The sequence below is a fragment of the Chrysemys picta genome, chromosome 10 (assembly GCF_011386835.1).
Source record: "Chrysemys picta bellii isolate R12L10 chromosome 10, ASM1138683v2, whole genome shotgun sequence".
Classification (NCBI taxonomy): domain Eukaryota; kingdom Metazoa; phylum Chordata; order Testudines; family Emydidae; genus Chrysemys; species Chrysemys picta.
In genome coordinates, this window is record NC_088800.1 from 38,344,647 (window position 1) to 38,486,393 (window position 141,747).

At 47.6% G+C, this 141,747-nt stretch overlaps 3 protein-coding genes and 2 long non-coding RNA genes across 12 annotated transcripts in view; 1 reads left to right on the forward strand and 4 right to left on the reverse strand.

Annotated features, from left to right (window-relative positions):
• Positions 1-2,018: 2,018 nt before the first annotated feature.
• Positions 2,019-35,429, reverse strand: LOC122172383 (uncharacterized). Its single transcript, XR_006172657.2, has 4 exons — positions 35,203-35,429; positions 10,004-10,984; positions 9,078-9,177; positions 2,019-7,335 (listed from the first exon to the last, which is right to left on the reverse strand). It is a non-coding gene; the product is annotated as an uncharacterized LOC122172383 (long non-coding RNA).
• A 120-nt stretch (positions 35,430-35,549) lies between these two features.
• SIN3A (SIN3 transcription regulator family member A) lies at positions 35,550-103,153 on the forward strand. Of its 8 annotated transcripts, none has more exons than XM_065559581.1 (21): positions 35,550-35,672; positions 60,078-60,302; positions 63,066-63,242; positions 65,365-65,471; positions 66,059-66,341; positions 69,321-69,572; positions 70,222-70,374; positions 70,701-70,859; positions 72,570-72,659; positions 74,312-74,430; positions 78,157-78,367; positions 80,025-80,141; positions 82,568-82,806; positions 85,611-85,794; positions 86,353-86,926; positions 88,655-88,824; positions 94,604-94,777; positions 95,984-96,076; positions 96,670-96,764; positions 97,344-97,569; positions 100,341-103,153. In XM_065559581.1, the coding sequence occupies exons 2-21, from the start codon at positions 60,114-60,116 to the stop codon at positions 100,569-100,571; spliced, it is 3,843 nt and encodes a 1,280-aa protein (XP_065415653.1). In that variant the 5' UTR covers positions 35,550-35,672; positions 60,078-60,113; the 3' UTR covers positions 100,572-103,153. The 8 variants fall into 8 exon arrangements, with proteins under 8 accessions (XP_065415653.1, XP_065415654.1, XP_065415656.1 ...); XM_065559582.1 differs by having other exon boundaries at positions 35,565-35,672; positions 60,081-60,302; XM_065559579.1 differs by lacking the exon at positions 35,550-35,672 and adding an exon at positions 40,027-42,112.
• Positions 103,154-125,130: 21,977 nt separating this feature from the next.
• LOC135973962 (uncharacterized) lies at positions 125,131-127,109 on the reverse strand. The gene is made up of 2 exons (XR_010591093.1): positions 126,465-127,109; positions 125,131-126,330 (listed from the first exon to the last, which is right to left on the reverse strand). It is a non-coding gene; the product is annotated as an uncharacterized LOC135973962 (long non-coding RNA).
• A 3,128-nt stretch (positions 127,110-130,237) lies between these two features.
• Positions 130,238-134,216, reverse strand: LOC135972181 (maestro heat-like repeat-containing protein family member 1). The gene is made up of 8 exons (XM_065559027.1): positions 133,959-134,216; positions 133,703-133,869; positions 132,890-133,021; positions 132,631-132,745; positions 132,130-132,285; positions 131,764-131,946; positions 131,254-131,406; positions 130,238-130,426 (listed from the first exon to the last, which is right to left on the reverse strand). The coding sequence occupies exons 1-8, from the start codon at positions 134,073-134,075 to the stop codon at positions 130,238-130,240; spliced, it is 1,212 nt and encodes a 403-aa protein (XP_065415099.1). The 5' UTR covers positions 134,076-134,216.
• Positions 134,217-138,553: 4,337 nt separating this feature from the next.
• The window catches only part of LOC135973861 (maestro heat-like repeat-containing protein family member 1), a 6,591-nt gene continuing 3,397 nt past the window's right edge, over positions 138,554-141,747 (reverse strand). The window contains exons 6-11 of the mRNA XM_065559028.1: positions 141,126-141,221; positions 140,528-140,632; positions 140,284-140,410; positions 139,783-139,877; positions 139,398-139,547; positions 138,554-138,712 (exon numbers count right to left, since the gene is read on the reverse strand). Coding sequence (XP_065415100.1) covers positions 138,554-138,712; positions 139,398-139,547; positions 139,783-139,877; positions 140,284-140,410; positions 140,528-140,632; positions 141,126-141,221 — 732 coding nt within the window. The remainder of the gene's footprint in view (positions 138,713-139,397; positions 139,548-139,782; positions 139,878-140,283; positions 140,411-140,527; positions 140,633-141,125; positions 141,222-141,747) is intronic.

Below are 141,747 nucleotides of genomic sequence, written 5' to 3' on the forward strand. Positions count from 1 at the left end.
TTCTTCCGCTCCTGTTGGCCTTAGCAGGAGTTTGTGGCTCCATGGGAGAAGGACCTCCTAGGTAGACCTTGACTCAATGGTAGAACTTCACACACACTTTTGTGGTAGCAGAGAGAGAACCAGGCTGCTGGTTTTGGTTATGCATGCTTTAATTATGGATTAATTTACTGTGCTTCTCATGTATACAGTACTTGCCCAGATAATCCCTCAGGATGTCCATTACTTAGGGCCACAGCCAGCCAGAAAAATCACAGGTAAATGAGTCTCCTCTTACTTTTCCGTTGTTTGGCTTTGCCCTAAATAGCCTTGTTGAAAGAGGTTGGGCACAGGTGTTCATCTGGGTGTGGCTGGTGGGGTTTTCCTTTCAAGAAAGCTAGCTCTCTTTTCTGTAATCTGTGTGTGCCCCTTTAAGTGTTTCATTTGCTGATTTTTTCTGCACAATTTAATACAGAAGCCTCAATTATACAATTAATTACAGATCACTCAACAGGCTCAGTACAAACGTGGGGCAGGGTTTTGAGCTGCTCAGGTAAATCAGAGACACCCTGACACCCATTATTTATGTCCATTATATTAGCACCTAGAGAGTCCCACCCATGATCAGAGTCCTGTTGCACTAGGTGCTGAACACATACATAGTCCCTGCCTGGAGGGGTTTATAACTGAAACAGACGAGACACAGCAAGGGAGGGGAAACAAGCACAGCGAAGGGAAGTGATTTGCTCGTGGTCACCCAGCAGGGCAGTGGGAGAGCCTGGATTAGAACCCAGATCTCCTGGCCCTGTCTAGTGCCTTATGCATTGGAGCACATTGCCTATCTGATCCAGGCACGCACAGCCTCCCTCCTCAATGGCCACCCAAAAGATGATGTCAAAGAGCTGCACGTCTTACCAGTGTATTTATGCACCCAGTCCAATGAAAGCAACAGGATTAATGTTACCTGTTCTCCTTGGATGCAGAAGGTGGGATACAGATGCATAAAGGTATATGGTTACCTACTGGAGTATGCCGAGGTGTGCGTACATGTAGACCATCATGTACGCATAAACATCAGACACACACGTATTGGAAGAGTGTCAGCCATGGGCCTTCAACCACTGAATTGCTGCTATCCAGTATAACCATGCTACTTGAAGGTCCATATTGCTTTTATTCACCTTTTTAAAATACTTTAAGTGGGAGGGTGGTTAGAAATACATTTTTTAAAGTGACTATTTTTAATTCTGCCCCCCCCATCATGCCCCCCATTTCCCTCACTGCTATTGTTTCTTTAATTTAAGGCTTCTAACGTCTGTAGCTGCTTTTTGCAAACCCAGTGCTCGCTGTTGATGCCTGTTCGATCCCGTTTCTGTGGAAACAGTCACCACCAGGGCAACAGGTGCTAGGACCCTGCAGAGAGCTGTAGACTCATTCTGCAGCCTGACAGCCAGACCAGGTGGGTCTCATTAGCTCCAACTCAGGAGAATACAGGTATTGAGCCCTTCCTTACGGCTGAGGGAACTAGGGGCAGGGACAGAGGGGGCTGCGTAGCGAGGAGCCCAAAAACTAAGCAAGCTCAGGAAGAAGCTCACTTGGATGTATGTCCTGAAGAGCGTACAGTCTAAAGAAACAAGCCAGGCAGGCAGCGGGAGGGGAAGTGACCTGCCCATGGTCACTCTGTAGTTGAGCTGGGACCAGGACCCACATCTTCTGAGGCCCGATCTGGTGCCCTATGCACTAAACCGCACAAAGGATTCATTAATTAAAAAGGTTTCAGAGTAGCAGTCGTGTTAGTCTGTATCCGCAAAAAGAACAGGAGTACTTGTGGCACCTTAGAGACTAACAAATTTATTAGAGCATAAGCTTTCGTGGACTACAGCCCACTTCTTCAGATGCATACAGAGTGGAATAAATATTGAGGCGATATATATATACACACATACCTTGTGTGTATGTATGTATATATGTATGTGTGTATATATATCTCCTCAATATTTATTCCACTCTATATGCATCCGAAGAAGTGGGCTGTAGTCCACGAAAGCTTATGCTCTAATAAATTTGTTAGTCTCTAAGGTGCCACAAGTACTCCTGTTCTTTTTATTAATTAAAAAACCCAAAACAGCTTAGGGGACATTCTGGTCCCATTGTAGTCAATGGGTGTTTTACCACTGAAGTCTATGGAGCCAGGATGTTCGCCCCTTATCTTATTTTTGCCATTCCAATGCCCCTTTGCTATGGAAAGGGAGAGAGCACCGGTAGCTCCATCTGCAGCTGGTCAGCTCATGATTCTGTTGAAATGAAATGGACACTGGATCGGTCCAAAATAGGAGACTTTAAATCCCTTTGTTTGCTGGTCCCTCCTTCTTCCCTTCACAGGTGAGACTGGAAAGGCAGCTGAAGGATTGCAGCTGCTGGTTGCCCACTGAGTAAGATAAATCCTGGTTTGCAAAAACAGCTTTAGCCTTTGGGATCCTTGGAAATAAGCAGTAAGAAAACTTTTCTGCTCTGTGGGTGTACCACCCCCAGGAGATACATTCTCAGAGAAACCCAGAGCTGGACAGTTACAAGAGCAGCCAGAACCTCCTCCAGCCAGTTGGATGCCTCCTTTCCTGATGCTATGTGCATTTATACGGAGGCAGGACCAAATTCTGCTCTCCATTACACCTGTGTGAATCTGGGGTAACACGCTTGACTTCACTTGTTACCTGAGATTTACACCAGCGTGACAGAGAGCAGGATTTGGTCCAGGCACCATGTACAGTTAACGGTGAGTTGCAAAGCTTGATAAATATACATATCTACACACTCTGATATCATGGAACTTGGAAGCCAGTTCTACCATCCTTGGGCATCTGGATCTCTCCACTGATTTACAAATGGAGTAAACAAGGGCCTAGTAGCCATATGTTATCAGAACCCTGACTCCTTTGAGTTCACCTATTCTTGTGTTACATTCTAGTGAGGTTTTGCTCTTGATTTATCAGAGTGAAGGTTGCAGAAGAGTTTCCGTTCAAATGCCCCGTTTTCTGTTGCTCATAATTTTTTAGGGCTGAGATTTTCTAGGCGTGGTCTCTAAACTGAGCAATACCCATTTCGCTGGGTTTGAGTACAAGGAGGGGGATGCACATTTCCCATTCTAAAAAAAAAATCTTGCAACTTTTTGTTTGTTTAACACAGCCTTGCCGTCAGAATGACAGGTTTGAATGTTGAAATTTGGTCTGGAACTAGCCTTAAGTGAGGAGTAGTGTGCAGCTTTCTTCCAAAGGTGACGGGGTTTGATTTTAACTGTGTTATGAGCATTTGAAACTCACATTCTGAGCAAATGCTGTACGTTGTTTTCACTAAGTTCATTAGGGCCCCAGTCCTGCAAACACTTTTGCACATGCTTGACTTTAACCACACAAGTAGATTCCGTTGATGTCAAGGGGCTGATTGAGGCAGCAGGAATCTTGCACTTGACTACAGTGAGCGTTGGATTGTGCCTGAAGTGCAGACCTGAAGCAGGCTGCTCTGTGCACAACTGCGTCAGGTCTTGGCTAGTCTTCTGTCGCTGAAATTGGCGGGGAGAACTCGAGCTGAGAAAAGAGCTCTCGTAAAGTGCATGGGGGCCGAGGCAAATGCAAGCTCCTTGCCACAGCGTCTGTAGATCTTGCAAAGTAGAGCCCTGCAGCCTGTCTCAGGTGTGCAGGAGGGAGCCCTGCTTTGATGCATCTCATCAGCTGTGTCAATGATAAAAATTCAAAGTTCCTTCACCACCTGTGGACTCCCAAGGTGTCCAGGCGAGGACGGAGCTCTGATGAATTTTCAAGGTGTGTGGCAGGGATGCTTGCTCTGGCTCACCTTGGGAACTCAGTAGCTGGGTGCAGAGTTCCTGTGGTGCACAGGTGAAAACCCTGCCTCCTCCTAGGATGCCTGGGGCAGGGGCATTCAGGTGGGGTCTCTCCACATATTTCTCAGTGAGGGGATTGACATTTACTAATTGCAGTTTTGGAAAGTCTGCAGAACATCCAAGGGCTGGAGGCTCAAGTACTGCTTTTTTCTGTATAAACCCTAAGAAATTCTATTTAAAAAAAGCTTGTTTGGAGAACAGTGAGGAGGCAACAGATAGGCATTCCAAAGGCAGGGAACGTCAGCACACAGCTGGCACCCACAGCCTTAGCTCTGCCCCAGCCTTAATTACACAATCATATATAATGTTTTCTACAATACTGTTCATGTTAACATCTTGTTAATACCAAGCTCTTCTCTAGTGCTTTTCGTCTGTTGGTCTCAAAGCGCCTCACAAAGGAGGTTTAGCATCATTAACCTCATGTTACAGATGGGCAAACGGAGGCACAGAGCCAGGAAAGTGATTTGCCCAAGGTCACCCCACAGGCTAGCAGCAGAGCTGGGAATAGAATCCAGGTCTTCTGAGTTCCCGTCCAGTGCACTATCCACTAGGCCACACGGCCCACTGTACAAAAAATACACAGTAAAAAGTGCATACACACACTGTAATCTGTACACAGTAATTGTGACAATTAGCTAGCACATATAGGCCACCAAATGAGCTTTCCTAGTCAATTGTTTCATCCCCTGAATTGCACCCAAGGAAGTCGGTACTATTGGTTGAAAACAACATTGTGTAGCTGTTGATTAAATTCTTCCTATGTACGTTAGAAAGGTGAGAACTTGCATAGAATTGTACTGTATGAAAAGTCTGACAATAAAGCGATACTGAATTATTATGACAATAAAATTAGTGTTCGGATTAAACATTGGAGGAAAAAAGTACAAGCTAGGTTACACCAATGTAAGGATGTGAGGCAAAATGTATGATTACACTGCATTATTTGAAAAATTGGAGAATCATAGATTTTTAAAGCAAAAGGGGACCATTCCATCATTTAATCTGCCCTCCTGTACAACACAGGCTATGTAAGGCATAGACATAGAAGGAATGGTTTTATGGATTGGACATTGAGCTGGTATTTGGGAGACCTGGAATCCTTCCCTAGATCAGACAGACATCTTGTGTGACCACCGGCAGGTCCCTTAATCTCGCTATGCCTCAGTTTCCCATCTGTAAAATGGGGTTAATAGTAATTCAGTAGCATTGTAAGAATAAAATCCATTGATTAATGATGATTCTTAGTTATTCAGATAGTTTGGTGAAGAGGGGCTATACAAGGACCGAGTTAGATGAAAAATCAGGAAGTGCAACCCTAACTCTGCCCTTGTTGGAGTGGTTATCTGCGCAGACTTAGCATTCATTGAATGTTTGTTTCTTTTGTGGGGGGAATACTGGGAGAATGTGACAGCATTTTAACAGGAAGAATCCTATTCCCACACCCTCCCGCATCATGTTTTAGAGGACCAGGGAAATGGGATGCTTTTAAATCTCTTTGATCTCAATAGAGTTAGTAACCATGGGATTTTGACAGCTGGTGAGAACTGATCAAACCTGCGTCATTAAGTCCTTTGCCTGCAGCACTCTATGGGCTAAAATACTGTAAAACCTGTCCTGGGGCTCTCTTGCACTTTAAAGAAGTCATTTGACAGCTGTGACCCCCGGTCCTTGGGGGTTGTGTCACCATTTTGAAATGTGGTCTGTTTCTATCCTGCCTGGCAGGGGCTAGGGTGTAAATCAATGGAGATCTAAATCTTTAGAAAGCTCTGTTCAGGAAGGGCTGCTTGTCTCACCTAAAGCGACAGAAAAGTCAGGCGTGCTGATGAACCAACCTGTTGCTAGAATCTCCAAGCTTGCAGTGGGGGGGCGGCTAAGAGTTCAGCCTGAGTGCTGACATTCCCCCTGCCCCCTTTTTTTTTGTAAATGAAACATTACAGCGTTTCTTTAAATGCAGTGAGCATTAGTCCTTGCGAGAAGGATGTAAAACCTGCGTGAAACTGACCACAGCACATACTGCAAATAGAGGCATGGTGGCCGCACATGCACTCCAGCTAGTTCTTCTGACCAAAAGAAAGTGAAAATGTAGTTAAAAGCCAGAGGAGGCCAGGTCACTTTGAGCCAATGGTGGGGAACGGATGTATTTTTAAAGACTCCCAACTTTAGCTGGAAAGAAAACAAAAGGATTCTAATCCGTCAACTGAGGGGAAAAATGTGTCCGTGTGTAACGATGCTGGGCCCGATCTTACAGATTTTGCAGGACTTTTAGTCCTTGTATCTGTTAAATTGTGCTTGAAAATGCTTTCCTGAGCTGAGGTCTAAAATGCCCAGGTTAGTTCTGAAGAGATTTTGAATGGCTGAATCACAAACCCTTCTACAGCTGCATGTGTGCTGTGCTTTTTCCCAGCCTCACAACATGGGAACAAGGGAACAGTCAATGGAATTAAGCGGTGACAGATTCCAAAACAACTGAAGGAAGTACTTTTACACACAACGTCTGGTTAGATGGTGGAACTCATTGTCACAGGCTGTCACTGAGGCCAAGAACATGACATGTTAGTACTAATACCTAGCTCTTCTCTAGCGCTTTTTATCAGCATCTGAAAGCACTTTACAAAGAAGGGCAGTAGACTTTTCCTTAAGTGCTTGGATATTTTATATGGATCAGGAACTCCGGAAGCTCCCTGGAAGTGTGGGGGGGCCACCGGTGCCCGAACCATGGCCCTTCCCCGCTTCTTCCCCTGTGGCCCCACCCCTTCCACTGAGGCCTCGTCCCTGCTTGCTCCTCTCTGCCCCTCCCCCTGTTGCTTGCCCTTTAGGCTAGTAAAAAGTGATGGGGCCATGGCCCTCTGGACCTCCCCCCCACCCATTCTGGCGCTCCTGATATGGATATCAAGAATATCCAGCGTTGTCATTATTAATTATAAACAAAAAATTTTAAGGGAAACTAAGCCTCCTGCTTCATGGTTTAAGCCGATCTCTGCTAGAGATCAGGATGAGATAGCCGGGGGGCAGATTATCCCACAAATGCTACTGCTGGGTTCCTGCTTCTTCCTCCTAATCATCTGGTGCTGGCCACCATCAGACCCAGGGCATTGGACGAGATGGCCCTCGGGTCTGAGCCAGTCTGGCAATTCCTGTGTTTTCTTACCACCAGGGCTGGCTCTTCGGCGGCAAGTCCCTCGGTCCGTCTCGGAGGGAAGGACGTGCCGCTGATCGCGATTGTGGCTCCCCGCCCGCCGCTTGGGGCAGCAAAAACCCTGGAACAGGCCCTGCTTACCACCTCCTTTTGCTCTAGCTCTGGTGCAGCCCAACGCCTCACAGCAACAGCGGGAGCCGTAGCACAAAGCAGCTCCTGGTGTTTCACCACTACGTTGACTAGGCTCCTCGGAGAAAGGCTGGGGTGCGGGCAGCTGGCAGAGCTGGCCCCGGTGGGAGATCTGAAGACAATTCAGCATAGACACAGCCTGAAAAGGAAATAAAGGCTCATCTTCACTGCAGTGTTAGCCTGACCTAACTGAGTGTTGCCCCTAACCCAATCCCCATTCACTCACAAAAATCTCTAGCTCTAGTTAAGTGGCACTTTACAGGTGCTAACACTCAAGCTAGTAATGCAGTGGGGATGCAACTGCAGGCTACAAGTGCGAGTTAACAAAACTCGTCCGCTGCTAATGCAATCAGTTGTGTGCTGCTAATTCATCATGCTGGGTCACTTCAGTTCGTTTTGCAGTGTGGCTGCTCTCACTTGAGCTAGGCTAGCTTGGATGGAGTAACTGGAGCTAACTCTTGCAGCGAATCCTCTGTGATCCTTAAAGAACCAAAGTCTCCTAGCACATTTTGAACAATGAGCTGGTTAGTAACTAATGCTCCCCACCTGAATATTGCCAAAGAGGGGTTTCCTCCCTTGAAGATTTTCTTTTATTACCTAGCTCAAAAAAGTATTTTATTCATAGACTCCACAGCCAGAAGGGACCACTGTGTGTCTGTCCTCTTGTATTTACACAAGCCATAGGACTTCCCCAAAACAATCCTAGGGCAGCTCTTTTAGAAAAACATCTGCTTTTGATGGCTATTATTTATGTAGCATCCAGAATGAGATACACGAGGCATCTCACAAACATAGTAAGAAAACAGGGCTCTGCCCCAAGCTGTTTACAAATCCCCAAGTAGAGTTACACACACACACACTTTGAATGACCCTCTCTGTAACTAGTACATGTAACATCACAAATAGAGCATTCTGACTTCAGCTGGGGGATAAGCAGCAGGTGTAGTAAGTGAGCTGAGGGGTGAAAACTTTATTTACTAGATCAGGGGTCGGCAACGTTTGGCACGCGGCTCGCCAGGGTAAGCACCCTAGCGGGCCGGACCAGTTTATTTACCTGCTGATGCGGCAGGTTCGGCCGATCGCGGCCCCCACTCGCCGCGGTTTGCCGTCCTGGGCCAATGGGGGCGGCGGGAAGCGATGCGGGCAAGGGATGTGCTGGCCGCGGCTTCCCGCCGCCCCCATTAGCCCGGGACGGCGAACCGCGGCCAGTGGGGGCCGCGATCGGCCGAACCTGCCATGTCAGCAGGTAAATAAACTGGCCCGGCCCACTAGGGTGCTTACCCTGGCGAGCTGCGTGCCAAACGTTGCCGACCCCTGTACTAGATGAATGTGTTTCTGGAGGTGATGTGCCTCACGTATTTCTGGATGCTACGTAAATAATAACCATCACAAAGCAGACGAAAGCAGGTTGGTGTTGCTTTACAAGAGATAGATCTATTCTGAACAGTTAGTGCACAGATTTAAAAATAAACAGAACAAAACCGATCAAACGAGATGGCCTGTACCCTTGATATGACTCCCTGTGTTATTCAGGTCTCTTAACTTGTGTTTTATTGCAAAGTGTTTAAAAAAGGAAAATATAAATTTCAATTTTATACTAACTTGAGGAATTTTATTTAAAGGGAGATAAAACTTCTGTCTCCTTAGATATAAATATGGCAAAACTTTACCCCTCACCATTCTTCAGACTGTCCCTTAAAGGCAGTGGCCATCAAATAAAAATAATACATAGCTCTTACATAGCACTTTTCATTCATAAATCTCCAAGCACTTTACAAAGGAGGTTAGTGTGATATCCCAATTTTACATTTGAGGAAACTGAGGCACAGAGATGTGACATGACTGGACGTTTTGTGTCTGTAAGTGTAATCAACAACTCACCCTTCTTTTAAGATGCTCTTTGGATTTATAGCCACTCCTTCCTGTAGTTGCTGCGGCTGCTTTTGTAGTCTCTGCCAGTGGTGCACATCTCCAAACTGACCTTTAGAGGTGATTAAAGGGAAGCAGAGAGGTTGGGGACATAGGACGTGGAAGCAGAACGGTGACTGATTAAGACAGCTGACACACACATGGGGAAAAGCATGTCGTATGCAGGTAGCCTGTGGCAGGTGCACAGTAGTTATTTGGATTAAAGCTATCCTCCCCCCCCCCCCCCCCCCCCCCCCCAGGGATAGGAACTGGGCTACAGGCTGGGCTGGAGGCCCAGATTTTCAGAAGTGTACAGCCATTTTGCTTGGGTTCGACTTGTCCCTGTGCAACGCACATGGTGTGAGCACCCACATGGGTATGTGCAAATCCCTTGTGTGTGTGCACTAGGGATTGCACATGGAGAGAAGCATGCACGCTTTGAACATTTGGGCCAGTTTCTTCCCTCTTGTATACAAGCACCATTCCCCGTAAAGCCAGTGGTAGCTAAAGGCAGAATAAGGCCAGTAGAGAGGAAACTAGATGGGTAACTGCGAGCTAGGTGGCTAGCGAGAGAGATCTGTTCTGATCACATTGTGATCAGCACAAGAGTGAAGCATGAGTGATTGGAGGGGTCTGTAAGATACAGAGTCATGTTGGGCCTTAATGCTTTCCATGCAGTGTTCAGACCACAAGACGTTAGCCAGAAATCCAGAGGTGTCATGGCAGTGACTGACTGCCAATATCTTAACCCAGGGTCCCAACAATGGGCTTTCCTAGCCAGTAATAAGCCCTGCGTCCCAGGTGCACATGCTGCAGAGAAGATGGACAGGGACAGAGCAAAATGTCAGAGGCAGGGAAATCACCCTAAGCTTCCTTTCAATTCATTTCAAGAATTTTACCAAGTTCCTCCTGAGAGCCTCCTGCCACACATCATGGTTTGATGGGCATCCCATCAAAGCCGATCTATTTCCCCTTGTTCTCTTTGCTCCCACTTGGCTGACCATAGCTCCCTCTAGCCCCTGCTTCTGAAGGGTTGTCGTGAGCTAGATGGTTCTTTCTCTCCATACAATGCATGGGAGCAAGGAAACATCTTCACGAGAGCGCCTGTAGTGATTGATCCCTTCTGCCTGCTGATTTTCATAAGTGTCTGTGCAGAATGGGAGAGAAACGCTGGGGTTTTCTCCTTGCCGGCTGTCCTTGTTGGTGAGGGCAGGAGGCCACAGGGCAAGGCAGGCTATGCAGTGGTTACAGGACCCGTTGTGCCAGGGCAGGTCACGCACTCCTGCGCTTTGTCGTCTTTTTAAAAAGAGCAGTGTACACTTCCGGCTAGCATGTGACACCAGTTTGTGTGCTTAGCAGATGGGCTCTTGGCCAAGCCCCCTTTCCAGCAGTTCGTGTCAGTAACTTGCCTATCAGCTTGTAGGAATTCTGCCTTGCTGGTGATGGGGAGAAAATGCTCCTGTTGTGCTTTGCCCCCAGTAACTGGCCCTGGCAGTCAAGGCAGGATCTAGCCCTCTGATTGCGAGACAGCGCTGAACAGCTGATTGTTGTGACGCCAGAGGTAACGCAGCAGTTGCCATGCAGCTGTTTGCACATTGCAGACCTGCTGACTACAACTGCTGTAGGATTGGGCTTTCCTTGCGCTAAGAAAGACCTCTCATGGCTATAATCCTTCCGCCGTGAAATGCAGCCTTTTGCCTCCCTTGTGGCAGACACACATTTCTCTCCCTGTCAGCAGCGGGACTGGCACTGTTGAATGTATAGACACAAGCGATGGCGTGGCAACACAGTGCCCTTTCTCCCGGAGTCAGACGGTGACCCCACTCTAAGGCTGCTGGAAATATGCATCACACGGCTCCGCTGATTCCACTCCGCTCCACCTGGAAAAGAATGAACCCTTGTGAGTCAGGGGGTGGCTTGGAGCAGGAAGGGGGTAGTCAATTCTGAAGTCGAACTGAGGAAAAGGTAGCAGGGTCGATCCCCATGAAGTGGGATGGAGCCCAAGTGGGGGCATTGCTGGGCTGGGCTGCAGCCTCTTGGAGGCTTGTGTATGGGAGTGTTGGGACAGCTGGAAGAGCTGGTGCAGCTTCGTCCCTGGTTTGCAGCAGCTGTGCCAACCCGAGGACCAATCGTTGCATGATTTACTTACTCAAATAAAATCTCCACCTGCTTTGGGGGATAAATTCCCTGTAGAAGCCTTCCCCAATCCCCAGAACTCATGAGCAGCAGAATTCCACCATGCATTTAATATAGTCTGGTGAAATAATACAATTCACTGATCTGCACCTGTATGGGTGGGAAACTCCTTTATCTGTAGGTACGATGCATTTGCTGAGCTACTGAACACTTCTTTTGAGAGCTGGAGCTTCCTAGGATGCCAGGACATGCATTATCCAGCCTTCAAAATGGAGCTGCCCAAATAGATATAGCCAGCCGTGCCCTAAAGAATGTGTAAGTCAGGAGTTGATGGACCAATGAAGCAGCAGTCGCTGAGAGGGGCACATAGTGAAAGCTGCACGCTCAGAGCAGCTGTGATGTTGCAAAGGGACCTGACTAACTTCTTTACAAATGTGCTCTTTCCTCTTGGTCCATATAATATCTTGTATCCGTTATATGCCCACACGGCCGTACAGTCATATGAAGTAACAGTCTGTGGTCCTAAAAATATATGCGCGCCTTGTGAGAGGAGTACAGCGGCGCACTCTGGAGTAAGTTATTATTCCACTTAGAAAATTGTACTTTTTATTTTTAATAAAACACATTAAATGGTTAATCCCCTCCACCCAGGGCTACGAGTTGTATTTTAAGTGTGTGCATGGAGAAGAGGGGATCGCGTCCATGGCCATGTCCAGGTTTTATTGTCAGATGTTTGGTGGGGTGGACGCAAGTTGTGGTATTGGCAGGAGAATGAATGAGACATTCTTGTGTCTGCCACCAAATGCCCCAGTTCTGGAGGGTTCCAAAATCCACCATTATCAGGGTGATCGACCAGTCGGGGCACATCCTCATGGCAACGTTCAGTTGAACTCCGATCAAGTCTGTTGCACTTGGGTGCAGCAGTTTACTGGGAGCAGGAAAAGAGTAGAAGAGAATCTCCTTCAGAGCTTGGAGGGATTCCATCCAGGCTTATCCCTGGAGGCTGTGATAGGTGCATCTCACGCATTGATAAGATTCATGTATCTAATCAGTTAAACCTTCCCCTGTGATAGGCAGCATTCCCAGGACATAAAAATGGCCACACTGGGTCAGATCAAAGGTCCATCTAGCCCAGTATCCTGTCTTCCGACAGGTGCCCCGGAGGGAATGAACAGAACAGGTAATCAAGTGATCAATCCCCTGTCACCCTTTCCCAGCTTCTGGCAGAGGCTAGGGACACCATCCCTGTCCATCCTGGCTATAGCCATTGATGGACGTATCCTCCATGAACTTATCTAGTTCTTTTTGGAACCCTGTTATAGTCTTGGCCTTCACAACATCCCCTGCCAAGGAGTTCCACAGGTTGACTGTGCATTGTGTGAAGAAATACTTCCTTTTGTGTTAAACCTGCTGCCTATTAATTTCATTGGCTTACTCCTGGTTCTTATGTTCTGAGAAGGAGTAAATAACACATCCTTATTTACTTTCTCTACACCAGCCATGATTTTATAGACCTCTATCATATCCCCCCTTAGTTGTCTCTTTTCCAAGCTGAAAAGTCCCAGTCTTATTAATCTCTCCTCATATGGAAGCCGTTCCATACCCCTAATAATTTTTGTTGCCCTTTTCTGAACCTTTTCCAATTCCAATGTATCTTTTTTGAGATGGGTCGACCAGATCTGCACGCAGTATTCAAGATGTGGGCATACATGGATTTATATAGAGGCAATAGGATATTTTCTGTCTTCTTATCTATCCCTTTCTTAATGATTCCCAACATTCTGTTCACTTTTTTGACTCCCGCTGCACATGAAGGTGCATCCTCCTTCTCTACTCTGATTGGCAAAGTTTGCAGACTGGTTGCATCATATAATTTGCCTTGGGGGCTGTAAATTGGGAGCAGCACCCTGTTATGCAAGGACAGGCTGCACATCAAGAATTCCTGCCCCAAAGAGCTTACTGCAGGGAGGACATGGCAGGAGGGTATAGTAGGTGGATACAAGTACCTGGGGAAAGCCCGAGTGGATGGTGAGCCAATTGCAACCAGAGTGATTAGCAGTGGTCATTGCACACTGGCTGCCTAGAGTGTTTTGTAAGCGTCCCAGCAGACAGGAGTCTTAATAAGGACAGTGTGGTGGCTGTGGACTTTTGAGGAGCTCCTTCCCATGCCAAATGGGCAGCACAGGAGAAAGGGCAAAAACACTTGTGGGCAGACTGATGCGTGAGAGCGGCTATCATCATTGGCAGGGTGGAGGCAGGAAGTGACTTCGTGATGGCATGTATGAGACGATAGGCAGGTGCAAGCTAAGCTCTGAAGGGCCTTAGCAGTGAAATCACAAGAATACCTGGCTCTTACCTAGCACTTCTCAGCAGCAGATCTCAAAGTGCTCCTCAAAGACGGGTAGGATCACTGCTGCCCTTTCACCACTGGGGAAACTGAAGTGTGGCGATGGGAAGCGACCGGCCTAAGGTCACCCAGGAGTAGAGCTGGGAATAGAATCCAGCTCTCCCAAGGCCGTCCACTGCTCCGCGCCCTAGGGCATACTGTTGCTCCCTCCAGGGAGGTTGTGTTGGATGCAGTGGAGAAGGGGGAGCCAGTGGAGGGATACCAAGAAGCGAGTGACATGGTTAGAGCCCCATACCAGGAAGCAATCTGACTGGGTAAGAGGGGCCGGAGGGCATTAGTCTGTGACAGAGAGAAGATGCAGCCATCAATCTGTGTGCTGATACGGACCTAGACAAATTGCATTTCTTTCCGTCTCCCCGCAGGGGCTGAATGCAATGGATTTTCCCCACGAGGGGGGGTGGGAGGGAGGTGTGGAGGAAAGGGAGTCTCCTTCCATCCCACGAGTGGTGGGTTTGCAAACGGGGCTGCAGACTGGCAGAGGTCTATCGAGCACATCTAGCTGGTCTGCAGAGCTGTTCCTATCATGGCAATTACACCTCTGTGGTTCTCCTTGCTAGCTGAGCTTCACTCCAGAACTGATAGGGTGGCCAGAGGCTTATTATCGCCCGTCCAGGTTCAGTAAAACCAAGCGCCCCTCTAGCCCCTGGCTTCATGTGTTGCTTGGGGATTAATTCCAGCCTGGTCCAATTTGCAAGGGTCACCAAAACTGAAGGAGCAGCCGCAAACAGCCAGGACAGAGCCAAACCGCAACGCTGGCCAGAGAGTGGGGGAGGCTGCATGTAATGGAGGGCGTCTTGGTCCCAGTGTGTACAAAGTGCTACAGCCGGTAAGAGGAAATAAAAAGCCCAGCTGCAGCTGAGGGGTCTAGCGCAGCAGCCATGCCCACCACCTCGGAACAGGTGGACTGTCAGCGGCGTTCTAGAATGCCATTCTAATTCGCTTCCAGGGGCCGGGCATGGGAGCCCTGGTGTTGAGCACTGTCGTAACAGAGCATGAGACCCACTTGTCTCCTTTCCCCTGTCTGGTTGAGAAGTGGGAGCGGACCTGCCATCCACAGCATAGTCCTCAGGTGAGCAGGCAGTGTGTCTATCTAGTCCTGGCTGGCTGCTGGCAGAGCTGGTGGGCACAGCATTCAGGCAGCTCAACACCCCTCTTTACTATCTGAGCATGTGGCTGCATGGGCCAGTGGACAGGGCACTGAACTGGGCTTTGGGAGACCTAGGTTCTAGTCTTGCCATTGCTCTGCTGCATGACCATGAGCAAATCACTTCCTGGGCTTTGTGCCTCAGTCTCCCCTCCCACCCTCTGTCTTGTTTGTACCACACCTAGCACAGTGGGGCCCTCCTCTCTGTTGGAGGTTGTTGAAATGCAAATAATTAATAATCAGCAGCATCATTATGAAGTAACTGATTCTGGGGAGAAGGAGGATCTCCTCTAACCAGAGGCTCACGTGTGAATGCTGTCCCTTTGAAACAAACAACAGGGCAGTGCCAGCCACTGAAGTGTTTGCTCAGCTGCAGTCTAGACGGTGCAAAAGCCGTGAGAATGGCGGCATTTTAGGCACACACTGAGAAGCATCATCTGTGCTTGAGAGGGGGAGAGATTTGGCTGCATGAGACAGTCCTGCAAAAGGACTGGAGCCAATGGAGCTGAAAGCACCCAGTAGGAGTGAATCCCAGAGTGGGAGGGGTGAAAGGTGTCAGGGCAGTTCTAAAATGCCACTGGCAAGAAAATCCAATCCTCTGACTGATTGATGAGTAAGACTCTGAGGATCACAGGTGTCCTAAAGTAAATAGATTCTGACTGGTGCTGCTCCTCCTGCTAAAGTCAACACAGCCAGTAACGGACGTGTTTTCTTCCTTTGGAGAACACAGAACCAGAAGGTGCTCCAGGTACTAGCCACTTGGCTCCGGGCCTTACAACACACCTGAAACACATATTCTAGGACACCATCCCACCACATCCTAGACCTGCATCTAAAGCCCAACAAAGTCAAAGGGAATCTTTCCACCAGCTCCACTGGGCTTTGGACCAGGCCCTTCTTGCACCCACCATCCCCTTCAGAGCCTTTCTTACATCCTCTCCCTGTGCCTGGACATGCTATTTCCCCCGCCCCCAGAAGTGTGTGTAGGTTTTGTGTTGTGGTTAACGAATGGCTCCTGCACTGTAAGCAGTGACGTGGCTCACGAGTGCTGCTTTGTGCAGGACCCTGGGCTTGCCTTTTGCTGGCTGCACTGTTCAGTGAACTACCTCCGGACTGCTTGTTTAATCTCGTCTCACCTTCTCCTGCCTTATCCTGTGTGTGAGGACAAACTACAACTCCTGAAGTTCTTCCCACCCGGGAATCAATCCATCTATTGCCAACCTGCAGAGGAGGAGAGTGGAGTTGAGATGGAGCTGCTATAAGATGGGTGCATAACTGACTGGAAAACTGTTCCCAGAGAGTAGTTATCAGTGGTTCACAGTCATGCTGGAAGGGCATATTGAGTGGGGTCTTCAGGGATTAGTTCTGGGTCTGGTTCTGTTCAATATCTTCATCAATGATTTAGATAATGGCATAGAGAGTATACTTATAAAGTTTGCAGATGATACCAAGCTGGGAGGGGTTGCAAGTGGTTTGGAGGATAGGATTAAAATTCAAAATGATCTGGACAAACTGGAGAAATGGTCTGAAGTAAATAGGATGAAATTCAATAAGGACAAATGCAAAGTACTGTGCTTAGGAAGGAACAATCAGTTGCACACATACAAGATGGGAAATGACTGCCTAGGAAGGAGTACTGTGGAAAGGGATCTGGGGGTCCTGCTGGATCACAAGCTAAATATGAGTCAACAGTGTAACACTGTTGCAAAAAAACCCGAACATTGTTCGGGATGTATAGCAGAGTGTTGTAAGCAAGACATGAGAAGTAATTCTTCTGCTCTACTCTGCGCTGCTTAGGCCTCAGCTGGGTATTGTGTTCAGTTCTGGACACCACATTTCAGAAAAGATGTGGACAAATTGGAGAAACTCCAGGGAAGAGCAACAAAAATGATTAAAGGTCTAGAAAATATGACCTATGAGGGAAGATTGAAAAAAAATTGGGTTTGTTTAGTCCAAAGAGAAGAGAAGACAGAGGGGAGATAATGGTTTTCAAGAACATAAATGTGTTACAAGGAGGAGGGAGAAAAATTGTTCTCGTTAACCTCCGAGGATAGGACATGAAGCAATGGGCTTAAATAGCAGTAACGGCAGTTGAGGTTGGACATTAAGAAAAACTTCCTGTCAGGGTGGTTAAGCATTGGAACAAATTGCCTAGGGAAGTTGTGGAATCTCCATCATTTGGAGGTTTTTAAGAGCAGGTTAGACAAACACCTGTCATGGATGGTCTAGATAATATTTGTCCTGCCATGAGTGCAGGGGACTGGACTAGATGACCTCTCGAGGTCCCTTTCAGTCCTACAATTCTATAATGATGATTCTAATAGTGAAATATATCACCATCTCCCTGGACTATGGGATAAATTCCCTCTCTAGTGAGGTGCTGCCATGATGCTCTCAACACTCTATCAGTCTGGGAAGAGTCTGTTACTTTTGGAATCAAACCCAAATTTCAGCTCAGGCATTAACCATTAGGCCACCATGCCACCCCATTTCTATCTTCAATTCTGTCTTCAGCCTCAAGGGACCATTATGGTCATATAGTGTGGCCTCTTGCATAACAAAGGCCAGAGAACCTCACCTAATAATTCCTGCATCAAGCCCATAACTTTTGGATGAGCTAGAGCATCTTTCTTAGAAAGACATCCAGGCTTGACTTAAATGATAGAGAATCTACTGCCTCCCTAAGTGGGCAAGGAATGACTCTTGGCCCTCTTCCAGAGAGACACAAGTCCACTTCCATATGCTTGTCAGGTTAAAAACAAAAAAACAATCAACAAACAGAACCGTGTCTGGCTAGAACTGGTCAAAACTGTTAAAATTAAAATTTGTCGTCAAAAAATGGCACTTCTTTTAATCAAAATGTTTTGCAAAAAAAAGTCAACGTTGTCCAAATTTTAAATGAAAAAAAATGTGCCTTTTAAAATGTATATTTTATCCAAAAAATTAACAATTTTCATTTACCAGAAAACCCAATTTGTCAGTAAATAAAATCTGTCGATTGATATTTTGATTTAAAAAACAAGTCACAAACATTAAAATAAAATCCAAACCACAGTGCTGCACTGGACAGCTTTTGAAACAATCAGGTTCAAACTTTTTGTGAAACTACTTTTGTTTTTTTGGGACCTGCTCTGATGCCATTCAAGGGTTTAATTACATAAACATGTTGGCAGCTTGGACTCCAGAGTCTTGGCCATGATCCCCATTTGACAGCTACATTCTGCCCTCCTAACATTCCCTTCCAGCCCCAGTTGGATCCAATATTCATCACTTCCTCTCCTAAAGCAGCATGCCATACTGCTGAGAGCTGTTTAACCGTTGCCACGTTTCACCCCAGAAGTGGCTGCATTTCAGTGGCATGTGAAGTGATTTATTCAGACGGTTTATTGCAAGATCTAGGCCCTGTTACAACTATTAAAATATACTGTGTGACTATATGAGTTTGTAACCTTAAAATTCTCCCTCTCCTGCAGGGAGAGTCTTCTTTTACAGGAATCCATTGTTATGCGGGAGAGGGGGAATTTTATGTCTCTGGTCCAGTACATAGTTTGTAGAATACAGGGATCCTGTTGGATGGAGGTGGTAGATGAGTACATGCCTGACATTGCCTTCAGCGTGGAAAAGCCTCAGGATTTCCTTGTCAGCACGTTCCACGAGAGAAGGGGAACCTTCTCCTAATGCTATGGATCTCCTGGGAGAGATCCAGCTGGTGCAAATGATTCCAGTGGAGCCAGGATTTGGGCCAGTATCTTTAAGAACCAAAACCCAAGGTGAACAGAATGGGTATCAGGCTCTATCTCGTATTACCAGTCTCCTTCCTCCATCAGGTCACGGGTTCATATTGTTATGTAAAGCCTCCGCTCAAATGCAATTGTAAGATCTGTAACTGGTATCATTAAGTTCTGCAACCTTTTTGCAGACTTTGTAACTTCAGTTATTGTTAGCAGCCTTTTCAGTTTTGTAACCTTTGCAAGCTCTGTATCCTTTTCAAGTTACCACTTGTATGAACTTCCAAGCTTTGTAATATCCCATCCCTCAGAGAGAGTGTGAACGAGGGAGTGTGAACAAGGGAGTGTATGTGGGACTGGGCGGAGAGGAGCTGCAAGGAGAAAGGAGCCCAGAGCCAGGAGCCAGGTGTGTCTGATATAATCTGCCCTGAGAAGGCCATCACAAAGTGCTGTAAAGAGAAGAAGAACCTGGTATGCATGAAAGGAACTGGCCTGGGAATGCTTCTCGGTGATGGACACAGAAGGAAAACTCAGTGTACATGACAGGAGCTGCCCAGTTCCAGAAAAAGGAAGCAGCTGCTGCTCCTTGACCTGCTCAGCAGCCTGGATTCGTGACCGCAGGTGGACACACCAGATCTCCCGCGCTTCGGCTTCTCGGCCTCCGTGCTGTCTCTGGTAATTCTCCGCCTGTGTAAGCGTGTGGGTGCATGAGGGAATGTGTGCGTGTATGAATAAGCTCCATCTCTTTTCTATCTGACCCCACAGCGGCATCGTAATAGAACTAATACAAGTGTGACCCTGGGTTGGTTTTGAGGGGAACAGAGGTAACACACATCAACCTCAGGTCAAGCTAGGTGACCAAAATGGAAACTCTGTCAAGTGTGTTCTTGTCAACACCTCGGAATGGGATGGCATGTAACTCTTAGACTTTTATATAATATCCCTCCATGGGAGTCAAAAGCCAATTAGTCATCTTTGCTGCTGCTACATGCTGCATGGATTGTTAAAAAGTTGACTATCAATACACCAAATTATTTTCTTCTGCTGTACTAACGAATGCAATGCCATTTAAACTACACTCAGCTTTGGCATTATTTCTACTTGCATGTATCACTGCACACTTATGGTATGTCTACACTAGAAAAACAAGCGTGTGTTTAGAACCTGATAGCTGGCACTACAGAGGAGGGTTCACTTCAACCAGCTAACTGTTAAATTACCACTTGCTCTGTCTACACTGTCAGCTAAATGCTACTAAAATGTGCTAGTTCTCATGTTTTAACAACATGGCTTGTTTCTTAACGTGGACAGAGCCTTATCTACAAGTGGCCCGTTTCACCCGGCTGTAATTCTATTGACTCGAGGAAGGTTGCAGCAGGGACGAATTTGGAATCCTTACATTTCATATTCTATCTCTGAGCCCATTTCTCTAGTCTGTCAAGACTGTCTTGTGAACCAGAACTTTGGCTCCTACGTGTTTGGGATCCAATCCTTAGCTGGTGTAAATCAATGCAGCTCCACTGAAGCTCGTACCATTTAAACCAGCTGAAGATCTCACCTTTGCTTTTCTCTCATGCTAACAAGCTTCCTCAAGGACTAAAAGTTAACCCTTTGGAAAAGGTCCCTGCTGATTAGCCATTGGCTACAGCTCCTCCCACGATCAAATTTTCTCTGCTCTGGGAGAACCAAAGCTGTCTCCTCATAGACCCTGTTCAGTCCCAGCCCGTGCTCTTCAGTGATTTGCTGTGGCTAAGGGCTTATGGGAAAGAGCCTTAATATTTTTGCATTATAGTCCAACACTAATAGGTTGGAAGATGGACTGGAAAAGGCATAAATCAAATGCATGGATGCTATAAAGCTGGAGCCCCACAAACACTCTGGAGACAGGATTAAAAGGAAGCACCCTTGTGACAGGTCAGTGCAATTAGCTGAAAGCAGGAAGGTTAGATTTAACTAAAGAACAGCATGAAATGGTTCCCGCAGGAAGGACTACGTGTAGGCAGAGTCACTTGTGAGCACCAGCTGGCAGGGTCAGGACCACCAAATGGGAGGGAAGGGTGACGGGAGATCCTGACATGGCAGCAGCACCGCAGAGAAGGATCTGAAGAACCGCTGGCTGAAGCTGAAGCCATGCAAGACAGGTGGTGCTGATGGGCAGAGGAGAAAGCACTTTGAAGAGTGTCTCGTATCTCCTCGGCAATACGAGCTGCTATGGGCATGTTAAACCTGGCTTCTGCTCTCTATACCGGTGTCCCATAGATTATCAAATCAAGGTCACAGTCCTTATCATTAAGGCTCTTCATGGGCCCTGGGCATCTAAAAGACAGCCTAAAGCTCTGGGACCAAGACGGGGGGTGACAACTGTGCTTCTCCGGCACAATGGGACTCTCAACAAAGCTCCTCTGTGAGGAGAGAGAACTTTTGTCAGGGCCTGGCCAAGACTGTAGAACAAACTCCCCCAGGAACTAAGGACCATCCCAAACCTCATCACCTTCCACTCAGTGCTAAATAAGTTTCCTTGGCCTTGCCCTCTCTACCATAAATACACAGCAACACGTGTATTTAAATGAAAAGAAAAGCAAAAATGAACCTACTGAAACCAGACACTCCACTGCACGCACAGCAGAGGTACTCACATTACGTAATTCTCTACTGCAAGGTGCTCACATACTGCGGTAATGAGCATGGTCTAAGAACTTACACAGCATAGGATCTAGGGAGGAGGGAGAATGATAAACAGAATGACTCCACAATGCAATACGGCTGCATAAAAAGCAAATGCTACATTGGGCTGATTTAAGTCGTGTGTCAAATAAGCAAGATAATCAGCTCTATTGAGCGCTGATCAGGCCTCCACTGGAGTATCCTGTTCAGCCTTTGTTAGGCACCACATCTGGAAAAAGACAGACAAATTGGACAGAGAGTCAGAGGTGATCAGCAGGAATGGCTAGAGATTTGGAAACTGGCCCCTGTGGGAGCGGTGATGAGAACTGCGCAGGCTCAGTCTAGATGACAGAAGAGAAATTCGATAATTGTCTACAGCTACATAAAGGGATGTTCTAACGAGGAGAGGGGCCAATTATTCTCATTAGTCAACAGGGCAGAACAAGCAGCAATGAGCTCCAGGGGCAGCATGGGGGAATGAAGCTTAATATTAAAGAGAACAAAATGGTCTAACTGGGAGGATAGCTCAGTGATGTAACGAGCTGTCCAGGGAGGCTGTGGAATCGCTCACCCTGGAGATCAGACCAGATGCCTCGTTATTACAGCTGGTTTAGGGACAATAAAATTGACCCTGCCAGGAGGGTTTGGGCTAGATGACGTGCTAGACGCACCTGCCAGCTCAGGTGGCTCTAGAAGTTGTTCCTTTCCATCCTCAAACTTCACTTTGCAGCCCCCCCTCCTGATTAAGCTGGCCACTTGGGGCAGATGTACCAGAGCTATGTACAGCTCCTGATTGCAGGTGAGCCCTGATTACCATGTCTGTGCTTTGGAGGCCGCTGGCCTAAAGCTCCTAGAGACTGCTGAAGGCAACAGCAAGTTCCTGAGAAGCCCCCTTTCAGACTCCTCTCTCGGGAGTTGCATTTAAAGAGGCAGTGTAAGGCATAGGAGGTCGGCTGGGAACAAGGATGGGGAAGCTCCATGTTTGTCACATGCAGGCGCCATGAATACTGGTCCTTGCTGCGTGGCTGTGTAGAGCCCCAGATCTAGTATGAACAATGTGGCTCCACAGCACAGGGTGAGAAACAGTGGAGGAGGCCACACGCCCTGCAGCCCAGGTCCAAAGAAGCTCCCGGCCCACTCTTGCACAGCGGGGCTTGGAGGCAGATCAGAGGAAGAGCGTTGGCAGGGCTGATGGATCTGCGGTTATGTGGAGAGCTAGGAATCAGGACCGTGGTAGCACCAGCCTGCCACTCCAAGGCCTAGGGGAAGGACTCCTTCCCCTCTTCTCCTCCATGCCAGGCCCCTCTGTATCAAGCCCAGCTCAGCAAGCAGGATGTACTGGAATAGCATTGGGCTGAAGGAGAACCCCTGACAAGGGGACTCACTTATTCTTTTTGCTGCTATATTTAAAACTAAAGTGGAACTCTTTCTGAGCATCCTGGCTCACAGACTGAGCCTACGAAGACCCTGATACTGGCAGGTACTAACCAGCCCTGAGTCCTGTTGGATGAGGCGCAGATCCTTGTTTTGTCAAACATGGACTGGATTTTCCACTGGGATTCTCAAAGGAGCCAGATCCCCTGGAAATCTGATGGGTGCTGGCTCCTAACTCCCTCACATGGCTTTGGAAACCATCCTCAGCCTCTGTCTGAAAGCAATGTTCTCTGTTCTGTTCCAGGGCCTAGTAAACCTTTGGTTGCAAAATAATTAGCGGTAGTAATAATTCTTTCTCAAGGGCTCTGAACAGAGTGCATTTCCCTGGATATTGCTCATTAAACACAAGCCAAGAAAAGACAATTGTCATTAAGAACTAAATTTAAAAACCTAGGATTGGACATTTCCTCCGGCAATGTTTCGCATTTACTCTTAAGACAAAATCTTGTTTAGTTGTTGTTTGCACTGTGGTAATGCCAAGATCCGAGCTCCGTTGTGCTAGGAGGTGCTGTACAAGCGCATAGTGTGAGATTCCTTTATAGTCCAAACAGACAAGAGACGGAAGAGGGGTAAGAGACTTGTCCATGATCATACAGCAGTTCAGAACCAGGAACAGAAGCCAGGTTAGGGTGATCACACAACAAGTGTGAAAAATCGGGACAGAGGGTGTGGGGGGTAATAGACACCTCTATAAGACAAAGCCCCAAATATCAGGACTCTTCTTATAAAATTGGGATATCTGGTCACCCTAACCCAGCTGTCTTGAATCTCAGTCTAGTGCCCTATCCAATAGACCACGCTGGTTCTCATGTTAATAATCACCATTCTGCTCATGGTTATGGATTTTTATTGCTCAGAGGAGAGACCAATAAAAGGATTATGGAAGGGATGATTTGGCGTGTTATACAGCTTTTGCTCAGCTGATAAATGTGATCAACTGAATTTGCTTAGCAATGATCAATGTCTCTTCCTCTTTTCAGATATATGCACTTTGGGAACCTGTCTAGAGGACTTGATGGGAAAGGATGGACCCCAGCTATTGGCAGAAGATTTGCCACCTGTTATTAGCGAAGTAATTTCTCTTATGCAGATTACCGGGTGTGGGTCTTTAGAGGAGACCTCAGAAGCATAGGGCCAATTACTCTGTCCCCTCTCCCTGCTCTGACAGTCCTGCCCACTGCAGAGCCAGCATAGCTCTGTACCCCCATTCATCCCTCTCTCCATGTAGTGGTCATACCAGAGAGCCAGAGGAATCTCAGTGTGTTGGATATAGGGTAGAACACAGCTCTCTAGTGGTCCCTGGCTGGGGCAGCCACGCCTGTGGGACAGCCTGACTTTGGCTGTGCTAAATCACACCAAGGGCCAGTTTGGCCCCTGGCTGCCCTGGGACTGAGGGAGTAGAAAGGTGGCTCTCTTCAGGGTGAAGCTGAGAATCTGGTCCAGGGATGCTGTCTGTTCACAGCCAAGGGGGGCTGGGCTTGAGAGGCCTACATCAGGAATGGCTGAGTTCAAGAAAGCAGCAAGCTGACAATAAATGAATTTAGAAGCTTGTAAACTCTGAAAGCAGAACTATTCTAACTTTTTTTTTTAATTAAAAACAGTGGGGAAATTGATCCAAAGGATGTGCTAATGCCCAGTGAAGGTTGAACAACAGAGTATGCCAAATTTAGGAAATTCCAAAAGTTAGGGATAAGCTTGCAACATGACCTCAGCCACTCTGCTGAGAATAGAGACATTATTTTTCATCCCTCTATTCTTGCAACATGTAAATCTTCATCTTAGTTGTTATTAACAGATACTGTACAACATAGAGTTTGCACAAGACAGCAGAATTAAGTTCTGCGTGTTTTGAAATATCCTGATTTTGGAGTGCTTACTTTCTTCACCTTAATATTGAATTGCCACAAGGTATATTTTATTTTATTTAGCATTTCAGGACTGCCCTTTCTTTTACTGAAGTCAACGTGTGGGAGTGAGATCAAACCTGTTATATGAATATACTCTATATTTACCAGCCTTACTGGAGAACCTTCAAACTATCACTGTAATTTAAGCCTCTAGGTCTTGCAATGAAACCAATTTTCCTGGAGACAGTTCCTGATCCTTCTGTCCTAATTACTCATGTTTTGTTAGTTCCTCATGGGGCCTTCTGATGTGTTCATTGATCCTTAAATGTAGAGACTCCAGTTTTTTCGTCTGATAATTGCATGTCCGTCTGCAGACTTTACCAACACTGAGATGAAGGGGGAATCTCAGAGAGGGGAAGGTGACATAATTTCTCCTTAAAGGTGACGTGGGTGTGTCACTTTTTTTTTTTTGTTTCATTGTGTTGAATGAAGAGGCCTGAATTATTTTTCTGCTTTTTAAAAAACAAACAAACAAACCAACCCAGAAGAAATTCAGATTTTATTTTTCCTGGAATTTCTCTCTGGATGAGAACTAAATGAAACTGACCTGGAGGAGGAAGTCATGTTTACTCCTTGGGCCTGATTTCCAGAGGTGCTGAGCACCCACCACTCTAACTGAACTCAATGGAAATTATGGGTACTCAGCACCTTCAAACATCACGCCTCTTTCTTTGTCACCTGATGACTACCAAAAACTGGAAGGAAAGCTCTCATGGTGGAGACTTGACACCTCTACCCCTGCAGGTAAGAACAGAGAGGGATCCCAATCCACATTTCTGGGCCCTCAGAGGGAAATCCAGTGCTTAAAATGTGTGTGCGCGCGGGGGAGGGAGGCATACACAGGGGAAAAAAAAAAAAAAAAGTCAAGCCAGGTCACTGAAGTGTGTGCTTTTTAAGCACTGTTTCACCAAAGCTGCTGTTCCCAGATTATGATAGATCCCATCCCCCGGACAGACTTTTTTCAGCCCAGTTAAAGCACTGGAGACACCTTGAGCAAAACAGGGAAGACTAGACAAGACCTGACAGTCTTGGTGTTTCTGGTGGGGGAACCTTAAAAAATAATTCTCTTTTCAGATATTTTAATATACTATAAAGCAGCACAAAAGCCCCCCCATAAACCTTTATCTTTCTCTGATTTAGGGATATCGTCAGATGTCTCACTCACACACACTGTTTCTCAGCTGCTCTAAGTTTACCCCACTCTGGAAGCACAAAGCACTGTAAAGTGGGTGTAACCAGCCCCCTGAGAACACCAGTTGTGCATGGAGCGTCCCCAGCCCATGCAGAGCTGGCGCAAGGGCTGTACATTGGCCCTGCTCTCAGTTAGGGTTACCATACGTCCAGATTTTCCCGGACATGTCCGGCTTTTTGGGGCTCAAATCCCCGTCCGGGGGGAAATCCCAAAAAGCCGGACATGTCCGGGAAAATAGGGAGGGAAGGAGGGCTTGGCGGTGCTCGGCCGGGGCCTCTGGGACGGAGGCCGGCGGTGCTCGGCAGGAGCCGGGGGTGCGAGGCCGGGGCTGGAGGCACGGTGCCGGGGCTGGAGGCACGGTGCCAGGCCGGGAGCCGGGGGGCGCGGTGCCGGGCCGGGAGCCAGGCCGGGCCAGGAGCCGGGGGCGCAGGGCCGGGCCGGGAGTGCAGTGCCGGGCCGGGAGCCGGGGGCGCAGGGCCGGGCCGGGAGCCAGGCCGGGCCAGGAGCGCGGGGCAGGGGTCCGGGGGCGCGGGGTCCGGGCCAGGCCAGGAGTGCGGGGCCAGGCTAGGAGCTGGGGGCGGGCCGGGGTCCGGGGGCGCGGGGCCGGGCCGGGCCAGGCCAGGCCAGACCAGGGGCGCGGGGCCGGGCCGGGGGGCGCGGGGCCAGGAGCGCGGGGCCAGGAGCCAAGCCGGGCGGGAGACGCCGGGGCCAGAGCCTCTTGGCCTGGGCCGGCCGGCTGCCGAAGGGAGCCGCTCAGCCAGGGGGGCCGGACTGGGCCGCGCCGCACCCCGCCCCAGCCTACCTGCTGCCTCCCTGTTTCAGGCTTCCCGCGAACATTTGATTCGCGGGAAGCAGGGGAGGGGGAGGAGCAGGGGGCGGAGCGTTCAGGGGAGGGGGCAGAGTTGGGGCGGGGCTGAGGGCGGGGCAGGGGCGGGTCCGGGTCCCCATGGAGTGTCCTCCTTTTTAAAAACTAAAAGATGGTAACCCTATCTCAGTCCTCTGGTGCAGGGAACACATCATGGGTGCTTCAGGGGCATGACCAAAGTGCACTGCCCTACAGTCATTCTCTGCTTCCTTCGGCCCATAGGGGACATTGGCAAGTAGTGTGTAAGTTAGAGCAGCCTCAAGGCTGCTCTAACTTACTGCAGTGGAGGGGCTATGTGGGTGTGACATACCGGGGCACAATCCAGACTAATGAGTAGTTGTGTCACCCGTGCCCTGTAACCTGGGGTGCCCTTTTACACTGCCTTGCTGCTGTAGCCTCTAACCTGGACTGTTCACAAACAACCTCCAGAATGTAAGTCAATCCCAGCTATGTCTGTGTGTGCTGCAGCCACCCAGCCACACCTTGGCTCTCACCAGCCTTTGTTATGCTGCAGGATGACCCCAGCACCACCCCCATCCCAGATCTTCTCCCAGAATGTATGTTCTGCAGGGCCTAGCCCTCTCCTGGACAGTACAAATATATTATGTTTGTTATTCCTCTAATGGAATAAAGTTTTTATTTTAAATGATACCTTACAAGGCATACTTTGTACAAAGATATTACAATAGTGTGTAGGGTGTGAATACAGGGATATATTCTGTCATGGCAGGGTCTTGCACAACCCTAGATTATAAGGAGTGCCAAGGGGATTTAAAGTTAATGCTGGCCCTGTGACAGGGTGGGGGAGACCCTGTTCAGTGCAGGGTGAGTTCACCCCATCCTTCAAGCTGCCCTTGGTCTCCAGGCTGTGATACCTAAAGGCAGGAGTCCTTAGAAATGCCCTGATCTGCAGAAAGTTGCCCTCCAGTCCAGGGGCTGGAGCCAATAGGGTCACCTTCTGGGCACGGCTGTATGGCCTAGCAACCAGAATCAATAAAGTTGCCCTCCAAGCGGGGCTGTATGGTCAAGCGGCCACTTGGGGGGGGGGGGTCCTCCCTGCTCCACTGGGTCCCAGCCCCCTGGGCTATTTCCCACCTTGTCACTCCAGTCTGTGATCTGTGCATCTTCAGGGTCTCTGGTTCTTCAGCCGGTGCAACTCCCTGTAGCTCGGACCTCCTTGGGGTGTTCACAGATAGCTGAGTGTCCGTGTGGGTCTCGGTGCCTCTGGCTTCCAGCCGTGGTCCAGGGCTCCAGTGGTTTCTGAGCTCCAGTGGTTCCTGGGCAGGAGCCAGCAAGGAGCATCCTTCCTCTCCGGCAGTCAGCCCAGACCAGTGGTTCTCAAACTTTTGTACTGGTGACCCCTTTCACACAGCAAGCTTCTGAGTGCAACCCCCCCCTTATAAATTAAAAACACATTTTTACATATTTAACACCATTATAAATGTTGGAGGCAAAGCAGGGTTTGGGGTGGACGCTGACAGCTCGCAGACCCCCCTGTAATAGCCTTGTGACCCCTTGAGGGGTCCCGATCCCCAGTTTGAGAACCCCTGGCCCAGACTGAGTCGGGCTGCCCCTCTTATACTACTGCTACACCTGGAGCATGCCCGATAGGGATGTGGGGGCGTGGCTTCCTCTACCCACAGTGAAGAGTTATCTCTTCCCCGTCCAGTGCAGGGTGAGTTCACCCCATCACAGGCCTTCCCCAAGCGGAGAAATACGTTAACCGAGAATCAGGCCCTCAAAGTCCCACTGCTCCTTGACTTACTGTTGATCAGAGATGGATTTGCATTTAAGCATCTGGTTTTAAATTTGGTCAATTTGAATTACCCAGGAGGCTGGTGCAAAGAGTAGGAGTGGTCTCAGCTGATCCTGGCACAGTAGAATCTTTTTAATTGGCTAGCCTAGGTAGACCCTATTTTTAGGGAAGAAAACTGGAAGCTCTCTCACATCACTATGGAGCATAGCTGGTAGGAGGGGTGTAGAAAGCTGGTGGGATAATTTGGGCCTCTAACAATACCTTATTCTAGGAGGGCCAGGGAAAGGATTAGCAGCTGGGAGGAAGAGGGAGATGAATTTGGGGTGGGGGAGGGGCTTGTTCTAGGGAGTGTGGCATCTGAGTGTGGGGAAGGGCACATGGCACTGGGAGCACATGCAGGGTTTGGCAATCCACTAGCAGAGGAGGGCGTGTCTGAGGGAGCTGGGCAGTGTGGGAGGGTTTAACAGATGGAAGGGGGAAGGAAGAAATGGTTCATAACAAGCTGTCTAACAAAACGGGCGGCTCTGCTAATCCCTAATTAGCTTTTCTGCCAGCCAAGGTGCCCCCAGCTATTCCTCCCAACTGACCAGGCATCTCCCCTCCCTTGGAGGTAAGCTGGGAAGGAAAATTAATTGGGATTGTGCACATGATGTATCAAAGAGAGGCTGGAGGGCTTTTCCCAGCTTGGTCTTTATCTTAACAATTCCGGTGCTGCCTAACCTGGGAGGCCAGGATGAATGGAGAGCCAGCAAAGTGGTGACATCCCAAGTGTCAAGATAGTGAAAGGTGAGTAACTGAGAGGGGAAGGGAGAGCTAGTCCCAGCACTTCCTTTTGTATTTAATGCACCTATTTAACTTCAATGACTGATTAGCCAGTTTGGGTAAGCTAAGCCTCTGGTTCAAGATTCAACACTTTTGCCCTTTCCATTAAAGTATCAGCACTCGCAATAAGACCTCCAGCAAAACCAGGGGAGTCCAGATGGGGCAGTCCTGATTTTCTAAGACATAAACAATAGGAGCGGGGGAAAGCCGGCTTTCAGGTGCACACGCCTTTCAGGCCTTCTTTATCCGTCATAAAGAAGCAAAAAACAGGCCCAAATCCAATAAAAATAAATCCTTTGTAGGTCCCATTTACAGAAACTTGTGGCCCAGCTGCTGCCTCTATGGTGCGGCTGGGTGGCACACTGTCAGCCTCCAATGGAATTGTGTGTGCCTCGGAGTAGCATACAAGGCAGTAAGTCATTGGAAAGGCTGGCGCATCTCAGTCACACAACTACAGTGTCCCAGGATTTGCAGTATCCCACGTGGCACTACATGCTCTTTAAGGATCTATCTCTAAGGAGATACTGTTGCCCAGCACCATACTATCTGAGCACCTTCCGTGTAAAATCAATCAGCAATAGCGAAGTCCCTAGTGGATTTCTTTGAGTCTCTGACTCCTTTCCCCTTTTAGAATAAACACAGTGCTTACTTACTTGGTTGGTTTCAGGGTTTTTCTGGCTCAGTTCTTGTGTTGATGGGGTGTCGATGTTGTGAGTGTTGTTCTTACTGTGGTGGTAGGTTTATAGATTCATAGACTCCAAGGCCAGATGGGACCACTGTGATTTAGTCTGACCTCCTGTCTCACACAGGCCAGAGAATTTCTCCAAAATAATTCCTACAGCATGTCTTTTAGAAAAACATCCACGTGGCATAGCCTCCTTGTTAACCATTGCACTGTGTGTCTCCAAACTAGCTGCTTGCATTTTTGTTGTTGTTTGTTTTACCCTTGCAAATAAATAGCCAGTGCAAAACTCAGGCATTATGGCTAACTATGAGTCCAACCGGCTGACTTTTGCCTGCAATACCAGTCATCATTAACTACTGCAAATCATTGCAGGTGCAAAAAATTCACACACATTTTTAAGAGGGCAAGTTCAGCCCTATTACCTTAGAATTCCTCGGCACTGCTCCACTCAGACTTCCATCAGAGGGAGACAGGCACGTGGTGAACTACTCGCCCCAACACAGAGACAACTCATGGCCTAGAATGTGGAGGGGGAAGGAAGGAGGCAGGAGGTAGTTGGCTGGCTGATCACTTACCTATCTCATTACACTAAAACCAGGTCAAGCTCCTAGTTTAACTGTCTGGGTCCCTGGCACAGCCCCATAAAACTAGATCTGGTCACCCCGAGGTGATGAAAATATAAAAATTTCAAGTGAGCAACTGTCCTGACTATCCAAGATCATAACAGTAATTAGAGCTGAACAAGTAATTCTTAACTAACCAGTTAGAAGAGGATTTGCAAAGGCAAAAAAGGGAGTTTCTATTTGTGTTGTTGAAAAATTTCCCCCCTGGCTTGATTAATTTTGCCTTTTTCCTGTACGTGGAACACTTGAAAAAGTCACAGGTCTGGTCTACACTTAAAACTTATCCTGTCATAACTATATTAATCAGGGATGTAAAAAAATACTCCCCCACAGAGATAGTTATGCCAACAAAACCCTCAGTGGAGACGCATCTATGCTGCAGAAGGAGACTGCGAATGGTGTGCGGAGAGGTAGTGTTGCTACACTGGCAGAAAAATTCCTTTGATTGGTGTACACTGTGTCTACACTAGGAGGCTATGCCGGCAAAGGCTCTGTAGGGTAGACGTGGCCACAAATGTCTTAAATGTACTTGCTGTGCAAAATTATTCAATTCATTTTGTTTGCTGAGTTACTTGCTATTTAAATTTCTGATGCATTGCCTTGGAGCAATTGGTCACATTAGTCACATGGTCATGTTTCTGTTCTCTGATTGAATTCAACTCTTCTGATCTGCAAACGCTTGCAGAAAGTCATTCGTACTTTTTCTTTTAGTGACTGTTTGAACATACGATCTTGAGACAGAGTTTCCGTGAGTGCTTGTGCTGATAAATCTTGATTATATACCCTATTATTAATATCATATGTCGTTCTCAGGAGCCCTACTCAGGGACCAAGACCAACTGCACTAGATGCTGTACAAACACAGAATAAAGAGATGGTCTCTGCCCCAATTGCTTACAATCGAGGTAATGTTTGAACAAAGCAAACCCCAAAAGGTATGAAAATGTCTGCAGCTATTGGATACAAACTTTGGCCCTGATCTTGCAACAAACTCCATGTGGTCTACCTCTGCAAAATTTACTGCAGGATCCAGACCACTGAGTTTTGTCTGTATACACACAGCTCTAATAATAATTCATTAGCACAGATGTGCTTCTCATCTTCAAAGCACTTTAACTGGTAATTCATTAACACTCCCTACAGCAGGGGTTCTCAAACTGGGGGTCGTGACCCCTCAGGGGGTCACAAGGTTATTACTTGGGGGGGTTGCGAGCTGTCAGCCTCCATCCCAAACCCCGCTTCACCTCCAGCATTTATAATTGTGTTAAATATAAAAACTATGTTTTTAATTTATCAGAGGGGTCGCACTCCTAGGCTTTCTGTGTGAAAGGGGTCGCCAATACAAAAGTTTGAGAACCCCTGCCCTACACCCTTGTGAGATAGTAAGAATTATTGTCCGATGTTACAGATGGAGAAACTGAATTAGTTTCAGACATTAGTGCCACGTTCCTTGTGTCAGAACCTGGGCTTTAGAAGTCAGATGTCCTGGCTGTGTTTCAAAGCAGCACATTGTGCTGAGAGAGATTCCCTTTTATTATCTCACTTTACAAACAAGGAATGTTCCAAAACATAAAAAAAAACCAGAGCAGGAGAACAATATGAAATGAACAAACAACTGGCTAAGGATAGATTCACATTAGCAGTTGCTAACTCACACGTGTCAACTAGTTTACAGGTACCACCAGGTATGCCACTTAAGGGCTTCATCCTGTAAGGTGCTGAACTCCTGGAGGTGCCAAGCACCCTCAATTCCCATTGAAATAAATGGGATCTAAGAGTACTCAGCATCACACAGGATCAAGCCCTAAGTGAACTACAGACCCATTTACACTTAGATCGTTGCTACCCATTTTTCTACACCAGTGGAACCCATAGTGTAAGTGCAAACTTTGACTGGACACTGACCGGTCTGGAGATTTGCTTGTTTTTCACCACTAATGTGCCTGATCTAAACTTGCAGTTACTGGTGGTGGCATAGGTGCAGAAAACCAGGTTGCAGTTTTGTAATGGGTCAGGCAGGTCACTTACCCATTGCTTAGAGCCATTGAAATGTACTTGAATCTCTATTAGGAATCGTCCTACCTGAGTAGACCTGCTGTTTATCAGTGAATGGTGATGTGGCTTCAACCGCATAGGTGAGCTGTCACATTAGGATTATGGTAGATGATCTTTCTCATTCAATGTAAATACTTGTATGCAGTGTTGTTGTAGCCATGTCAGTCCCAGAATGTTAGAAAGACAAGGTGGGTGAGGTAATATCTTTTGGTGAACCAACTTCTGGGGGTGAGAGAGACACCCTTTCAAGCTTCCAAATCTTGGTCTTTCTCACCAACAGATGTTGGTCTAATAAAAGATATTACTATGGCTGTCGATTAATCGCAGTTAACTCACGTGATTAACTCAAATTCACTACAATTAAAAAATTAATTGCGGTTAATCGCACTGTTAAACAATAGAATACCAATTGAAATGTATTAAATATTTTGGATGTTTTTCTACATTTTCGAATATATTGATTTCTATTACAACACAGAATCCAAAGTGTACAATGCTCACTTTATATTATTTTTTATTACAAATATTTTCACTGTAAAAATGATAAACAAAAAAAATAGTATTTTTCAATTCACCTCATACAAGTACTGTAATGAAATCTCTATCGTGAAAGTGTAACTTATAAATGTAGATTTTTTTTTTGGTTACATAACTGCACTCTAAAACAAAACAGTGTAAAACTTTAGAGCCTACAAGTCCATTCAGTCCTACTTCTTGTTCAGCCAATCGCTAAGACAATCAAGTTTGTGTACATTTACAGGAGATACTGCTGCCTGCTTCTTATTTACAATGTCACCTGAAAGTGAGAACAGGAGTTTGCCTGGCACTTTTGTAGCCGGCGTTGCAAGGTATTTACATGCCAGATATGCTAAACATTCATATGCCCCTTCATGCTTCGGCCACCATTCCAGAGGACATGCTTCCATGCTGATGATGGTCGTTAAAAAAACAATGTGTTAATTAAATTTGTGACTGAACTCCTTGGGGGAGAATTGTATGTCCCCTGCTCTGTTTTATCTGCATCCTGTCATACATTTCATGTTATAGCAGTCTCGGATGATGACCCAGCACATGTTGTTTGATTTACGAACACTGTCACTGCAGATTTTGACAAAATGCGAAGAAGGTACCAATGTGAGATTTCTAAAAATAGCTACAGCACTCGACCCAAGGTTTAAGAATCCGAAGTGCCATCCAAAATCTGAGAGGGACGAGGTGTGGAGCATGCTTTCAGAAGTCTTAAAAGAACAACACTCCAATGCGGAAACTACAGAACCCGAACCACCAAAAAAGAAAATCAACCTTCTGCTGGTGGCATCTGACTCAGATGATGAAAATGAATATGCATCGGTCCACTCTGCTTTGGATTGTTATCAAGCAGAATCCATCATCAGCATGGATGCATATCCTTTGGAATGGTGGTTGAAGCATGAAGGGACATATGAATCTTTCGCACATCTAGCACGTAAATATCTTGCGACGCCAGTTACAAAAGTGCCCCGCGAATGCCTGTTCTCACTTTCAGGTGACATTGTAAGCAAGAAGCAGGGTGCATTATCTTCTGCAAATGAAATCAAACTTGTTTGTCTGAGTGATTGGCTGGACTAGGACTCTAAAGTTTTACATTGTTTTATTTTTTAATACAGTTATTTTTTTGTATGTAATTTGACATTTGTAATTTCAACTTTCATGATAAAGAGACTGCACTACAGTACTTGTATGAGATGAATTGAAAATACTATTTCTTTTGTTTTCTACAGTGCAAATATTTGTAATCAAAAATAAATATAAAGTGAGCACTGTACACTTTGTAGTCTGTGTTGTAATTGAAATCAATATATTTGAAAATGTAGAAAACATCCAAAATATTTAAATAAATGGTATTCTATTATTGTTTAACAGTGTGATTAATTGCGCTAATTCAATCCCACCCAGATTTTCCCTTAGATTATAAGAACAGAGCATCAGGTCCCAGGATCCAAGTGTCTACTGGTGTTCAGGGCCAGTCGTATGTCATTGTTTCCCTGTTCTCCCCCCATCTGCCTGTATCCATCTGTTGTCTCTTGTCTTATATACGGATTGTAAGGTCTTTGGGGCAGGGCCCATCTTTTTGTTCTGGGTTTGTACAGCACTTAGCACAATGGGGTCATGGTCTATGACTAGGGCTGCTAGGTGCTACAATAATACAAAAAATAAGAATTCCTACACATTTACATACAATAGTGGGGAGTGATCCTGCCTGGCACTCGCCCCTTCTCTAAATGACTCCTACTGCTCTTTCAAAAGAGGTTCCTGTGCTCTCGGTCCACCCGACAAGGGTCTTGCCCTTCTCGCCCATTAGATGTTCTCTGTTTGATAAAGTGTGTGTGGCTGGTATAACAGCTTAAAGTAGAGGACTGAGACTCAGGAGATCAGTTCTACTCCCCAGTCTACCACAGCCCTCAGGCAAATTACTTAATCTCTGTGCCTCAGTTTTCCTGCCTATACTATGGGGGTAATACCTACCTCCCAGACCTGTTGCAAGGGTTAATCTTGCATGTTTGTAAACTGTCCTGAGATCCTTAGAGAGAAGACGCTATACAAGCAGAATGATGGTGCTACAGGAGTTAATGGTTGGATGGAAGCTGCCAGGACAAGGTACAGTGTTTATTATTATTATTATTAGAAAAGAATCACTTACGGTGCTGCTGCTGTGTTCCCTGCCCTGGAGTTGGGCTGCCAAGGGGGGCATCTTAGCACAACCGCATCGCTCCCATGGCCCTAGGACTGGCTCTGTGGCGTTCAGCACAACTTTGCTTTTGTGCTCCTAACACTGTAACAGGTAGGTTCAGAAAGTGCTTCAAGTGCAGCTAGACAGATGGAAACCGAAGCTAACGCAAGCCCTAGCCTGTGAGAGCTCACTTCAGTCCCCGACGTGCAGGCGTGAGTTTGATGTACATAAATGGCTGATCAGCAGCCTAACTCCACTTTTGCACAAAGCCCTGCCCTGCGTGTTTTGGGGAAGAGGGGAGGGCGTGTCCTGGGTTGCAGGTTTGGATCCAGCCTTCCCTCCTCTGATGGGTGGGATTGAAGTGACGAGTTTCAGCTAGAGGCCAATCCCGTTTGGGGGGCGTTCCCATCCATTCAGGACTCCTCGCCTGGGCTTTGAGGGTATGTAACAGCTGCTTTCAATTTAGTCCCCAATATTTTGGGCGTTTGGGGGAGGGGGGGGGTTTAAGGTCACCCGTCTCAAATCGGGCCAGAACCAGGAGAGAAAGGGGGTGGTAGGCGGAGCTGCTGTTAATCAGGGACTGAGCAGTCGGATCCGTTGAGGAAGAGGGGAGAAATTAAAAGCAGTTTTTCCCTGGGTTTTGCTTTACCCTCGCTCTCCCTCCCCGTCCCTGCACGGAGATCTGAGGAAGACCAGGCATTTGGCCAGGTGATATGCGTGCTGGTGGTGTTTGTTTAACATCGCGCTGGGATCCATGCAGTTTGGGGGAGAGGAGGAGGAGCAGGGACACTTCACTTCCCCCGCCCCTTATTTTGCTTGGCAAAAACAAAGCTGCGCTGCGGGTCAAGGTCCCGAGAGGAGGTTTAGGAGTTTATTGAGTAGATTTTGGGGTGCGGGGGTGGCTTTTGCAGCTCGGCTCGGTGCAGGGCTTTGCAGGCGTTGCCGGAGCGTAGATCTAGTTTACAAATCCCAAGGCCGGATGTCTTACTAGCAGAGAGGGCGGAATCGGAACCCGTAGATTTGTGCTTCTTTACGTGAAACTTGTTGGGGGGAGGCGTGTGAATGGATCTGCCAAGAGGCAGCTGCCAGCAGGGGGGCGCGGACTGCAGCTCTAGTTTCCTCTCTCTCTCCCTAAACCGGCAGCTGTGTGATTGTTATTTTTAAATTCACACCAAAACAATCCTCGCCGGAGCCCCGTTGAATGGAGCGGGGCCTCTAGCAGCCGCCGTCGCGTTCCATTTCCGAACGCAAAGTAGCCAGGCACCGGTGAACATTCCAGCGCCGAACCCCTGTTGACGCGCGAACGTTCTGTTACCGAACGCTTGCTACCTGCCGTGCACTGAGCCCACTTTGCGACCCAAACCGGAGCAGCCGCCTTCCTCCTGCTCTCGATCCACCGAGCTCTCATCTCCCAACTGCTTGAACCTGATTCCCTTTGCAAACATGGAGTTGCATCTCTAGTCTCCACCCCGCCTCCTATGCCGGTGGGAGGGAAAGATGGACAGCCCCGGGGTTGGGCTACCCCCGCTGGTCCCTTTTCTCCCGCAAGCCGGTGGTCCTTGCAGCTTTCTTGCAGAGCGGCTCAAAATAGTTTAAAGACGCAAAGGAACTGTGAAGGTCGGGGACCGGGGGGTCGAGTTGGCATGGTACTGAGCCGGGGAAAGGAAACACTGCAGAGGGGGCGTCCATCATTTGCTGGAGCCAGAGACTAGGGTTTAGGGTGTTGGACTGAGCTGCATGGAGTTAGCTACCGTGACGGGCTGGCCCTCTCCCTGCTGGACTCGCTGCCCGGGGGACGAAAGGGGCTTCCTTGCGCTCGTTTGAACGCTAGCAAAGTGAGGCCGCGCACCGCGAGCAAGGCTGGGTTTTGGGAGGGAGCGGGAGCAGCGGGCTGGAAAGCGAAGGAGGGTTCACGTTACAATTTACAAGGCGTGGATTCGGGGAGGGCGGAAGGGATTCTGCCTCTCCTCTCTCCAGCCTAGAGGAGACCCCACCGGGGGAATCCACTCCAGAATCCTGCCAGCCTGAGTTGCTTTCCCCCTTTCGTGCTGGAGGGATACTGCTGTTTGCAACCTCCGCTATGGAAGCAGCGTAACCTGCCCGTAGTGCCTACTGCATGAGGCTGACTGAGTGAATACGCAGTACACACACTCACAGTCCTCCCCCCGCCCCCTTCCTCGCTATGTAGTCATAGGGCGGGATTAGCCCTTCTTCTTGGGTAGAAGAATTAGCCCCACCTCTTGTGCTTTATTGGCTAGGGTTTCCAAATCGCCCCGCCTATCAGAAGACCTGACTGTATTTCAGGTTGGTCTCCCGCCCCAAATGGTAAAGGACTCTCTAATTCCGTCGGGAAGACGGAGGAGAGAAGTTTTCCTCTCCTTGGAGCTGATTGGTAGAAATGAAAGCATTGATCCACCCCCTTCTGCCTCCAAGGGAGGGAGAATGGGGGAGCGGGAGAAGGCAGGTCTGCTGTCTTCCCCCATCGTCCCCCCCACACGTGTAATAGATCCGCCCCACGTGGGGCGCAGCCATCCCGGAAGTGAAGCTGCGCGGTCAATGCTGGGTGGGACTTAGGGACAAAAGGATTCGCCCAGAGATCAGTCAGATCTTTCCGGCAAAGGGCTAGAGAGAGGCAATCCCCCCACCCCCGACAAGCCCTCCCACTGGGACAGCGGACCACCTGCTAGGGTGCCTCTTTTGTAATAAAATCCCTCCCCCCCCCGCCACCGGGCAAAGGCAGGGGTGACTGCTTAGGACATTTTCGGAGGGAGCTCTCTCTCGCACCGCTTTAGAGTCACAGGCCAGCCCCCTTCTCTTCCAGCTTCCGGGGAAGGAGAGGAGGCGGGAGAGTCATCCTAGCTTTGCTCTCTGGGCTTATATTGCTTGGCAGCAAAAGCACTTGGCGGCCCTGTTTCCTCCCCCGTGTCGCAAGTTTTTTTGTTTGTTTTGTTGTTGTTGTTGTGTTGTGTTTTGTTTTTTTTGAGCGGGAGACAGCAGAAATCCAGCCTTGGTTCACTCCGGAGATTTAACTCGGAGACTGCACGGAATCTACCTGGCTGGATACCTGCAATACTACAGCTCACCCGCTTGTGGGTCTCTTCCCCCCCCCCCGCCCCCCCCCCGGCCGCATAGTACGCCCATGAGGTGAAAAAAATAGGTTAAGAGCGAGGAGCAACATACATCGAGCTTGGTTTGGGTTTTTTTTTTGACGGGGGGGTTGGTAATGAGAGAAACTCCCCCACCTTTTCCCAATTTCTTTTCGCTCCTTCCAAGTCCAGCCTGGCGCCAGAACGTTTGGACTGCCCCGTGGAGCCATATTTTTACTTTTCCCCTTCTCTGAGATCTATCCTGAAGGTAAAGAGTGTGGCCCAAAGTTTGGCACACCGGCCCCAGCCCTCCTCAGGCCAGCGTATGGGAAAGAGGATGGCTTTCTCCAAATATTTTGTCAATGTGCCCCCCCCCCCCCCCTTCGTGTCTTGACCGCGTACCAGCTCCTCCCTTGCTGTGATTCCCCCCCAGTCCCTGGATAAATGAACCTCTGTCACAAGCAGACTGCTGGGTTGATTTCAGTTTAGGGGTCTGTAAAGCTCTTTGGCTGTGGATCGTACGATGTATCTGCCCTCCGGTTAGCTACAAATCCTGTACTGTGTAGTCAGCGAGGAGCACAGAGAGAGGGAGCTCTGCGTGCGTGTTGTTTGTCTACTACCATGTGCTTCTATGTCCTGAAACGTGGAAATTGTGTGTAATCTGCAGTACAGTACGTGGATTTTCCCTTAAACCCTGTTTTACCCTAGTGATGTCGTGCTTTGCTTTACAGTAGGGGTGGAGCCTTAACCGTTCGTATGCTTTCAGGGACAGAGTTAACACGTAGAAAAAGGGGGTACCAGGTTATTCCAGGCACTAAGGGGGCAAGGCAAAGGAGTAAATCACCCCAGTTTTTTGGTACGAGTGACTCGCTCGGAATGGTGAGACAGTCCAATGCAGAGAAATCGATTCCTTCCCTCACTGCTTTTACTAGCCTCAGACTCCTAAAAAGATGTGAAGCCTCATTGAAGTCTCTCTCTTAATTCAGAACTACAAGTTCAGTCATGTTGGAAGATATTTTAAAACTAAAGCCTGCACGTCTGCTCCAAAGCTGCTGCGAGCTAGCTGGAGGCGTGTCTGCTGGAGGAAGCTAAAGAGGGTTTAATAGTAGCTCTCACTGTTTGTGAGTGTGTGCACATGCACTAAAGAGAACGTGTGAGCGAGGGGTGCTGGCACTTGAGGATTTCTGAGCTGGCTGGGCGACGCATAACCTGCTCACCTTTTTATTTTAATTACAATCATGCCTCGACATATGAATCAGAAAGTCGCTTGTTTGAAACTGCAGCAACAGGCAGCATCCTGCCACCCAGTACTATAATTAGCAGGGTTATAAGTGGAAGGTGAGGGACAATCTCCCAAGTGATCCAGATATAATCCCTTTTTACACCAGGGGAGAGAAAGGAGTTGTGTGGGCAACACACAGCAGAGGTATAGAACCAAATCTTTAAAATAGCATCATCCATATGTTTAAGACCTGTGTGCTTCTTTGCCTTGGCTGTCCCATGCCTATTACAGTAGGCTCTTCTAGTCAGGGAGGTGTCTTTTCTCTGTGTACTCTTGACTGTATCTGAGGTACAAAATATACTTCCAAATAAAGTTTCTGGACAGTTTTAAGGCTTGGAATAGAAAGTGTGTGTAATGGTATTGGCCTTTGGGAGGTGGGAGGCAATAAGAATACAGTTTCATTAGGGTACCACCAGAAGGTGTCTTTCATTTGTTGTCTGCATGGTGACAGTTATTAAATGCCAATAATTCATTGTGATTTACACTGCTAGGGATTTATTTTGACCATCCTCCTCTCCTTTGGATACATTGGGCTTGTATTGAATGGATACACTGTGTCACTGACTTCTGTAGGAAGGAAGTATTGAGGATGAGAACTGTACATGTTCCTGGCGTGGAGAAGCCTCTAGGGCAGTTGGTCAGTGCTCCAGAAGTCAGCAGTGATGGAAATACATTAATTCCAGTGTGGAATTAATAAAGCAAAGTCACTGTGGTGGCTAAAAGTGATCTAAGACTTGGATTTCCATCTCAGTTATTTAGCGATGGGGTCATGCAACTTCAGAGTGCTATTTTATAAATAAATGCACGCTTTATTTTTTGTTGTTGTTTGTTTGTCTTATGGGCCTGTTTGTCCTTTGAGACAAACTTAATGCTTCCTCGCAGAAACTTTGAGGAAAAAGCTTTCAGACTAGAGGGAAAATGACAACTGTTTAATCCTATGGCAGCTTTTTCTTCCATGTGAGTGTAAAAACATACCTGAATTTTATATTGGAATAGAAATCTACCTTCCCCATCTGCTTCCGTATGGAGTAGCGCTGATCCAAAATGTGCTCAAATTGCTCAATAGGTGACCCGTAGTTCTTTGAGGCTGGGTTCTAAATCCAGGGTTCGTGGGTTAATGCGATGCGACCACCACGTACAGCTTTGGTGTTGTTTAAAAAAGGTGTTCTTAAATAGTGCCTGTTTTGGAGTATGGTTTCACTTGTTACTTCCTGTAAAGTTGCTGCAAGTTTCAAACAGGGTTGATAGGAGTAGAAGGAAACTAATTACCTTGCTTCCTCGAGGGCAGTATCCAAGAGGTTTCATCCCATTTTAAATTGTATGCAAGCGGAATAATACCTCACCGATAATCTTGAAGCTGGGTAGTATGATTGACCTCATGCAACTTGTTGCATTAATGCATTACTAGAGCGAGCGCATAGCTGCTGAAGTTTGGTGCCTGCGTCTATTAAACTGGGCTACTGGCCGTGCGGCTGAATCTTGTACCCATGCATGCATCGTGCGTTAACGATACTGGGCGTACCGCCGCTGTAGCGTGTAGAGTTGGACAGAACTGGCGCCCGTGCTACAGCAGCTTGTTGCACCCGTGCATTGTACAGTGTTAGTGCACGTGCTAGGGCCACCCTCTAAAGCAACATGGGTGCAAGTACAGGGCATGCAGTGAACCCAAGGGAGTAGCTGCTGCCCCCAGGATTGTGGGCGGATTTGCAGGGGCACGAATCTGGATCCACTTGCAGATGTAAACATTCCACAAAAGGGCTCCCTAGAGAGGGGCGGAGCTTCCTAGTGGCCGGGGGCGGAGCCTGAGATAGGGGGAGTCTAGGTTTGACCGACGTCCACCTAATCCAATCGTTGACCGGTTCCTGTAGGCGGCATTCAATGAGAGGGGAGTGGAGGAGGGATTGGGCGGGGCTTGTTTCCTATACGGACATTTTTCCTCGGTCCCCCCCTTCACATCCCCTTCCTGGGGGTTGTGTCCAATAGGGGCGGGAGATGGGGGTGGGTACTGCGCTGTGATTGGGAGAGGCGGTGAGTGGCAGGCAATGTACCCAATGGAAGCGCGGGGGTCTCCCCCCGGGCCGGGGAGGGGCGGGATTTCCCGGGGAACAGAGAAGCGGGCAGCGCTCGGCCGCCGCCGAGAGACGGTTACTCCATTTTACTCCCCCCCCTCACCGGAGCCGACCATCCCTCGTATCCGCCCAGGCCCAGCCGCCCCTCACCCTCTCCACTGCCCGAGCTGAGCAGCCGCCGCCCCCGCCGGGAGGAGGAGGAGGGGCCCGGGGACCCCCCCACCCCGCCCGGAGCAGCCGCCGGGGCCGGGGCGCCCTCCCACAGCCCGACACCGCCAGGGACCGTCCCTCTCGAGTAGCCGCCAGAGCCGGGGCGGGAGCAGCCGCCGCCGACCCCGCCAGTGGCGAGAGGAGGGGCCCGAGGGCCACCCCCGCGTGAGGAGAAGGGGCCCAGACAGCCACCGGCGGGGCGCGATCCCCCTGGGCACAGGGGCGGCTTTGAGGTGAGCGCCGAGGGGTCGGGCGGTGTGACAGTCCCGCCGGGCGCCGCGGGGGGCGGGTCACTCTTTTCCCTTCTCGCTCTCCGTATGGGGCGGGGACTCGCGCCGGTGGCCCGCGCGCTTCGGGCGCCACCGGGGGAGGGGAGCGAGAGCAGCCTCCCATGTTGCGTCTCCCCGGGGGTTCCCTACAGCGGACCCCCGCGTGCGCTGGACACATGCAGCCCCCCTCCCCGGGTGCAGAACGTACAGGGAGCCCCCTCCCCCGGCGAGCATAGCGCACAAGTAGCCACCTCCACCCTCCGTCCCGGTCGGGTCTTCCTGGGCTCTGGTTTAGTGGAGATGAGCTTCCCGAGCCCTTTCCTTCGCTTCGGATCGCTCGCATTGCACATGTAGCCGCCCCCTTGCCCAGGGAGTCGGTGCAGCGGACATGGGCCCGCCTCCCTTTCCGCGTCAAACTCCCTTCCCCTAAGAACTGAGTGCGTGGAGTGTATATGCCGTACTTCGAGAGCCCGCGGGCTGCATCGCACTCAGCCCACCCCTATCGTTCCCTTACCGGAGTTCATCCCCCGGTACCGAGTGCATTGCACACGGGCCCCGCCCCCGTCCCTGGGACACCCCCTTCCTTTCGGTACTGGATGCGTTCCACGCAGGCTCCTCCCTCTCCCCTTCTGCTCTCACCCCGGTGCTGGGAGGGTGGCACCCAGCCTCCTCCCCCGCGCCTGTCCGTCAATGCTGGCATTGCACACAGGCTCCGCCTCTGGGGACGCCGCCTTCCCCGTAGACCGCACACAGTTAGCTCCTCCCACTCCCCTTCTCCGTTCGTGCCGGTCCTGGGTGGATTGTACACAGCCTCCTCCCCTGTACTCTTCGCTTATGGGGGCGTTGCATTTCGGCTCCTACCCCGCTCCGATCCCTTACCGGAGACTCGCGGTCAGCGGGTCCATTACATACAGCACCCTTATTGGGAACCCGCTCCTTATGGTCAGTCAGTCTCAACTAGTTGCACGGAGCAGTATTGACCCATGCAGCGGTTGCGCTCGTCTAGCGGTTCGCCTCGGTTGTATCCCACACACTCCGGGGTAGCCGACTGGATTTGATTCCTGCAGCGAGGCAGCGGTGTTCGGAGGTCTCCTTCCTTAGCTCTTAGCAGGATGGGTAACTGGACGCTAAGCACTAGGTAACTGGCTGACGGAAGTAAGCTCGGTCAGCAAAGGCCAATGACTTGGGACAGCCTGTCTTCCACGTGCCCGTGATGTGTGCCTGGAGGGTGCCCAAAGCACATCCATACCTCCAGCCGAGTTAGAGCTGTGTTGTCCACTGGGGCTCCTGCAGGCTCACTCGGGTTATTTAAGGGCATCGGGGTGAAGTCGGGGCAGGGGTGTGTAGAGGGTTGTTTTGCATTTTTGAGAGAGAGGCGAAAGACTGTCCAGTGGTCCTTTATACTGCAAAATACCCGATCACGGGGGAGGGGCAACCAGTCACCTCGCATAGTATAGTATGGCTGGAGCTTCTGCATTAATCATCAGCCTCTTGTGCCTGTGTAGTCTGTCCTCAAATGCTCCATGCATGTGCAGAGCCAGCTAGGAGATAATCAGGCAGAGTGAGCATGCTGAACTGCAGAAGATGGGCATAGTTACTACAGAGTATTCCTGGGTTGTTGTAAAATATCCAGTGTGTAATACTTCAGTTTGGAGAATTTAAATCTCTTGTTAATGATGTACATTTCTATGGTAATCAGAAACCTCAGGTTTTTACAGATTAAAAAAAATACAGGCTGCCTTTTAGTACTTTACTCTCACTTGATTCCTCATTGTACACTGCATATTGTTTACAAATGCTAAGGAACAGGGAGCTAAACAAAACATGTTTGAGGTGTGGAAATAAACTGAACTGAGTTGTGTTAGTGAGGATGAGCAGCTGAAAATGATGACATCAATGGGGGTTTCTGCAGATTTTTCATAGAACTTAACTAAAATCTTCAGATTTCTTCCTTCAGCCCACCTTGTTCATCACCATATTAATAGTATAAAGTAGGGGTAGTCAATTATTTTTTTGTCAAGGTCCAGACTCTAGAGAAGAAAATAATAATAAAAAAAAAGTAAATAAAAAGATTTTGGGATCTGTTCAAAAGTGCCTGGTGGTCTGGATTTGTCCTGCAGTCCAGCAGTCCACCTATTGATTACCCCTAGTGTACAGTAACTGTTTCGAGTATTTCCTATAGAAGATATTATTTTAAAATCTAAAAACAATATTTTACATTGCCACAGTTCCTAACAATAAATATACCTGATTAGGTGCCTCTGTGTCTTATTCTGCTGCTCCTTTTTGATTTTAGACACAGCATCACTTATGAGTAACTGGCCTATTCTGCTTTCACTCTTTATACCCAGTCTGAAGGGACACGTAGATTTATTAGAATTTCCAGATTGCTTTTGAAAGAACTCCTATCGAATGACTGTTGCAGTTTCTAGCTAGAAATACTGCAACGCTACACATAAGAATCCTGTGCAGAATTAACAGAGGCATGTAGGAGTCTGAGAATTACTCTTATAGTATTCTGCTACTAGCATTAATTTTTTAAATATTTTAATCAAGAACTGGCATCCTTCTCTACATGTACACTCTTCAGTCTTTAAACTTATCAGTGGCCTTCACTGAGTGTTTTAGTTTCAATATCTTTGGTTTTTTTACCCCTTTGCTTACTTACATCAATAGAAACTGCATTAGGGTTTTACCTGGGGTTGTCGGTAACTGGGAATGGTATTCTCATAAACTGTGGAAGCATTAATATATTTTGTATTTGTCTTGTCAAATGCCAGATTCCTTCCTTGAATCTGGGCCAATGAAACACAGACTACAGAGTGGTTTTTTTTAATAGTATTGCCTATATAGATGTGACATCAGTACATGCACCAATATAAACTGGTATCTGCTTAAGATACGTCTGCTGTATCAGAGCAAGATATATTTTATTTGGACCACTGAAACTGTGTGTAAAACTGACAAATATTTGTTTAAATTGAAGCTGCTTGAGTGACCAATAGTGCCATGAGGAATGCGTGAGCTTTTTGATTACCAGCTTTTTCTGAAAAACTGCAATCCAGAACTAATGTTTAGTCTAAGTATATTAGATGAGTGGGATTTATTTCATAGAGCTGTGTTAGGCACAGTACCAACTGGAAGAGGTCAAAAATTATTTAATATAAATATAGGCTTACCTGTATTTAAATACAATTTTCAGCTATGGCTTGTTTAGTGTCTGCTATAAGTGAACAAACTTATTTAAAAGAACACTTTGTACAGTGAAGCTCCTTTGAATTAATATCTAGTTAAAGAATAGATGTCTAAGGTGGCCTTGTGGTGATGGTCTGTACTGCTGTGCCTGTGGCCCAGGACAGGTTTGATTTGGGGACTCTTCTTCTCTGTGCCAATTGCTTGAGCCAGTGATATGCATCAAGTATGCCCCTCAGCTCCTCACCCCAGTCTTGCAGTATGTTCTGGGTTCATGCCCCCAGCCTGCATGTCCTCAGCTCCCCATCCAGAGGGCAGGGTTTCCCCAGATGCCTGCTCACATGGAGGAGGGGCCCAGGGGGACAGAGAGAATCTGAGTCTTTCAGAGTGAAGAGGTCTCCCCAGATGCTGGTTTCTATGAGGGGCAGGGAGAGGAGCCCAGGTCCCCCTAGAGGGGCAGATGCCCCCAGATCCTGGCATACAAATACCAGGTGAGAATGTGGAGCTGACAGGCTCACTACCCACCCACCTGAATATCATCAATATTGAGAGATGGAGACCATTTGGGCCACAATCAGAGCCACAGTTTGATTCCCTAGGTCTGCTCAAAAAAAGTTGGTAGAATCTGTCAACCTTAAGAAATGCTTCTTCCTCTCCACCCCCAGGGTTCTATATCTTGAGAACTTCTTGCTTGGATGACCCCAAATTTGGATCACTAACACTACCCTGCATCCCCTTGAGGCATACTAAATTTCAAAACAATATGAGTAAGCATGTGGATTTTAGAGCATTTGAAGTCCGCAAAAATGAGTTTTCAGCCTTAACTATAGCAGAGCTGTTTTTCTGCAATAATAAGGGCTGCAGTATGGAGGGGGAAAAGGTGTGTGGTTAGAAAATGATTGTATCCTCAAGAGTGTGATTGGGATTCAGTGGACTCTGTGTGCAAGGGTTTAAAGAAACTTTCAATACACTAAAAGGTAAAGTGTAAAAGAAAACTGATGCAGTAAAATAGAAAACTATTAAGTAATACTCTATTAATGGAAATGTTTTAGGAAATGAGTACTACCTTAAATCAGTGTCTAGTAATAAGATTTTAGTGTAACAAGATGCCCAAAAAATCACCTCTGCTTGAACTGAGGAATTGTCTGAAACTTGAAGTGGTATATAGGTAAAAAAAATAAAATAAATAAATAAATGGAGATATCCGCTCTCCTAGAACAGGAAGGGACCTTGAAAGATTATCAAGTCCAGCCCCCTGCCTTCACTAGCAGGACCAAGTACTGATTTTGCCCCAGATCCCTAAGTGGCCCCCTCAAGGATTGAACTCTCAACCCTGGGTTTAGCAGGCCAATGCTCAAACCACTGAGCTATCCCTCCCCCATTAGCTGCGGCCCATCTCAATGCACATCTGTGAATTCCAGATGTCCTCAGCAAGGATGATGGCACTTCAGACTCCATCTTAGCTTTCACACAGCAGGCTTTAGGATAAAGTGGCACTGGTAAGTTGGGTTTGTTTTTGTTTTTTTCCCCTTCTACCATGGGTGACTTTAATTGGCCCTTTTGTGAGCAGTGTTGTTGGTCTCGTGGTTAAGGCACTGGATTGGATCTCAGGAGATTGCAGTTCAATTCCTGGCCCTGCCACAGACCTCCCGTGTGACCTTGGGCAAGTCACTTAATCGTTCTCAATTTTCAATACAAATGGGGATAAATACACCACTACCTCGATATAACGTGACCCAATATAACACAAATTCGGATATAATGTGGTAAAGCAGCGCTCCGGGGGGGCGGGGCTGCGCACTCCAGTGGATCAAAGCAAGTTCAATAGAACACGGTTTCACCTATGACACAAAAAGATTTTTTGGCTCCCGAGGACAGCGTTATATCGAGGTAGAGGTGTACTTTCCTACCTAATGGGGCTGTTGTGAAGCTAAATTTGTTGATAATTGTTATGCACTCAGTGATGGAAGTGATTATACACACCTAGATGGCATCTAGATTCACTAGCAATTAGACACACTTAATTTTGCTAGCTGGAAGGTCTGTCCTAGCTGTCTTCAATCTCATACTACTTGGCACAGAGGTACAGGTCTGACTTCCCAAACAACATTGGATTTAGTTAAAATATTGGCTTTCAGTGAAATAGTGTGGAGACTGTTGTCTACTGCTACCACTGGATACAAGTATTGAAGAAATAAGAGTAATATTAAGGAAATTGAAATGGTTATTAAATGGTGGTAAAGCTGTAAATTTGCCAGTGTCTCTGCCTTGAACAGCATATGGATACAGTGCCATTATAACAAAATACCACAGACACTGAACTATGGACAACTCAAATTAAGAAATACTAGACTGACTGGAGTTCGTGAAGGCATGTAAAGAGGAGATGTTTTTCACACTGGATTACAATATGCAATGGTTAGGTCTCTTCAGATTTACTTTGCCTGCTGTTGTGATGTGTCATTTATGGTCAGGCCAGTCAGGGAGCAATCAGTACAGGCCTTGTTGAACATGTAGGTCTTGGAATGAGAAATATCATGTTGAAATTGGCACACAAACCAGTTTAACTTCCAGGATTTATAAATCGTTTTCTGTCCAGATTGTAGTTTTGGTCTTCTCCAGCATTGGAAAGCTTTTATGGTTGTTAAAGCCAGAGCAGAAAATGGAGGCCTGTAATGTGTATTCCTCTGTCTGGATGGGGTTGTGCTCGTGGTTGCACATTTGTATCTTTTTCCTCCCTGTTGCTGCATTCTTAGGTATTCTGAGCACTAATGATGGAAGAAATGTTCTTGTAGAAATTGGACACTGTAGAGGTGGGGAAATTTACTTCTTATGTGAAGTTTTGATTCACTTCGTGTTTTCACAAATTATTGCTGTGTAATTAACAGCTGCTGCTGTGACAATGAGTAAATTAATGCCTCACCACCACTTTTCTCATCCTCCCTTTTCATGTCTGGGTTGAGGTGAGTGGGGTTTAAGATTGCCCTAGCTGCATCTAGTCTCAGGCCTAGCTAAGATCCATATCTGCATAATCAGTGGGCTGCCAGCACTTCACCTTGCTGTCAATTCTCAGCATTTCAGGGAGTTCATTTAATGTCTCTTCAGTATCATATTAGGTACGTATATGGTGGTCCCTAGTTCCACAGTATCTGAGTGCCTCACAATCTTCAATAAATATTTGTTCTAGCATGGGGGTGGGCAAACTTTTTGGCCCAAGAGCCACATCTGGGTGGGGAAATTGCATGAAGGGCCAGGGCAGGGGGTTGGAGTGCGGGAGGGAGTGTGGGGTGTGTGAGGGGGTGCGGTATGCAGGAAGGGGCTCAGGGCAAGGGGTTGGGGCAGAGGAGGGGTGCAGGGTGTATGAGGTGGCGCAGGGGTTTGGGGTGCGGCAGGGGTTTGGGTGCAGGAGGGATGTGAGGCACAGCCAGGGGCTCAGGGCAGGGAGTTGGAGTGTGGGGTGCAGGAGGGGTTCGGGCTCCGGCCCGGCGCTGCTTACCTGGAGCGGCTCCGGGGTAGCAGCTGCGTGCAGCAGGGCCAGGGCAGGCTCCCTGCCTGCCCTGACCCTGTGCCGCACCGTGCTGCTCCCGGAAGCGGCCGGCACCACATCCCTGCGGCCCCTGCAGTGCACGGAGCCCTCTGCCCTCTCTCCCTCCCCCTCACCCAAGCGTGGGGCCCATGGCACTACGGGGATGGCAATCCCGCGAGCCGGATCCAAAACCCTGAGAGGCCGGATCCAGCCCATGAGCTGTAGTTTGCCCACTCCTGTTCTAGCAACACCCGTGTGAGGTAGGTCAGTGCTGCTTTTCCCATTTTTCAAATGGAAAACTGAGGCACAGAGCAAATAACTAGCCCAAGGTCACATAGGAAGTCTCTGGCGGAGCAGGAAATTGAGTGCGGATCTTCTGAGTCCCAAGCACTAGCTAAGATTTCTTGTTTCCCTCCCTCTACGCACCACTCTTTCCATAGTCCGAATGAGAAGAAACTTTAAGTGTTTCAGGCTATTTTACTTTCTCAGGTAAAATCTATCCCTGTCTGACCCCCTCAGTTCCTCTCTCCCTAACTTTTCTGTCTCTTTTCTTCTCCACCCTCCTACCCCCAATCCCATTTGATTTCTTGTTCCGCAATCCTTTTATTTCTGCTAATGTTTTAAATCACCAAACCACCTTTCTTTTGTCCTTTGGATGTGTATGTGTGTGTAGATTTCTAAGGTCCACTTGTTTTCTCTCCATATTGGGTCCTCTCCTCATTTGGAGACCCTTTTCTCTCCCTCCTCTCCCTTCATTAAATCAGGTTTACCAACCTCATTCAGGCCAAGTCTATACTACACACTTACTTCAGTATAACTGCATCACTCAGGGATGTGGATTTTTCACACCCCATAGTGATGTAGTTAACCCCCCAAATAGACCGCGCTATGTTGGTGGGAGAGCTTCTCCTGCTAACATAGCTACCACCTCTCGTGGAGGTAGAGTTATTAAGCCAATGGGAGAGCTCTCTCAGGTCGGCTTAGCACTTCTGGTGAAGACCCTTTATAGCGGTGGAGCTGCGCTGATGCAAATTTGTAGTGTAGACCTGCCCTCAGTTGATGCAGTTCTGTATAGTGTCTAACATTTAAAAAACAAAGTAATAATAGAAGTATCAGCGTTGCACATATTATAGTGTTAAATCTGTATAAAACCTTTTAGGAACATATGTTAAAACTTCAGACAGCTTGTGAAAAGATGGGAATATATTGAGCTCTCCCATTTGTAAAAAAGGAGACAGTCTAGGGATACATGTACAGTATGTGACTACACAGTTTGCATAGCCTTTCTCAGAAATCTCTTACATCTTTGGGGATTGAGATCTTCTTTCTCTGTGATCGCTGTTCCATGATTAGTTCTTGAAAAAGGAACTCATCTGCCAAAAGACTCCTAGTCCTGACAGGTGTTCAGATAGAAGACCTTTAAAAATTACATTATTCTCATTACCATATTGTTCTTTTATCCATTTTGTGTTTAACAACGTATCTCAGATCTGTAGAGCTGGAAACCAGTGCTTAGATCATCTGAAAGCTTGGAATGACCAATATTAGTTTCTAGCTCTGCAGGTTTTTGAGATCTCAGCTGGTAAAATGTTGGCATTGAAGTCTTCAGCAGTGGGTGAAGAAGCAGGATGATGATCGGGCTCTCCTCCTGGGGAGAAGAAGTTAGAAACCACTTTTCCTATTTTTACTCCTAAATTTCAGTGGTTGAGTTCTGAGGCCCCTGTTCTGCAAGCTCAGTTCCAATCCCCCTGATTTGATCACTCCCTTTCAGTGTGTCAGCGTTGCTGCTCTTGCCCATAATGTTCCTTCAGGAGATGCCCTTGGTACCTGAATGGAACTAATGTGCTTCTGGTCAGTTTCATTTTGCTAGTCCTATTGAGCTATGTGAAGAGGAAGGGTTGAAAGTGTGACAAACAAGAGAAGCCAGGTGTGGCACAGTGCTGTTAAAGAGAAAGGAAAGGAAAGACACTTTCTTTGTTCCTAACCTCACTTCAGCAGCAGAAGATGCTGTCTTTGTGCATACTTCTGCTCTGCATGTCCCATCAATAGTAGTAAGCAAAACTGATCAGCTGGGGAAGCACTGCAGGCAGGAACAACAGAGGTATGCTCTTCTTGTGGTCTTTTCCTGGATGGGGAATTTAAAAAAGTATGTGGAAGGGAGGATGATTTCATATCATCTTGTAAAAGAGCCTAAACATAGCAAGATAGACTACAACATACTCAAATTCAAGATATTAAGATTCTTGGCTCTTTGGCTTTGAGTTGTGGAAAGAAAGAGTCTGTTTGATCGATGGTTGCCGTGTGTACTGGATCAAGTAATCTTTAAAGTCCAGTAAGTTACCTGTTCTGCTGTCCTAGTCACTGTAACTTAATTTTTTTTAATGAAGTAATAAGAGTTCCTACATCTTCTGGCTCAGAGTCCTATTGAGTACTCCACACATTTAAAATTAGAGTTACTGGTATGTTGCACAGCTGACTCACTTTAGGGATTTAGAATTTCTAGAACTCTTGCCTGTAAGCAGTGCTTGAGTAAATGCTATGTTCTGGATGTAGAATCCAGACACAATCTGGGTTAATCTATTTCTTTGTCCTTTTAGTCTACAGTAGAGGCTTAGTGTTAGATAAAAGTATTTTTAGTACATTGGAAATATAAATAAAAATAATATAGTATTTTTGTTTTAGCATCCTGAATCAGTGCATTGTCCTTCATCTTCAAGTCCTTGATACTCTATCTAGGTACTTAAATAGGTCACAATAATTACACATGTATCCTCAAAACAACATGTGTGCTTTCCCCAAGGCAAATGCATACATTTTACAGGCTATCTAAAAGATGGCACAAGTGCTGGGATTTTTGCCCTGTTATTGACTCTGCAGTCATGTCTTCAACTAAGAAGTATACCTGCCCCTTGGAAGGGTTAGTGGCTTTGAAGTACCTGTGTGACTGAAATTTGGAAATTTACAAATTCCTCAGTGATGCCTCCCTGGTCTTGGTCACACAATCTTCTTTCCTTCCTTACCAATCACTTTAGGGATGGCAGAGCCTTCTAGTAGTGCTCTTGGGGGGAGGGATTTTGAACAAAGCAGGAGCTCATTGCATCTCCCTTTTAATGGGGAAAAGTTATTTGGGGAAGCACTAGATCAAGCCTTCAGGATCTCAGTGATGAAAATAAAGTAATTCCAGAGCCCAAGAGACCATATTTGTCTTCTCACACTAGAGACTGGTTGGCATAATGAAGATCTCCACCCAGGCCTTGGTATAGGCCAGCATTCCAGAGATTGTACCTGACCAGAGCCCCTTGAGCCTGTCCCTCTTCCTCTGAAGCAGACTTCAGCAGAATAGAGGATCATTGAGTGCTCTCTGATTTCTGCATATTATTCTGTGGACTTTTGTACCTTTCTGCAATGTTACAGGTTTTTCCCCTGGCCATTGGCTCAATCTCCACAAAGAGTGTAGCGGTGGTGGAGTCACTGAGGAAACGTCATATTCTTCCATATCTGGATGGCTGGCGGGTGAAGGTCTTCGGTCTGGTAGGAACAAGGGAAGCTGTCCAGGAATCAGCAAGTCTCTTGATGTGGCTGGGATTTATGATCAGATACAAAAAAGCAAAACATGATCCCATGTCAGCAGCTGAGTTAATATGGTGGTAGGAATGGGTCTTCCATCACAGAAAAGAGTACAAACTGCAAGACAACTTAGCAGAGCAGATCAGAGCATCCTCCAGCATCTGAGCCAAGAAGATGTCTTCCTTAATTGATCTAGCTCTGTAGGTCAGGAAGCATTTTGGTTCACAAGCTGCTCTCTCAGTGGTGACCAAAGGAATGGGGTGGGGATTACTTGTGAGGATTCAGCATCCCTTGGAGCTCAGGCAGTCCTTGCAGTTATGCGAGAGATGTAACTAAACTCGAAGTTGGAGGTCATTTCAGGACCTATGATTTGGGGTAATGACTGATGCCAGCCTCAAGGGTTGGGGAACCACTCTGCAGTCCCATTCATCCCACATGGGAGAGATCTCTGCATGTGAACTGGCTGAAGTTTAGAGTAGTGTGGGCTGGTCTCCAAGGACCAGAGACAGGAGTAAGCAGTGTTGCCTGGATTGCCAGCAAGCAGGATAGCGCCAGGAGTGGAAAGCTGTCTCAGGCTGTAGTTATTTTTGTATATTGGGCAGAACACAATTTGTTGTTCACTAAAGAGGTCCATGTGGCATGGTCCCTCAACATTTAGTCTGAGCTGCTGAAATTCCATCTGAGGGATTGGTTGCTTAGGACAGGGTTTTTTCCATCTAGTCTGCACCCTTTGGGATGAGTGCCCCGTCAGTGTCTTGTTTGCAACAGTGAACAACAGCAAGTTTCCAAAACTATGCACCTAAATCAAGGAATCTTAAGCTTTTCTTCATAAATGGATCATGCCTTCTCCTGTATCTTCTTTCCTCGTCCCTCTCATCTCAGTAAAGAGGCAGTTGTCCCAGAGTGAAAACTTAATCTTGTCCTCCACTTTCTTTGGTGGGTAATGGTTTAATTCCTGTCTTTTTGCTTTGAAGGAGATTTTTGCATCACACTCAGCTGTCCAGTTAACTAGAAGAGTTCCTGTTTGAAATGATTATTGTAATGCAGCTGGGATTTTATTGTATTGTATTATGATGCCTAGAGTCCTGTACAGATTTTTTTAATTTAAATATAAATAAATAATTGCTTTTGAACATAGTGAGGGCATTGAAGTTCTCTTTTTATGGCTTCCAACGGGGCTAGAAAAGATGACAAAGCCTCTAGGTCTTTAATGCATGTGAATAATCATTTTTGTATTAAGGAAACTTTAATTTGCAGATGGATTCCCTTACTTTCTCTTTCTCCCTCCCCTTTGAGTGCAGGTTTATTTCATGGGGCATAGTCATTTCTTGGGCCAAGAGGAAGTTTGTGGATGAGCTCTGACAAGTAGCAATCTGGAGTTTGGCCCACATGCTCAAACACTAACCTTCACTCTGTAATGGTGAATCTGTGGATGTGGCCTTCGGATATAGTGCTAGGAGCTGCTCTCAGACATGAGGTATCCTAATCTCCCAGGTAGTGAGTCTGCATGGTATATCCCAATCCAAAATATGGGACCTCCCATCATAGAAATAAGGCTTTTGGTATTCTCTTGTAAACTCACTTTCTGCACAGGAGTACCACCAGTCTGGAAGCCCAGCCTAGTCTGAGTTCTAACTGGGTTATTGACAGTTTTCATATCTCGTTATATTAGTGTTAGATGATGAGTAAGCATTCAACTAGAGAGCGGAGGCAGCTACAGTGCTTGCAGGGGAGTGGAGGTGCCAAAGCTTCATCTCTGCTACCTATCACTAAGGGTATGTCTACTGTATGAACTTAGGTCGATTTAATAGAAGTTGATTTTTTTAGAAATCGATTTGATACAAAATCAAATGTATTTTGCATTAAGTCGGTTGTGTGCGTCCACAGTACCGAAGCTAGCGTCGACTTTCGGAGTGTTGCACTGTGGTAGCTATCCCACAGTTCCCGCAGTCTCCGCCACTCGTTGGAATTCTGGGTTGAGCTCCCAATGGCTGATGGGCAAAAACATTGTCGCGGGTGGTTCTGGGTACATGTATTCAGGCCCCCCTCCCTCCATCCGGGAAAGCAGTGGCAAAAAATAGTTTCTCGCCTTTTTTCCTGGGTTACCTGTGCAGACGACATACCACGGCAAGCATGGAGCCCGCTCAGCTCACTGTCACCGTATGTCTCCTGGGTGCTGCTGGCAGACGCGGTACTGCAATGTTACACAGCAGCATCCCCTTGCCTTGCCTTGGAGACGGCAGACGGTGCAATACAACTGCTAGTCGTCGTCGTCATCCCATGGGTGCTCCTGGCCGACCTCGGTTAGGTTGGTCGGGGGAGCCTGGACAAAAATGGGAATGACTCCAGGTCATTCTCTTCTTTAAGTTTCGTCTAATGGAGATTCAGTCCTGCCTGGAATATCATGCCAGCTGGAGGCTTCTGCCTCAGGCTGCTCTCTGTTGGCAGCACCGCGCGGTCGCACCTACCCCAGCCTACCCCTTGCTCCCATGGCTCATGAAGCCTGGACAGTAGTAAGGAACAGTTCAACTATAGGCTGAGCAAGTGCATAATGGTGGTAGAATGTGCCTTTGGACGTTTAAAAGCTCGCTGGCACAGTTTACTGACTTGGTTAGACCTCAGCGAAACCAATATTCCCATTAAAAAGCAACAGAGGGTCTTGTGGCACCTTTAACACTAACAGAAGTATTGGGAGCATAAGCTTTCGTGGGTAAGAACCTCACTTCTTCAGATGCAGAAGCTGCTCCATATTCCTGACTTGCATCTGAAGAAGTGAGGTTCTTACCCACAAAAGCTTATGCTCCCAATACTTCTGTTAGTCTTAAAGGTGCCACAGGACCCTCTGTTGCTTTTTACAGATTCAGACTAACATGGCTACCCCCTGATACTTGACAATATTCCCATTGTTATTACTGCTTGCTGTGTGCTCCACAATATCTGTGAGAGTAAGGAAGAGACGTTTATGGCGGGGTGGGAGGTTGAGGCAAATCGCCTGGCCACTGATTACGCACAGCCAGACACCAGGGCGGTTAGAAGAGCACAGCAGGGCGCACTGTGCATCAGAGAAGCTTTGAAAACCAGTTTCATGACTGGCCAGGCTATGGTGTGAAAGTTCTGTTTGTTTCTCCTTGATGAAAACCTGCCCCCTTGGTTCACTCTACTTCCCTGTAAGCCAGTCGCCCTCCCCTCCCCCCTTTTAGCTCCGTTTGCAGAGGCAATAAAGTCATTATTGTTTCAAATTCATTCATTCTTTATTAATTTGTCACACAAATGGGGGGATAACTGCCAAGGTAGCCCGGGAGGGGTGGGGGAAGACGGAAGCACAGGGGTGGGGTAGTTGTAGGGGCACCCCCTAGAATGGCATGCAGCTCATCATAGAAGCGACATGTCTGAGGCTCTGACCCGGAGCGGCCATTTGCCTCTCTGGTTCTTTGGTAGGCTTCACGCGGCTTGCCTGAGCTTCTTAAGTTTCACATGGCACTGCTGCGGGTCCCTGTTGTAGCCTCTGTCCTTCATGCCCTTGGAGACTTTTTTTCAAATATTCCAGCATTTCGTCTTTTGGAATGGAGTTCTGATGGCACGGATTCGTCTCCCCATAAAGTGATCAGATCCAGTACCTCCTGTTTGGTCCATGCTGGAGCTCTTTTGCGATTCTGGGACTCCATGGTCACCTGTGCCGATGAGCTCTGCATGGTCACCTGTGCTGATCAGCTTGCCACGCTGGCCAAACAGGAAATGAAATTCAAAAGTTTGCGGGGCTTTTCCTGTCTACCTGGCTAGTGCATCTGAGTTGAGAGTGCTGTCCAGAGCAGTCACAATGGAGCACTCTGGGATAGTTCCCGGAGGCCAATTCCATCGAATTGTGTCCACGCTACCCCAAATTTGACCCAGCAGGGTCGATTTCAGCGCTAATCCCCTTGTCGGGGAGGAGTACAGAAATCGATTTTAAGAGCCCTTTAAGTTGACAAAAATGGCTTCGTCGTGTGGACGGGTGCAGGGTTAAATCAATCTAACGCTGCTAAATTCGACCTAAACTCTTAATGTAGACCAGGGCTAAGAGAGTGAGGAGGAAAAGCCCTTTCCAGGTTGGACGGACTGCCTACATACAGTGCCGCACAATTATTGTGTACTCTGGTGTGCAAGGCAGCTGTCTAGCTTATAGCATGCAGCCTCCGTGTGTAATTTGTGCAAAAATGGCCTTGGATCTTTAGTGAAAATTCAGAGCGAACAGTGCCTGGTTTTAAGTTTACATCCAAAACATCCACATACAGTTTACTGTGTGGAACTTCATTGTCTGCCTTGGGAAGCTAAAGGGTTGAATTGACCCTGTAAGAATTTTAAACTGGTCTACCAGGCAGTCTAGGAATTCCAGACTTGATGGTTAGACGACTAAGCCAATCTTGCCAGCAGATGACTTGTAGCTGATAACTCATCCATGCACCTTTGCGAGACTGTAGTAAATCTATAATCTGAGATCTTCTGTTGCTCCTTGAAAGAAAAGGCTGACCTTGTAGTCCCAGGTGGAATTGTAATCCTCATAACAGTAAGTGTGCAAGACTCTTCTAGCAGTTATTTGGCCTTACACAGCTTTTTATGCAGCTCAGCATCTACTTTAACTCTTGACTAGCCCAGCAAAAGTGAAAAATGGAATGTGTTTCTTTGAGCAAAGACACACAAACAGCAGAGCTTTGTTAGACGTATATTAGAGAGTCTCTGCAACTGTATCTTTCGCTTCAGTGTTTCTGTATTCTGGAATTATACCCCTGTGCACGTTCTACATTAGGCCTGTTATAGCTGGCTCACTTGCTACTTGGCTGCAAACTGTGAATTTGGATTGAAAAGTTTCATGCCCGGTTTGTTGGGGAGAAGTGGGAGGAGAGAGAGCATTAACTTTGTAACTGCTGGAAGTGCTTTTGTGATGGTTGCATTACTGTGGTATGCTACTCCTCTGTTAAAAGGGTAAGGAATGAACTAAGCCTAGAGAGACTAACAATGTAAGAATGGGGAGGGGACAGAACAAAAGTTAAGTGGACACATAGGGACTTACCTCTAAGCTGCTCCATGTTCCTGAGCACGCATTGTAAGTGAGTGCTATCAAGGCTTTGCTTTGACTTGACTTAGGCCTGGTCTACACTACAGCGTTAGGTTGACATCAGGCAGCTTACGTGGACCTAACTCTGTAAGCATCTACAGTAAAATGTAGCTCCTACTAATACAAGTAGCACAGTACATTAACTTAATAACTCCATCTCCGCTAGAGGCGTAGCACTTAGGTCAATGTAGTTAGGGCGCCCCATTGTCCATGTAGGCACTGTGTTACTTATATTGCCTGTTGGCTGTCAGCCCAGCAAGGGGCTCACAGCTGGAGTCTCCGCCTACTCCCCAGGAGTGGGATTCCAGCTGTCACTGCCCACATGGTTAAGTCAGCAGAAGCTCCTGGTGAGGGCGCACACCATTGACAGAAGGAGCAAGGTGTGGACGTGAACCATCGCTTTAATAACTGCAGCGGCTATATGTTGACTTAACATGTCGACTTAATACTGTAGGGTAGACATGCCCTTATCATTACCATGTTGATGTGAAATCCTAGATGGGGCTTCTATCAAAGGTGCATGGCCAAATTCTGCTGTTTTACTTGTTTCGATTCCAGCTATGCTATCTGTAAAAAATTTTTTTACAAAGCTAAAATGTTTCTAAACCCTAGGAGCGTAACAGTAAATGAAATCATGGGGCAGATGCTGGAGTCATTTGCAGAGATCAGTCCAAAAACAGCAGATAAAACCAGGAAAATCAACTCCGTTTCTCTTGGATTTTTGCCTTTTTGTTCTCCAGATGTCACTGTGGTCTGCTAGTCTCAGTACCCTGTGAATTAGGTTTTAGTAATTTCCTCCTCCTCCTCGTTCCAGAGCTTATTGATCAGTATCAGAAGGCCCCTTACAATAGATATGGTAGGTTCCTGATGGGGGAGTCTCTTCTGAGAGAGGGGTGCAAGCTTCACAGTACAACTTCAACAAATAAAAAAGTGAGATCCTGCAAGAAGAGGAGAGAAAGAACTAGTGAAGGAGAAAAGAGGCTCCAGGGAAAGCAGTAAGAAGTTACACAATTAGTCTGTACCTTCAAAGGCATTCTTAAATACTAAACCTACACATGGACTCTTGATACACCATTTGCTGTGCATATGCTTGTTATACATACATATATTGATGATCACTGTTTGTCATCTGGTTGGCTAATTAAGCACTCAAACTGAAGAGTCAGTATAACTTCACAACTTAGAAATTTTTTGGAAGCTCATTGAAGTGAGGCGTGAAGGTTGTTGGTTTATGGGTGTTTTTTTGGGGAGGGGAGCCCAGTTACATCTGCTGGGGGACCGCTTCTGTTAGGTTCCTTGCTAGCAGTGAATTGTTCATTAATTACACTGAAACTGGCAAGGCTATATATTTGCTTTGGAAAGACCCAGGTGTATTCCAGACCGAGAAGAGAGTTTCGCTCTTTAGGATGTGGTGCTGGATTGGAGAAAGAGACTGAATGTGCTTGAACACTCTCAGTGGTTGTATGAAGAATAAATAACTTCTCAGGAGTGACATTAACTATCACAACCTAAAAGGCAGCAGTTGTTGAATATCCTGGCTGGAAAGGAGAGGTCATGCAATTAAAGTGAAGAATTTACAGAATTTGAAGGGGTGGGAGGGCAGAAGTGACACAAATGTAGAGTGAATTAGGGAAACACTATTTGGATTAGAGCAGGAGCATATGTCTTTTGGGTATGTGTTGCAGGAAGATCTTGAGGGAGCTGCAGGTGGGTTGTTCATCATTGTCTTCTGATATCCTGAGGAAACATTGGGGCCAATTTTTGACACTTAGTGACACTGGTGATCTGCAATGACACTGGGGGCTAGGTAAAACTTATTGGAGAGGGATGTGGAATCAAAACTAAATTTACTAGCAAGTCTGCAGGGTTTTTTTTTTTTCTTGTTCTGGATTTACTACTAACTTTATTTCAGTGTGTAAAATCTGAGAGAACCTGATTTTGGCCCCTACATTATTTAGATTAGAGTTAAATTCCCTACCCTCTCCCAAAGCTTCTTGAAACCCCTTCCCACAGGGCTGGCTAGCATCAAACCTGGGCTGTTGCCGCTGCAGGTTCACAGCTGACATACACTGAAAGTGTAAAACTCATAGTAAGCACTTCAGTGGATATCTGAAGGCTTTTTAAGATTCACCGCCACAGTGAAAGAGCTACTTGGACTTCTGTTGCCAGAAACTCCTCAACCATCTCCAGTCTGTGTTGAATGGAAACGTGGCTTTGTTCAGAATCTACATATGTTAACGATGTTCAAATTAGAAATGTGCTTCAGTTCAGTTTGTTGAAGAAATTATCAACTTCTACTTTCAACCTGAATATTTGAGTTCTAAAACAGGCTAGTATCTAAAAAAATGCAATTTTACTATTTCACCTGAAAAAATTAATCCCGATTCCAAATGCACATCCCCCCTCAAAAAAATTATCCAAGAAATAATTAAGTTAAATGGATGCCCAGAAACCTGCCTTACCTATGCTATGCCTCCTGTTGATGAGCTCAACATCATATTCATTAAGGGAGAATGATTAATCACTTCTGTTTGTTAATTGAACTGTTTTAGCAGGTTTTGTAGTGCTTCCCTGAGCATGAGTTCAGAATGAAGCGGCGATTGGATGAGCAGGAGTCACCGGTGTACACGTCACAGCAGAGACGTATCACCAGCAGCACAGAAGCTTTCCAACACCAGCACCGTATGCTTGCTCCAGCACCTCCTGTATATGAGGCGGTTTCGGAGACCATGCAGTCTGCCACTGGAATTCAGTACTCTGTAACTCCCAGCTACCAGGTATGCTCGCTTGTTACTTAGTGTGAACCAGAGAATAATTCAGTCTCGTTGTGTGAACAGCAATAACCATACAATGCAAGATGCATGTTTAATAATCTATGGTGCGGTTCTACATGTGACAGCAATTATTATTTTGCCAACAATGGCCTCTTAAATTAAGACCCCAATTTAACAGTATATTTAAGCACGTGCCTGATTTTAAGCACTTGCTTTAAGTCCCATGATTTTAGTGGCAACTGATCACAAGCTCAAAATTAGGTATGTGCTTAAGTACCTTGTTGAGTTAAGGCCTAAATTGGGGACCCTTGTACCCTGATCTCTGAATTATCTCCTATTCAGAAGTAGGCCAGTAAGTGTTTTTTTTTTTTCTCCCCCCTTTTAAGTAGGATAGTTTGTCCTGCAGCCAGTCAACCTTTGCTGTGGTCTTTTCAGCTCATAAACTCAGCAAGACTGGATTGGATCAATACTTGGATGGGAGACTTCCAGGGAAAATCCAGGTGCAGCGGGAAGTGATGCGGGTGATTGATTAGGTGGCATTCTTCCCTTTGAGCTTCTGACTTTTTGTGCTTATTAAAGGAACATTGCCAATTTGAACATTGCGTCATCTGAAAAATTTGTACTTATTAATCTAATGTAAGATTTCTATAAATGAAACACTAGAGAGAAATATTTGTCCTCTATTTTTCCCAGTGTTTTAGTTTTTGCCAGCACTCTATATATCATCCTTGCCTTGGTTTTGTTGCTGGTCAGTTGCACTTCCCATCTCATGCACTGGCCTGGGGACCAACTCATGTGCACACGCTACCCCAGGCTCTCCAAAAGGATGTTCACTACTAACCGCAACAGCAGGCAGATAGCAGGCAGGCATGTACTCACAGATGGGGAGAGAGGGCTGGAGAGTTGGCCCAGGTAAGTTTGATGTTGCTCTCAGGCCTTCTTAAGAGTCTTCTAAATGTGAATAGCGGAGCAAAAAAACCTTGCTTGTTTTTTGTTTTGTTTTGAAGCAGGTGCTCTATTAAAAAAACTGGATTCTTTTAAATCAAATTTTTTAAAAATTCAAGCTAAGTATTCATTAAAGAATTTTTAAATTGAACTCTTTTTGCTCCTTTATGATGTATAAAGGAGGCTGAAAAGTGCATGTTCAAAAGAGTTTGTTCTGCTTGTCTTTCTGGATTTTTCTAAAGGTAAGCATCAAGTTTGGGTCTTCCCAGGTTCTTGCTGGAGGATCTCTGGGGGGTCCAAAGGATATTAATTGAGAGTTTTAACACCTAAATTGAAGAGCTGTGGTGTTGAATCTTTAACAAAGGCTTTCTTTATCTAAAATGTTCGTCATTGTGCCATTAAATAGGTGGTAGTAGCGTTAAACTCTGGTTTTGTTTCTGTCTCATAGAATCAGAGTTTAAGGGCAAAAGGGACCACCTGATCATCTAGTCTGACCTTCTGTATCTCACAGGCCGCCAGCCCTACCCAGCTCATGCACACTAAACACAACAACTGAAATGAGACCAAAGTATTGCAGCCCATAGGAGACTAGAACGTTATGAGCCATGGGCAGAGAATAGGAAGGACCCAGGTGCACTGATGCCTGTGGCCCCCAAGATGGCAGGGAAATGCTTAAGTGAGAGAGACCCAGAAAATGCTGGCAAGTGACCCGCACTTACACGCTGCAGAGGAAGGTGAAAACCCCCCAAGGTCACTGCCATTCTTTCCTGACCCCACATTTGGTGATCAGATGGACCTTGAGCATGTGAACAAGAATCAGCCAGCCAAGTAGCTGAGAGAGAATGCTTAGTGCCACCTTAGAGCCCTGGCCACCCCTCAAATGTCCTATCTCCAGCTATGGCCATCTCTGATGTGTCAAAGGAAAAAGATTTAAAAAAAAACAAAAACCCTGCCAGAATACATGCAGGGAGGAGAAGCCTTCCTGTCCCCTGCCAGTGGCTGGCTGAAACCCTGAAGTGTGAGCTTTTTAGGAATGTAAAACATAAACCAAATGTGAGCCTTGGGGCTGTTGAGCCCTGCCCCCACCATCAAAAGTAACCCCGATCATACAATTGCACTGATAAATTTGTCCAAATCAGCCTTAAAATCCCTTCCCCTTCTCTACTTTCGCTCCAGGCTCTTGTGGTGGTGTCACGTCACTAGTTCTCCAGTCACTAGAGAGCTTTCCAGGCTGGACCAGACCTGAATTTCTATCATAAACCCAGAGAGGGTTCCTGCCTTTTGTACTTCTGAAAAAAATCTTCAAGACCTCTGTAAATCAGAGAAAATGAAAGAAACCAACCTTTTTTTTTTTTTTTTTTTTTTTCCTTTTTGCAGGTCATGGTTAAAGAGCCCAAAATGCATTTAATGAATAAGGCTGTTAGTCTTGGTGCTATGGTGAAAGTACAGACTTGGTGACATTCTGCCAATTCAAAATTGTACAAAACAGCTACAGTGCACAGCTGCCCAAGGAATTGTATAAAGGTTATTATACCCATTTTACAGATAGCCACCAGATGAAATTCATGCAGCATCTGTGCATTCAGGAATGGATAGGACTCGAGGCTGCTTTTAAACTAGCTTCACAATAAGCAGCAGTTGTTTCACCACAGAAGTGTTGCATTTCAGTACTGTGAGGGTTGCGCCTTGATGAAAGGCGCTATGTAAGTCCATGTCCGCACTGAAGCATGAATTGTTAGTGTACACAGTTTTTCCAGTAGGGAATTTCCAAGAGCAGATAAAGCCCTAACCCCCAGCTGCTTTCTTATATTCCTTCCCCAGGTGTCGGCTGTGCCACAGAGCTCAGGCAGTCATGGCCCTGCTATAGCGACCGTCCATAGTGGACATCATCACACTACACCAGTGCAGCCTCATGGAAGCCAGGTGGTGCAGAGTCATGCTCACCCGACCCCTCCAGCAGCACCAGTGCAGGGGCAGCAGCAGTTCCAGAGGCTTAAGGTAACACCAAGCTCGAACTGATCATTCTGTAAAATGGGTGTTTTGAAGGGCAGCATCTGCTTAATTGGTGGTAGTTTCATCTGCACAGGTATCTGATCTAACTGGATGAGATATCTCAGGTAATAGTTGCTGATTTTGTAATAATGTTTTTGTAATGAAGGACGGTTAGGCTAGATATATGGACGGCTTGGTGGGAGTTGGAACTTGGCCTTTGGCATGGTGTTCAGAACAAACCCAAGGAGTCTGGCATAAGCATTATGTGTAGGTAATACAGAGTCCCATGTAGTCTGTGCTGTACCAATGTTCATCAGCAAAACCCCTGACTTCTGTGACCTGGTAAACTCTGTGGTGAGCTTCAGTTTTTGTAGCAGCCTAAATGAATGGAAAAATCACATTTTATTGAATGTCAAAAGTAAGTATTGAAGTACTGTATATTCATTCAATAAAATCTTTAAAAGCTATCTAATTCTGTTTGTGTTATGCTGCTGCAGAGCAGGCAGCAGTTTCTGAGGCTTGTGCCAGAAGTTTGGGGGTAATCTGGGGCGCTTGGCTATTGCATATGTAATACCAGTCTCCCAGAAGAGCCAGTTGGACTGCCTGTTAAAAGCTTTCCTGATGAGCCACAGAAGCCTGGAATTCATGACTTGAAAGCTGGCCCTATACACTGTTAATATTTCAGTATGAAGAAGGGGATTTAGACGGTGTAAGCCAAAGACTCCCCCTCCTGCCTCCATTAATGCATTTTCTTTTCAAATGCTGTAGCAAAATAATGAAATCTGGAATTCTAATCAACAGGTTTGGGGAGGAAAGAAGGTGGGCGAAGGAGCTCTGATGCAGAGCCCATATGTGAAAGGGTTAAACTACCACAGCATCTAGAGGCTTTTCTGAATGTTTCCTGAAAATGTTGCTTTGCGTGGGTGGGTGTTGCGGAGATGCTTGGGAGTGAGCAAGGCTCTGTTCTTACACTGTTAGCAATAAATTCCCTTAACCCCCTTTCCCCACCAAAAATAACACATTGAAGTGGTTAAATTCAGATCAGCTGTAGTAAGCACACATGTATATGATTCTATGTCTATTTCTTACTCCTCTCTTTTGGAAAACATATTGAAGTGTCTTTCGTTGCTCCCACATTTTAAAACAGTAAACAGAGCAATAGAGTGCTTACTTTCCAGGGGACCTACTTTCCCAGAGTCTGCTCCTTTTGAAATCAATGGCAAAACCTCTGATGGTTCAAGATCAGACTTTAGATGAATATGGATTAAAAACTCTTTTAATTAGCTTTTTAATTAACTTCAGTATTTCCCATACAATAAAACAGGAACAACTCCGTGACAGTCTCAGATATTATTCCAGAAGGCTTCTATTGCATTTAGAGCTTTCATACCTCCAGACAATCTGGTAATGAGCAAAGTGGGGGATGGATGGCTCCTGAGGTATATTCATTTGTAGCCTGACTTTCAGACATAAGAAGCAGCCAGAATTCTGACTGAGGGCTCTGGTTGCTCAGACAGCACCTCCTGAAAATCAGACGTAGGGATATGGACCATTCATAAATAGAAACTAAGTTTCCACATGGCATTCTTGCTGTTTGAGATACATCAGAGTTAACATCCACAGTTAGCGTTTCCAAATCCTTATGAGCCAAATTGAAATGTCTGGCTCTTGAGTTTAAAAAAAAAAAAAAGAAATGCAAGTGTGTACCTGGCAGCACTAATACATGGAATTTCCTCCTAGGGTCCCCCACCATGTTTATTTTTAGACTTCAATAATAATTTCCACAAAAAATGTAGGAAAAATAATGCGTGCCCAGCTCTGAGTTTTTACTAACAATCACCCCAGCCACTGATGAAATGATTACTTTGAAGTGTGTTCACTGGAACTATTTCTGCTGATTCATACATTGCATCATCACAGAAAAATACCAGCAATAGAATGTGGCTGTGTCAAATGGTCAGGTAGCACTGATTATAAACTAGCCAATGTTATGATCAGGCTGCTACCTAATTGCTTACTCTTAGTGGTTTACTGTAGGCAGGTGCCTTTCCAAATGTGTGTTCATGCGCAAGAGTGGTCACCCACTTTTCTCTGAGGTATATTTTTAGCTCCTTTATTTTGCTCACAGGTGGAGGATGCGCTGTCCTACCTTGACCAGGTGAAGCTGCAGTTTGGTAGTCAGCCTCAGGTCTACAATGATTTCCTGGACATAATGAAGGAATTTAAGTCTCAAAGGTAACAACTTATGTTCTGCTTTCCTCATATTAGACAGAGAATGTGCGTGCTCGCGCATGTGTGTTTGGGAGATGTGGGCAAGAGATGGTTAGCACTTTCCACTTTGGAGATTATCCATCTCTTGGTAATCTCTAGAGTCCTCTTCCTCCTGTTTGCTCCATCCATGCTGCTGGTTGGAAAGTGCTGGGAAGTGCAGTGTTGATCAGTATTTTCCATTCTGGAGCCCAAGCAGGTCTCTTCATTTGTGCCAAATCTCTGCTTAGAGAGTGGGAGTTCACAGGTTCAGTCCTTACAGCTGATTCATTTGGTTGTCTGCTTGCCAGTAGCTGCAGAGCGGTCAGACTTGTGACCAAATCACATTGAGTTAGTGTTATTTGGACAAATAAAATTGCTCTTACGTTACAGTCAAGTTAAATAATACATGAGTAAGAATCAGTTTTGTCTGGTTTCCTGGCTTTGTCGCAGGCTAACGATGGCTAGATAAAAATTTGAGTGGCAAGTAAAGTTCCGTTGTGTGGGGTTCCTGGTTTGCCAATGAGAGCCCTTTGCAAGATCTGTGACCTTTCTATCTTCTTGTTTCTTTTCAGTATTGACACTCCAGGGGTGATCAGCCGCGTGTCTCAGCTCTTCAAAGGTCACCCTGACTTGATCATGGGCTTCAATACCTTCTTGCCACCTGGCTACAAAATTGAGGTGCAGACTAACGATATGGTGAATGTGACAACACCAGGGCAGGTTCACCAGATCCCCACACATGGCCTCCAGCCGCAGCCACAGCCGCAGCCTCAGCATCAATCCCAGCCTTCAGCACAGTCAACCCCAACCCCAGCACAGCCTGCACCACAGCCACCACCTGCCAAAATCAGCAAGGTGAGAGACTTTGGATACCACAGGCAGAGTGAAACACCTAGTCCCTCTTCAGAAATGGTAGGGAATTAAAGATTGCAAAAGGCTTAACATTTCATCAAAGGAAATGTAAAAACTGAAATATCTGTAAAATCACTTTTGCAACTTTTTCACATCATGAAAACGACAGTAAACATGTACCAGTTTGGCTCCGCAGCAGCAGCTGTGAGTGTGCATGTGAATGATGGGATGATCACTCATGGAGACCATCTCTGGAGAGCGGTCATACGGTGGTGATACGATATGAGTGTGAAAATAATCAGTCACTGAACTGCCAGCACAATGAAAAGGACCATATGTGAATATAAATGGTTCGACAGAATTGTTCAGGAAATTACTGACTTTGGAGAAGTCTTAGGATGTAAAGTAAATTTTAGATGGAATGTGAAGTGAGGATTTGGTCCAAAACTTCAGAAACTCCTTTTTTTAATTTTAGTTTTGGAGCAGGCAAATTCAGGTATGAAGTGGTGACTCTATTTTTGTTACTGTAGCATCTCAAAACCCTAGTTTGTGCTCCTTGCCTAAATAGTCTCTTTGGCTCCAGCTTAGTTTCCTTTCTTAAAAGCTTGTACTTTAAAACAAAAAAACAAAAAAACCTCACTAATTGGTTTGGAAATATTGCTTTGATTAAAAAATGAATTTGCTATCCAAAATCAATAAATTATTTCAAACCTTTCCATTGGAGTCTACCAAAGGAAATGCAAGCCAACGTTATACACTTTATTTGGGGGAAGAAAAATACCCAGAGTCTCTAGCAAAATGTGGTAGAGACCAATATCTGAGGATGGTCTGGTAGGCCCAGAATAAGTGCCTTTTTTAGTTAGCTCAGCTGCACTTGATATGGAGCCCTGATAAAGCATCAGATAAGTATTGAACAGCGAGGACTTCTTGATATTCCCCTACATTATTTTTGTTTTCTGCTAAGAAACAGAAACCTTGATGGAAGGGTTGTCAGCTGTATGAAACTCCCATGTAGAATTTCCCATTGTTATTTGCAGTGTTGTAGCTGTGTTGGTCCCCAGATATGAGAGAAACAAGATGGGTGAAATAATATCTTTTATTGGACCAACTTCTCCTGGTGGAAGAGACAAGCTTTTCAGCTTCACAGAGCTCTCTCATATGACCTGAGGAAGAGAACTCTATGAAGCTTGAAAGCTTGTCCCTTCCATCAACAGAAAGTGGTCCAATAAAAGATATCATCTCACTCACCTTTGTATCTGTCATGTAGAATTTTAACAGTTGGGGTAATTAACCACTGGAACAATTTGCCTTGGGACATGGTGGATTCTTCTTCTCTTGAAGTCTTTTTAATCAAGTTTGGGTGTCTTTCTAAACATGCACTCTAGCTCAACCAGAAATTATGGACTTAATGCAGGAATCACTGGTGAAATCCTATGTCCTGTGTTATGCAGGAAGCCAGACTAGATGACCATAACCTTTCCTTTCTCCAACGCTGGTAGCATGCAGCAGGATTCTCTGACAATTAATAGAACCTCAGAGTGATGAACTAATGGTAGTTCTCTTCTGCCTTTATATAAAAATGACACGCCCAAAATACATGAAGAGAACATTAAGGTTGGTTGGAAAGTCAAGCATTCAAAAGTTAAGAAATCTCAGATTTCAAGTCCCTGCTCCAAAGCGTGGAAGCCCTAGAGCGTCTCAATGAAATTGTTGTAAGCATTTGTTTTAGCATGGGCAAAACATGCTTTTCCTTGATCTCCTTCTCAGAACTAGCTGAACTAAAGTTTATACTGAAACTTTAGCCTGAGGCAGATGCCAGGCATAAGAAACTTGAGCTTGAAGAGTTAGTTTGGCAAAGTTATAAGCAACTGAAAACAAGGTCCTATAATGGGAGGTTTAGGGCAATCTTAGTCTCCAAAATACAGCTTTGATGCATATTGGAAGGCAGTGGAGGGTGAAGTATTTTCAGTTGCATTGAAAATTACTAGCTCCAGGTTGGCTCTAGACCCCTTTGTGATTTTATTGAGCCTCCTACTAAAGGATAGCGACCAAATTTTAAAATCCTAAATTTATTTTCATATTTGTTAGTGTTAGTTTTGTGACTTCTAACTGAATATTGGAAAAGGACAGTATCTTCAGATGCAATTGCCTGGCTTTATGAAGTACAGGATACCTTCATAATGGAGACAATAACTAGCCACCATGGAGCAATTTAAGTCTATGCAGTTTGGTTCCTGTTAATTTGAAAGATGAAGAGACAAAAATGGCTCAGCTAAAATCGAGTTGCTCTGTAATATCAAAATATGTTTCCTCACTACTTGAAAGGTGAGGTCTTTCTCTGTTTTACCAAGCGTGCTTTGTATCAGCTCTTTAGATGATTGTCACATCCTAAGTTAGTTTTCCTTTGTTTTAGTTATATGTATTCATTCAGTACATCCATTAATATTCAGAATCCGTTTTTGAAAATAAAAATAAAATTCCGTCCAGGATCAACCATTAGGAAATTTTCTTGTGTGGGTGAGCTGCTTATTGTGAAGATAGACAACGTTCACTTAGTTTTGTTCCTCTTCCATTTCCATCAGTGTAAAAAAAAATTTGCTGTAACACTCCCAGCTGTGGAGTTAAGAACACCAATGAGAAATGAGCATGCCACAAATCCCAGTGCTAAAACATATGGGTGGGGCTATTTCACTGGGCATTAGTATCATCAAGGTATGTCCAGCCTACTCAGCCTCTCCATTGGTCAAATCAAAGTATCTTGGGTAGACTGAGAGCTTCCATCTCACAGAGGTACCCCGTGCATGATGCTTTGCTGTTGGCATCAGTTGTGGGAACATCTCCTCCCCCCGCTGAGTTATTGTGTGCGACTGATTTTGTTGAGTTCTAATACTTCTTGTTCTCTTCCTAGGATTTGATCTGAATGAAATAAACTACTGCAACGCAAATCTCTAAGACAAAACTAAGTGTCCCTTTTCTTCTCAGCCATCACAATTGCAGGCACATACGCCAGCCAGCCAGCAGACTCCCCCAATTCCTCCATATGCATCACCGCGCTCTCCACCTGTGCAGCCTCATACACCTGTGACAATCTCTCTTGGAACCACACCATCCCTGCAGAACAATCAGCCGGTTGAGTTTAATCATGCCATCAACTATGTCAACAAGATCAAGAATCGGTTCCAGGGACAACCAGACATCTATAAGGCCTTCCTGGAGATCCTCCACACTTATCAGGTTAGTGGAACACTGTATACATGCACTACCCATGCAGGTGCTTTTGAGTATGTATAAATATGTGTGTCATGCCTTACCATAGAAAATTAACTTACACCTGTATTGTGTATTTGAAGGGGCTATGCGGAAGATTGACATACTTGGGGATTTCAAGTAGTAAACAATCAGCTGGGGGTGGGGGGCGGAACTTGTGTATTTCAAACCAGTTTAACTTTGCATGACTTAACAGTGCCAAATCAGCATTTGTCTGTAGTTGCAATTATCTGAAATAGTGGGCAGTATTTTTAAACGCAAATGTATGAACCTGGGACGTAGAGGGGTGATGCATATAATGCATCTACATATAGTAATGTGAAGGAGAGAGAACAAGCTATTCGGCATTGGTACCCTGTCAGTTGATGTTTGTCCCCTGAGCATTTGGAGTGACTCTGTTTTCAGAAGAGCTGCCAGCCACCATCTTCAATTTTTCTTTCGGTTGCTGATTTTCCAGTTAGCAATACAGGAGCAACAAACATAAACTCAGCTCAGGGATGAATGTTTTGAGTTGCATTAAGTATTGTTCCCTAGAGAAAGAAAAGCAGAAACTAGGAAAGGCAGTTGTAATGGTTCTTGTTTCCTTTGCTCTCACACATCCCTGTTCCTGTGACAGAAAGAGCAGCGGAATGCCAAGGAGGCAGGTGGTAACTACACACCAGCTTTGACAGAGCAGGAGGTGTATGCACAGGTCGCGCGCCTCTTCAAGAACCAGGAGGATTTACTCTCTGAGTTTGGGCAGTTCCTGCCAGATGCTAACAGCTCTGTGGTGAGTTCAACCCCACTAATTAGTTGGTAGAAAGCTGGCTATGCAAGAAAACTGAGTTCAGAAAAGTACACTGCTTTCCTGTTTGCTAAATGTGTTTTCAAACAGTCTTTCACTGCACATGGGGAAAAGAGGGCAGGGAATACAGCCTCTGTTGACAAATCTTTAAATGTGACTCCTGTGCCTCAAAGATCTGTTCTAGGACTATAATCACTGCTGTAAAATGCACTGGTCAGCTAGAGCTAAGGTGACGGGGTTTCACATGCACCTTTGCCCCAGCACCAGAAGCTCACATCACTAATAGTCTTGTGGTTTTTTTTTAAAATAAGCTGTTAAGCAAGACAACTGCAGAGAAAGTGGAGTCGGTAAGAAATGACCATGGTGGAACAATCAAGAAACCCCAGCTCAACAACAAGCAACAAAGACCCAACCAAAATGGCTGTCAAATCAGACGGCACTCAGGAACTGGAGCAACCCCACCAGTGAAGGTAAGAACATGCATAGTTCACAGCTTTTCTCGAGGAAGTAATGGTAATAAGTGAAAATTGAGGGCACAGAGTATAATGCACTTTACGTACTTGTTTATATTGAGGCTCACAGTCCAGGTTATGACTAGATTGAGGGTGAAGGAGACCTGCCCAGGCTTCTGGTTAGACCCTTTTAGGTCTGCCTTTAAGTGCAGGATTTAGTAGTATCCATACAAACAGGGCTAGAGACTTAGATGCAGCCTGTGTGAGCGTGGCAGTAGTTACCAGTGGAGAAAGAACAGTGCTTGGTTTCTTTTCCTATGTTGCTAGAGAATACACAGGGATATGTTTATTGATTATATTGTTTTATTTAATAAAGCAGCATTTGGAGAGAGTAGATAGGGGGAAGCCTCAGTAAATTTGACCAAGTGACAGGTTGTCTAAAAAGCTTGCAATGCTGTTCTCAAGGCATTTGGGGGAAGTAATAAAGGGGACTAGTAACCGTGTATCGCAGGGGTTGCATCAAATCAAAACTCAGTGCAGGTACATTGGACTCTTGTCTATTCTTCCCATGATAAAGGTAATTTGAGAGTTCTGATGAGTCTGTGTTCTGTTAGCCAGACCTTGCCTTTACAAGCTACCAGAGTTTCTGGGTGGATAAGGCTTTGCAATGAAACAGAAATGGCAAATTTCTCCAGTGATCCCAGACCTCTGCATTTTGCTTTGTAAAGGAAAGGAACAGCATCCATCTCTCTAGTAATTTAATCCCCCTTGCCTCCAGAATGACAGAGCAAATAACAATAACGGTCAGCTTCCAGCAATCCTCTGAGAATGAGATGTGCATCTGTGGGAGGGAGGGATCCTTGAAGACCCTGGGAACAAATAAAAGAAGAGAGCAAAGAAATGCAGAAACTATGGGGAGGTGCAAGATTGGAGTAGGTGGGAGAGATTCTGGCAGAAATCAAAAGGAGTTTGTCTTCATTGTTGTTAAGTACAGAACTAACATATTGAGGTGTATTCTGTGCAATGACTGTTGCACGTGACTTGATGATTAAACATTATTTGAAGTTTTGCTGTTAGTGAAAAATAAAGCCTCCCCGCCCATCAAATAGGAATGTGGGGAAAGCAATTATGCAAAGTCCAGGGGAAACAAAGAGGGAAGCAAAGTAAATATTTTAATTTTGGGGTACCAGTAGAAACTCAAATATAATTCTCCTCCTAAAAACTTGATGTTGACTGCTCTATTTGAAAGTATAGTACATTCTCGCTATAACAAACCTGTTAAGATCCAAGCCTTTTGTTCGTTAGCAGGGGTTTGTTATAGCAAAAAGACCATCAAAACGAATGCGGGGCTGGGGCTCCGGGCTTTCAGCCCCAAGTGGTGAGGCTGCGACTCTGGATTTCAGCTGCGGGAGAGGGGAGGTGGGGTAGGGGTCCACTCCTTAGTTTCTGCCCTTGGGCTCAACATATGAGGCTGGATACAAATTGTGCAGGCATGTGCAAATTTTTTTTTTTTTTTTTTAAACACAGTACAGTATTGTACTGTACTTAGGCTCCAGGAACCAGGTTCGTGATAGCCAAAGGTTCGTTATAATGAAGGGCATTATAGCAACAGTGTACTGTACATGGGGTGTCAGGGAAGTTGAAACACATGCCCTGGCATGATAGATGTGCAAAACATTATTGCATATTTTAATCCCTCTTTTATGGTTTTACTTTTGCTTTTTGCAGAAGAAACCAAAGCTGCTTGGTTTAAAGGACCAGTCATTGGCAGAAGCCAGCAAACATGGGGTGGGGACAGAATCTCTGTTCTTTGAGAAGGTGAGTGATGAAATTCTGAATAGACAGTTTTGCACATCTGATTCATGCTCAGAGCAAATTGGTTTTCCAATGTGAGTATACACAGCAAAGTCTGTGGCGTTCTCTCCAGAATGAGATTTCTGTCATCTTTTAACTAGGTGTGCCATCAGCTGGTCTTTACATCTGATATATATTCATTTTTAAAAATTCTGTGCATGTCCCTGCCCGTAAAGTCCATCTCTGGCTCTTCAGCTGCCTTTGATCCACAGTTTTGTCCCCTCTGGGCAGGTAGAGTTGGCAGCAGAGCCTAACTGTCAGGGGTTGTGACTGCCAATTCTCATGGAAGACAAAAATCTGCAAGAAAAGGCATCTTTGTTCATAGTTCACATTTATCTCCCGTCACTCCAGGCCCCCTATGCTACTGGTGACATGACTGGCCTACCTTGTTGTGTTGGCACTGTCACTCTTTCCATTTCCTTCCCCTGTCCAACTGCATGAAGTGAGGGAACTTGGCTTAAATGAGTCGGTCGCATTGTAAGCTACATTTTCTCGAGTGGTAACATACCATGTTGTGCAGTTGTTACCTATTTCTTGCCACATCTCCTGGCCACACAGACTAGACTGAGGCAGGTAGGCAGTATGGGATGTCTCCAAGTAGTCCCTTGTCCTCTTCCCTGATGTGTCCACAATTTTCTCTCTCCTCCATTGCATGGAGCATGTAACCCCAGGTAAATGGTCATTTTAACTATATATCCATGTGCTAGTGACACCATCCTGGTCCCTGGGACATGGCACAGTTTTCAGGCCAGGTAGTGGTAACCAAAAGCCCATATGTTGCTTGGAAAACACTGAGGTGTTAACCTGAGTAAATGAAGAAATCTTTGCAGTAGAGTCTGAATCACAATGATAAATAACCTGATGATGCTACTGCTGTATTTGATGTGTAGATGCAAATAGTTTTCATGTGGGAAGGTAATGGTGTTCTAAAGAATCTGATTCAGCTGTGTCTGACTGAGAAGAGGAGGGTTACAAACACCACTTTGTGGTGATAATGCAATCTGAAAAGTCAGTTGTAACTATTGTAGTATGGATTACTATTTGTTAGGCTCCAGTGAATTGTTCTGTTGCCTGGACTTGCAGTTTGCCCTAGTGGGTAGAGGATTACCTGTGTGACGTGTCTGTTTCTAGAAACAGAACAGCAGACAGCTGTTGTAGTCCCTGCTTGCAGTGTTCTGAGTTTTGACTGAGACTCTTCTCAGTGGTCGTCCCATATTTTACTCTTCTCCTTATGGGTGGACACAAACATCTTGATTGCTTACCTCTTTGGAGTGTAGGAGGGTGTCCACTAGGAGAATGGCATCCTTGGATCAGTCGTCATTCTTGCCTCATGGTCTGCGCAAGTGAGAACCAGAGATCCAGTTTAACTTATGTTCTGTTCTATTCTACAAAGGTTCTTATACCTTACCTGTTCACAGTAGTAGTGCATGGGCAGGGGAAATGTATTTAAATGCAATTGCATAAAACTCCCAAGTCTAAAAGAGAGTGTCTGTCTGATTCTGGCTGTGAGTAACCTCATTTGTTCAGGATTGCACCTGAGAGCACAGTATTGAGTCTAGGTTGCACTCATTCTGAACTCTGTATTGACTGTTTTCTTCCTCTTATATATATGTAAGGTCCGCAAGGCTCTGCGTAGCACGGAGGCGTATGAAAATTTTCTTCGCTGCCTGGTTATTTTTAATCAGGAGGTGATCTCCCGGGCTGAGCTTGTGCAGCTAGTTTCTCCATTCTTGGGGTAAGTGGAGGATGGGCAAATCCATTTCTGTATGTGGTCAGAGCTTGGAGGTTGGTGGTGATATTGGATCTAGTCTGTTTTTGTTCGGGTGCTGGGAAGGAAATGCTGACTTGCATGGCCATTTAAAGAAAGAGAACATTCAATTGGTTCTGTTGCCCAGCATTCCAAAGCTTCAATAGTTTGACTGGGCGTCTGATTTCCTGAGCTACCTGCAGCACAAAGGGTGTACACCAGAGATGGAACATTAGTGTTGACTAGTTTATCTGTGTGCCCTGCTGCTTGGTTAGTTTTTTTCACAAAATAACTGGTAGGGAGTTGCCCTTACAACAGTGAGCTAATACCAGTTCACCTCTGAGATCCAAATATGTCACCTCTGAGGTTCGTGTCACCTCCAGCCCTGCCTGAACACTTTGTATTATGAATGTAGGTTGCAAGGTGCCACATGCTATTAGCAGGCCTATAAGATAAAAGGAACACTAATTGCACTTCGAGATCCTTTATAAGTATTTTATAAATTCAAAGTGCATTAGATTTTAGATTCTTCTCTTTGGCTGTCCTTCATCGAAGCAAAAGAACAGCCATTCTTATTCTGTTTTTTCTTGCACATTGTCACCTGATTTGATGACTGCCCTTTTCCCTTCCTGGTGAAATGCCTGAAAGAGGCAGCTTTGTGGCTTCCTAGAGACTCCAAGGAATGAAATGGCAGCAGAGAGGAGTGCAGAAGTGGTGCTGTTATTACTGGGAGCCTCTTCAGAAGGTCAAACAATGGTGTCCTAGCAGCCTCTTGCTTTGCGATTGTGAAATATTTCTCCCAGTAAATATAGTAATTTTGTCCTAACTTTATGATACAGAACATACCCATCTAGTTCAGTCCCCAGTCTTGTTATCAATGGTTCACAATCAAGCTGCAAGAGATATTGAGAGAGGTCCCACAGGTATCTGTCCTGGATCCGGTTCTATTCAGTATCTTCATAAATGATTTGGTGAATGGCAGAGAGTGCACACTTATAAAGTTTGTGGAAGATACCAACTGGGAGAGGTTGCGAGCTTTTTTGAGGACAGGATTAGACTTCAAAATGATCTTGACAAACTGGAGAAGTGGTTAGAAATAAACAGGATGAAATTTAATAAAAACAAATGCAAAGTACTACGCTTCGGAAGAAATAATCAATTGCACAAATATAAAATGGGAAAGGACTGCTTAGGAAGGAGTACTCTCTGAGTATGCTTTTCCAACCAGTTGTGCACCCACCTTTTACTAGGTTTATCTAAGCTGTGTTTCCCTAGTGTGTTTATGAGAAGGTCATGTGTGACAGTATGAAAAGCTTTACTAAAGTCAAGTTACATCACATCTACTGCTTTCCCTCCCCCCCCCCCCCCTCCACAAGGCTTGTTACCCTGTCAAAGGAGGATATTAAGTGTGTCTGACATGATTTGTTCTTGACAAATCCATGTTGACTGTTATTTATTACCTTCTTTTCTTCTAGGTACTTACAAATTGATTGTTTGATTTGCTCCATTATCTTTCTGGGGACAGATGTTAAGATGACTTGTCTGTAATTCCTTGGATTGTCCTTATTCCACTTTTTACAGATAGTTACTATATTTACCCTTTTTGAGCCCTCTGGGATCTCACCTGTCCTCCATGAGTTCTCAAGGATAATCACTAATGGCTCAGAGATCTCTTCAGCCAGTTCCTTAAGTATTCTAGGATGTATTTCATCAGGCCCTGGTCACTTGAGGACCTCTAACTTGTCTAAGTAATTTTAAATTTTTCTTTTCCTATTTTAGCCTCAGATCCTCGCCCATTTATACTGACGTTCATTGTGTTAGTTGTCCAAGCACTGCTAACTTTTCTGGTGATAACTAAAATGAAAAAGGCATTTAACACTTCAGCCATTGCTGTGTTTTCTGTTAGTGTATTTCCCTCCTCATTAAGTTAATGTGCCTGTTTTTGGTCGTCCTCTTGCTTCTAACACATTTGTAAAATGTTTTCTTGTTACTCTTCATGCCTCTAGCTAGTTTAATCTTGTTTTGTGCCTTGGCCTTTCTAATTTTGTCCCTATGTGCTTGTGTGTGGTTTTTTTTTTATATTCATCCTTTGTAATTTGACTTAGTTTTTACTTTCTGCATGCTTTGTTTTGAGTTTCAGTATGTTGAAGATCTCCTGGTTAAGCCAGGGTGGTCTCTTACCATACATCCATCCTTTCCTATTCACTGGTATAGTTTGCTCTTGTACCCTTATAAGGTCTCTTTAAAAAAAACTGCCAGTTCTCCTGAACTCTGTGAGACTTGCTTCCCACAGGATCTTACCTACCAGTTCTGTGAGTTTTCTAAAGTCTGCCTTCTTGAAGTCCATTGTCATAAACTCTTGTTTCATTATCACTTTCACCCAAGCTGCATCCACCTTCAAATTCTCAATCAGTTCCTCTCTTAGACTCAAATCTAGAATAGCCTCTCCTCTAGTCACTTTCTCCACCATCTGTAATAAAAAGTTGTCTCCAGTGCATTCCAAGAACTTGTTGGATAATCTGTGCCCTGCTGCATTATTTTCTCAACAGGTGGTTGGGTAGTTGAAGTCCACCATCACTACCAAGTCTTGTGTTTTGGATAATATTATTAGTTGTTAAAAAAGAAAAGAAAAGAAAAAGGCTTATCCACCTATTCTTCCTGGTTTGGTGGTCTATAGTGGACACCTACCATAACATCACCCTTGTTTTTCTTACCCCTTTTATCCTTACCCAGAGATTTTCAACAGGTTTGCCTCTCACTTCTATCTCATCCTCAGTGCAAGTGCATACATCTTTAATATACAAGGCAACCCCTTCTCCATTTTTCCCCCTGCTTGTCCTTTCTGAACAAGCTTATCTTTCTATACCAACGGTCCAGTCATGTGAATTATCCCACCAAGTTTCTATGATGCCAGTTATGTTGTAACTGTGATTATTCACTTTTAGTTTCTAATAAAGTCTTCAGAGAGTAAGATGATTTTTTCACAAGCAGAATCCACTTCAGTTACCAACATCTATGTGCTTGCATGTCAACTTGTATTTTCTAAATCTTCCACCTAATTGTGCAACACCAACTGAAGCTTTGGTGGTGTGAGGCTCACTCTTCAAAGGTGGAATTTTTCTTCAGTGGAGTCTGAGAATCCATGTTCAACTTCTTTACCCCTTTCCAGTCAGGAAAGTAATGATCTATTTTAAGGCTGAGTGCCCAGATGGGTGAGAAACCAGCCAACTGGCTTTCATATCTAACCTAAATGGTCAGAGATTTCAGTTTGAAAATGTTGTCAGAGTGCTCCTGGCAAGTCTTGCCTGCTCTGGGAGAAGCTGCAGACCCAGTTCCTCATATGAACACAGCCTTTGAGATGAGTGAGGATGAGGCAGAAGAAAAGTGTTTGATCTCAGACATCATGGCAACAGGCTCCCAGATGGGAAGGCATTTGCCACCAAAAAAAAAAAAAAAAAGCCTTCAAGATGAATAGAGGCAGGAGCAATCCAAAGAAAAGCAGAATGACTTTTTGCACTGGCATCCCCTTACCAGGCCACCGCAAACTGGAATTGAGTGGCCAAGAGTCTTCTGTCCTCAGATGTGACTTCCAAGGGCCGCCTTGGACTGACTCTCTCAAGTGGCAGTTCTGACCCCAATAGCTTAGAGCACTGGTATTTGATTTCGAAGTTTCTACAGTTTTCAAGACTTTCTTGTATGTTTCTTTTCCCTTAGGAAATTCCCAGAACTGTTCACTTGGTTTAAAAACTTTCTGGGTTACAAAGAGTCTGTTCACATGGAGACATTTCCAAAAGAACGGGCTACAGAGGGGATTGCCATGGAGATAGACTATGCCTCTTGTAAGAGACTGGGCTCCAGCTACCGAGCCTTGCCCAAGAGTTACCAGCAGCCCAAGTGCACCGGGCGGACTCCGCTATGTAAAGAGGTAAGGCACTCTAGCCAAAGGAATTGCATGCTTGGGGAAGCCCATTTCCAGTCTGCTAGGACTGGAGTGGTAGTTGGTAGAAAGGACCAATAAGGGGAGTTGACTGCATAACTCTAGTATGCTGAAAAGTTGTAAAGTCAAGCACTCAGAAGTTAGGAAATGCTAAAGCTTGCCAGTGTAACCTTAATTTGCTCCCATGTGCATATGCTTTATGATAGTCTTTAATTTCATCATCACATACTATTTTTTCTGCAGAACCCCTGCCTCATTCAGTTGTAGTGCTGCTACCAGCTGTGTGTGTGTGTGTGAGAGAGAGAGAGAACACACAAACAGATTCCTCACAAATTGTGTGTTCTGAGAATTCCATAAAGTTTTCCTTAGTTTCAGTTGTGGTGTGTATGTACACCAGAAAAACTTTATGGGAGTCTGAGAATACATAATTTAAAAAGAATCTGTTCAGTTTATAGAGACTTCACTGATCAACAACCAAACTTTCATTTTCTGGTCTACTGGCAGGAGGTGCTGCAGAGTCAGGGAGTGTGCCCAGTCCTTGCTGTGCTCTGTAGTGACCTTTTTTAGATCAATGCAGGAATGGTGCTGGGTAGTACTGTTTACCTATCCGCTGAGGAAGGCTAGTGGTTCTGATGGGGGTGGGATAGGGACTTTTACAGGAGGTCAGCTAAGTTGCCAGTGGTTTATAAGCGAGATTATGAGGATTCGCTGGAGAAGAGGGGAACCCCAGAGCATAGCTAAATGTCTTGCCTAGATGGCTGTGAAAGTCTTTGCCACCATAAACGTTGACACAAGATTCCATTTGAGGGGATAGGCAGGGCTTTGTTCATGATGCCATGGAGAAAAAAAGGCAGGATGTAGCTGACCAGTTACCTGCAAATGGAAGTAATAACGTGGTGAAAACCAATTGCATCATTTGAAAACCTTACATGTAACATGTCTCTAAAGGATGACTTACGTGGTACTATAACAAACCCTGCCTTGCAGGAGTTCAGTGATTCAGCCTCTCACACTTAACGGTCTGTGAAAACGGGCCAAAGTTTTCAAATGTACTTAGCTGAAATTGGTCTCCCAATCTGTGTTTTGGCACCTTGGCCTCTTTTTTCAGAGGTTCTGAGAAACCCCAGTTCCCACTGAAGTCTGTCAAAGTTCAGTTGCTCAGGACCTTTGAGAATGAGGCCAAGCTGCCAGGGAATGGATTTAAGCACCTGACTAGGCTTATATCTATATTTGAATGTAAAGTCCCTACAAAAAGCCATAGGCATCTTATGCTTACAATAACCCAGTATCATTAAACACTCATATTCACAGAACAGATTTAACTCAGCCAGCCAATAAATCCAAAGCAGCAGAAAAACTTCTTTTACCCTTCTCTTTGACTTCCCTAGGAGAAAAACATCTAGCTTTCCCCCAGACAGTGTCAAATCAATGGCTTTTGCAGCATGCCCAGAAGGTCGAGTTTTGGCTATAAGGGATCCTGTGGTATGTACAGGAGAGCATGTTCACCAAGGAAAAGAGACAATGGATGTTGGGAATCTGAGATTCCTTGTCAGAGGAACATGTGATAATATAAATTTGGGTGTCTGCTTCTCTGATGGCTCAGAGAAAAGATCCATCAGTCTTCTGCTTTTCTCCTTCACCTAAGGTTTTGAATGATACTTGGGTCTCCTTCCCTTCCTGGTCTGAGGATTCTACCTTCGTTAGCTCCAAGAAGACACAATACGAAGAACACATCTACAGATGTGAGGACGAGCGTTTTGAGGTAAAATTCTTCCAAAATCATTTATTGGAAAGCCTGGGATTCTATGAACTGGTTAGCTATATGGTATAATACTGCTTAAATACTGATGCCTGGAATTGTTTTTTCTGGGTGACCCATGTCTCACATGGTTATACGATCATAGAATCATAAAAATGTAGGGCTGGAAATGACCTCAAGAAGTCATCAAGTCTAGCCCCCTGCACTGAGTTGGACCAAGTAAACCTAGACCATCCCTGACAAAAGTTTGTCCAACCTGTTCTTAAAAACCTCCAGTGATGGGGAGTTCAGTCTTCCTTGGAAGCCTATTCCAGTGCTTAACTACCCTTATAGTTAGAAAGTTTTCCTAATATCTAATCTAAATCTCCCTTGCTGCAGATTAAGCCCATTACTATTTGTCCTGCCTTTGGTGGACATGGTTATGCTTCTACCTAAGGACTGTTCAACCTCTGTGAATACAAGAATCAAAATCCAAGTAACTGCTTCTGATCACCAACTCCTTCCCTTCCAACCCATTGACTTTATCGTGGTCGGTAGCTTTGGCACAGCTTTCTTTCTCTTCTCTTTAGCTCATTCCAAATGAAACTGTTCAATGGCAGGTGCATAATTGATGCTTCCTTTTATTAGTACATTGAGGCTGAAATATATTTCTGAGTTAAAAATCTGAAAAATGACATTCACAGAGTGTTAAATGATTGACACTCCAAATGGAACTCAGCACAGCAATTATTTGCCTATGCTAAGATTTATCGCTTTCTTTTGTAGTAATGCTGTCAATTGTGTACCTCCCACCCATGGAAAATCTTACTTCCTGAAGGAAGCATTTTGGTAGCCTGTAACTTTTTTGTGAAAAGATGCAATACTGTATAGGAAGCAGATGAAATATAAGTAGATTAGAACAACCAAATGTGGAAATATTAAACCATTTCTCAAGTGCCTCCTGTTTTATGTGCACAGCATTACAGAAGTATTAAGTTCTTGTTTTGGTTCACTTAAATGTTAAAGTGGACACTTAAAACACTGCAGCTGCGCTGATGCAGTGCTTAAGTGAAGAAACTCCTATGCCAACAGGAGAGCTCCTCCCATCAGCTTAGTTCAGGGGTAGGCAACCTTTCAGAAGTGGTGTGCCGAGTCTTCATTTATTCACTTTAATTTAAGGTTTCGCGTGCCGGTAATACATGTTAACGTTTTTTAGAAGGTCTCTCTATATAAGTCTATATTATATAACTAAACTATTGTTGTATGTAAAGTAAACAAGGTGTTCAGAATGTTTAAGAAGCTTCCTTTAAAATTAAATTAAAATGCTGATCTTATGCCGCCAGCCTGCTCAGCCCGCTTCCAGCTTGGGGTTCTGTTCACCTAGGCCTGCAGCGGGCTGAGCGGGGTGACTCGAGGTCAGGGCAGAGGGCTGGGGTGTGTGTGGGGGTGCAGGACAGAAGGCTGGGTGTTGGGGGCACTCGAGGTCAGGGCAGAGGGCTGGGGGGGTGTGGAGGTGCAGGGCAGAAGGCTGGGTGTTGGGGGGAGGTCAAGGCAGAGGGCTGGGGGGGGGTGGAGGTGCAGGGCAGAAGGCTGGGTGTTGCGGGGAGGTCAGAGCAGAGGGCTGGAGGGTGTGTGGGGGGTGCAGGGCAGAAGGCTGGGAGTTGGGGGGAGGTTAGGGCAGAGGGCTGGGGGTGTGTGGAGGTGCAGGGCAGAGGGCTGGGGTGCTCAGCTCATGGGGGTGCTCCCAGCCCCCTGCCCTGAGCGGCTCATGGCAGGGGGCTGGGAGGGATATGCCCTGTTCCATCCCCTTCCCCAAGGCCCATCCCTACCTCTCTCTGCCTGCTCTACAGAGCAGCGAGCACGCTGCGCTTGGCTCTGCTTCGCTCCCCCTCTCCCTACCAAGGGAGAGGGGGGAGGAGGAGGGGCCGGAACGTTGTGGGAAGAAACAGGAGGGGAGGGGGAGCTTGGCTGCCGCAGGACCAACCTTCTGCCTCCTGCCCCCACAGGGGAGAGCAGTGGGGGGGGGGGGGGGCAGGACTCCCCCGCACCACTCTCCCCTGCAGGAGCAGGAGGTAGAAGCTTCGTCCTGCAGCAGCCAAGCTTCCCTCCTCCCCCTTCTTCCCCCAGCCTGGTGCATTCCGGCCCCTCCGCTCCTCCTCCTCCTCCTCCTCAGTGGACAGCAGTGTGCCACTCAAAATTGGCTTGTGTGCCGTAGGTTGCCGACCCCTGGCTTAGTTAATCCACCTCCCCAAGACGTGATAGCTGTGTTGATGGGAGAAGCTCTCCCGTTGACATGACACTGTCTACGCAGGGGGTTAGGTCGATGTAACGGCATTGCTCAGTGTGGATTTTTCACACCCCTGAGTGACATAGTTACACCAATATAGGTCTGTAGTGTAGACCCGACCTTTATTTCCAGAAAGTAATGGCTAACACATCTTCCTTTTCAGCTGGATGTTGTCTTGGAGACCAACCTGGCAACAATCAGAGTCTTAGAGGCAATCCAAAAGAAACTCTCCCGCTTGTCTGCTGAGGAGCAAGCCAAATTCCGGCTGGACAACACTCTGGGTGGCACGTCGGAGGTGATCCACCGCAAGGCGCTGCAGAGGATATATGCTGACAAAGCGGCCGATATCATAGACGGGCTGAGGAAAAACCCATCTGTTGCAGTTCCTATTGTGCTGAAAAGGTACTTCCCAGGTTTTGGCATTATTACTTGTGTTTGGATAAAAGTCATCTTATGCTAGGCACTATCCAAACGTATAATATACACAGAGGCTCCAGTTCAGGAAAGTATACAGTCTGAGAAATGCGGATGCTTTTTATGTTCTAATAAGTGGTTGCGTTTCATAGTACCCAGCTACTATTGTGTCTATTAAAGCCAAAACATCACTGGCCCTGCTGGCAGGATATGGATTTTTTATTTTTCCTACCCAAGATAGGGCAGTCTTGAGTTCAAAAATCAGGCTGGGGTGGGGTTCTGTATTGTCAATTTTCAACACAACTGAGTTTGATCCCATCTGTGAAAATGAACAAGGCTTTGAAGTGTAGAGTCTGTATTGGATTCAGGTTCCAACTCAAAAATTACTGTGTTCTACTGCCAGCCTCCTGATCAGAAAAAGGAAGTGAGTGCACTATATTGAGGGGGGCCAGAGACCGCTCTCCTGAATAATAGTTATAACGGGCAATTTCAACTCCCCATATATAAAATGTCAACTTCTGGAGAAGGTGGGGAGAAGGAGTTTTTCAATATTTTAAATGGTTGCTTCTTGTAATAGCTAGTCTGTAGCTACACAAGAGGAGAGGTTATTGACTTAGCCCTGAATAACACTCAGATACTGAATCAAGAAATAACTATGGTCAAACCATTGAGTGGTAGCGATCACAATATATAACAGTCCAGCATCTTTGATGGAAGGGATTATACCAAAAATTAGCACTGTGATATGAGACTTAGGAAAGTGGAAGCTAAGTTAAAATTTGGACAATTTTACAATCTTTAAAGCATGGATTCCTGATCTATAGACTACAGGTCGTCAGTGTGGTCTTGAATAGAAAGAGAGGTGGTTGACAGAATTTTCTTATACATCCTCAATCTCTGCAGTGAATTGAAGCAAATATGCCATTACTGTATATTGAAAAAACTAACAAATCCCCCACCTAGCTGGAATTCTGTGTTGTGGTCACCCTATCTCAAGAAGGACATCTCAGTAATAAAGGACTCAGAAATGAGCATGGGGGGAAGATGAGGCATGGGAAGACTGTGAGAAGTGATTGATGTTAATGAGACTATTTAGGTTTGAGAGATAGTGGTATCACAGACGTTTTTACAGAGGTATACAAAATCTAATCGCTGCTGCTATTTACCTTTTCATATAGAGAGTGGAGTAAGAGCCAAGCCCCCTAGTGGTCACCACGTGTCACTCCTGAGTTTAAGTGCTGTCTTCCACCCAGTTCCTTGTTGAGCATGGTCAGTGAGCTGGACAGATGAGCTGTAAAGAGAAGGTGGAAATTGAACTACAGTATTCAAAGAATGTGCCCCTACTAAACTGGCTGAAGGGGGATAGTCCATAAATGAATGGAAACTAACCTTTGTGTTCTTTATAGCTTCTCTGTCCTCCTGGCTGGTTCTGGATTTACACAGCAAGAGGCTACAACAGCGTTTTGATGGAACTGTGTCATCATACATTTCCACTTTCCAGATACATCTCTAACAATGTAGAACAAAGGATAATTAGAAATGAAAGTAATTCCCTTTAGCATTGTAGTTGCAGATTGTCAGATCTTTATTATGGTGGCTCCCTAATGTCCCCGTCAGAATTGGGGCCCCGTTCTACAAATGCAGAAACAGAACCCCTGTCTGGAAGGACTTGCTTTTATGTTGCATCATGTTGAGGACCTCTGCAGTCTCCAGCAGGTTCTCTACTGAGGCAGGGCATTATGTGAGAACTAGACGTAAAGAAACGAGAGATGAAAGGAGAGGGGTAAGACCATGAGGAGGTGATCTTAGACACCAGAGTATGGACATGGTATAAAAACTAGATTAGAAGAGGGATATAGGTTTGCGAAGGGACTGCCAAGTAAGAGTTACTTCTGGGATCTGTGTGCTTCTAGACTCCTGGAATGTTTAGCAATTATATCTCTGCAAAGTTCCCATGTCTCATCAAAAGTATGTAGGCTGCCTAGTTGTAAATTGTGATTCTTTAATCCTCAGTGAAGAGAGAGCTGGCTTTTCCATTATGTCAAGATGTGAGAGGTGGAGGGATGTCTGATTTCCCAACTTGTGTATGTTTTTCCCTTAAACATGATCAAATTGGTTACAGTGCACTCTTTGTGAAGTGACAGAATCGACTTCTTTCTTCTAGGCTAGGTATAAGCTGGCTGAAACGTTCAGAGTTTTGTGTATGCCTGTGTTGCATGGGGTGAAAAGAATATCTAGATACAGGACCATAAAAAGTATCAGAGAAGTTTGAGAGCTCTGAAATGTCTGGCAAGTGGTTAAATCCATGTATTAAATAAATGATGGGATGTGTCAGATACCAGGGACCCCTTGGGGCAGCTGGTTATAACAGCTGAGATTTCTGTTGTTTGTAACTTCTCACAAAGCAGAATTCTGGGATATTGACAGTGAACCCAGACCCAGTCCTGGTACTCTGTAGGAGGTATACAGGAAAAAAAAAAAGTTTGGTTTATGTTCTGTTGAATGCCCTCATCACCACCCTGGTTAGTGGGGTATAGCCATGCATTTGTGGCCTATTTAACCTTCTGTAAAATAACATAGCCACAAAACCAATCTAAAGATTCATGGCCATTTCTGGAGAATTTTGCTATGCACGTTGTACCTCATTTGAAGTCCTTCTGAAACTTTCTGCTGTTTCAGTGAGTAGAAGCCTTACTGCCTCCAGTTTGTCTGGTCTAGGTTTTTATCCTACACCCATCAATGTGGTATCTTAGCATCTCTTAGCTCCTGTTTTGTTTTTTGTTACTGCTAAGATTAAAAATGAAAGAGGAAGAGTGGCGAGAAGCCCAGAGAGGATTCAACAAGGTCTGGAGGGAGCAGAATGAGAAATATTACCTGAAATCCCTGGATCACCAGGGCATCAACTTCAAACAGAATGACACCAAGGTCCTGAGGTCAAAGAGCCTCCTCAATGAGATTGAGAGCATCTATGATGAGGTAAGGTGTCACTGATAGAGTCATTTTATCAGCTGTCTGGCTCTGAGCATGTGTTGTCACCTCCTCTCCACCGCCATCCCTCCTTGTTTGCCGGGCTATATTAATAGTGTAGCAGCATTTGTATCCCTCTAGGCCATTCATGGTCACCAGTTTCAGGGGGAAGGAGAGAATGCAGGCTGCTTGCCTGGTCATGGTAGTTAGTGGTGGCTGCTGCTGCAGAGTGACTGAGTTAGCACTTGAGGGAACTGATGACTTACCTTTTGGCAACAGAAATCCTGCTGTGGTAAGAGCCACAGGTTCGGGAAGCGAAGAGTTATTACAGAAGGAGATGTGGAGTGTGTACATGCATGTATGTAATATGCATAAGCCCTTGACACCAGAACTTGGGTTGTTGTGATGGATAATGTGAACTCTGGTCCTTCCCCCATAGGGTTTGGGGTTGTAATGAAAGAGGAAATCCAGTTCATTGCCAGTGCTTTGTACAAGGGTCTTAAAGACGTGGTAAGTTGCATATGTGAGACTCACCCATGCTCTGTGTATTTGGTTTTCCTCCCTCAGAGGCAAGAGCAGGCATCAGAAGATAATGCTGGAGTACCCATAGGCCCACACTTGTCACTAGCCTATGAGGACAAGCAAATCCTGGAGGATGCTGCTTCTCTTATCATCCACCACGTGAAACGGCAGACAGGAATTCAGAAAGAGGACAAGTACAAAATCAAGCAGATCATGTACCACTTCATTCCGGACCTGCTGTTTGCTCAGCGGGGCGAGCTCTCAGACGTGGAAGAGGAAGAAGAGGAGGAAATGGATGTGGATGAAACCACCGGGGCTGCGAAAAAGCACAATGGAGTTGGGGGCAGCCCCCCTAAAGCCAAGCTGCTGTTCAGCAACACAGCGGCCCAGAAGCTACGGGGGGTGGACGAAGTGTACAACCTCTTCTATGTGAACAACAACTGGTACATCTTCATGCGGCTTCACCAGATCCTATGCTTGCGGCTGCTGAGGATTTGCACCCAGGCCGAGCGGCAAATCGAAGAGGAGAACCGGGAAAGGGAATGGGAGCGGGAAGTGCTTGGCATAAAACGAGACAAGAGTGACAGCCCAGCAATTCAGCTGCGACTGAAAGAGCCCAGTGAGTGTTCTCTTACATGGGTCTGAGTAGGGGAGGGCAATTGTGATAGGTGCTTTAATTTGCAGTGTGTGGATCTGGTACTTGATCTGTTTCCTGGTGTCTTGAGGAATCTGTGTTCCTCCCTCTCACCTGCCTTTAGGTCTTGTCTCTGTAAAATCCGGTACCTGCATTTTGGTAGTTTCCAAAATGTGAAATATAAGGATGCTTGTGGGCACCGAATGTAGCACAGCATGTTATCCAGGAGGAGATCTCTAGACCTGACCCTGGGACTTGGAACATCCTATTTCATGGGGCTGTGGGGGAGAGGCGTGGTATTTTGTATTGCTTTAACACTCCTTGCCAGCTGAATTTCTTAATTTTGGGTTGCGCTATTTTTCTACCTCATGAATTTACAAGTTGGATAAAAATCTTCTCTTGCCCTAAGCTTGTTATAAAATATCTCAGTGGAGGAGTCAGCCCCTGGCAATTGACAAAGCAGTCAGTTTTGGCTCTGGTATTAAAAAGTGTCTCCCCTTTTAAACTGGTGTTCAAATGATTTACTGACTAAAGAAGGCAGGGCAGGGCAAACCCAAGTAAGTCCAGGTAGTCCTATGTAGACCAGTAAAGAGCCTCCTTGATCTTCCATTTTCTGTTACAATGTTAGTGTAATCTTGAGTGGTCTCAGGAAATATATGTATTTAGAATTCTCCAAGGGATGGTTTCCTTGATGGTGATAATGCTAAAATACTAAACTGCCCATGGCTGCCTGTTTCCTGCTAGCTAAAACCAGAGTAAAGTAGCTAATTTGGATTAAAGCAAAGGAGGAAATGTGGACAATCTTTGTTGACCTTGAGGGATGCAGAGGTGTTTGAACCTATAACAATTAAAAACAAACAGAAAACACAGATAACTTTTCAAATTCCCTTTAAATTGGCTTGTTCCTTAACCAGTATTTTCAAAAACTTTATTTTCATCTTCCCTTGATGCCTATACCGCAGTGATGAGTGTTAGTTCAAAACTGGGTGTACCCTGAATGGCTTTTTTCATTTTCCTCCCCTTTTTACTGTGTTTCTGCTACAGCCCACAAAACCTTTTAGAAGCTACATTGGCACATTCAGCTTGGAAAGGCGATAACCGTCTGTGTAGCTTGCTGGATAAGGTGCTGGAGAAACAGGAGACCTGGGTTCTAGTCCGAGTTCTGCTACTTAGTTACTGTGTGACCTCGGGCAAGTTGCTTCCCCCAAGTCCCTTGGTCTCTGTTTTACATTCTTCAAGGCGGGGCCTAGTTGGTTGTGTGTCTGAATGGTGCCAAGCACAGAGGGGTCCTAGATATAGTTTGGGACCTCTGGGTGCTAGTGAAATACAAGTTAATAATAATGTGCAATGGGTATATTTCATAAGAGCCTTAGGACATATCTGCGTTCATATCTTTTTGGTGAGGTCTCTGCTTTAATGGTGTGCATAATGTTGTTTTGGTAGCAAGAACCTCTTTAGTTCTGAGAATTTTACTATCTCTGCCTTCCTCCGTGAGGCCTCTGACGGGTTACAGACCTGGTATTAATTTGAAAAGCTCTCATTTAAAGTCTTACAATGTTGTCCCTCATTTTATTGACCATTCTGGTAATTCATCAATTTGTCTGAGACCTTCAACATGTGGCCCTTTTGCTCCCAGAACTCATAGTGGGCCTGTAGGAACTGCCTTTGAGGGGTGTTACAATGTAGTTCATGTTTCACCTTCTCTTCCTCTAGTGGATATTGATGTGGAGGATTACTACCCAGCTTTCCTGGATATGGTGCGGAACCTGCTAGATGGCAACATGGATTCGTCCCAGTATGAGGACTCCCTGCGTGAGATGTTCACCATTCATGCCTACATCGCCTTTACCATGGACAAGCTGATCCAGAGCATTGTTAGACAGGTGACTTGCAGCATACTGCCAGGGGAAGGGAAGGGTGGTGTCCAGGTGATAAAGGGGAAGTAGCTGATGCTTTCCCACAAAAGAGCACTCCCCACGGTTTAAAGGAAGCTTGGGAATGTTGAATGTATTTGTGTGATGTATTTCAGAGTGGAGGAGAGAACAGCAGGGGTTTCCTCCTGTGTCTCTAACATATTTCTGGAGATGGGAGAGGATAAGTGTTAGTGTATTTAAGTGATGAGGCTCAACAAGGTGTGTACAGATATTTAGGTTACCCAGCGACCTGTGGTGCTTTGTCTTCCCTCTTCAGCTTCTTTAAAGGTACGTGTATCTGGCATAACAACATTTCCCCAAGTAATGTTGCTTTAACAAAGAAATTGCTACATTAAGTGTGCTTAACAATATTTAAAATGCCCGTTTTTGAAGATTTGTAAACCTTCTATAAAAAGCAAAAAGATTGAATATTCAGATAGACGTGTATTTTAAACAAAATTCTATCTGTCTTGAGGGCAGGAATAACATGAGCCCAGAGGATTTTTTTCAGAATGTAGCATGTGCCTGAAATCATAAGAATGGCTATAATGGGTGAGACCAAAGGTCCATCTATCTCAGTATCCTGTCTTCCGACAGTGGCCAATGCCAGGTGTTTCAGAGGGAATTAACTCATCAAGTGATCCAATAATCAGGGGGATTATAGTGTGTGACTCTAATATACTCCTCAGGTATGTTCAAGCCTCATTCTTAAGGCAGGTTTCAGAGGGGTAGCCGTGTTGGTCTGTATCAGTTAAAAAAAAAAACTAGGAGTCCTTGTGGCATCTTAGAGACTAACAGATTTATTTGGGCATAAGCTTTTGTGGGCTAAAACGCACTTCATCAGATGCATGGAATGGAAAATACAGTAAGCAGGTATAAATATACAGCACATGAAAAGATGGGAGTTGCCTTACCAAGTGCAGACTGTCCTCTGCTATCCAAGAGGTGCCTAGTATCAGATGGGACCACATTTGAAGTGTTCGCTTGCTCTTAGAAAACCTGAAGCATTTGTAAACACAAGGACCAAAACTCTAAGGACTCTTGGAAAAGGTTCTGTATTTCTTTTGAATAACAACTTCCTTCTGGATTTCACACACGCTGGCGAGCTCTTGAAGCTGGTATATTTGTTGATTTCAGCTGCTAGTTGTCACTTGAACTCTGCAAGCCCAAGTGTCAACTCTCACATGCTGGCTACCTCGATGATCCCATTTCTATGGAGAATTGTTAAGCATAAATTAGAGTATAAAGACAGGGCTAAAAACAAGTTCTTTGAGTGCTTGCTCATATCGATTCCAATTAGGTGTGCGTGCACCGCGTGCACAGTCGTTGCTAGGGTAAAAATCTTCCAACACTCAGTGGGTCGGCTGAGGCGCCCCTGGAGTGGCGCCCTTATGGTGGAGGATATATGCCCCTGCCGACCCAGCGCCCCCTCAGTTCCTTCTTACCGCCTGTGGTGCTCGTTGGAACTGTGGAGCATGGCTTAGCTGATCTCCACTTCCCTAGCTCTTAGCTCGTTTATACTTGTAGATAGTTGTTGTTGTTAGAGTAGTTAGTAGTTTCTAGTTGTAGTTAATAGTAGTAATTGTTGTTAGTGTACATAGTAATTGGGGGTAAGGGGCTTCTCCCCTTCCCTCCCTCCTGGTACCTGGGCTCATGCCTAGGTCTCCAGGTTTCAAACCGTGCTCGGCTAGCCTTAAACCGATGCTTACGGGAGACCCCCACGACTCCTGTTTGAAGTGCCTGGAGGAATCCCATCAATCAGATAAGTGCCGCATTTGTAAGACATTCAAGCCTCGGACTAAAACAGAGCGGGACTTTGGCTTGAAGCAGCTACTGATGGAAGTGGCACTTAGCCCAATGTCCTCGGCTTCGCGCCGAGACCCAGTGCCGTTGGTCTGAAGCGCGCTTCCGGCACCGGAAACAACAGCTTCGCAACCCGGCACCGGTAAAGACTCCCAGCACCGGATGTCTCTGGCACCGCTACCAGCACGGCACTGCTCGCTGTCTCCGGGACCTAAGAAACAGCACAAGCAACCTGCTGCTCTTTTACGGTTGCCGGCACCTCCTGTGCCCACCTTGGAGCAGTGTCCCGTGCCGGACCGCCCCGCGAAGGTTCCAACACTGGCACCGTCGATTCCGGCGCCACAAGCACCGTTGAGTCCGGTGCACGTAAGCTCCCCGGTATGTACCGCGGTCGAACTCAGCCTACCTTCCACACTCAATGTCGAAAAGTCCACTTGGCAGACGACCCAAAGAATAGACTTCATTGGAGCAGTCCTGGATTCAAATCTCACCCGTGCGTGCCTACCGCATGCCCGCTTCCAGTCCATGGTGAATGTTATCCACAGCCTCCAAAACTTCCTGACCTCGACAGCACGCACGTGCCTCAGTCTACTGGGACACATGGCATCTTGCACCTTCGTGACCAGACATGCCAGACTGCGCCTCCGGCCACTTCAGGCCTGGCTCTCATCCGTGTACCGCCCAGGCCGGGACAATTTAGACACAGTGCTCACAGTACCGATGGAAATCTTAACCTCCCTGGTCTGGTGGCTGAACCCCAGCTCGGTATGCGGAGGGATGCCATTCCATGTCCCACAGCCCTCCCTGGTCTTAAGCACGGACGCATCATCTCTGAGCTGGGGCGCTCACCTTGCGGACCTTCGCACACAGGGCCTTTGGTCCACACAAGAGATATCCCTGCACATCAACGTACAGGCACTGAGAGCAGTGCGCCTGGAGTGTCAGGTGTTCTGCAAATATCTTCAGGGCCGTTGTGTCGCAGTTTTCACAGACAACACAATGGCCATGTTTTACATCAACAAACAAGGGGGAGCACGATCGTCCCCCCTCTGTCAGGAAGCCATTCGCCTGTGGGAATTCTGCATAGGTCACTCAATCGACCTGGTGGCATCGTTTCTCCCAGGAGTCCAGAACACCTTGGCAGATCGCCTCAGCAGATCCTTTCCGGCTCACGAGTGGTGGATTAACCCAGACGTTATCTATTCTGTTTTCCGGAAGTGGAGGTTTCCCCACAGAGACCTTTTCACCTCTCGTGAGAATCGGAAGTGCCAGGTGTTCTGCTCTCTGCAGGGGCACTCCCCGGGCTCCCTATCGGATGCCTTCCTGATACTGTGGAAAGACCATCTGTTCTATGCCTTTCCTCCATTCCCGTTAGTCCACAAGGTCCTTCTCAAGTTGCGCAGACACAAGGCCCGCTTAATCTTGATCGCCCCGGCGTGGCCCAGGCAACATTGGTACACCACTCTCCTCGATCTGTCGGTGACCACCCCAATTCCACTTCTGTTGTGGTCAGACCTGATCACTCAGGAACATGGCCGACTCTGTCATCCGGACCTGCAATCCCTCCATCTCACAGCGTGGATGCTGCATGGCTAACTCGATCTGAGCTACATTGTTCCCGCTTGGTGCAGCACGTACTTTTGGGTAGCAGAAAGCCCTCTACTAGATCCATGTATTTGGCCAAGTGGAAGCGTTTCTCCTGCTGGTGTGCCCTGAGCAATCCTGCCCCTCTGGAGATGTCAGTACCTACCATTTTAGACTATCTCTTGTCCCTGAAACAGCAAGGCCTGGCAGTTTCATCCATCAGAGTACACCTAGCAGCGATTTTGGCCTTCCACCTGGGCGAAAATGGGCGCTCGGTTTTCTCCAGCCCCATGGTCAGCAGGTTCCTCAAGGGATGGGAATGTCTGTACCCGCAAATTCAGCATCCAGCCCCTACGTGGGATCTCAACCTGGTCCTATCCAGACTCATGGGTGCCCCGTTCGAGCCAATGGACACTTGCTCGCTCCTGTACCTTTCCTGGAAAACAGCTTTCCTCGTCGCTATCACTTCGGAGCTTCGAGCCCTGATGTCGGACCCACCGTATACGGTGTTTCATAAGGACAAGGTACAGCTGCGACCACACCCGGCCTTCCTTCCTACGGTGATGTCTGTCTTCCATGTCAACCAGGACATCTTCCTTCCGGTCTGCTATCCGAAGCTGCATGCTTCTGGACGAGAACAACAATTGCACTCGTTAGACGTTCGTAGGGCCTTCGCCTTTTACATTGAACGAACGAAACCTTTTAGGAGGACATCCCAGCTGTTCATAGCAGTGGCAGACCGGATGAAAGGCCTTCTGGTCTCCACCCAGCGCATCTCGTCCTGGATCACATCATGCATCCGTGCGTGCTATGACTTGGCTGGTGTCACAACTATGCACCTTACCGCCCACTCCACCCGGGCTCAAGCTTCGTCCTCCGCCTTCCTGGCTCATGTACCCATGCAGGAGATCTGTAGGGCAGCAACTTGGTCATCGGTACATACCTTCGCTTCCCACTATGCGATAGTGCAGCAGTCCCGGGGTGATGCTGCATTTGGTTCAGCGGTCCTTCACTCCGTGACATCTCACTCCGACCCCACCGCCTAGGTAAGGCTTGGGAGTCACCTAATTGGAATCAATATGAGCAAGCACTCGAAGAAGAAAAGACGGTTACTCACCTTTGTAACTGTTGTTCTTCGAGATGTGTTGCTCATATCCATTCCAAACCCACTCTCCTTCCCTCTGTTGGAGTAGCCGGCAAGAAGAACTGAGGGGGTGCTGGGTTGGCAGTGGCATATATCCAGGGCCATAAGGGCGCCACTCAAGGGGGCGCCTCAGCCGACCCACAGAGTGTTGCTAGGGTAAAAATCTTCCGACGATTGTGCACGCGGTGCACGCACACCTAGTTGGAATGGATATGAGCAACATATCTCAAAGAACAACAGTTACAAAGGTGAGTAACAGTCTTTACTGTCAAGTTTCAGTTTTGATAGGAAATTGGCAGCCAACCGGCTCTTTATTTAAATTTGGGAATATAATTAATAATTAGAATTTGATTAAAAATAATTAAATTTCCCCTCCACAAACAAACAACTAATCAACCTTTGGATTTGGTGTAACGATTCCATGGCAAGAGAACTGGCTAACAAGCCCTTCCCACGTACCTCGATGGTCTAAATCTTTGCCAGCTGTCAGGCATTTCCTTCATAATGCTCACTTAAAGGTTATTAATCCATAGTTACTTTGTATGTGTAACTGTACTTTGCCAGCATCATTATTTATTTTAAAGGACACAATGTTTTCCAATGGGTGTAGTAGTAATTCACAGTAGAAGAGGCTACTATGTTCATAACCTAAATAATTGTTTTTTAGTTTTAATACTTAGATGGCTAGAATTTTTTTTGCTGTGGTTTGACCAGACAGAGGTTTGAAGCAGGAATTTTGAAGGGTATGTTCATTTCTAATCTGCATTGATGGACATATTCTTTAGCTGGTTCTGAGACTTGCGTGGTGCATAGTGGAGAAGAACTGGAAATCTGACCAATTCTGCCACAGCGTATATGTATGCAGGGGAGATAAAATAGTTTCTCATCAATTATAGCTTTTGACATAAGTGTTTGCATGCAAACATGTAAGTCTAGAAGTGCAGGCAAATGATGAAGGCTCAGCCTGGCTTGTTTTGATTAATGTCAAACTCTGCTTGTTGCCACATGGAGAAGTTTATTTTGGAGATTTTCTTAGTGTTCTATTTTGTCTACGGCCTGACTGCAGAAGGCAGGTTGTCCATAGTGCACACTAGTGCAAAGCCCTCTGACTGACTTGGGTTGGGGAAAGGGGGCTACTGCAGTATACAGTGCACCAAGTCCAGAGGCATTTAAAACCACTTCACTAACTCCTCTTCTCCGTGTCTTTCCTGCTCCCAGCTTCAGCACATAGTGAGCGATGAGATCTGCGTGCAGGTGACAGACCTTTACCTGTCGGAGAATAGCAACGGAGCTACCGGAGGCCTGCTGTCCTCACAGTCATCTCGGGCCCTTGTGGAGGCCACGTACCAGCGCAAAGCCGAGCAGCTCATGTCAGACGAGAACTGTTTCAAGGTAAAAACCATATCTGCCTGCAGTGACGCTTGGAGGAGGACTCCTGGAGGAGCTCGCTGAGAAAGGAGAATGGGCTCAGCTTTTCATTTTACGTAACTCTCCAAATATCCCAAGGACCTCTGGACACCTGTGTGCTCCGCAGCTGTCATAGAGCTTGAGAGGGCGACCTGATTGTGCATTCTAGCCTGGTGGAGCTGCCGAGTACCTGCTCTGTGGCTGTCGGTCTTAATATAGCCCTTGACGGGGCTTGCATCCATCCAGACAGGAACTGTAGAACGAACAGGAAAAACAGATAAATATTTCTATAAAGAGTTCCTCGGAAATGGGACATTTGCAAGGAAGATGTAAAAATACGTATCCTGAAGTAAAGCTGGGATTTGTCCCTGTATTTCTCAGTGTCCCAAAGCCAGAGTAATACTGTATTGAGTGATTGCTGTCACTAGGCTTTTAATCTCTGTCTCTCCCTCCCTCCCGTGGGGTGGGTCACTGACGCTTTCCACCTTTTTCTCCATCTCATCCATTGTAGACTGTAACGGTCTCTTACTAATATTTGTCACCTCTGCGTTAAATAAACCTGACTCTCAGTTCAAATCAAATTCATACTTCTCGTCGCTGTGAAATCAGAAGTGGCCGGGCCCATCTTGAACTAGTGAAATTCATTGATAATGGCTTTGATATTTATAGGGCGTCTCTGTGTTCCCGCTGAGAGTCTCAAAATAAGCAAGGAAGCAAAGAATTGAAACTGCACAAATTGATCAGAAAACAGCATGCTGCTAAAAGGGTCCAGCTCCTTGCTTTGCCTTTATAAACATCCCAATTTCGAGCAAACTCTGTGGGTAACAGAGAGATTTTTTCTGATCGTTAATAAAATACCAACCGTTCACTGCAGCAGTTCATGCTTTTTTCTTCCACCTCTCTTTAAGTATGTCATGGTTCTCTAGCCAGGAATTCTCTTCTGCCCATATATGTAGAAAAATTTCTTTATCCTTTTACCCTCTGTTAGATTAGCTCCTTAGTGATCTAGAACTTTCCACTCATTGTCAAAACTCCTTCTGTGTTCAGAGTGTGTAACTGGGGCTAGTATCCTACTGTTGTTCCCAGCGAAGTGGAAGGCTCAGTATTATGCTGGAGAGTTGCATAAAGTTTATTGGATTTATTTTTCTGAATAATTGGTTACTAAGTCTCCTTCCGCATTCTGCTTTGTAGCTGATGTTCATTCAGAGCAGAGGCCAGGTCCAATTAACCATCGAGCTGCTGGACACCGAAGAGGAGAACTCGGATGACCCTGTAGAGGCAGAGGTAAGAGCCGATTGTCCTTGGAGTTCAGCTGCAGCTATTAAGCATGTAAGGTTTAAACGGGGGTATAACTGGATGAAGATGGCAGAGCTGTCAGTGTTTCAGATGCTATAGTTTATGACCTGCTTCTAGTCCTACAGGACACATTGATTATGTGACACAGTGCACTCAGTGAATTGGGTTGAACAAGCTTTGTTGCCATCTCTTATTAACAGTTTCAAAAACCAGACAGTGCAGGTGCATATAGGGGGAGGGATAGCTCACTGGTTTGAGCATTGGCCTGCTAAACCCAGGGTTGTGAGTTCAATCCTTGAGGGGGCCACTTAAGGATCTGGGGCAAAATCAGTACTTGGTCCTGCTAGTGAAGGCAGGGGGCTGGACTCGATGACCTTTCAGGGTCCCTTCCAGTTCTATGATATAGGTATAGGTATGTCCATCCATGGGGGGAGAGTGAGTGGGACCTGTGTCAAATAAATGGAGTCTCCAAAGATTACTTTTCTTTCATCCACTTCCAACCAAACCCCTTCAGAGTTGGGTTTGAATTGTTTGATTTGGCAGATGTTGGTTAACCCCTTGTGTTCTGTGCCCAATTTCAGCGTTGGTCAGACTACGTAGAGCGGTACGTCAACTCTGATTCTACCTCTCCCGAACTTCGGGAACACCTGGCCCAGAAGCCGGTTTTCCTGCCAAGGTGAGTGAACAAGCTGTGGCTGTGAAAAGTGACACACAGACCACGAGTACCCATGTCAGCAGAGGGAGAAAATCTTACTCCGTCACAGTGTTGGCTATTGCAGTCTCTTGTTTGTTTTTAGTACTCTGCCACTTTAGAAGACATTAACCTGGGAGTAGCATATAGGGACACAGTGCTGCTGTTTATTCCAAGAGCCCACCCTGGGCTCCTGCTCTCCAGTGACTGAGAGAGGGCATAGTCCACAGGCAGCAGAGAGGTCAGAGGTTTGGGGAGTCACCAGCCCCTTTTTTTTGTGTGGCAATCCTGCCTTTGCTTACAATAACCCTCTAGCTGAGTGCGGAAGGTGCTGAGTCAGTGCTTTTCATTAGCAGGGAGTTGGTTGCAAAATAGCTTTGAAAGGCCCTCACTCTCTGTAAACAGCTGAGATCAGTGGGTTAGCTTATGGTAGACACATGAGCCTAACCGACTTTAATTTGTGACCATTCCACTCTGAGCAATACTTTGGGTTCCTCAGGGCTGGCCTGGAGCCACCAGATATGCCCAGCCTAGTGGACAGAGGATGAGCACTAATCCCAGCAGGGATTCTCTGGTTTACAGGAACCTGAGGCGGATCCGTAAGTGTCAGCGTGGTCGGGAGCAGCAGGAGAAGGAAGGGAAGGAGGGAAACAGTAAGAAGTCCATGGAGAATGTGGAGAGCTTGGACAAGCTGGAGTGTAAATTCAAACTGAACTCCTATAAGATGGTGTACGTGATCAAATCGGAGGATTACATGTACAGGAGGACCGCTCTGCTGCGTGCTCAGCAGGTAGGAGTTGAGTGAAAGGAATGGGATGAGCAGCTGGTATTTCCCTGAACCTCTTGCTCCCAAAGGGCATCTGGGGAGAGTCAGATAAAGTGTCCGGGGGGATGGGGGGGAGGGGTGTTCTCCTGTAACATTTAGTAGTCTTCATATTGCTTTGAGGACTGGACACGACACGGTTTAGTCCACTGGACGCTGTAAACTTCCTCTGAATGTTCCTGAGATGTAACCCTTCCTTTCCTCCCCCTCCATTTCCCAAACTCTTCTGTTAGAGTAGACAGCTCTTAGCATCCTTTTACTCATAGGTTTCTTGCCTAGGGGCACCTCACGTTGGTTGCTAATCCCCCTTGTTAAGGTGGGCCTAAAAAGGGGATAGCAAAGAACTGAAATGCTGAAAAACTGACCCGTGTTCTGACATAGCCCTCCAAGCTCATCTCATCAAGGAGCTGTGCCTCATCCCTGCAGTCACGGAGAGTGGGAGTCTAGGGTTGCTCCCGGGCAGCGGAGCACTGCAAACGAATATACCAGCTGCTTGAAAGTGCTGGGTGTGGGACTAGGATAGCCGCAGTGATGTCATAATTACAGAAAGGTCCAAGGTGGATAAAAATTGGAAGACTTTTTTTTTTAAATTAAATAAAATTCCTTTTTACAAATTTTTGTTACTTATAAGTTTTTCTTTTTAAAAATGAGCCAGTTTAAAATGAAATCAGAATTTAATACAAAATATGTTGAGGCCTAAACTTAGACGATTATAATAAGACATTTAAATAACAAATAAATATGCTGAATCCATGACCCTCTCTAAAAACAAACAAACAAAAACAAAAAACCCACTTTGAATTAAAAGCTTCTTTTCTATATAAAGAAAGAGTCAGGGAAAGCATCTAACTTTTGAGGTCAAGTTTCAAAAATATGGTACAGTTGCTTAGCCTAGGTCAGGGGTAGGCAACCTATGGCACGTGTGCCGAAGGCGGCACGCAAGAAGATTTTCAGTGGCACTCACACTGCCTGGGTCCTGGCCACCAGTCTGGGGGGCTCTGCATTTTAATTTTATTTTAAATGAAGCTTCTTAAACATTTTAAAAACCTTATTTACTTTACATACAATGATAGTTTAGTTATATATTATAGACTTACAGAAAGCGACCCTCTAAAAACATTAAAATATATTACTGGCACGCGAGACCTTAAATTAGAGTGATTAAATGAAGACACGGCACACCACTTCTGAAAGGTTGCTGACTTCTGGCCTAGGGAATTTAGGTAATTTCTTTTCAAGAAACATAGGCGAGACTAGAAATTTAAGCCGCAGTTACTTTCACTTAGGCATATTTGAAAATTTGCTCAGACCAACCTGAAATAATCAGTTTAATTCACTGACTACAGTTAATCTCTCTATTTAATAAATTATTTAATTGTCAATGTGAAGCATCTTTTGATAAAAGAAGTTTGTGTCTAAAACATTTAAGGTTGTCTTGTTTAATACAAATACATTTTATATACTGTTTTGTTTGTTTAAATTCCAGTCACCATTCTAATGCAGATTGACACAAAACAGGAGCAAAAAGTTAATTATCTAGTAAATAAGCAATATATCGTTCAGCATTTTCTAACATACTAAAAGTGTTTGGTTAATAAGAATCTGAAAATATTAAGCTATATAATTCCTTAAATGTATATAGTTATGGTGTACACTTCTAGGTAGCAAACAGATGTACCAAATCTACTGTAAAGTGTCTATTTAGTTGTAAGTCAAGGTGTTTTAATGGGTATATCAACTAATGAGTGCATCTTTCTTTAGAAAATAGCTGAAATACAAATGCTGATTTAAATCAGTCCACCCTGGAAATGTCACAATGCATATTTTCCCAGGACTCAGAAGTTCAGGTTCTAACAGAATAGCACAGCTATGGGAATATGTGTAGTAGTTACTGGGACTGACTACTGTAATTAAGTCAGTGTTAAACTTAACTAACCCTTTATAAATTACTCATAACTTTACTCAGATTCCGTTTTGGTTTGAAATTTCTTAGGCTCTGTTTCCATCCAAAAATAACTTTATTTTAGTGGTGCCGTGTGCATGCGCGCATGTGCTGTGAGAGGTTGGGAACAAATATGTCCATCTCAGCACTCCCCTCTTCTATTCCAGCTGGAATTCTTGCACGCACGTGAGACTGTTTCTGTATTGTTTTGTATAAACCCCTGCATTGAAGGCTGAGCAGAGTCTTGCATCACCTGACACTGCCATTAATCAGCGAAAAGATATGAGAAGCTTAGCATTATTGCAGCGTTAGGGTTCTAATCAAGCAGTCAAGTCAGGAACTTCTGGAAGTTACTTCTATTGCGTGTTTAATTCTGCTGTGGTGCACATGTATTTTTTGTGTGTCCCTGTTTTGATCATTAGCAGAGTGTTGAATCCATTTAATAAAATATACAGGATATACACTGTGGCAGAGTTAACATTATAGTTCAGAGTTCAAATTAAAAAAATCATCAAATGTTTGTTGATGACTTCTGAGCACTTGATTTCATGGACTTAATTTTCATTAACATGAGGCTTTTGGGGATTTCCAGTTGGGAATAAGGATGGCTGTGCCTGCTTGTTCATACACTGCCTCCAATTTACTGACGCTTTCCCTTGATCAGTCGGCAAGGGTCAGTGTTTGTATTGCCAGTTCCCCAGCAGTGCTAAACATCCCAAATCTGTTGGCCTAGGGAAGTGGATTTGTTTTCGCTTTTTAAGTGTTTCGTGATCTTTTGTCTCTCCCGTTTCTGTAGTCCCATGAAAGAGTGAGCAAGCGGCTGCACCAGCGGTTCCAAGCCTGGGTGGACAAATGGACCAAGGAGCATGTGACCCGTGAAATGGCAGCTGAGACAAACAAATGGCTAATGGGAGAAGGGTTGGAGGGTTTGGTGCCCTGTACCACTACCTGTGATACAGAGACCCTGCACTTTGTGAGCATTAACAAGTACCGTGTCAAATACGGCACAATATTCAAGACACCGTAAAGTCCCTGAGTGAGGGAAGATCACGTGGTGTGTGTATGTGTGTGCGTATCAAGGAAACGAGGAAGATGCCTTTCTCCCCTCACTGTGTATCTCCGTAACATGGCCAGTTGACTAGTGCGAAGCTGGTACAGCCTGTCACCAGCGGGATTCGGTTTAGGAAAACGGATCTCTACAACCCTAAGGTGGAACTGTTGCCAACAGGCCTCTGACTTCAGCGTGCACTGTGGAGGGAAGGATCCTTTTCAGAACTGAGTGATCCTAGAGAAATGCAGCTAGCTCATATGCACCAGCACTTCTGAGACTAACTCCTCAATGGCCTGAACTTCAAAGGAAGAGAACTGGATGTTGCATACATCCTGACCGGAGTGGTGCATTTAAAGTTACATGCTCAGATATGTTGTGAAACCCAGAGGTGCCTATCACAACTGGATTCTCCTCTGTTAGGCTGCTGCAGGTTTGCCAGGATCTCACCCGGGGTCACCCAGCTCTGCAGTCCGGCTGTCGAGAACAGCATCTCCTGGATCTGACCCTCGACTCCTCCTTCCTTCACCCTGCTGGACTCCTGATTCAACCAGCTCAGATTGGTCTGTCCTTTCTAGTGCCAGCGGGATTGTTTTGTACCTGCTTCTTTACTAGTCTCTCCTAGTGCCATGCACCAGCTTTTCACACACATACGCACACACAGCAGAAACAACACAATTTTAACATGTTCCCCTTCCTTTTTTGTAAATAAATGTACATATTGTCAATTTTTTTGTTTTTTTTATTAAAGGAAATATGCTTGATGTGCTAGCATAACTGTACCAGCTTCTTGTGTACCATAGTACCAGGTGGCTTGAGAGTTAGTACCAACAAACAGACCTATGGAGACATTTATTACACTTTTTACCAAAGGGAGTTATCGTTGTAGTGCTTTTGTGTGGAAACTTTTCTCTCCTTTCTTTTGTAAATAAAAATACGTCTTGGTTCTTATTGAGGAAGACACTCGCTCACCCATAGCCCTGTTCCTGTTCTGAAAGGCACCATGCAGCATGCAGTTTGCAATGGGGAGAGGGGACATTTGACCATTTTATTATTGGCTTCACAATCTGAGGGGAGAAGGCAGAGGCAATGTGTGTGGTTTGTGGTGAACATGACCATGTTCTAAGCAGCCTGTTAAGATATATAAATATATATTATATAATTTTTAATTTTTTTTATTTTATTTTAAATTTTTTTTGGTGGGTAATTTTTATCCACCTGGTCTTCCAGCTCAGAGAACCTTCGCTTTTGGGAAGTGTTGCTGAGCTACCTAGCTGGGGTTGATTGTGCTTATGTATTTTCCCTCTCAGTATTGGAGAAAACATCCTAAGTACCAAACCAGTATTTCATTAGAGCTGCTTTGTGTCTGTGTGTTTGTGTGTGTGTGTGAGAGAGAGAACGGCGAGGCGGGTAGGCTGTGTGATGCATTTCACTAGTGAAATCCACAAATGGGATATATATTTTTTTAAGCATAGAAGTTTAGTGCTGGCAGATATTTAAGCATTGGAAGATTTTGGTTTTCAGACAAGTTGGCATGGACTTCGTAAGCCACGACAGACCCAACTGCACTGTCTCTCCTCCTCAAAGGAGGCATCCTTTCCTTGCACAAAACAATGCTGCCAGTTGTGCCCGATCAGCTTCTGTGTCCCAGCTGGAGAGCTGTGAATGCAGCTTTGCTGTTTTTCAAAGTCCACTTCTGAAATCTGTCCCAGGGATTTCAAGACAGCTGGTTGTCCCCTCAGAACTGAGTTCTCTTCCCTTCCCCGGCAGAGAGATGGAGAAATTGGGGAGAGAGGGTCGGGGGAGGGCAATCGCTCCAGCCTTTGTGCAGCTGGGAGAGCAGAGTGGTGAAAATGCATGGCCTATAAGGGTCACTAGTCATTGGCAGCCAATGTACAGAGAGTAATTCCAGCCATTGTGATGAATGGGAGCCTCCTATGGAGCGAGGAAAAGAGAGTAAAGAGCCCACGGGGGAGTTTTCAGAGTTTGCCAGCAATAAGTTACCTGTCCCGTTTCTCCTCCTTTTGCTGTGTTCAGACAGGAAGGGGGTTTTATTGTGTCCTCTTCCATTTCAAAGGTTTTACACACGCTCCCCTGTGCCTCACCCCACCCTCAGGTGTTTCTTTTCAATATATGTTAAAGCTGATCTGGAAGTGGAAGTCAGGATGATTTAGACTTTACCAGCTTGGAAGTAACAGCTGCTGCTGCTTTGTGGGTGTTTTGTCCAAGAGTCTGTGCCTGCATGTTATTTGAGCGGAATGGGGTTAACATGGCGGGATTCCTGCTGTTCAAGGTACCCAGGAAAAAAACCCAATAAAACACAAGGAGATCTCCTCCTCCTGCAGCAGGGTTTTCACCTACAGCTTTCATCCCTCCCGATGTCTGACTTCTGAGCTCCATGCTCTGATCCCAGCCTGTACAATAGCAAGATTTCTTTTTACTTTAAATTGCTTTTTGTATTCTGTAATGTGATCCTTGGCCACCTATCCATGTGATGATTTCTATACAAATGTTGTAAACTTGACTGTAGTGCAGTATTTCCATTAAAATATCAGGGCTAATCATTGTGTACAGATTTTTCTTCCTTCTTGATCATACACAATGAGATTTTGACACACACTCTCCTGAGGGAAGGGAGGAAGATGCATCTGATGGAATGACTCCTTTAATAAAAACAGAAGTAGAGGTGGTGGGAGAAGATAGTAGTAGACCTGAAAGTTTGATCTCTGTTTAGGACACTCACAAATGACCAATGTTTGACTTACCCTTAAATTTATCTGTTAGGGTATCGCCTCTGGATTCCAGATGCTTACAAATTAGTAATTCCCAGTTCCTGTTCAGAGGTTATAAACTCTTTTTATTTTGTAGCAGTTGCAACATTTTGTGGAGACCGAGAGCTAATAATTAGCCACCTCTTCCGCTGGAGTTGGGAGGTCATCCCAGCTGCTATAGATCAGAACAAATAAGGAAGTTATCAGCCCTGTAAATTTCAGTTCCGCTAAAGCTGCGGGGGGAAGGGGTTGGACCCCCACCCCCCAAATCCCTTGAGTCATTCTGGGAAATGGGGTAATACAATTTACCAGTCAGTGGAAATGTCAAAAAATAAAATAAAAATCTCCCTCCGTCTTGTTAGCAGCAGGGCTGTTAAATAAATCAATCCTTTTTGGTTCCTTAACAAATTAACAGTTCTCTTTAGCCTGATTCTTTTTTGATTTAGAGCGGTCTTCAGCACTCCCTTTGCCTACGTCCAGTGCTTGGAGATTGAGGTCTATCACAAACACAGTCGTGGTGTTTAGGGCCACTAAACCCCCAGCCCCCTTGACTTGAATTTTGCATTTTTTTTAGCCTAAATGGTAACATTGAACTTTATATGGCTCAGTATTTTGTGGAAGAGTTTAATAGTTTTTCCTCCCTGCTTTCTGTCTCTTCCCGTTGGGTGAGGAAGCCCCATGAGGTAATTGTGTTGTATAAATACACAGGTAGAACTACCAGAAAAGCTCAACCAGCTGTCATTGGGTATCCAAAGCCATAAGCTAAGGAGCACTGAATACAGACTGTAAGTCTATTAATAACGAATCGGGGGACCCGAGAGATGCAAATAGTGGCGATGTCTGAAGGTGCTCTAAGTTACTGGATAGCCTGTCTGGTTTTCAACAGTGCTTTGAGCCTCCCTTTGAATTCACCCCTTTTGGACTCTGAATTTAGGGATGCCATAGAGCACAATGATCCCTTCTGGCCTTAGAAGCTTGTCTGACTGCCTGTATAACCCAGAACTTCCCCCAAAACATTCCTTTGGAACTGCAGCTTAAAAAAATCCAAAAAAGATGCGTGCGTGGAAGTGCCGCCCACAAGCTTCAGTTCAGTTGCGTCATTGGTCCATCTCCTGTTTTTTGGAGTTTGGAGGCAGCGGGAGGAGGGAGCTCCGGGAAGGGCAGGGGCGGCAGCGGTGGCTCACATGCCCGGGAGTCGCAGAAGCTGAGCGCGATGAGGGGGGAGCCGGGGGGCGCACATGCCCGGGCTGTGGGTGGCGGCCCCTGTGCGCTCTGCGGCTCCCCCCTTGCCGCGCTCGGGTTCTGCGGCTCCCAGGAGTGTGAGCCGCCGCCATCGCTGCCCACCCGGAGCAGGCTCAGGGCTCCGTGTCCTGGTGGTGACTCACATGCCCGAGAGCGGCGAGGGGGAGCCGGGGGGGGGGGCACACAAAGGCTGGCGCCCGCATGCATCTGCTGCAGCCTGCAGGAGCCCCCGGCAGCCTGGGGAGGAGGAGCGGGGGGCCCGGCTATTCCCTGCTAGCGGTGCTGCCGCCTTTGCAGGGCTGCTGCCCTCCTGCGCTGCGCCGGCTCCTCCATGGCTGGAGCTTGCTGCCCCTGCAAGTCAACACTTTGGCTTTCCAGTGCCTCCGCTGAGCCGGGGCACTGCTTTTTGGTGCCCCCAACCACTTGGCACCCTAGGTGACTGCCTAGTTTGCCTAGTGGTTGCACCGGCCCTGCTCGTAGTGAGGCTGAACATGATGATGATGATGATGATGTCTTCTGGATTTGCAGTGTTAGCCTCTGCTGCAAGTTGCCCAGCTCTACTGTCCTCGCTCATCCTGGGCTCATATAATTCTGATTCCGTCCGCTCTTGATAGGGCTGCCTGCCAGAGGTGAATTCTCACTGAGCGATACCCTCCGGGCAGTCTGCATGTAGCTCAGAGGTTCTGGGGAAGATTTGTTGAGGGGCCAGAGAAGGCCAAGCCTGACTGCTGCTGCTTGGCAGGCCACTAGCCTTTTCTCCTGAGCCTTGGTTCCCGGAGGGTATACGTGGCAGCCCTCTGTGCCCTTGGCCACTAATCTCTTGTTTTTCTGTTAGGCTCCATCCAGAGAGAACGGATTGCAGAGGGCAAACTCGAGAGGTTCTGGACTCCTGGGACCTGAATCTTAATGTTTCTCCACCATAGGCAGGTCGGGGAAATACCCTTGTCTCCCGGGTTCCCTATTTAGTTCCCTAATAAGTCACTGGTGATCAGTGTGTGTCCCTAATAGCCCAATTCAGGAGCTGGAGCTTCCATCCTCTTCCCCTCAGTGGAGGAGGAGAAGATGGAAAAGTCCTAGACATACAAAAAGGGCGCCCTAGAGGTGAGTGAGTCTGACCACCCGTTCATTCTGTATGGTGCAAACTGAGCTTGAAAGCCTTGCTTGGTTGGCAGGTGTATGAGTGAGGCCTGTGGAGCCAAATAAAAGGCTCCTGCCCTAGAGATCAGAGCTTGGGTAGATCTTGGTGAGAAAGAGACCCCTCCCTTCTGGAACTCTGCAAGGCAGTAACCTGGGTATCCTCCTGCTTTCTCACAGGTCTCTGCAAGTGCTCTCTTGCCTATATGGGGACATCCACTGGCAGCCTGCCCATTACTCCTGCGGTGGCTCCCTCTGCTGGACTGTTTCAGCATTGCATCCTGACCCAAGTTTGGTCTGAGCATCTTCAGTGAGTATGCGCCCATCTAGCTACGTCAGCTGCTGTTCTACACCCCACCTTCCATAGGCTTCCCTCATCCACACAGCAGCGTGGTCCAGCCCATATGATCAGCCTGCCTGTGTGAGCAGAGCATCTAAGTAGCTAGACCTGTGGGAAAAGCTAAGGACATAAGAACGGCCGTACCGGGTCAGACCAAAGGTCCATCTAGCCCAGTATCCTGTCTACTGACAGTGGCCAATGCCAGATGCCCCAGAGAGTGTGGACCTAACAGGCAATGATCAAGTGATCTCTCTCCTGCCATCCATCTCCATCCTCTGACAAACAGAGGCTAGGGACACCATTCCTTACCCATCCTGGCTAATAGCCATTAATGGACATAACCACCAGAATTTATCCAGTTCTCTTTTAAATGCTGTTATAGTCCTAGCCTTCACAACCTCCTCAGGTAAGGAGTTCCACAAGTTGACTGTGCGCTGCGTGAAGCAGAACTTCCTTGTATTTGTTTTAAACCTGCTGCCTATTAATTTCATTTGGTGACCCCTAGTTCTTCTATTATGGGAATAAGTAAATAACTTTTCCTTATCCACTTTCTCCACATCACTCATGATTTTATATACCTCTATCATATCCCCCCTTAGTCTCCTCTTTTCCAAGCTGAAAAGTCCTAGCCTCTTTAATCTCTCCTCATATGGGACCCTCTCCAAACCCCTAATCATTTTAGTTGCCCCTTTTCTGAACCTTTTCTAGTGCTAGTATATCTTTTTTGAGATGAGACCACATCTGTATGCAGTATTCGAGCTATGCCTGAATTTCTCTCCGCCTGAATCTTTGTGTGCAAAGAAGGAAATGGATAACAAAACATGAGTTTGCAACATGCACTTGTCTTTAAAAAGTAGCCAACTGCATTGGTTGTAAATAGGGAGAGTGTCAGGAAATGTGGTGAGAGGAGTCTACTGTGGATCTGCAAGTCTCTGTCTGGGGAGTGAACATGAGATCTTGGGTAACACCCCTATGCAGTCATGAGCAAGCAGCTACCCCCAGACTTAGCAGTACCCTCACTTATGAAAGGCAGTTATGCCCTTGTGTGTTGCTTTATTCAGTTGACCTGTAATGACGGTGCAACAAACTATATAAGCCTAATTCTGTATGATGTTTCCTTCCCCTTCGCTAGGCTCGAGTATGAAGCAGCAATTGCTGTGAGGATAGACCCTGCAGCAAGGCTCTGAGAACCCAACCCCCATCCCGCAGCTGCTGGTCCCAATAATTTTGGGGATTGACTGTCCACCCAGCTCCTTCCCCTCCTCTGCCCGGATGGATTGGGGGCAAGAGGCACCTTGAAGGACAGAAATCCAAGCGGTGGCTGGTGCCCTGCATGCTGTTAAATAACCAGGCCCGCCTGCCTCCCCTAGGATACATGATGGACAATTGAAGCCAGAGAAGAGCAGGAGGCTCGGACCGCCCACCCTGCTGTGAGTCACGGCTGAGGGGTATTGCTGTGCTGGGAGGAGGGGTGGAGGGAAATCGGGGCAGGGTTCTAGGGGCAGGGGGCAGCAGCCACATCGCACGGTGGCTGGGAGCCAGAACCCAGTTGGAGTGACCTGCAGAGCGTAGGAGCAGGGAGAAAACCCTTGGGGCTGGTTCTGGGGTATCTTCTCCCCGGCCATAGTTTGAATCTCCCTGCCCTGTGGGGTGTTCCCATCCTGGCCCAGGCAGGAGCCATGGCTGGTCAGCAGGGTCTGGGAGTCAGAAGTGAGTCGTTCCTGGCAGGCAGGGGGCAGTGGCAAGCAGAGAGGGGGTGGACTCCACAAGAGGGAGGGAAACCACCTCCTATGGGAGACCCGGCTGCTGGAGGAGACTTTTCCCCCTAATCCCTCACCAGCCGCGGTGCCGCGGGCAGGGACTCTGAGCAGCCCCAGCCAAGGGCGAGGCCGGGGGTTGCTCCGAGCCTCATTTGGTGCTAACTCTGCAGAACCCAGCCTGGATTGCTGCCTGCCCCCTGCAAGCGGCAGCTCCAAGAGCCCCTGCACGCACGGAGCAGCTGACACCACCCCACCCGAGCCCCAGCCCCAGCTATGCTTATGGAGATATGAAATTATGGCTCTGAGCCTCCCTGCCTTCAACAGCTGATCATGCCCCAAAGGGCTGCACCAGAGCTGAGGAAACACATCCCAGGGCTGGAGTGTGCAGTCCAACCCCTCCCCCGCATCACGGGCATTCGTTCTGTCAGAGGCTGACCCTGCCAGCTGCTCACTAGGCAGAACCCAGCCAGGTGCTGAGCAGACTCTCCTAGGCCTGGTGCTTAAATACCTGGAGAGGCTGCAGTCAGCCCAAGAAGGGTGGGCAGGGGGTGGCGTAGAGTCGCAGGCTGAACTGCAGGCCGCAAGCAGACCCAGCGTCACTTCTCACAGCCCCAATCCACTGAGCAAGAGGGGAATAAGGCTGCTGCAGCCAGAATTTCCTTCACTCCGGCTTAGGGTGACCAGATGTCCCGATTTTATAGGGACAGTCCCGATTTTTGGGTCTTTTTCTTATATAGGCTCCTATTACCCCCCCACCCCCGTCCCAATTTTTCACACTTCCTGTCTAGTCACCCTACGGTCCGGCTGCAGGGCCTGGGCTTGCCCAACATGTGACCCTGGATGTCAGAAAACTCTCCAGCTCCCTTTAACAAGTGACTCTCCCCCGCCCCCCACCCACAGTCACTACCGAGGACAAACTGCGGGGGGCCAGCTCTTGCTTAGGGAGGGGGTGTTTGAGCTCTTTACATTTCTTTGTAGCAAAGCGAGATCCTAACCAGCAGGACTACTAATAATAGCAATAGCCAAGAGGTTATTTGAGCTGAACAAATTCTTTAAAAGAGGCAGAAGCCTAAATTACAGCAAGTAGCATGTAAGCGGGAAAGTAGAAGTGCTAAGATGGTTTGTGAAGAGCAAATCACGGAAGGGATATATAAAAGCAGCAAAGAGTCCTGTGGCACTTTATAGACTAACAGACGTATAGGAGCATGAGCTTTCGTGGGTGAATACCCACTTCTTCAGATGCATGTAGAGGAAATTTCCAGGGGCAGATATAATATGCAAGCAAGAGTGAGTAAGGCTAGAGATAATGAAGTTAGTTCAATCAGGGAGGATGAGGCCCTCTTCTAGCAGTTGAGGCGTGAACACCAAGGGAGGAGAAACTGCTTTTGTAGTTGGCTAACCATTCACAGTCTTTGTTTAATCCTGAGCTGATGGTGTCAAATTTGCAGATGAACTCAAGCTCAGCAGTTTCTCTTTGAAGTCTGGTCCTGAAGTTTTTTTGCTGCAGGATGGCTACCTTTAAATCTGCTATTGTGTGTCCAGGGAGGTTGAAGTGTTCTCCTACAGGTTTTTGTATATTGCCATTCCTAATATCTGATTTGTGTCCATTTATCCTTTTACGTAGGGACTCACCAGTTTGGCCGATGTACATAGCAGAGGGGCATTGCTGGCATATGATGGCGTATATTGCATTGGTGGACGTGCAGGTGAATGAACCGGTGATGGTGTGGCTGATCTGGTTAGGTCCTGTGATGGTGTCACTGGTGTAGATATGTGGGCAGAGTTGGCATCGAGGTTTGTTGCATGGATTGGTTCCTGAGTTAGTTACTGTGGTGTGGTATGTGGTTACTGGTGAGAATATGCTTCAGGTTGGTGAGTTGTCTGTGGGTGAGGACTGGCCTGCCACCCAAGGCCTGTGAAAGTGAGGGATCATTGTCCAGGATGGGTTGTAGATCACTGATGATACGTTGGAGAGGTTTTAGCTGGGGACTGTATGTGATGGCCAGTGGGGTTCTATTGGTTGCTTTCTTGGGCTTGTCTTGCCAGTAGGAGGCTTCTGGATACACATCTGGCTCTGTTGATCTGTTTCCTTATTTCTTCGTGCAGGTATCTTAGTTTTGAGAATGCTTGGTGAAGATTTTGTAGGTGTTGGTCTCTGTCTGAGGGGTTGGAGCAGATACGGTTGTATCTCAGTGCTTGGCTGTAGACAATGGATAGTGTGATGTGTCCCAGATGGAAGCTGGAGGTAGGCATAGTGGTTGGTGGGTTTTCGGTATAGTGTGGTGGTAACGTGACCATCACTTATTTGCACCGTGGTGTCTAGGAAGTGGACCTCCCATGTAGATTGGTCCAGGCTGAGGATGGTGGGGTGGAAGCTGTTGAAATCGTGGTGAAATTTTTCCAGCGTCTCCTTCCCATGGGTCCAGATGATGAAGATGTCATCAATGTGGCGTAGGTAGAGAAGGGGTATGAGTGGACGAGAGCTGAGGAAGCGTTGTTCCAGGTCAGACATAAAAATGTTGGCATATTGTGGGGCCATGCGGGTGCCCATAGCGGTGCCACTGGTCTGGAGGTATATATTGTCATCAAATTTGAAATAGTTGTGTGTGAGGATAAAGTCACAGAGCTCAGCAACCAGTTGCGCTGTGGCATCATCAGGTATAATGTTCCTGACAGCTTGTATTCCATCTGTGTGTGGGATGTTTGTGTAGAGAGCCTCTACATCCATGGTGGCTAGGATGGTGTTTTCTGGAAGATCACCAATGCGTTGTAGTTTTCTCAGGAAATCAGTGTTGTCACGGAGATAGCTGGGAGTGCTGGTGGCGTAGGGTCTGAGTAGGGAGTCCACATATCCAGACAGTCCTTCAGCGAGGATGCCAATGCCCAAGATGATGGGGCGTCCAGGATTTCCGGGTTTGTGGATCTTGGGTAGTAGATAGAATAACCCCGGTCGGGGCTCTAAGGGTATGTGGATTTGTTCCTGTTTAGGTGTAGGAAGTGTCCTGAGTAGATGGTGCAGTTTCTTAGTGTATTCTTCAGTGGGATCTGAGGGAAGTGGCCTGTAGAACTTGGTATTGGAGAGTTGTCTGGCAGCCTCCTTTTGGTAGTCAGACCTGTTCATGATGACAACAGCACCTCCTTTATCAGCCTCTTTGATGATGTCAGGGTGGTTTCTTAGGCTGTGGATGGCATTGCGTTCTGCACGACTTAGGTTATGAGGCAAGCGATGTTGTTTTTCCACAATTTCTGCCTGTGCATGTCGGCGGAAGCATTCTATGTATAGGTCCAGACTGTCATTTCAACCCTCAGGAGGAGTCCATGTGGAGTTCTTCTTCTTGTGCTGTTGGTGGGAGGGTATCTGTGTATCAGTGTGCTGTTCAGTGTTATCTTGAAAATATTCTTTGAGTCCAAGATGGTGAAAGTAGACTTCCAGATTGCCGCAGAAATGTATCCTGTTTGTGGGGGTGGCAGGGCAGAGAGAGAGTCCCCGAGATAGGACGGACTCGTCTGCCGGGCTGAGTGTGTAGTTGGAAGGAATATAGACAAACACTAAAAAACACTTTAAGGAGATCAGAAGCCTGTGAAAGAATGGGTGGCTCCAAGAGAGCAATTAAAGATGACAAGGACATTGCTGAGAAGCTAATATTTGTGTGTGTGTGTGTGTGTGTGTCTTCTTCCTTTATCACACAGGTTGTTGGAGAGAGATCTGTCCCAGACGGGTTCTCTTCTAGTAATACAGGTACCATGGAGGCTTGAGATAGCAGCAGAGGTGGTCCCGGACCAAGCTGATAATTTACAAAGTAACTCCCCCAAACACTTCTTCGAGCCGGACTTCATCCAGCTCTTAGCAGTATAAGGGCCCTACCGTCAAACAAACCCCAACCCCACCCTATGACCCCTTAAACTCCACCCCTTGACCCCTTAAACCCTGCTCACCTGTCACCGGAAGTCCCGCCCCATGGGGGTATTACTTCTGGGGTCAAGGTGGCCACATGACCGGAAGCAAGGTTTGTCATGTGACCCCTCTAAGAGCTCCTCCCACTGTCCTCTACCAATCAGAATGGGCTTCGCTCCCATCGGACCGCCCAGAGAGGAGATTTGACCAATCAGGCGGAGTACCAGGGCAGGGTGACCCATCCAGAAGTGGGTCATGTGACTCTTCTAACAACTCCTTCCACCTCCCTCTACCAATCAGGATGGGTTTCAGCTGTTGGGGACCACCCCGAGAGGAGATTTGACCAACGGTGAGGAATTCTGGGGCAGGGTGACCCGTCCGGAAGTGTTTCGTGTGACCCCTCTAAGAACTCCTCCCATCGCCCTCTATCAATCGCGACGGGGTTTCGGGTGCATAGGACCACCCCGAGAGCAGATTTGACCAAAACAGGGCAGGTTCTGGGACGGGGTGAACCGCCCAGAAGAGGGTCGTGTGACCCCTCTAAGTACTCCTCCCAGCACCCTCTGCCAATCAGAGTGCAGCACCATCACCCCATAAGTCCCAGCGCCGGGCAGAAGAGTTCATCTTTTACCAACAACGCATGTTTTAGAAATCGTGGAAATATGGACTCCTTCACCATCCTCATGAGAACTTTGGACTTTGTTTTGGCCCCGAGGGTCTTCAACCATCCATGGAGAAAGCGCTACATCAGAGACAGTTCTGAGGAGGAGGCGGGAGCGACCGAGGGGAGCCCTTTGGCCCAGCCATTGATGGACATGCCGGAACCCAAACGCTGATACAAATTGTTGAAGAGGACTCCGAGGATGACAGCTATGAAAAGTTTAGGAGAAGGCTTGACATGGAACTAACTGAGCCAGCGCCATGTCGTGAGCGTAAAAAAATCATGCGGACTATTGTACGCGTTACTGTTTATGCTGTCCTTAAACACTGCCTTAGGGAAAAGCTTTTAGAAGATTGTGAGGGCTGTGTCATAGATGCGCCAGCCCAATGGCACCATGACTGTGTGACTTGGACTTCAGTGGATATAAAGCGCAAGCTCTGGGGCCTGTCTGCTGAGCTGTGTTTGGAACGTTTATTAAACACTGTTCTTGCCATAGGTTATGCTATGCAATGTCTGTGCCTGAAGCAAGAACATTTAGCGCAAGGGGTGACCTTGTGAAATGCTGTTCAATTCAGTGGAGGCCCTGACACTGTTTTAAAGAAAACGACCAAACTGGAAGATGCCTGCTTACAGCATTATATTGACCGTCTAGTCCGCACAAAAAGTTACAGAACCCTGCTTAAGAAAAAGACTATTTGTAAGAAATCTAAAAGGGTTAAGTTAGAGAATGGTGAGGGGGCAAACATGCGATATAAAACTTGGTAGCTGTAAATTAAAAAAAAAAAAAAACATTGAAAAGGGCTTTGTGACTATCTGTGTTTCTGTTAGAAAGTCTCTGGCCCTTAAGTGAGCTAAAAGTTTTAATGAAGCATCTTAGTTGGTTTTCAAGGAGCTGTATGTCTTTTAAATAAAAAATAGATTGTTTGTGAGAACATAGCTCTTGTGTTTTTGTGTAAAAGAGAACCATTTACCGCAAAAAGCAGAAATGTATGTTGTGGGAGGGAAAAAAATCCTAAAAATGTGTTTACAATAAAACAAAAAACAAAACAAACAAACAAACAAAAAAACCCACCAGGGATAGTTCAGACATGTGTTTGAGTACAATAGAGCTGACTTATCCTGTTGAACTGAATGGTTTTAACCACACCCCCACTGAATAACCAGGGTGACTGTGATTACTCACCCTTGTTGTCATAGGGTTACATTTGATGGGTGTGTACCCACAGTGAGGGGGGTGGGTGGGTGAGGATGGTGAGTTCTGATTAATATGAAATGAAATAAAACCTCAAGAATTCGCAGATGCTATTGGACAGTTTAAATAGGACCCCAGGAGTTGTTTGAATGTTATGGGTCACTGGTTCTAGAAAACACCCCCACCCCAAACTTGAAGCATGAAAGAAACATGTTTTTTTTAAAAAAAAAAAAAAAACAAGCCCCAAGACATTCATTGATCTCTGCAAAGGGATCCCACTTGGAAATGTTTAATACTGTAAGAAGGCCCTACAGAAAAATGTATTTTAACTAAAAGGAAAAAAATAAAGCCCAGTTGTGCAGACAACTTGATTCCCCCACCCCAGATGGCAAAAGGGAATGCTAGGGGAGGGGTGCCTAAAGTCCTTAAGTATCTATTATTTCAGAGCTGTGGTGATTAAATTAACCTGCTAACTACTATTTTGAAGTCTGTTTGAAACAAAGAGTTAGATCAGGGGTCTCAAACTCAAATGACCATGAGGGCCACATGAGGACTAGTACATTGGCCCGAGGGCCACATTACTGATACCTCCCCCCCGCTGCCCTGGGCCCCGCCCCCACTCCACCCCTTCCATGAGGCCCCGCCCCCATTCCAACCCCTTTCCCGAAATCCCCACCCCAACTCTGCCCCCTTCCTGTTCCCAGGGGGTGCAAGAGGGGTGTGGTGGGGGCTCAGGGCAGGGGGTTCGGCTGCAGGAGAGGTTCAGGGGGCGGGCTTCAGCCCGACGCGCACCGGGGGCAGGGCAAGCTCCCTGCCTGCCTGTCCCCACGCCACTCCAGGAAGTGGCCGGAACTTGGGGGAGGAAAGGCACAGGGGTCTGTGTATTGCTGTTGCTTCAGGCACCACCCCCAGCAGCTCCCATTGGCCAGAAGTGGGGAACCGCGGCCAATGGGAGCTGCTGGTGGCACTATCTGAAGCAAGAGCAACACACAGACCCCTGTGTCCCCCTTCCCCACATTCCGGCCGCTTCCTGGAGCGGCGCGGGGGCAGGACAGGCAGGGGAGCCTGCCCTGGCCCCGGTACATGTTGGGCTGGAGCCGCTCTAGGTAAATGCTGGGGAGGGCATGGGGGCCAAAGGAGCTTGTGGGCTGCAGAAAACAACCCCGCGGGCCACATGTAGCCCCCGGGCCGTGTGTGTGAGACCCCTGAGTTAGATGGTATTAAATCCGCAGGTAGCAACTCTTGAATTGCTGCTGGACTGCAAGAGGAGGAGCTTTGCTCCCTGTTTTTAACTCTGAAAATATATATTCTGTAATGCCACTCTTTGGCCATGCTGTCTTAGTAAATAATGGTGCCTGTCTTTATTGCAGTGTGATCTGTTTAGCATGGAACCAGTAACTTTAAGCAGCATTTCACAACTAGGCCAAGGTAAAAACCATTTTTCACAATAGTTGTGCTTAATACTGTTAAATTAAAAAAAAAAAAAAAAAAGTCAGGTATTACACAGGTAGTATAGGGATTAGGGGGTAATACTAACTAACATTTTTGCTTGTTCTTTAACCTGAAGGCCCAAACAAACATGGGGGGGGAAACAGAACAACCATGTGCCTTTTAAATGCATGTGGGTTTATTAAAAAGTATTTGGTTGCAAATTTGGTTTGGTGTGTTTATAAAGCTGCTGGGTTTTTGTGTGTGTTTGTGTTTGTATGTGTATGTGTGTGAGATAGGGGTCTGTGCAAGACATAGGTGTGACGGGTTGGATCACAGAAACCTCCTGGGAGCTGCCACCTGATGTGCCCAGACTACTTCTAGCCCTGCTTTCCCTGCCAGCTCAGGACTCCAGCACCCTGTCTTGCTGAGCCAGACGCTCCCGTCTGCTCCAACAAAGATCCAGGGTCTGAATTACTTGCCCCAAAGCTGCAGGTTTACCTGAAAGCAGCTAGAGAAGCGTTCCTGTCTTTAACACTCAGATGCCCAACTCCCAATGGGGTCTAAACCCAAATAAATCCATTTTACCCTGTATAAAGCTTATACAGGGTAAACTCATAAATTGTTTGCCCTCTATAACACTGATAGAGAGAGATGCACAGTTGTTTGCTTCCCCAGGTATTAATATATACTCTGAGTTAATTAATAAGTAAAAAGTGATTTTATTAAATACAGAAAGTAGGATTTAAGTGGTTCTAAGTAGCAACAGACAGAACAAAGTAAGTCCCCAAGCAAAATAAAATAAAATGCGCAAATCTATGTCTAAACGAACTGAATAGAGATAAGATCCTCACCAGTTCCAGAATGTTCCCTTTTACAGACTAATCTCCTTTTAGCCTGGGTCCAGCAATCACTCACACCCCTTGCACATTGTCCTTTGTTCCAGTTTCTTTCAAATATCCTGGGGGGTGGAGAGGCTCTCTCTTTAGCCAGCTGAAAACAAAATGGAGGGGTCTCCCAGGGGTTTAAATAGACTTTCTCTTGTGGGTGGAGACCCCCTCCTCACTCCTATGCAAAGTCCAGCTCCAAGATGGAGTTTTGGAGTCACCTGGGCAAGTCACATGTCCATGCATGACTCAGGTTTTACAGGTAGCATCCATTGTTTACATGCTACCTTGAACATCCTCAAGTAGACTTCTTATGTGGATTGGAGCATTCCAAGATCCATTGTCCTTTAAGTGTTTCTTGATTAGGTACTTAATTTCAACATTCCTTTCTCTAGGAACTGACCAAATGCTCTACTAAGGTTATTTAGAAATCAAGCCAGTACACAGCCAACATTCATAACATTCATAACTTTGAATACAAAAACGATACATGCATACAAATAGGATTAATACATTCAGTAGATCATAACCTTTACGGAGATATGTTACATGGCATATATAGCATAAAAGACATTCTAAGCATATTTCCATAAAGTCTTATGGGAGGTACCGTCACAATAGGTGTGGGTATTTTAAAAGTATTTGGTTTCAAACTGTTTGTTTTAAACTAACAGGACTTTTTTACTGTGCAAATGTGCTGTGTTTTTAAAACGGGTTGTTTGTTTATAGGGGTTTGAAGCATTTGGGGATAATACTAACTAACATTTTTACTTGTTCTTTAACTTGAAGGCCCAAACACACATGTGGAGGTGGGGGGAGGGGACGGGGACAGAACATCCATGTGCCTTTAAAATGCATGTGGGTTTATTGAAAAGTATTTGGTTGCAAACAATGGGTGCTTTAAACTGGTGGTAGGTGTGTTTCAAACTAACAAGGGTTTCTGTGCAAAATATGTTTTAAAATGGATTTTAAAAGCAGTTTGGTTTTTATTCTGCAAAATGAGATGTATTTGTAAAAAAATGTTTGTGGGTTGTTGTTTTTTTAAGTGGTAGAAGTAATATCAACCTGTGTTTGCTGTACAGCCTGAAATGGATTATTTTGTTTTAAAGCTATGACTTTTTAAATAGAAAAACACCCTAATGAATATTTTATTTTTTTTAAGTTTATAAGACAGTTTCATGTGTTTTATAATGATGTTGTTTGCTCCACAGTACGGTCAAAACATGAGAGATGCCTAGACCAGAGGGTAAACAAGCTCAAAAGAAAAAGGAAAGAGACAGCTGAAAAGGAAAATTCACCAGCATCAGTGACTGATGGATGGATGAAGCCTAGTAAAATAGATTTTGCTTATTGGTTTGGTTGTTTTATGAGGTTTTGTATTTTAAGTAAATACATAGGGGTGGGTGAGAAAGATGGTAAAGTTCTGTTTTGTAAAATTGCCCCCACCCCCATAGTGATACCAGTCAGCTCTGTGTTCTTGGGGAACCAGCGTGCAGTATCCAGCCTGACTCATGAAAGACACCGCCCCCTCCCCACCAACCACCAGCCTTTGCTTAAACCAGAACCCATCAGAGGAAAAAACTTGCAGAGAGCAGTGAAGGGCAGATGGGAGACATACCTAGTCCCCTTCTGACAAGGGTGACGAGATTAAGACCTCTCCATTAGCATACAGAATTAAGAACAGAGACAGCTCCCCTAGCCTTATCTGCATGAAAGATGGGACAGGGAGACATCTCAATTTGCATGCAGAATGGAGAACAGAGAACCGCACTGAACTCTGGGACCAGAAAAAGCAGGGAAGCACTGCATCATGGGAATCTCTGCTCCAGATGTTAAAGAACCTATGCCTGCCCGCACCTAGCTCAGCAGTTATCAGACCAATTCTAGGAAGAAATCCTTAATTGATCTCCAAAATACTGAAGCAGCCTAGTTGCACTGTGACCTCCTTGAAAGAAAACATCACCCGTAGCCAAGAGTGATCAGCTCCTATTGTCTAGCCTAAAGAAAACCCTTGAGTCATCAGTTTACCTAGAAAGAAATCTAGTGTTCTCCCTTGAACCATTGTATTTTTGCTGGTAACAAATTGGTGGAGAATGCGAGCAGCACATGACCCTCATCACATGGTAATTGTTGAGTAGTTGCTGTGGAGCAGAGAAACTGAGGCACAAACTTGAGTAAGCTTGCTTTCTTTTCCCTTTTCAGACCCAGCTCCTTTAGCAAGGTCTCTCTCTCATAGACTATTTGGTAACCTTCTGTTACGAATCGTGCTTAGAATATCTGTAGAACTGTGAAATAAGGAGGTAAGAGTAGTGCCTTAAAAATAAAGGTTTTAGAAAGAGCTGTTGGTGGGGATCATTAATGAAATAAGGAAACAGAGATGGCTGGAAAAACCAACAGGAGAAAACCAACAGGTTAGAGAGATGGGTAATGAAGAAGGGGAAATGCGAATCCCCTGACTGAAGCTAGTCTGAGCTTTGAACAATATTGCACAACCTTTAAGCCACGTGGTAGTGCAAAGGATGCAGCTGCTGCATGGGCATTAGTTTATGCATGTCTGGACATGGTTGAAATGGTAAAGAGAGGGCAGGAACTAGAGCTTGAGAAAAAGCAGTTACAACAGCGTTTGAATAAATGTGAGACAGACGGGTGTGAATTGATAGCAGAAAAGCTGAGACTGGTGACTGTTCTCAGAGATATACAAGAGGAGAGAGACAAGGCAAGCAGGAATGCAGAACAGCATAGAAAAGAGTTAACACACACAAAAGTTGTGTTAGAAGAAGCAAGAGCTACAACTCGCTTCTTGGCAGAAGAGAACAGGGCAGCAAAGGCAGCAGCAGACCATCAGGAGCGTGAGGCAAAGATTAGTAAATTGCGTGCCCAACTTAGTGCCCATAAGGGGGTAGTAGCAGCTGTGAGGTTGAGAGAAGATTGTGATTTGGAGCCCCCTGGGAAAATAAAGATCCCCCTCGATGCTCTCCCTAAAAACCCATTTAGCCCCGATTGGCCACACATGCATAATGTTGCCCCGTGTCCACAAGGGAGGTTAAACCCATAGTTGCAGGAGTCGATCTGCCCACAACAGAGCTGGTCCCGGATATAGTAAGGTGGTCTCCTAGTCAAGCCAAGGCTATTGCTGGGAGACTGGGGCCACTGAACCGTGACACAGCCGTTGCATGGCTGGCCCGTGTTTGGCAAATGTACCCCTCTGCTGATGGTATGGACTTAACCCAATTGGCTCAGTTATGCGCCTCTCCTTGTGATGCAGATGCTCTAGACATAGGTTCTTGGGAGTGAACTGCCACTGGACCCCAGGAAAGGATGATAAGTGCTCTTAAAATATTACTGCCTGTGTCTTCCCTTAAGAAACTGTATATAAGGGAAGATCAGAAACCAGGAGAGGCCCCAGAAGCTTACCTAACTCGAAAGAAAATGCTGGCAGCTCTCTTTGATTCATTACCCTAGACAGAAGAGAATGGGATTATCACTTTCCAGTATCTGGGACATGAATTAGTGCAGAGCATTGATGCAGGACTAAATTCTCAGACAAAATTGACCATGGGGACTGTGGATTTAGAATACCTAACCTGGAGTGAATTAGTGGCAAAAATCAAACATGCAGGAGATTTGCTGCGAGACACTGGTGTCTTAAAAAGACAAGTCAGCAAAAAGACTACCTGAGCTATCACATTTACAAATAATAGTCCCCACTCTGCCAGGCACCCTCCCAATCTTAATTCCCCTATCTCCCACAACCCTGGGCAGCGCTGACCCAAGGAGACCCTTAGGCCTTGGCTACACTTACCAGCTAGTTCGACGGCTGGAAATCGAAGTTCTGGGTTCGACTTATCGCGTCTAGTCTGGACGCGATAAGTCGAACCCGGAAGTGCTTGCCGTTGACTGCGGTACTCCAGCTCGGCGAGAGGAGTACCGCGGAGTCGACGGGGGAGCCTGCCTGCCCAGTGTGGACCAAGGTAAGTTCGAACTAAGGTACTTCGACTTCAGCTACGTTATTCACGTAGCTGAAGTTTCAGAGTAGCAGCCGTGTTAGTCTGTATCCGCAAAAAGAAGAACAGGAGGACTTGTGGCACCTTAGAGACTAACAAATTTATTAGAGCATAAGCTTTCGTGGACTACAGCCCACTTCGGATCCCATATGCATCCGAAGAAGTGGGCTGTAGTCCACGAAAGCTTATGCTCTAATAAATTTGTTAGTCTCTAAGGTGCCACAAGTCCTCCTGTAGCTGAAGTTGCGTACCTTAGTTCGAATTAGGGGGGTAGTGTAGACCAAGCCTTAGGAACATGATTTGGAAGGAGCTGGTGAATTTAGGGGAGGATATGGGAAAATATGATCGCCAGCCCCTCAGTATCCTGATTAATGCTTTGTCTCAGGTCATGAGGAAAACAGAGTTAATGCAGGGAGCTCCCTCACAACCCACTGCCCCAGTATGAAGTGCATCCCCCACACCCACTCCCTGTCAAAGCCAGATCCCTGTCCCCTCTTCTGAATGGAGGCTATGGGAGACTGAGGATCAGTAGGGGTGCCCGGTTCCCAACGGGCCTCCCCAGCTGATCGCAAGACGTCAGTGCGAGGTATGGAGGAGACCCACTGTGAGGGCTACAGTGGGGAACCTAGGGATGTTAGCCCAATTGCTATTGGATAGGATGTCCGAAGGGAGACCCACCACTAAACAGGTTCAGCTCAACGGGTAGGAGGGAGAAACTGTCTCTAGGGTGACCAGATAGCCCGATAAAATCAGGACTTTCCCGATTTTGAACTGTTTGTCCCGTGTCCCGACCGATCTCTGGTCGGGACGCAATTTTTGTCCCAATATTTTGCGCCGGCCGGCAGCACTCAGTTTTTTTTTTTTTTGCACCCCCCCTTCCCCCCATGTCCTGATATTTTCTTCAGCTCATCTGGTCAGCCTAACTGTTTCCCATGGTTTGTCTCTTGGGAGTAGCGATTTGCCTGTTAGAAAAGCCATCCCAATCTCCCAGTGTTTGTCTGTGAACAGTCATGTGGTCTGTGACAAGGGAGAGGGAAGTTCAAACTGTTTATCTAGTCAGAAAAGCAGTTTAACTGCTGGGGGAGAAAATGTCTCCAATCTTCGGTCTGTGGAGCTAGCAGAAAGTACCTCTTAGTTTATGCTGACGGAGGATTTGTCAGTTGTGCCAGATGTGGTTCTGGACTCAACTAAAACCCAGAAAGATGTTTCTGTAGAGCAACCCCTAACTAAAAAGGGAAAGGACAAAATTTCTGGGGGAAATGAATTGTTGCCTAGAAGTGCTCCTGAAGGAATAAAACCTCATGCTAGCTTTGGAAGCAGTTTACTACAACTGAAGGGTATGGAAGTGAGTTAATTGAGTTAGCTCAGAATGAATCATTGCCTGTAGCAAGCAACAGTGCAGGTGCTGAGAAATTTGGTTCAGTTTCTAGCTGCCAAAGTTCCTCAACTGTGTATAAATCCACTGACTTTGTTTTAGAAAGATCCAGGGTGGAAGCCATCCCTACTAAAACCGACACTGCCTCTGTCACTGCTAAGCAGCTCTTTACACACACCTGGGATGGCCGCTGCTCTCTTGTGAACCGTGTCAGCCCCAGTGTTTGTCAGGTAGAAATCCTAAATGGGAAAAATGGAAAACCCTGGCGGAAATGGTTTCATTCTTCAAAGCTCAAAGAATGGAAGGATAAACCACCTGACCCTCAAGACTGTCTTCTCCATCCTGTCGGCCACCCTTCTTGGCCAGCAAGAAGGAACGGCTTTGAGCCATTGGAAAATATGCCTCGAGTGGGCTGGTCAGTGCCTACCCTGATGTTAAGACAGGAAAAGACCAGAAAAGTCCTTGACTTATTATGGCCACCCTCACATAGGTCACTGCTTCATGTTCACTGTGTAATATTGGTCCCAGATTCTCCCTGTATATATGGGGGGAGTGTGGGAAGTTTTTCTCTCTTCTCTGCCCCCTCACAGGTCCCATACATGAGCCTTGACATCCCACCGGTGCACCAGCACCCTTCTGTTCATAAGTATCTGGAGTCTGATGCTGTCCACTACCAGTTCTACGCTGTTGGCACCTCCTCAGGTTGCCCCTGGGACAGCATTGCCAATTGCACGCAGAGTGCCACTGGAGAGTCACTCAAGGTTTGTTATGAAACTAAGACCACCCCAGACTCCGTCCCATTCTTCTGTAAGCCATTGTGGTCTCCAACGGGACGTATACCATCAAACACACCCAGTGACAGCCTCCTGGGTGGCGGAAGGTGCAGGGTAGCCCTGGTTTCCTCCGCTGTTTGGGGAACAACCATGCCCCTACGTGTCATCATTGTCATTGGAACTCAGACACCTCCGTTACCCAGAGATGAACTACAGCTGTCTCTGATCACGCCAACAGGCAACAATATCACATGGTTCCTCATAAACTGGGAACCGCTGAACTGGACTTTAGCTGGACATGACCTGATTCAGCAAGGTCCCCCAGACTGGCTAGTTCCATTAAAGGGCACACATTGTGACAAGCTCATGCCAGCATTTTGGTTTAAATTCTATGGGCACATTGCCATTTTGGGGAATTTCATGAGCCCAGTTTGTACAGAGTGGAATTGGACCAACAACAAAAAAAGTTTTAAATTTCGACCCTCTGATTACAAACCTTGCTCCCCTCCGACGTTTAAGAGCCACACTTTCAGGACCCCATGTGATGAAATTCGATCAACAAGAACATTTGGTTCTTCAACTTCAGACTTCCCCGAAGGAGGTTCAAATCCACTTAGAGGGCATGAATATCTCTCACATTGCACCTCTAAGCGCTCCCTTGATTGGAACTAGCCATAAGGGTTGGGATGAATGGGTAATCTGGGGATAAATCTCACTGTTCCTTCGATGTTATCCAGGAAGAGGGGTCTGGTATTGTCTATGTTAGTAAAGCATGTGTGTGTGTAAAGACAAGATGTAATATTGTATTGATTAATGGACATTGGATCCAATCCATGGTGCCTTACGTTAATTGCTGTTTCTGTAATGTAACCACCATCGTTAGTTGTGATATTAAGTTTACGGTGCCTATCTGGACTGTACAACATTTAAAAGCCTATCCTGAGCTCTACAAGGAGGTTTCCCCCATTTCACTGGGAATGGGTCTCATTGTCATTAAGGTAAAAACACAGGCCATCATGCCTGGTGGGAGACTTTGCTTGGGTGGAGCCCCAGTGCAACAGGTCTTTTGAATCTCATGCTTCAGTCCATTGTGGTGATCATTGGTTTCCAAATTATACTAGCAATTGGTCTGGTTCTGCTGGTTTATTGGATACAACTACCGATGCGACAGCTGCAATGGATGGAAGATCAGATCTGGTACCACGGTGTAAGGATGTGATGGGGATACTCGCTCAGCGCAAGCACCCCATCAACGGGGGGACTTGATACCAGTCAGCTCTGTGTTCTTGGGGAACCAGGGTGCAGTATCCAGTCTGACTCATGAAAAACACATACACCCCCTCCACCAGCCTCTGCTTAAACCAAAACCCATCAGAGGAAAAAACTTGCAGAGAGCAGTGAAGGGAGGATGGGAGACACACCTAGACCCCTCCTGACAAGGGTGACGAGATTAAGACCTCTCCATTAGCATACACAATGAAGAACAGAGACAACTCCCCTAGCCTCATCTGCATGAAAGATGGGACAGGGAGACATCTCAATTTGCATACAGAATGGAGAATAAAGAACCGCACTGAACTCTGGGACCAGAAAAAGCAGGAAAGCACTGCATCATGGGAGTCTCTGCTCCAGATGTTAATGAACCTATGCCTGCCCCCACCCAGCTCAGCAGTTATCAGACTAATTCTAGTAAGGAATCTTTGATTGATCTCCAAAATACTGAAGCGGCCTAGTTGCATTGTGAGCTCCCTGGAAGAGAACATCACCCATAGCCAAGAGTGATCAGCTCCTATTGTCTAGCCCAGGGGTCGTCAACCTTTCAGAAGTGGTGTGCCGAGTCTTCATTTATTCACTCTAATTTAAGGTTTTGCGTGCCAGTCATACATTTTAACTTTTTTAGAAGGGCTCTTTCTATAAGTCTATAATATAGAACTAAACTATTGTTGTATGTAAAGTAAATAAGGTTTTTAAAATGTTTAAGAAACTTCATTTAAAATTAAATTAAAATGCAGAGCCCCCCGGCCCGGTGGCCAGGACCCGGGCACTGTGAGTGCTACTGAAAATCAGCTCATGTGCCGCCTTTGGCATGCATGCCATAGGTTGCCTACCCCTGGTCTACCCAAAAAAAACCCCTTGAGTCATCAGTTTACCTAGAAACAAATCTAGTGTTCTTCCTTGAACCATTGTATTTTCTCTACAAAAATCCCTACTCACCCTCCAGTAAGGGTTCTGATGCACAGACCCAAGCTCTGCATCAGTTCCACTGGGACTCCATCTCCTGACTGATCATGCTGGGGGCTCTGCCTGTCTCCTGCCCTCAGGACCCTGAACTACCACCATCCTCTGGAAACCCTGACCAGTTCAAGCTTCAGGGAGCGGTGAGATCCCCTTCTTTCTCTCTCTCTCTCTTTTCCTCTCTACCTTAGGTATGTATGAACCTTTAATTATGTATGTTATGTTGGTTTAGCTCTCCTTGTGTAGTGATCACTATTATTCAATAAATAACTTGTCTTCTTTTACCTAAGCTAAAGATCCCTGCAGCACCCAAAATACTGTGGGGTTTGCTCATCAAGTAGATTACTGCCAGTACAATTGTGATGTGAGAGTGGGGATAGGGATGTGCTGAATCTGGGACACATAGGGTAACAGTTTGAAAGTGCTGTTTGACCCAGTCCATGGAGCCCAGGGGCATATAAGGAGAGGCAGCTTGGAAGTGCTGCTTCATCCAGCCCTAGATTCCCTCCATCCAACATTCTTTGTGTTGTCCGACTGTGTCTTTGTAAAACAGGTCAGCGGAAAATTGCGTGGCGAGGGTGTAATAAAAGGGTTTCACTTAAAAGAATAATGGAGTATGCAGAAAAAATATACCTGGTGCCCAGCCGCCAATTGGAGCAATTAAGGGCTCCCCTTCCGGCAGAGGAAAATATCAGAATGATCTGGGTAAAAAATTGGTTATTGTTTTCTTTTTTTTTAAAAGAACAAAACCCCCACCAAATATCAGTTGTCTTTAAACCCCTCACCTGGGGTGCTTTATTGGGTAACGTGGCTATGAAAATCATTGCAAGATACACATATCTGGGCTTGTTGAAACATGTTTTGAGCAAGGCTAGGCATGCCCAAGAATTTAAATTTATTTTTTACAAAATTCATCACCATCCAGTTGTTTTGCACTAAGTCGTTAGAATACAATTTTAAAATCCGGTCAAAAGATAAACCCTTGCTACGATGATGGAAGAAAAACACGCAGTGATCGCCACAGGCGACGGAGTGGGGCCTTGTAATTGTCTATTGTGAAACACAATGTCTGTGGCATTTTTGTTTAAAAAATTCATAATGCTTTTAGGAAACAACACACTGTTTGGGGGATGCCCATATGAGTCAAAAAACGCTCCACGGTTACGCTCTGCCAGATACAAGGCGAGCCAGTGTTCACTCGGTTGGTTGTGTGGATGCGTGTTGACCACCAAACCTAGGGGTCTCTGAGACAGCTTGCCTCCAGGGAGCCAGTCGCAAGGGAACACATCTAAGAAATTCTTTTTCGTGTAAGGGTCCGTTGATAAAACACGTGAGAGCTGCACAGTGTCCATGTTTACATGTAATCAAACAGAACGTTTCTCCTCTGATTTATCTCTATGACATTGTCAAAAATCCCAAACACGATCATATTGATGGTGACCCTTAAAGCCTTCCCAAAACGTATTTCTGCTCTCAGGTTCTCGGTTTTAATCAGGGAATAGTGATTGGCGCATTCCTGGTCAGGAGACAGGTCAAAGGCAAACAAGGTGTAACCCTGTGCAAACTCCTCACGGTCGATTAACAGAGAACGATCTTCCATGTGTTTACCAGCCATCTGTACCAGATTCATGTATTCTCTTACGCAGTGTCCTGCCTTGAAGTCTGGTTCCAGAGGCTTGGTTGGTATCTGTTCACCATCCACATACAAAGCCACAAAATTAATATCGTAATGTTTAAAATGAAAGGGATTTTTAGCATAACTTCCGCTAAAGGCATCATTACCCACAAACCCTAGGACAAGCATATTGGGTAACTGTCCCAAGAACAGGTTCTCCTGGTTACTGACCCTGCTGCTTGCGGGGATGCTAAACACTTTCATTCCCACACGGTCCACAGGGTATTTAGCATTAGCGGTAAGCAGGGCCTCCGCGTGCCCCAGATGGATACTCGGGGCCACCTGTACTTTCTTCACAAAAAGGGACGCTGACCTCGTTGTAGGATGAAATTCCACGTCATATCTCCAAAGGTGATTTCGAAAGGGCTGTTGAGAGATTTTTCAGAAAAGAAACAGTGTAAGCACCCCCACTGCTTGTTTTTAGATTTACGTAATCCTGGGTCGGTTCCTAACCCCATTATACCCCATCCTCAACCATCACTTCTTAATCATTCCTTTACCTGAGTGAAGTCTTTTCCGTTCACCTTTTCCGCCGGTGCCTCCTCCAAGCCAGGATCGCCTTCCACCTCTAGGGGGTGGACAATGAGAGGCCATCACACTCATCGGGGTGCCTCACAAAGGTTTGGGTTTCGGGTCGGGTTCCTGCGTATCCATCAACGGTTGAGTCAAAGGGCCCCCGTCAGAACTGTTGTTGATGTAGCATTTTCTCCACACAACTCCAAAGGTGCTCGGGGGTAAAACTAAGTCCGAAGTTCTCACGGGGGTGGTGAAGGAGACCATATTTCCACGATTTCTAAAACACGCGTTCTTGGTAAAAGATAGCCTCTTCTGCCTGGCGCTGGGAGTTATGGGGTGATGGTGCTGCGCTCTGATTGATTGGCAGAGGGCACTGGGAGGAGTTCTTAGAGGGGTCACATGACCCTCTTCTGGGCAGTTCACCCTATCCCAGAACCTGCCCTATTTTGGTCACATATGCTCTCGGGGCGGTCCTATGCAGCCGAAACCCATTGCGATTGGTAGAGGGCGATGGGAGGAGTTCTTAGAGGGGTCACACGAACCACTCCCGGATGGGCCACCCTGCCCCCAAATTCCTCCCCGTTGGTCAAATCTCCTCTCGGGATGGGCCGCAATGGCTGAAACCCCTCCTGATTGGTAGACGGAAGAGAGAGGAGTTGTTAGAGGGATCACATGACCCACTTCTGGACAGGTCACCCCGCCCCGGAACTCTCCCTGATTCGTCAAATCTCCTCTCGGGGCGGAGCTATGGGGGAGAAACCCATCCTGATTGGTAGAGGGCAGTTGGAGGCGCTCTTAGAGGGGTCACATGACACACCTTGCGTCCAGTCATGCGGCCGCCTTGACCGTGGAAGTACTACCCCCATGGGGCAGGACTTCTGTGACAGATGGGCAGGTTTTAAGGGGTCAAGGGGTGGGGTTAGGGTTTGACAGATGATAGGGCCCTTCCTCCTGATTGGTAGAGGGAGGTGAAAGGAGTTGTTAGAGGGGTTACATGACCCACTTCCGGACTGGTCACCCCGTCCCGGAACGCCCCCTGATTGGTTAAATCTCCTCTCGGAGTGGTTGTACAGGGGCGAAACCCATCCAGCTCGAAGAAGTGTGTGTGTGGGGGGCTTACTTTGTAAATTATCAGCTTGGTCCAGGCCCGCCTCTGCTGCTATCTCAAGCCCTGATGGTACCTCTAGTACTAGAAGAGAACCGGTCTGGGACAGATCTCTCTCCAACAGCCTGTGTGATAAAGGCAGAAGATGCACACACAAAAATATTAGCTTCTCAGCAATGTCCTTGTCGTCTTTAATTGCTCTCTTGAATCCACCCGTTCTTTCACAGGCTTCTGATCTCCTTAAAGTGTTTTTTTAGGGTTTGTCTACAGCCCTTCAGTTATTTGCTCTTCACAAGCCATCTTAGCACTTCTACTTTCCCGCTTACATGCTACCTGCTGTAATTTAGGCTTCTGTTTACTCCCCATCCTGCATCTTTTAAAGAACTTGTTCAGCTCAAATAAACTCTTGGGTCTTGCTATTATTAGTGGCCTTGCTGGTTAGGAGCTCGCTTCACTACAAAGCCAATGTAAGGAGCTCAAACTCCCTCTCTCTAAGCAAGAGCTGGCCCCCCGCAGTTTGTCCTCGGAGGGGGAGGAGCAGGAGAGTCGCTTTTTAAAGGGAGTTTTCTGACAGCCAGGGTCACATGTTGGGCGAACCCAGGCACTGCAGCCGGAGTGAAGGAAATTCTGGCTGCAGCAGCCTTATTCCCCTCTTGCTCTGTGGATTGGGGCTGTGAGAAGTGACGCTGGGTCTGCTTGCGGCCTGCAGTTCAGCCTGCGACTCTACGCCACCCCCTGCCCACCCTTCTTGGGATGACTGCAGCCTCTCCAGGTATTTAAGCACCAGGCCTAGGAGAGTCTGCTCAGCACCTGGCTGGGTTCTGCCTAGTGAGCAGCTGGCAGGGTCAGCCTCTGACAGAACGAATGCTCGTGATGCGGGGGAGGGGTTGGACTGCACACTCCAGCCCTGGGATGTGTTACCTCAGCACCTGGCTCTGTTTCCTCAGCTCTGGTGCAGCCCTTGGGGGCATGATCAGCTGTTGAAGGCAGGGAGACTCAGAGGTAGAATTTCGTACCCCATAAGCATAGCTGGGGCTGGGGTGGGGGGGTGAGGTGGTGTCAGCTGCTCCGTGCGTGCAGGGGCTCTTGGAGCTGCCACTCGCAGGGGGCAGGCAGCAATCCAAGCTGGGTTCTGCAGAGTTAGCACCAAATGAGGCTCGGAGCAACCCCCGGCCTCGCCCTTGGCTGGGGCTGCTCAGAGTCCCTGCCCGCGGCACCGTGGCTGGTGAGGGATTAGGGGGAAAAGTCTCCTCCAGCAGCCGGGTCTCCCATAGGAGGTGGTTTCCCTCCCTCTTGTGGAGTCCACCCCCTCTCTGCTTGCCACTGCCCCCTGCCTGCCAGGAATAACTCACTTCTGACTCCCAGACCCTGCTGACCAGCCATGGCTCCTGCCTGGGCCAGGATGGGAACACCCCACAGGGCAGGGAGTTTCAAACTATAGCCGGGGAGAAGATACCCCAGAACCAGCCCCGAGGGTTTTCTCCCTGCTCCTACGCTCTGCAGGTCACTCCAACTGGGTTCTGGCTCCCAGCCACTGTGCGATGTGGCTGCTGCCCCCTGCCCCTAGATCCCTGCCCCGAATTCCCCCCGCCCCTCCTCCCAGCACAGCAATACCCCTCAGCCGTGACTCACAGCAGGGTGGGCGGTCCGAGCCTCCTGCTCTTCTCTGGCTTCAATTGTCCATCATGTATCCTAGGGGAGGCAGGCGGGCCTGGTTATTTAACAGCATGCAGGGCACCAGCCACCGCTTGGATTTCTGTCTTTCAAGGTGCCCCCACCCCCAATCCATCCGGGCAGAGGAGGGGAAGGAGCTGGGTGGAGAGTCAGTCCCCAAGATTATTGGGATCATTTTGCCTTTGGCCTCGTGCCCCACAAAGGCCAGGAGAGGTGTTGTGCACATAAGCCCCACTGGGAGTTGGCGTGAAGCACAGTGTGGCAGAGCTGCTGCCCTGGCTCTTTGCCTGCATGGCTGGTGGTAGCTGGGGTGGGCAGGGCTGGGGCTTCCTGTGAATCTCTGCCCTCCCTGTACAGGCTGCAGGGGGACCTGGCTGGGGCCAGTGCCTGGTGCGGGGTGGGGTGCGGGGGAACCAGGGTGAGACCTTTGGGAGGCAGGATCTCTCCCTCGGGCCTGCTCCTGCTGCAGGTGCCAGGCTTGCCCAGGGCCAGGGCAGAGGAGACCCTCTGGCCGCAGAGCCCTCCCGCATCTGGCTGCAGGGAGTCTTGGTTCCCCCTTTGTCCCAGGGAGATGGGAAGGAGCGGGGGGGAGTTGTGTGTGGTTGTGTGTGGACAAAGGGGGCCAGCCCCTCCCCCCTGTTAGCAGTGTGCATGTGGCGCTGGGCCCCGGACTCATGGGGCAGGGAGGGATAATAGGAAGTAGAACTCCAGCTCTTTTCTTACCTATCAGCTGCTGGGCAGCTGCTGCTCTCAGGGCAGCCTTCTTGCTCAGTCTCCCTGGGCAGTCCTGGAGCTGGGAAGCCAAGAACACAGTTAGTCCCAAGCCACACATCCTCCCCAGGCTGAGGGGAGCTGCCTGCTGGGGAGGTGAGGAACCCCTGGCTGTCAGAGCCCTCTCTCCCTTGACTCCTCCCATGGGACAGAGATGACTTGTAGGGGAGCCACCCTCAAGGGCAGGGGATGGGGCTCCCTGTGTGCTTAGGTCCTACCATCCCCTTGTCCTGCAGGGCCCACACCCCAGAGCTCACTCACCAGGATCCTGCAGGCTTCGCTCAGGAAGGCGGGGATGGCAGGGACCGCCCCCTCGGCTAGCTGGCTCTGCAGGAGCGTGCGCAGGGGCTGGTAGCTGAGGAACGGTGCGCAGTGCAGCAATGCCACCCTGCACGCCTGCCGGAGAGGGCGAGAAGGGAGCTGGGTGAGTGCCTGAGCACAACGGGCTGCTAACTCGTAGGCTCTGCGTGGCTTGGGGAGACTCCGCTGTGCCGGAGCAGCAAGGAGCCACCTCTTTGCAGAACCTCCTCTGGCCTGATGGTTGTTCCCCAGGCCCCCACAGCCCCCATCTCCAGCTTGGCTAGGTTGAGGGGAGCCAGGCCCGAGTGCTGGGGCTGGGGAGGGACACTCCTGGAACAGGGAAGGGGCCATTCCCTGTGGGTCCCCGGTGGGCGGTTAACAGCACTGCCCGGTGACCAATGTACTTGGCCTCCCCTCAATCCCAGGCACTATTGGGGGCTGCTACTCGGCTGGGGCGGGGTGGTGGTGGGATTGCTGCAGGAGGCTGGTCATTCCCAGACAGGAGCTAGCACACAAGTGAGGGCAGGGCAGCAGCAATGGAGACCCAATCTGCCTCAGCGACCTGCCCTTCCCTGTGGCCCTGCTTGGGTTAGGTCACTTGCTAGGGGCCAGAGATAGACCTGGACCTGGCCACTAAACAGGGCAGGCTGTAAAATGGAGCCACAGCCGCGGGGAGGCTGGAGGTGCCTGTGGGGAATGGAGGAGGAGAAGGAAATCCCACAGATCTACCCCACAGCTACACTCTGAGGGCTGACAGAGCTCTGTGTGGGGTGGAGGAGGGCTGGATTAGTGGGGGGTCCTGGGTGCCACAGGGCAGCACTGAGGAGATCTGGGGCTTGGAGGGGGGAGTTTGCACCACCCTTGCCATGTTGTTAGAATGCCCCCAGCCACCCCTGCCCCTATGAGCCCTCAGCTGCACTCACCTGGGCCACCTGGGGGTCCCCGTCCTGTAGGTGGATGAGCAGCGTCCCCATGCTCTTCTCCACCTCAGCCCCAAAGAGGGATGACTTCTTGGAAACAAATTTGCTGAGGTGGCCAAAGAGCTCCATGGAGGCCCGCCTCAGGCCGCTGGTCTCCTGCAGACAGGGGGCGCAGGGTGGTTAGAGGGGACAGGCTCAGGCCCTCACATGCTTTGGGAATCAGCCTGGCAGCTGTGGAGCCCGGAGAGGTTTCAGCTAGTTCAAAGGACAGGACAATTCTCTGCAAACTCCCCTCTTTCCTGCTGGGCCCCAGGGCTGCTGAACAATTGTGGGCCCAGGGCCCAAGAATGATTGCATCCCTGCCTCCCCTAGCAGAGGAGCTGAGCTGCCCCACAAATCCAGAAATGTGCCTGCATCGGACACTGAGCCCCCTCCACGGGAAGGCAGGTCCTGAGCACCTTCCCCTGTGGGGTGCCCTATAGCGCCATGGGGCCTGCCCTGCTTGGTACTTACATCCTCAAAGAACGTTCTCGCCTGCAGGGCCAGTGGGACGGTGACGTGAGCCTTCAGAGGCGCCTTGGGGTCCCGCAGCATCCAGCAGAGCCCTTCCATGGCTTCCAGAACGGTGCGGGGGTCGCAGCATTCGCACACGGCGCGGACAAAGCTCTCCAGGATCTTGTCTCGCTTTTTCCTGACCTGCAGAGAAGGGGTTGGACGCCGCTCGGTGAGCAACGCTCTGTCAGCCTGAGTGTAACCAGAGTCCGGGCAAGTCAGCCTACAGCCTAGTCTGCTCCATAGGAGCCACAGGCTGGGGAGAAGGGGAACCAGGCGCTTCCTACCCAGCCCTCTCTGCCTAGTCTCCTGCCATTCCAGACCCACCTTGTCCGGGAACTCGGTCACTGCGTTCCTGAGGCCGTGCAGCGCTCTGCCTCGAACGTGGATGTTGCTGTCTTCTGTCCGCTGCAGCATGGCCTTCACAACCTGCTTCCGCATCGCCTTGGGCTCATTCTCCATCAGCAGGGGGCTGCCGAGGAACTAAAGGGACCGAAAGGAGCTGTCAGAGAGGGCTGGGCGAGGCCAGGAGGAGCAAGGGGAAGGGAGTATGATCAGGGGCCAGGAGGTGACATAGATCCGTACCGACTGCTGTTCACGAGGGGCTGGCTTCAGCTGAGCTTAACAGAAGTGACATGTGCAGGGCAGAACGCTCCCTCTGCTTCCAGTGGGGTGCTCCCAAATCCCACCACAGAGCCCCCAGCAGAGGGATTAATTTACAAGCAATACACCACCGGGACCATCTCTCATTGGCTGACCAGCTATTGGCCCCCTGTTCCATCAGCTTCTGGGCCTGGCTAATCCTCCCCCCTGGTCTTCCAGGCTCACCTCTGCGAACAGGGCGGTGCAGGCCATGCGTTCGCCCTCCTGGCTGGCCTGGAGGCTGGGAAGGAGAAGCTTTGGGATGCTCTTCAGGGCCAGGTTTGGGTGGGTCACTATGGCCCTGGGAGAGAACAAGAGTTCGTGTTGACGTGTGCATGACAACCCTGCACATGCCGGAATCCGGCCCGGTCCCGGCCACCCCCTCCCATCTCTGCCCCACTGGGCTCCAGAGCGAGAACGTGACTCCTCCAGCCTCTGTCCTCACCTGCTAAGGAGAGTGAACCCCTCGGGCTGGGCCTCCTCCAGCAGCTGCCAGCCTCGCTCCTGGTCCATTAGCTCCACAGCTGGCTGACTGCCCCTGAGGCGCAGCACCCGCGCCAGGGCCTGCACGGCCATGCTGGGAAGAGAAGGAGGCAGGAGATGGTGATGCAGGGATTCCTGCTCTCTAGGCCGGGTGGGGGCGGGCAGGACTCCCTTGCTGCAGCACTGAAGGGATCAGGGTGAGCCTAGAAGCTGCCCCACTTCTGCCTTTGGTTCTCCCCCCGCAACTGTGGGGGCAGGGGGGAGTGTCTGCAGATGTGACCTTCGCTCGCCTCCAAAGATGTGAAAATTGCCCCTCCCCGCCCAGGAAACTGACCCTGGGGAGAAAAGTACATGCAGTACCTCCCTGAATGCCCTGCTGCCCTGAGCCCTGCCCCCCAGGGCCCACTGCCGAAAAGGGGTGAAGTGGCTCAGTGACAGGCCGGGCCTGTCCCAAAGCCTTCAAAGTAGACAGTAAATAGAGACAGCAGCCAGCTCTGCCCTGCTCCCCAGCTCTGCTCCCCCTCCCCCCGCCCCCGGCTCAGCTCCCTCATCACCCTGCTGAGCTGCCCACTCTGAGGAGCTCTCTGGCTCCCTGAGTATCCGGGGGCAGTTCTGCCCGCTCCTAAGCACGAGAAGCCTGGCTGATCTGAACCCTCGGTCCCCCGAAGGTGTCGGGGGTCCCTGGACAATGAAGGTCCAAGAAGGAAGCTTCCCCCTCCTAGGGGCTAGTCCAGACACTGCGTGGGTGCTGGGATCCATTGGCCCCACACATTACCTGCGTGGACTGGTGTCACTGGGCAAGTCCTGCTGGGCTCCCGAGAGGTGCCGTGCCGGGGGGCAGGCGATGGCGAGGAAGCAAGAGGCGAACAGGTCGTCCTCGCGTCCCTCCAGCGTGTCCGCTTGCCCCAAGGCCCCGATCAGCTCCCACAGGCCGCATGTGGTCTGGAAGGGAAAAGATACAGTCAGAAGACCGTGGCCCTGCGCAGAATGCAGCCGGGAAAGAGGGCTGAATGCCAGCGATGGGAACTTACCGCCGGGGGCAGCCGGGCTGGCTGGGGGCAGCTCCTGTCCTGGGTCTGCCCAGGGTTAGCCCGGCCTTTCTCTGGGCTGTCGTCCAGCAGGATGTGCAATACCTCCCTGGTCAGCATGGGGTCTGCACCTAGGAATCTCCAGATGGCCTTGCTGGGGCTGTGACGGACAGAGGGACGGCAGGTAAGGAATTCACACAGAGGACGGGCCCAGTTGGTACACACCAGGTGTGAAAGTTATTAGTGACCCCCCACCCCCTCCGTTAACAGAGTAGCCGTTATGTCAGCCAGCGGCCATTAGGGGGAAGCAGACACCTTAAGGACACAGTAGCCTGAACTTTTCAACTGTCTTCCCTTCAAGGCCTTAAAGTAGTTGAAGCTGGTCCCAAGCCGGTTTTCACTGACCAGATAGCAAAAGCACGGGTCTGACCACCACCAATCAAGTGTTAACACTGCAAAGACCTTGGTCTGAATGTGTATAAAGAATCTGTAAAATGTGTGTAAGACAGAGTTTTTGTACTAAGGTGCAAAGCTCTCCTTTTTTCTGCAGAATAAAGCGACTCTTCCTTATCCCTGTCTGGCTGTTATTGGCTCTCAGCTAGGTGGACCCAATCTTTCGGTAACAGTTTCTGGCGACCCAGATGGGACCCTCCTAGCTCGGACATTGGACTCCGGACGGCTGCGGCGAACTGGGAACGGCGCCAACGGGGTGTTTCGCCCCTTTTCTCTGCTTCACCGCGGCCCCCAGGGTTCGTGCTCCGATAAGGTGAGTCCTAATAGGATAAGGAGACACTATCTGGTTCTGGTCTGGTTAACCGGTTAATGAATTTCTGTCTTATACATTGGTCGTTAGGTGTGTAAACGGAACTGAGCCTCTCATTCGTAGGGTTACCATATTTCAACAATCAAAAAAGAGGACGGGAGGAGCCCCGCCCTAGCCCTGCCCCTGTCCTGCCCTAGCCCCGCCCCTGCCCCTTCCACTCCCTCCCACTTCCTGCCCCCTCAGAACCCCCAACCCTCCCCCCCACGCCTTGTCCCCTGACTGCCCCCTCCTGGGACCCCTGCCCCTAACTGCCCCCCAGGACTCCACCCCTTACCTAAGCCTCCCTGCTCCTTGTCCCCTGACTGCCCCCTCCTGAGACCTTCCCCACATCCTAACTGGCCCCCTAGGACTCTACCCCCTACCTGTCCCCTGACTGCCCCAATCCTTATCCACACCCCCACCCCCAGACAGACCCCTGGGACTCCCACGCCCCAGCCAACCACTCCCCACCCCCTGACAGCCCCTCCCCCAAAACTCCCGACCCATCTAAACCCCTCTGCTCCCTGTCCCCTGACTGCTCCGATCCCTCTCCCCACTCCTGCCCCCCTGACAGCCCCCCCCAGAACTCCCAAACACCCCCCCCGCTCCTTGTCCCCTGAGTGCCCCCTCCTGGGACCCCTGCTCCTAACTGCCCTCCACAACCCCACCCCCACCTAAGCCTCCCTGTGCCTTGTCCCCTAACTGCCCCCTCCTGAGACCCCCCCCACCTGTACTCTGACTGCCCAAAACCTTACACCCCCAACCACCAGACAGCCCCCCCCTGAACTCCTGACCCATCCAACCCTGCTCCCTGTCTCTTGACTACCCCCGCCCCCAGAACCTCCCTGCCGCTTCTCTGAGCCCCGGCCCCCTTACCGTGCTGCAGAGCAGCGCGCTCGGCAGCGGGGGAGGGGAGCAGGGTCGGAGCTCCGGACTGCCGGAGGCCGAGGCGACGGCCGGCAATCTGTGAATGCAGGGCGGGGGCAGGGAGGGAAAGGAGGGGAGTGGTCTCAAGTTGCAGGGGAGAGGAGGGGGGAAGTGAAGGAAGGGCTCTGGCTGCCAGAGCCCCATGCAAGTGGCACCATCCGGCCGGCTGCCCTGTAAGCCCCGCACGCTCTGCATGGGGGGCGGGGGAAGTCCGGACATTGACAAATTCCCCCTGGATGCTATTTTTAACTGAAAAAAGCCGGACATGTCCGGGGGAATCCGGACGAATGGTAACCCTACTCATTCGTAATTCCTCAAAGTGGAAGCCATCGCGTGCGATGAAGCTCTGAGGTCGAATTGGGATCCTTCTGTCCCGTCCCCTGTAGCGGTCAGTATTAGTAGAAATTCCTGTAATAGTATCCTATTAGACCATAATTCCTTCTGTTCTCTGTGTAATTCTCTGTTAGAGTGTCAGCAGGGAGATAGGTGGGTCTCTGTTTAGGCCATAATTCCCTCTGTTCTCTGTGTAATTCTATTTTAAGAGTGTCAGCAGGCAGATGGGTGGGTCTCTGGTAAAACCCTCAAAGGATAGCCCTTTAAATTATATGTTAAGTAAATGGTATTGAATATCACTGAGGCTGGGAAGGCATTGCAGTGGGATCTAGCATGTTCAGAAATTCAGGATTTCCTGAATGACCAGCTAATGGCCATTCGCAATGATCTAGAGCATCAGGCTTGGCCCACTGCCCTTACAGACACATCAGGAGTACCATCTGATCTGTGGCCATGGAAACATACTTAAAAACTTTCTGGGTGAAAGTACAAACATTCTCAATGCTCCTTCCAAGCATATGAACCAATTAGGGGGGGACTTGTGCTCGCATCAGGGAAAAATGTTGTTTCTATGTTAATCATTCTGGCTTAATTAAGCAGGATTTACAAGCCATTAAAAATGCTGCTGTTGTTTTCCGTGCTTTATCTCTTGATCACACCTTTAGTTTTAAGCACCTCCTTCCAGACCTTGGGTCATGTTTACGGGGCTCTTTCAAACAATTGTTAAATGAATTCTTTTCTTTCTTTTCCTTCTATGTGTTATTTGGACAATGATACAATGTGCCAAATGCCTGTGTAATGCTATGATCAAAAGCTCTGCTGTCCATAAGAAAACCCAGTATCTGTCCCTCCAGCTTGATCGCAAATTGCATAATGGGCCTGACAATTTTTGAATTTGTCAGGCCCGAAGGGGGGACTGTGAAAGTTATTAGTGACACCCCACCCCCGCCCCCTGTTAACAGAGTAGCCGTTATGTCAGCCAGCGGCCATTAGGGGGAAGCAGACACCTTAAGGACACAGTAGCCTGAACTTTTCAACTGTCTTCCCTTCAAGGCCTTAAAGTAGTTGGAGCTGGTCCCAAGCCGGTTTTCACTGACCAGATAGCAAAAGCACGGGTCTGACCACCACCAATCAAGTGTTAACACTGCAAAGACCTTGGTCTGAATGTGTATAAAGAATCTGTAAAATGTGTGTAAGACAGAGTTTTTGTACTAAGGTGCAAAGCTCTCCTTTTTTCTGCAGAATAAAGCGACTCTTCCTTATCCCTGTCTGGCTGTTATTGGCTCTCAGCTAGGTGGACCCGATATTTCGGTAACACAGGGATGATGCCCTCCGAGGGGTGACGGGCCAGAAGCAGCAGGTTGAGCCTGCTGGTGGCTGACCTCAAGGCCCTTCAGGCACTGTCCAGTCCTAAGGGGTTCATACCCTCCTGCCCAGGCACTGCCAGGGGGCGCTGTGTCACAGAAAGGGATGGGTGGACGTGGCCAGACTCACTTCTCCCAGCTTGGGGGCCCCCTCCCTCCCTTGCTGCCTTCTCCTGATGGGAACCAGAGGGGCTGGGGTTAGAGCCCCCATGGGGGAAAGCAGTGACTCTGGGCTCAGGGGTGGGGCTGGTGTGAGGAGGTGCCCACCCTTGGGAGGGGCTAGGGCTAGGTGCTGGGCTGGACCTCCTGAACTGGGGGGGGGGGGGGGGCGCACAGAGTGGGAGCTGCGGCCAAGGAGAGCAGGAGCTCCTTCCCCATGGGGCAGAGTGTGGGGGTTTCAGGAGGAACAAGGCTCCAGTTCTGGCCACGCCATGGCTCTGGGGTGCGGGGTTTGGAGAAGGCTGTAAAATGGGCTCTGTGCTTGTCGGCTCTGGGCAGGATGTAGGGAAGGCGCTGCTGGCCCAGGGGAACCTGGCAGGCTGGTGAATCGAAGACCAGCCTCTAGGGGTGGGATGAGACGTCTAAAAGCGTGTGGTGATGGGGAAGATACCAGGCCGGGATTCCAGGGGGGAGAGGGCATTTCCCAGCTGGGGGGAGGGGGTGCCCCTGCGGGGACATGCTCAGTGTAGGGGCGTCTGGGGGCAATGCAGTTAGGTTGGCCCCTCTCCTGCCTCAGCCTGGAGGGATGCCCTGCCGGGAGCGGGTGGCCATACTGACAGAGGAGGTGACCCTGCTCACATGGGGTCTCTCCTGGTCTGTGTAGTGATGGGGGGAGTGGGGGCTGGAAGACTGTTCTGGCCTCCAGCCAGCCAAGCCATTGCACAGCCGAACCGGGATGGGGGGACTGGTTAGCAGTGCACAGAACGAAGTGGGGGAGGGTGACAGCTGTGTTTGGAATAGCTCAGCTGGGGGAGCCCTGAGCCGGGGTTCCCAGAGCACACGGAGCCCTCCAAGGGACAGGGAGGCTATGCCGGGGCAGGGCTGTTCCCTGGGGGCCTGTGTGCAAGGGGAGGGGCTGTGCTGCATGTAACCGTGGTGCTGTGGAGTGATCCCATTAAGGGGGGGCTTGGAGGCCGGAGTGGGGTGTTCTATCCTTTCCCTGGGGCTGGCGCTCACCGTTTGTAAGGCCAGGGCATCTTCAGGAGGATGCTGACCGCGGCCTTGGTGTGTTGTCTGGCCAGTAGGTGGAGAATGTCTCTCGTCCCCTCACTCAGCCGCCCCCCCCGGGGTGGGCTCAGTGTGTAGGAAAGAGCCGCCTGGAGATCCTGCACCTGCGGAGGCAAAGCAGGGGCTGAGACCCTACCCCCGCTGTGGGTGGGTGGCAGGCAAGGGCCAGGAGGAACTGGGCAGGCTCAGAAACAAGGCAGCGGTCACATGGCCCGGCGGAGGCCATGGATAAACTCTCCTAGCGAGTGACTGAGCCGAGGGGGGTTCTGGGTTCGGTACCTTGAAACCCCCACCCGTGATCCAGCACCGTAGAACTAAGGGTCCCAATCCCGCTGCCCAGTGACACCCCACCCCCCGGATATCCCGGCTGTACCTCCCCTTGTGACAACATGCCTGGGCTGCTTCAGCACCAGAGTGGGGTCTAAGCGTCTGGGATGCATTTCCATCCTGTATGTCAATCCATGCCCACTGGGCAAAGAGTCAGTGGACACGGGGGACCCCACTGCAGGCTCTGTTCCTCCAGCTGGGGGATGGGTCTGGAGATAGGGCACATTTCCCAGGGAGTGAGCTGGGCAAGTCAGACTCCTGGGATCAAAGCCTGAAAACCATTACAGGGCCGTGCCCAGCGGCCCCCTTGCAGACAGGGCATGGATGGGTCCCATTGATCAATGATGGTGAGAAGGGATGTCTCCCCTCCACATCCTCCCTCGTGCCCCAGGAATTCTAGGCACGGGGCAAGATGGAGCTGCCCGAGATGTCAGCATGGTGCCTCCAATGCCCAGCCATTACTTGGCCCTGCAGCTCTGATTCTTGCTCTCTCAGTACCGCCTCCATGACACCCGCCAGCTGGTCTGCACACTCCTCCTTCTCCAGCAGGCCCACCAGCAGGGTGAAGCTGAAGGGCATGAGGTCACTCGACTGCAGGTGCTTCGCGATGAGCTGCAGGGAAAGGCACAGGCCGAGTGTGAGCAGCGAGCCCCGGCCCGGGGAGGTGGGTTTGCTCTTCGGGGAACGGGGACAGAGGCACTGGCAGCCTTTGCCCAGGGCTATGTGAGTGGGCACTGGAGCCCATACCCAGGAATTTCCATCTGCCGGCTCCTCATCGAGGGAAGGAGCCAATAACCCCCCTTTCCCATGTGTGTGTCTGTCTCTCCAGCCACAGTCTTTTACTCACCATAGCAACATGGACAGGGTTCTCTCTGCAGCTGGCATCCTTCTGCGTCTTGCTCAGCACGCTCACCACTGCCCCTGTCTTGGTGTACACGACAGCTGCACAAGAAACCAGCAGTGCTCAGGCAGAGCTCTCAGGGCCGGATTCTTCCCCCTCCCCTTCGAGCCAGATCAGAGGTGCCAAAGAGCCAGACTCCAGCTGCAGCTGGGAACGACCAGCTAGGGTGAGCTCTCAGCTGGCTTCTGGGCCAACTGCCCACTCTTCACCCTGATGTAGAAGGTGTGTTGGGGCTGGGGTGGGATCAGGGGAGGTCCCAGATGGTCCCAGGCACCTGGTGAAGGGCAGATGCCAGGCCAGCCCGGGAGGTACCAACCCACTTCTGCTCTGTGTCCCTCTGGTCAGGGCTGCGATGAAGGCGCCATGTTCTCTCTGCAGCCCTGCTCGCTAGGTAACGGCCGGGGCTGTGAAGGCTGAGAAGTGGCGACTGCTTCCGCTCTATCTTACCTTTGCAAGGCGTGAAGAGCCAGTAGAGAGCCTGAGATGCCCAGTATCTGGTGGCCTCCTGAGCATCGAAGGCCTGGCTTGTCAGCAGCCCGGCCATGTAGCCCTGCTCTACCATGGGTTTCAGGTCCTAATGGGCCACCAAACAGAAATTGAGGGCATAGGTCGGGACGAGCCCAGCTCTGTCTGTATTCCCCCCACTTCCCGTGAGTGCTGGGGGGGGGGCAGCAGGGTCTGCGCTGCTCACCTCGGTGATGGCTTTGAAGCGGTAGAACATGAAGAGCCGGGCGCTGGCTCTCACAGCTCGGCTCCTCTCCTGGGCCCGGGGAGAGCAGATCCATGGCTGCAAGTGCTGGGGAGTAGGGAGAAAGTCATGTGAGCCGCAGCAATGCCGGGGCGACCTCCAGAACCTGCTTCCCACCCCAGCAGGGAGAGGACATGGAGCATTTAACCTCTTCTCCGCTTCCGGACACTGGAACTCAGCGCTCCTCTCCTGTCTGGGGGGCGTTGGCACAGGTCTGAGGGTCTTGGGCTCAGCGCTTTGAGGATTCTCCCCATTGATCCTGTAGGGTCTCGGGGCTGTTTCCTTCAGGGGAACAGGGGCTCCAGGCCAAATGTAGGAGGCCAAAGTGACACCCCTGGAGCAGGACTAGGATTGTCTTGCTGGATCCCAGGGTTGGCTGTATGCCCCCTGGGGACTGGCTAGTTCATAGCAGCTGGGAGGCCTGCTGAGCCCCCTTGGGATCAACTGGAGCCTTCCCTCTTGTGGTTCGGGTAGAACCTGACCAGCCGGCCCATCCCCAGATGGCCAGTGCGAATGGGCCCCTCCCCCGGCCCTATCATACCAGAAAGAGATGCAGTAGCGTGGTGGGGGTCAGGTGCTGCTCCAGGAATGTCTGCAGCACAAGATCCAGGCCCTCCCAGGGCAGTTCTTGGAGAGACTGGAGCAGAGAGAAGCAGGGAAGTAAATAACAAGGGAGGTGGGGTGCACGAGGCAGGGGGACGAGTGGATCCCCCCGTCTGGAGCCAGGTGCTGTTGGTATTCAGGGTCCCTTTACCCAGGTGATACTGATCCCCCTGCACATAGACATGGGTCTCACCTGGACCACGGGCTGCCCTTCCCCAAAGAATCCTTCCTCCCACCTGGGCTCCCCAACACATGTACTGAGCTGGGCTCTGGAGGGAAGGCCTCCTCCCTCCCGCTCTGGAGGGGCCCCAGCTGCCCCCAACACCCCGCTGGCTCCCCAAGGGCTGAGCTGTTCATCCCGCTCCAGCCAAGCTCTGTTTCTGTGGCAGGGCGAGTCATGGCCTGGCCGTGTGGCTGTCCCGAATCTATGCTTTGCTCCCTCTGCACCAAATGCTATTTAACGCTCTGGGCCAGAGCCTCAGCTGGTGTAAACGGGGGTAGCTTCTAGCTCCCTGTGCCAAGAATCCAGGGTAATTCTATACAGTCTCACAGACACTCAC

Bases quoted from the DNA above. Each gene is read 5' to 3' on its own strand.
- SIN3A (XM_065559581.1), top strand. From the start codon at position 60,114: ATGAAGCGGCGATTGGATGAGCAGGAGTCACCGGTGTACACGTCACAG. The intron at 66,342-69,320 runs GTGAGAGACTTT...TTTTCTTCTCAG, and splicing joins CACCTGCCAAAATCAGCAAG to CCATCACAATTGCAGGCACA. The intron at 74,431-78,156 runs GTAAGTGGAGGA...CTTTTCCCTTAG, and splicing joins CTAGTTTCTCCATTCTTGGG to GAAATTCCCAGAACTGTTCA.
- LOC135972181 (XM_065559027.1), bottom strand. From the start codon at position 134,075: ATGCTGACCAGGGAGGTATTGCACATCCTGCTGGACGACAGCCCAGAG. The intron at 132,286-132,630 runs GTGAGCCTGGAA...CGGTCCCTTTAG, and splicing joins GCACCGCCCTGTTCGCAGAG to TTCCTCGGCAGCCCCCTGCT. The intron at 130,427-131,253 runs GTGAGTGCAGCT...CCTCTCCGGCAG, and splicing joins GGGACCCCCAGGTGGCCCAG to GCGTGCAGGGTGGCATTGCT.